Below are 144,179 nucleotides of genomic sequence, written 5' to 3'. Positions count from 1 at the left end.
GGAGGCGGTATTTAGGGGCCTATGGCAGATTAGGGGCCTGGCAGCAGCTATAGGAGGCCCGTAATCTGCCAGCACCCTATGTCAAAAAATTCAACACACCAGCAGTGTGAGGAGACCTGAAAGTGGCACATGGCAGAGTGTGGCGATGGAGACAGCAGCAATGGGAGGTCGTACAGGGACCCATGACAGACTCTGGACTTGGCAGCAGCATGAGGAGGCGGTATATAGGGGCCCATGTCAGATTAGGGGCCTGGCAGCAGCTATGGGAGGCCCATAATCTGCCAGCACCCTATGTCAAAAAATTCAACACACCAGCAGTGTGAGGAGACCTGAAAGTGGCACATGGCAGAGTGTGGCGATGGAGACAGCAGCAATGGGAGGCCGTACAGGGACCCATGAGAGACTGTGGACCTGGCAGCAGCATGAGGAGGCGGTATATAGGGGCCTATGGCAGATTAGGGGCCTGGCAGCAGCTATAGGAGGCCCGTAATCTGCCAGCACCCTATGTCAAAAAATTCAACACACCAGCAGTGTGAGGAGACCTGAAAGTGGCACATGGCAGAGTGTGGCGATGGAGACAGCAGTAATGGGAGGCCGTAAAGGGACCCATGACAGACTCTGGACTTGGCAGCAGCATGAGGAGGCGGTATATAGGGGCCCATGGCAGATTAGGGGCCTGGCAGCAGCTATAGGAGGCCCGTAATCTGCCAGCACCCTATGTCAAAAAATTCAACACACCAGCAGTGTGTGAGGAGACCTGAAAGTGGCACATGGCAGAGTGTGGCGATGGAGACAGCAGCAATGGGAGGCCGTACAGGGACCCATGAGAGACTGTGGACCTGGCAGCAGCATGAGGAGGCGGTATATAGGGGCCTATGGCAGATTAGGGGCCTGGCAGCAGCTATAGGAGGCCCGTAATCTGCCAGCACCCTATGTCAAAAAATTCAACACACCAGCAGTGTGAGGAGACCTGAAAGTGGCACATGGCAGAGTGTGGCAATGGAGACAGCAGCAATGGGAGGCCGTACAGGGACCCATGACAGACTCTGGACTTGGCAGCAGCATGAGGAGGCGGTATATAGGGGCCCATGGCAGATTAGGGGCCTGGCAGCAGCTATGGGAGGCCCGTAATCTGCCAGCACCCTATGTCAAAAAATTCAACACACCAGCAGTGTGTGAGGAGACCTGAAAGTGGCACATGGCAGAGTGTGGCGATGGAGACAGCAGCAATGGGAGGCCGTACAGGGACCCATGAGAGACTGTGGACTTGGCAGCAGCATGAGGAGGCGGTATATAGGGGCCTATGGCAGATTAGGGGCCTGGCAGCAGCTATAGGAGGCCCGTAATCTGCCAGCACCCTATGTCAAAAAATTCAACACACCAGCAGTGTGAGGAGACCTGAAAGTGGCACATGGCAGAGTGTGGCGATGGAGACAGCAGCAATGGGAGGTCGTACAGGGACCCATGACAGACTCTGGACTTGGCAGCAGCATGAGGAGGCGGTATATAGGGGCCCATTGCAGATTAGGGGCCTGGCAGCAGCTATGGGAGGCCCGTAATCTGCCAGCACCCTATGTCAAAAAATTCAACACACCAGCAGTGTGAGGAGACCTGAAAGTGGCACATGGCAGAGTGTGGCGATGGAGACAGCAGCAATGGGAGGCCGTACAGGGACCCATGAGAGACTCTGGACTTGGCAGCAGCATGAGGAGGCGGTATATAGGGGCCCATGGCAGATTAGGGGCCTGGCAGCAGCTATAGGAGGCCCGTAATCTGCCAGCACCCTATGTCAAAAAATTCAACACACCAGCAGTGTGTGAGGAGACCTGAAAGTGGCACATGGCAGAGTGTGGCGATGGAGACAGCAGCAATGGGAGGCCGTACAGGGACCCATGAGAGACTCTGGACTTGGCAGCAGCATGAGGAGGCGGTATATAGGGGCCCATGGCAGATTAGGGGCCTGGCAGCAGCTATGGGAGGCCCGTAATCTGCCAGCACCCTATGTCAAAAAATTCAACACACCAGCAGTGTGAGGAGACCTGAAAGTGGCACATGGCAGAGTGTGGCGATGGAGACAGCAGCAATGGGAGGCCCGTAATCTGCCAGCACCCTATGTCAAAAAATTCAACACACCAGCAGTGTGAGGAGACCTGAAAGTGGCACATGGCAGAGTGTGGCGATGGAGACAGCAGCAATGGGAGGCCGTACAGGGACCCATGACAGACTCTGGACTTGGCAGCAGCATGAGGAGGCGGTATATAGGGGCCTATGGCAGATTAGGGGCCTGGCAGCAGCTATAGGAGGCCCGTAATCTGCCAGCACCCTATGTCAAAAAATTCAACACACCAGCAGTGTGAGGAGACCTGAAAGTGGCACATGGCAGAGTGTGGCGATGTAGACAGCAGCAATGGGAGGCCCGTAATCTGCCAGCACCCTATGTCAAAAAATTCAACACACCAGCAGTGTGAGGAGACCTGAAAGTGGCACATGGCAGAGTGTGGCGATGGAGACAGCAGCAATGGGAGGCCGTACAGGGACCCATGACAGACTCTGGACTTGGCAGCAGCATGAGGAGGCGGTATATAGGGGCCCATGGCAGATTAGGGGCCTGGCAGCAGCTATGGGAGGCCCGTAATCTGCCAGCACCCTATGTCAAAAAATTCAACACACCAGCAGTGTGAGGAGACCTGAAAGTGGCACATGGCAGAGTGTGGCGATGGAGACAGCAGCAATGGGAGGCCGTACAGGGACCCATGAGAGACTGTGGACCTGGCAGCAGCATGAGGAGGCGGTATATAGGGGCCTATGGCAGATTAGGGGCCTGGCAGCAGCTATAGGAGGCCCGTAATCTGCCAGCACCCTATGTCAAAAAATTCAACACACCAGCAGTGTGAGGAGACCTGAAAGTGGCACATGGCAGAGTGTGGCAATGGAGACAGCAGCAATGGGAGGCCGTACAGGGACCCATGACAGACTCTGGACTTGGCAGCAGCATGAGGAGGCGGTATATAGGGGCCCATGGCAGATTAGGGGCCTGGCAGCAGCTATGGGAGGCCCGTAATCTGCCAGCACCCTATGTCAAAAAATTCAACACACCAGCAGTGTGTGAGGAGACCTGAAAGTGGCACATGGCAGAGTGTGGCGATGGAGACAGCAGCAATGGGAGGCCGTACAGGGACCCATGAGAGACTGTGGACTTGGCAGCAGCATGAGGAGGCGGTATATAGGGGCCTATGGCAGATTAGGGGCCTGGCAGCAGCTATAGGAGGCCCGTAATCTGCCAGCACCCTATGTCAAAAAATTCAACACACCAGCAGTGTGAGGAGACCTGAAAGTGGCACATGGCAGAGTGTGGCGATGGAGACAGCAGCAATGGGAGGTCGTACAGGGACCCATGACAGACTCTGGACTTGGCAGCAGCATGAGGAGGCGGTATATAGGGGCCCATTGCAGATTAGGGGCCTGGCAGCAGCTATGGGAGGCCCGTAATCTGCCAGCACCCTATGTCAAAAAATTCAACACACCAGCAGTGTGAGGAGACCTGAAAGTGGCACATGGCAGAGTGTGGCGATGGAGACAGCAGCAATGGGAGGCCGTACAGGGACCCATGAGAGACTCTGGACTCGGCAGCAGCATGAGGAGGCGGTATATAGGGGCCCATGGCAGATTAGGGGCCTGGCAGCAGCTATAGGAGGCCCGTAATCTGCCAGAACCCTATGTCAAAAAATTCAACACACCAGCAGTGTGTGAGGAGACCTGAAAGTGGCACATGGCAGAGTGTGGCGATGGAGACAGCAGCAATGGGAGGCCGTACAGGGACCCATGAGAGACTCTGGACTTGGCAGCAGCATGAGGAGGCGGTATATAGGGGCCCATGGCAGATTAGGGGCCTGGCAGCAGCTATGGGAGGCCCGTAATCTGCCAGCACCCTATGTCAAAAAATTCAACACACCAGCAGTGTGAGGAGACCTGAAAGTGGCACATGGCAGAGTGTGGCGATGGAGACAGCAGCAATGGGAGGCCGTACAGGGACCCATGAGAGACTGTGGACCTGGCAGCAGCATGAGGAGGCGGTATATAGGGGCCTATGGCAGATTAGGGGCCTGGCAGCAGCTATAGGAGGCCCGTAATCTGCCAGCACCCTATGTCAAAAAATTCAACACACCAGCAGTGTGTGAGGAGACCTGAAAGTGGCACATGGCAGAGTGTGGCGATGGAGACAGCAGCAATGGGAGGCCGTACAGGGACCCATGACAGACTCTGGACTTGGCAGCAGCATGAGGAGGCGGTATATAGGGGCCCATGGCAGATTAGGGGCCTGGCAGCAGCTATGGGAGGCCCGTAATCTGCCAGCACCCTATGTCAAAAAATTCAACACACCAGCAGTGTGAGGAGACCTGAAAGTGGCACATGGCAGAGTGTGGCGATGGAGACAGCAGCAATGGGAGGCCGTACAGGGACCCATGACAGACTGTGGACCTGGCAGCAGCATGAGGAGGCGGTATATAGGGGCCCATGGCAGATTAGGGGCCTGGCAGCAGCTATAGGAGGCCCGTAATCTGCCAGCACCCTATGTCAAAAAATTCAACACACCAGCAGTGTGAGGAGACCTGAAAGTGGCACATGGCAGAGTGTGGCGATGGAGACAGCAGCAATGGGAGGCCGTACAGGGACCCATGACAGACTCTGGACTTGGCAGCAGCATGAGGAGGCGGTATATAGGGGCACATGGCAGATTAGGGGCCTGGCAGCAGGTATGCGAGGCCCGTAATCTGCCAGCACCCTATGTCAAAAAATTCAACACACCAGCAGTGTGAGGAGACCTGAAAGTGGCACATGGCAGAGTGTGGCGATGGAGACAGCAGCAATGGGAGGCCGTACAGGGACCCATGACAGACTCTGGACTTGGCAGCAGCATGAGGAGGCGGTATATAGGGGCCCATGGCAGATTAGGGGCCTGGCAGCAGCTATGGGAGGCCTGTAATCTGCCAGCACCCTATGTCAAAAAATTCAACACACCAGCAGTGTGTGAGGAGACCTGAAAGTGGCACATGGCAGAGTGTGGCGATGGAGACAGCAGCAATGGGAGGCCGTACAGGGACCCATGAGAGACTCTGGACTTGTCAGTAGCATGAGGAGGTGGTATATAGGGGCCCATGGCAGATTAGGGGCCTGGCAGCAGCTATGGGAGGCCCGTAATCTGCCAGCACCCTATGTCAATAAATTCAACACACCAGCAGTGTGAGGAGACCTGAAAGTGGCACATGGCAGAGTGTGGCGATGGAGACAGCAGCAATGGGAGGCCGTACAGGGACCCATGAGAGACTTTGGACTTGGCAGCAGCATGAGGAGGCGTTATATAGGGGCCCATGGCAGATTAGGGGCCTGGCAGCAGCTATGGGAGGCCCGTAATCTGCCAGCACCCTATGTCAAAAAATTCAACACACCAGCAGTGTGAGGAGACCTGAAAGTGGCACATGGCAGAGTGTGGCGATGGAGACAGCAGCAATGGGAGGCCGTACAGGGACCCATGAGAGACTCTGGACTTGGCAGCAGCATGAGAAGGCGGTATATAGGGGCCCATGGCAGATTAGGGGCCTGGCAGCAGCTATGGGAGGCCCGTAATCTGCCAGCACCCTATGTCAAAAAATTCAACACACCAGCAGTGTGAGGAGACCTGAAAGTGGCACATGGCAGAGTGTGGCGATGGAGACAGCAGCAATGGGAGGCCGTACAGGGACCCATGAGAGACTGTGGACCTGGCAGCAGCATGAGGAGGCGGTATATAGGGGCCTATGGCAGATTAGGGGCCTGGCAGCAGCTATAGGAGGCCCGTAATCTGCCAGCACCCTTTGTCAAAAAATTCAACACACCAGCAGTGTGAGGAGACCTGAAAGTGGCACATGGCAGAGTGTGGCGATGGAGACAGCAGCAATGGGAGGCCGTACAGGGACCCATGACAGACTCTGGACTTGGCAGCAGCATGAGGAGGCGGTATATAGGGGCCTATGGCAGATTAGGGGCCTGGCAGCAGCTATAGGAGGCCCGTAATCTGCCAGCACCCTATGTGAAAAAATTCAACACACCAGCAGTGTGAGGAGACCTGAAAGTGGCACATGGCAGAGTGTGGCGATGTAGACAGCAGCAATGGGAGGCCCGTAATCTGCCAGCACCCTATGTCAAAAAATTCAACACACCAGCAGTGTGAGGAGACCTGAAAGTGGCACATGGCAGAGTGTGGCGATGGAGACAGCAGCAATGGGAGGCCGTACAGGGACCCATGACAGACTCTGGACTTGGCAGCAGCATGAGGAGGCGGTATATAGGGGCCCATGGCAGATTAGGGGCCTGGCAGCAGCTATGGGAGGCCCGTAATCTGCCAGCACCCTATGTCAAAAAATTCAACACACCAGCAGTGTGAGGAGACCTGAAAGTGGCACATGGCAGAGTGTGGCGATGGAGACAGCAGCAATGGGAGGCTGTACAGGGACCCATGAGAGACTCTGGACTTGGCAGCAGCATGAGGAGGCGGTATATAGGGGCCTATGGCAGATTAGGGGCCTGGCAGCAGCTATGGGAGGCCCGTAATCTGCCAGCACCCTATGTCAAAAAATTCAACACACCAGCAGTGTGAGGAGACCTGAAAGTGGCACATGGCAGAGTGTGGCGATGGAGACAGCAGCAATGGGAGGCCGTACAGGGACCCATGAGAGACTCTGGACTTGGCAGCAGCATGAGGAGGCGGTATATAGGGGCCCATGGCAGATTAGGGGCCTGGCAGCAGCTATGGGAGGCCCGTAATCTGCCAGCACCCTATGTCAAAAAATTCAACACACCAGCAGTGTGTGAGGAGACCTGAAAGTGGCACATGGCAGAGTGTGGCGATGGAGACAGCAGCAATGGGAGGCCGTACAGGGACCCATGAGAGACTGTGGACTTGGCAGCAGCATGAGGAGGCGGTATATAGGGGCCTATGGCAGATTAGGGGCCTGGCAGCAGCTATAGGAGGCCCGTAATCTGCCAGCACCCTATGTCAAAAATTCAACACACCAGCAGTGTGTGAGGAGACCTGAAAGTGGCACATGGCAGAGTGTGGCGATGGAGACAGCAGCAATGGGAGGCCGTACAGGGACCCATGAGAGACTCTGGACTTGGCAGCAGCATGAGGAGGCGGTATATAGGGGCCCATGGCAGATTAGGGGCCTGGCAGCAGCTATGGGAGGCCCGTAATCTGCCAGCACCCTATGTCAAAAAATTCAACACACCAGCAGTGTGAGGAGACCTGAAAGTGGCACATGGCAGAGTGTGGCGATGGAGACAGCAGCAATGGGAGGCCGTACAGGGACCCATGAGAGACTGTGGACCTGGTAGCAGCATGAGGAGGCGGTATATAGGGGCCTATGGCAGATTAGGGGCCTGGCAGCAGCTATAGGAGGCCCGTAATCTGCCAGCACCCTATGTCAAAAAATTCAACACACCAGCAGTGTGAGGAGACCTGAAAGTGGCACATGGCAGAGTGTGGCGATGGAGACAGCAGCAATGGGAGGCCGTACAGGGACCCATGAGAGACTCTGGACTTGGCAGCAGCATGAGGAGGCGGTATATAGGGGCCCATGGCAGATTAGGGGCCTGGCAGCAGCTATGGGAGGCCCGTAATCTGCCAGCACCCTATGTCAAAAAATTCAACACACCAGCAGTGTGAGGAGACCTGAAAGTGGCACATGGCAGAGTGTGGCGATGGAGACAGCAGCAATGGGAGGCCCGTAATCTGCCAGCACCCTATGTCAAAAAATTCAACACACCAGCAGTGTGAGGAGACCTGAAAGTGGCACATGGCAGAGTGTGGCGATGGAGACAGCAGCAATGGGAGGCCGTACAGGGACCCATGAGAGACTCTGGACTTGGCAGCAGCATGAGGAGGCGGTATATAGGGGCCTATGGCAGATTAGGGGCCTGGCAGCAGCTATGGGAGGCCCGTAATCTGCCAGCACCCTATGTCAAAAAATTCAACACACCAGCAGTGTGAGGAGACCTGAAAGTGGCACATGGCAGAGTGTGGCGATGGAGACAGCAGCAATGGGAGGCCGTACAGGGACCCATGAGAGACTCTGGACTTGGCAGCAGCATGAGGAGGCGGTATATAGGGGCCCATGGCAGATTAGGGGCCTGGCAGCAGCTATGGGAGGCCCGTAATCTGCCAGCACCCTATGTCAAAAAATTCAACACACCAGCAGTGTGAGGAGACCTGAAAGTGGCACATGGCAGAGTGTGGCGATGGAGACAGCAGCAATGGGAGGCCGTACAGGGACCCATGAGAGACTGTGGACCTGGCAGCAGCATGAGGAGGCGGTATATAGGGGCCTATGGCAGATTAGGGGCCTGGCAGCAGCTATAGGAGGCCCGTAATCTGCCAGCACCCTATGTCAAAAAATTCAACACACCAGCAGTGTGAGGAGACCTGAAAGTGGCACATGGCAGAGTGTGGCGATGGAGACAGCAGCAATGGGAGGCCGTACAGGGACCCATGAGAGACTCTGGACTTGGCAGCAGCATGAGGAGGCGGTATATAGGGGCCCATGGCAGATTAGGGGCCTGGCAGCAGCTATGGGAGGCCCGTAATCTGCCAGCACCCTATGTCAAAAAATTCAACACACCAGCAGTGTGAGGAGACCTGAAAGTGGCACATGGCAGAGTGTGGCGATGGAGACAGCAGCAATGGGAGGCCCGTAATCTGCCAGCACCCTATGTCAAAAAATTCAACACACCAGCAGTGTGAGGAGACCTGAAAGTGGCACATGGCAGAGTGTGGCGATGGAGACAGCAGCAATGGGAGGCCGTACAGGGACCCATGACAGACTCTGGACTTGGCAGCAGCATGAGGAGGCGGTATATAGGGGCCCATGGCAGATTAGGGGCCTGGCAGCAGCTATGGGAGGCCCGTAATCTGCCAGCACCCTATGTCAAAAAATTAAACACACCAGCAGTGTGAGGAGACCTGAAAGTGGCACATGGCAGAGTGTGGCAATGGAGACAGCAGCAATGGGAGGCCGTACAGGGACCCATGAGAGACTCTGGACTTGGCAGCAGCATGAGAAGGCGGTATATAGGGGCCCATGGCAGATTAGGGGCCTGGCAGCAGCTATGGGAGGCCCGTAATCTGCCAGCACCCTATGTCAAAAAATTCAACACACCAGCAGTGTGAGGAGACCTGAAAGTGGCACTTGGCAGAGTGTGGCGATGGAGACAGCAGCAATGGGAGGCCGTACAGGGACCCATGAGAGACTGTGGACCTGGCAGCAGCATGAGGAGGCGGTATATAGGGGCCTATGGCAGATTAGGGGCCTGGCAGCAGCTATAGGAGGCCCGTAATCTGCCAGCACCCTATGTCAAAAAATTCAACACACCAGCAGTGTGAGGAGACCTGAAAGTGGCACTTGGCAGAGTGTGGCGATGGAGACAGCAGCAATGGGAGGCCGTACAGGGACCCATGACAGACTCTGGACTTGGCAGCAGCATGAGGAGGCGGTATATAGGGGCCCATGGCAGATTAGGGGCCTGGCAGCAGCTATAGGAGGCCCGTAATCTGCCAGCACCCTATGTCAAAAAATTCAACACACCAGCAGTGTGTGAGGAGACCTGAAAGTGGCACATGGCAGAGTGTGGCGATGGAGACAGCAGCAATGGGAGGCCGTACAGGGACCCATGAGAGACTCTGGACTTGGCAGCAGCATGAGGAGGCGGTATATAGGGGCCTATGGCAGATTAGGGGCCTGGCAGCAGCTATAGGAGGCCCGTAATCTGCCAGCACCCTATGTCAAAAAATTCAACACACCAGCAGTGTGTGAGGAGACCTGAAAGTGGCACATGGCAGAGTGTGGCGATGGAGACAGCAGCAATGGGAGGCCGTACAGGGACCCATGAGAGACTCTGGACTTGGCAGCAGCATGAGGAGGCGGTATATAGGGGCCCATGGCAGATTAGGGGCCTGGCAGCAGCTATGGGAGGCCCGTAATCTGCCAGCACCCTATGTCAAAAAATTCAACACACCAGCAGTGTGAGGAGACCTGAAAGTGGCACATGGCAGAGTGTGGCGATGGAGACAGCAGCAATGGGAGGCCGTACAGGGACCCATGAGAGACTCTGGACTTGGCAGCAGCATGAGGAGGCGGTATATAGGGGCCCATGGCAGATTAGGGGCCTGGCAGCAGCTATGGGAGGCCCGTAATCTGCCAGCACCCTATGTCAAAAAATTCAACACACCAGCAGTGTGAGGAGACCTGAAAGTGGCACATGGCAGAGTGTGGCGATGGAGACAGCAGCAATGGGAGGCCCGTAATCTGCCAGCACCCTATGTCAAAAAATTCAACACACCAGCAGTGTGAGGAGACCTGAAAGTGGCACATGGCAGAGTGTGGCGATGGAGACAGCAGCAATGGGAGGCCGTACAGGGACCCATGACAGACTCTGGACTTGGCAGCAGCATGAGGAGGCGGTATATAGGGGCCCATGGCAGATTAGGGGCCTGGCAGCAGCTATGGGAGGCCCGTAATCTGCCAGCACCCTATGTCAAAAAATTCAACACACCAGCAGTGTGAGGAGACCTGAAAGTGGCACATGGCAGAGTGTGGCGATGGAGACAGCAGCAATGGGAGGCCGTACAGGGACCCATGAGAGACTCTGGACTTGGCAGCAGCATGAGGAGGCGGTATATAGGGGCCTATGGCAGATTAGGGGCCTGGCAGCAGCTATGGGAGGCCCGTAATCTGCCAGCACCCTATGTCAAAAAATTCAACACACCAGCAGTGTGAGGAGACCTGAAAGTGGCACATGGCAGAGTGTGGCGATGGAGACAGCAGCAATGGGAGGCCGTACAGGGACCCATGAGAGACTCTGGACTTGGCAGCAGCATGAGGAGGCGGTATATAGGGGCCCATGGCAGATTAGGGGCCTGGCAGCAGCTATGGGAGGCCCGTAATCTGCCAGCACCCTATGTCAAAAAATTCAACACACCAGCAGTGTGAGGAGACCTGAAAGTGGCACATGGCAGAGTGTGGCGATGGAGACAGCAGCAATGGGAGGCCGTACAGGGACCCATGAGAGACTGTGGACCTGGCAGCAGCATGAGGAGGCGGTATATAGGGGCCTATGGCAGATTAGGGGCCTGGCAGCAGCTATAGGAGGCCCGTAATCTGCCAGCACCCTATGTCAAAAAATTCAACACACCAGCAGTGTGAGGAGACCTGAAAGTGGCACATGGCAGAGTGTGGCGATGGAGACAGCAGCAATGGGAGGCCGTACAGGGACCCATGAGAGACTCTGGACTTGGCAGCAGCATGAGGAGGCGGTATATAGGGGCCCATGGCAGATTAGGGGCCTGGCAGCAGCTATGGGAGGCCCGTAATCTGCCAGCACCCTATGTCAAAAAATTCAACACACCAGCAGTGTGAGGAGACCTGAAAGTGGCACATGGCAGAGTGTGGCGATGGAGACAGCAGCAATGGGAGGCCCGTAATCTGCCAGCACCCTATGTCAAAAAATTCAACACACCAGCAGTGTGAGGAGACCTGAAAGTGGCACATGGCAGAGTGTGGCGATGGAGACAGCAGCAATGGGAGGCCGTACAGGGACCCATGAGAGACTCTGGACTTGGCAGCAGCATGAGAAGGCGGTATATAGGGGCCCATGGCAGATTAGGGGCCTGGCAGCAGCTATGGGAGGCCCGTAATCTGCCAGCACCCTATGTCAAAAAATTCAACACACCAGCAGTGTGAGGAGACCTGAAAGTGGCACTTGGCAGAGTGTGGCGATGGAGACAGCAGCAATGGGAGGCCGTACAGGGACCCATGAGAGACTGTGGACCTGGCAGCAGCATGAGGAGGCGGTATATAGGGGCCTATGGCAGATTAGGGGCCTGGCAGCAGCTATAGGAGGCCCGTAATCTGCCAGCACCCTATGTCAAAAAATTCAACACACCAGCAGTGTGAGGAGACCTGAAAGTGGCACATGGCAGAGTGTGGCGATGGAGACAGCAGCAATGGGAGGTCGTACAGGGACCCATGACAGACTCTGGACTTGGCAGCAGCATGAGGAGGCGGTATATAGGGGCCCATGGCAGATTAGGGGCCTGGCAGCAGCTATGGGAGGCCCGTAATCTGCCAGCACCCTATGTCAAAAAATTCAACACACCAGCAGTGTGAGGAGACCTGAAAGTGGCACTTGGCAGAGTGTGGCGATGGAGACAGCAGCAATGGGAGGCCGTACAGGGACCCATGACAGACTCTGGACTTGGCAGCAGCATGAGGAGGCGGTATATAGGGGCCCTTGGCAGATTAGGTGCCTGGCAGCAGCTATAGGAGGCCCGTAATCTGCCAGCACCCTATGTCAAAAAATTCAACACACCAGCAGTGTGTGAGGAGACCTGAAAGTGGCACATGGCAGAGTGTGGCGATGGAGACAGCAGCAATGGGAGGCCGTACAGGGACCCATGAGAGACTGTGGACCTGGCAGCAGCATGAGGAGGCGGTATATAGGGGCCTATGGCAGATTAGGGGCCTGGCAGCAGCTATAGGAGGCCCGTAATCTGCCAGCACCCTATGTCAAAAAATTCAACACACCAGCAGTGTGAGGAGACCTGAAAGTGGCACATGGCAGAGTGTGGCGATGGAGACAGCAGCAATGGGAGGCCGTACAGGGACCCATGAGAGACTGTGGACCTGGCAGCAGCATGAGGAGGCGGTATATAGGGGCCTATGGCAGATTAGGGGCCTGGCAGCAGCTATAGGAGGCCCGTAATCTGCCAGCACCCTATGTCAAAAAATTCAACACACCAGCAGTGTGAGGAGACCTGAAAGTGGCACATGGCAGAGTGTGGCGATGGAGACAGCAGCAATGGGAGGCCGTACAGGGACCCATGACAGACTCTGGACTTGGCAGCAGCATGAGGAGGCGGTATATAGGGGCCCATGGCAGATTAGGGGCCTGGCAGCAGCTATGGGAGGCCCGTAATCTGCCAGCACCCTATGTCAAAAAATTCAACACACCAGCAGTGTGTGAGGAGACCTGAAAGTGGCACATGGCAGAGTGTGGCGATGGAGACAGCAGCAATGGGAGGCCGTACAGGGACCCATGAGAGACTGTGGACTTGGCAGCAGCATGAGGAGGCGGTATATAGGGGCCTATGGCAGATTAGGGGCCTGGCAGCAGCTATAGGAGGCCCGTAATCTGCCAGCACCCTATGTCAAAAAATTCAACACACCAGCAGTGTGTGAGGAGACCTGAAAGTGGCACATGGCAGAGTGTGGCGATGGAGACAGCAGCAATGGGAGGCCGTACAGGGACCCATGAGAGACTCTGGACTTGGCAGCAGCATGAGGAGGCGGTATATAGGGGCCCATTGCAGATTAGGGGCCTGGCAGCAGCTATGGGAGGCCCGTAATCTGCCAGCACCCTATGTCAAAAAATTCAACACACCAGCAGTGTGAGGAGACCTGAAAGTGGCACATGGCAGAGTGTGGCGATGGAGACAGCAGCAATGGGAGGCCGTACAGGGACCCATGAGAGACTCTGGACTTGGCAGCAGCATGAGGAGGCGGTATATAGGGGCCCATGGCAGATTAGGGGCCTGGCAGCAGCTATGGGAGGCCCGTAATCTGCCAGCACCCTATGTCAAAAAATTCAACACACCAGCAGTGTGAGGAGACCTGAAAGTGGCACATGGCAGAGTGTGGCGATGGAGACAGCAGCAATGGGAGGCCCGTAATCTGCCAGCACCCTATGTCAAAAAATTCAACACACCAGCAGTGTGAGGAGACCTGAAAGTGGCACATGGCAGAGTGTGGCGATGGAGACAGCAGCAATGGGAGGCCGTACAGGGACCCATGACAGACTCTGGACTTGGCAGCAGCATGAGGAGGCGGTATATAGGGGCCCATGGCAGATTAGGGGCCTGGCAGCAGCTATGGGAGGCCCGTAATCTGCCAGCACCCTATGTCAAAAAATTCAACACACCAGCAGTGTGAGGAGACCTGAAAGTGGCACATGGCAGAGTGTGGCGATGGAGACAGCAGCAATGGGAGGCCGTACAGGGACCCATGAGAGACTCTGGACTTGGCAGCAGCATGAGGAGGCGGGATATAGGGGCCTATGGCAGATTAGGGGCCTGGCAGCAGCTATGGGAGGCCCGTAATCTGCCAGCACCCTATGTCAAAAAATTCAACACACCAGCAGTGTGAGGAGACCTGAAAGTGGCACATGGCAGAGTGTGGCGATGGAGACAGCAGCAATGGGAGGCCGTACAGGGACCCATGAGAGACTCTGGACTTGGCAGCAGCATGAGGAGGCGGTATATAGGGGCCCATGGCAGATTAGGGGCCTGGCAGCAGCTATGGGAGGCCCGTAATCTGCCAGCACCCTATGTCAAAAAATTCAACACACCAGCAGTGTGAGGAGACCTGAAAGTGGCACATGGCAGAGTGTGGCGATGGAGACAGCAGCAATGGGAGGCCGTACAGGGACCCATGAGAGACTGTGGACCTAGCAGCAGCATGAGGAGGCGGTATATAGGGGCCTATGGCAGATTAGGGGCCTGGCAGCAGCTATAGGAGGCCCGTAATCTGCCAGCACCCTATGTCAAAAAATTCAACACACCAGCAGTGTGAGGAGACCTGAAAGTGGCACATGGCAGAGTGTGGCGATGGAGACAGCAGCAATGGGAGGCCGTACAGGGACCCATGAGAGACTCTGGACTTGGCAGCAGCATGAGGAGGCGGTATATAGGGGCCCATGGCAGATTAGGGGCCTGGCAGCAGCTATGGGAGGCCCGTAATCTGCCAGCACCCTATGTCAAAAAATTCAACACACCAGCAGTGTGAGGAGACCTGAAAGTGGCACATGGCAGAGTGTGGCGATGGAGACAGCAGCAATGGGAGGCCCGTAATCTGCCAGCACCCTATGTCAAAAAATTCAACACACCAGCAGTGTGAGGAGACCTGAAAGTGGCACATGGCAGAGTGTGGCGATGGAGACAGCAGCAATGGGAGGCCGTACAGGGACCCATGAGAGACTCTGGACTTGGCAGCAGCATGAGGAGGCGGTATATAGGGGCCCATGGCAGATTAGGGGCCTGGCAGCAGCTATGGGAGGCCCGTAATCTGCCAGCACCCTATGTCAAAAAATTCAACACACCAGCAGTGTGAGGAGACCTGAAAGTGGCACATGGCAGAGTGTGGCGATGGAGACAGCAGCAATGGGAGGCCGTACAGGGACCCATGAGAGACTCTGGACTTGGCAGCAGCATGAGGAGGCGGTATATAGGGGCCTATGGCAGATTAGGGGCCTGGCAGCAGCTATGGGAGGCCCGTAATCTGCCAGCACCCTATGTCAAAAAATTCAACACACCATCAGTGTGAGGAGACCTGAAAGTGGCACATGGCAGAGTGTGGCGATGGAGACAGCAGCAATGGGAGGCCGTACAGGGACCCATGAGAGACTCTGGACTTGGCAGCAGCATGAGGAGGCGGTATATAGGGGCCCATGGCAGATTAGGGGCCTGGCAGCAGCTATGGGAGGCCCGTAATCTGCCAGCACCCTATGTCAAAAAATTCAACACACCAGCAGTGTGAGGAGACCTGAAAGTGGCACATGGCAGAGTGTGGCGATGGAGACAGCAGCAATGGGAGGCCGTACAGGGACCCATGAGAGACTGTGGACCTGGCAGCAGCATGAGGAGGCGGTATATAGGGGCCTATGGCAGATTAGGGGCCTGGCAGCAGCTATAGGAGGCCCGTAATCTGCCAGCACCCTATGTCAAAAAATTCAACACACCAGCAGTGTGAAGAGACCTGAAAGTGGCACATGGCAGAGTGTGGCGATGGAGACAGCAGCAATGGGAGGCCGTACAGGGACCCATGAGAGACTCTGGACTTGGCAGCAGCATGAGGAGGCGGTATATAGGGGCCCATGGCAGATTAGGGGCCTGGCAGCAGCTATAGGAGGCCCGTAATCTGCCAGCACCCTATGTCAAAAAATTGAACACACCAGCAGTGTGTGAGGAGACCTGAAAGTGGCACATGTTTGAGGCATGATTCATGGCGGATTTAGTCAGTTGTGTCAGGAACTGGTGGTTTGAAATCCAGACTAATCCACGCCTGATTCATTTTCACAAACGTGAGTCTCTCCACACTTTGGGTGGACAGTCGTGTCCTCCGCGGAGTTACAATACCTCCTGCCGCACTAAACACGCGCTCCGATGCCACGCTACTGGCCGGGCATGACAGCCTTTCAAGGGCAAATTCAGCTAGTTGGGGCCAAAGGTCAAGTTTCGTTGCCCAGTAGTCAAGGGGATTGTCTACCTCGGTTGGCAGGGTGCTGTCCAAGTAGGCCCAAGCCTGTTGTTTGAGGTCCTGCTCCAGGTCCACCTGATGCTGCTGCTGCTGCGGCTGGTTAGTAGTTTCCTCACTGCGCTGGTGAAGAAAGCTACTCATCATCGACTGCAGACTGAGGCAGCCGCTGCTGGTGGAGCTGCCACTGCTCCTACCACCCCACCCCTCCCCTGCTGCCATGGCAGCGGAACGCGAGCGCACAGGGCCCACAGTGTCTGAGGATGGACGTTGGCGCAGAAAGGCAGAGACCAACTGACTACATAGGTGGTTTTTATAGTACGTTATTTTGGCCTCCCTCTCAGCAGGTGTAAAAAAGGCCACCATTTTGGAACGGTAGCGAGGGTCCAACAAGGTGGACAGCCAAAAGTCATCCCTCTGTCTGATGGTTATTATTCGGCTGTCGCTACGCAAGCAACCGAGCATGCTATGGGCCATTTGTGCCAAGGAATGCGAGGGACTCCCTGCCTCCATCTCCACAGCATACTGCCACGGTGCGTCTGGGTCCTCTGTCTCCTCCTCCTCCTCCTCTACCAGATGCTCCTGCTCCTCCACTCCTGTCCACTGAGTGGAAAAACCACCCATTTCACTCAATAATTCCTGAGCACAAATGTCCTCCTCTACCTCCTCCTCTTCTTCCTGTCCTGCCCCCACAAGGGTCATGTGGCGTTGAGATCTGTGCGCCACGTCTACCGCACCCTGACCAGCCATTGTTAACAGCATTTGTTCAAGGACGTGCAACAGAGGAATGACGTCGTTCATCCCATAGTCCTGCCGACTCACGAATAGCGTGGCCTCCTCAAAGGGCCTGAGCAAGCGGCAGGTGTCACGCATGAGCTGCCAATGGCTGACATCGAAGTTACACAAGGGAGTACCTTTATCCGCTTGTAACATCAGGAAATCGGTGATGGCCTTTCGCTGCTCGTAAAGGCGGTCTAACATGTGTAGGGTTGAATTCCACCTTGTTGCAACGTCGCAGATCATGCGATGATGTGGAATTCCGTTCTGCCGCTGCAGCTCAAGGAGGGTGTGCTTTGCGCTGTAGGAATGGCTGAAATGCATGCAAAGTTTACGTGACATTTTAAGGATGTCTTGCAGTGGGATGGTGGATTTTAGGAACCGCTTGACAACCAGATTGAACACGTGAGCCATGCATGGCGCATGGCACAACCTTCCTTGACGCAGAGCAGACACCATGTTCTTTCCGTTGTCGGTCAACATGGTTCCGATTTTCAGTTTGCGCGGAGACAGCCATCTGTCGATTTCTCTGTTCATTACACTGAGAAGTTCCTCCCCTGTGTGACTACGTTCGCCAAGGCATACCAGGTGCAGAACAGCGTGACACTGTTGCGCCCTGCACATGTGATATGTCGGTCGGGTAATGGGACTTGGCACGGGGGTGGCGGCTGAGGACACGGCGGAAGAAGAGGTGGTAGAGGCGGATATCTTTTGTGGACCAAGGACGTGCAAACGTGGAGGCAAAAGCGGCGTGACCTGTCCAAGTTGCTGGTGCGGCTGTGACGGCACCACGTTCACCCAGTGGGCCGTAAATGACATGTACTGTCCCTGACCGTAGTTACAGCTCCACACGTCGGCGCTGCCGTGCACTTTGGCAGAGACCGACATGCTCAAAGACTGGCCCACCATGTCTTCTACATGTGAATGCAGGGCTGGCACTGCCTTTTTGGCGAAGAAATGACGGCTTGGCACTCTCCACCGCGGCGCGGCACAAGCCATCATTTCTCGGAAAGGTGCTGAGTCCACCACTTGGAAAGGGAGGGACTGCAGCACCAGCAACTTGGACAGGAGGACGTTCAGCTTTTGCACCGTCGGGTGCGTGCTCGCAAACTGTTGTCTCTTGGAAACGGATTCCAAGAAAGACTGCTGACGGAATCCGTGAAGAGGAGTAGCAGGAGAAGGAGCATCTGAACGAGCGGAAGATGCCAACGAGCGACAACTCCCCTCAGCAGAGGTGTTGGAGCCTTGACTGGCTGATGGAGGGCGATTGACGTCGGGTGACGGAGCAAGTAACGGAGCGGGTGATGGAGCGGGGGCTGGGGCGGGCAGAACCGCCGTATCTTTATCACGGTTTTCCCAGGCCACCAAATGGTGACGCTGCATATGCTGCCGCAACGCTGTAGTCCCAACATGGGCCCCCTGGCCACGCTTGACTTTCTGGCCACATAGTCGACATACGGCTACGTTTACTTCCTCGGGCGGCTTGACGAAAAATTGCCACACCGCCGAGTAGGAAACTTTGCCCCCGATACTCCTCACTGGCTGACTGCTGCTTCCTCCGTGCACACCGGCACCACTACTGGCCGTGGTGGTAGGCTGCAGTGGAGCTGGTGCTCTACTCCGTGGCCGTTTGGCTCCACTGACACTGCTGCGACCCTGCTGCTGTCTCCTGGGCAACCCACCGACTGTTTCGCTCACTTCCAAGCTGCCACCCTCTTCTCCTGATGATGCGGAAGAAATTGCCTGATGACGACGAGGCTGCCAAGTGCGATCAACCTCCTCATCATCAAGTAGGGTCTCCGCCTCACTACTAGCCCCCTCGGCTGCGTCTGGGTCAGGAGACAGACCTGTCTCTAGACCGGCTACCGGGCCACTCTCCTCGCCACTACTTCTTCGCCTGGCTGCTGAAAAGGCGGATGTCTCCCCCCGTTCCTGACCGCCCTCTGTTACCTCTTCCTCACTGTACAGTGGGGCTGAGCCCACAGCATGCGATACTTCGCTTGGTGAGGGAACACCAAAGGACAGGGGCAGGTAGAGGACACGTGATTTCAGTGGGCTTGGTCCCGGGCCATGCCAACTAACGGTTGTGTCTGACGTACCCACCGACCGTTGGCTGTAGGTGTCAGAGGTGACCTGGGAAGAGGAAGACGACCGAGCCAACCAATCGATGACGGCAGGGTTGTCGGTGGAGACACGACCGCTGGATGACACCGGGAGCACTGGCCTCTGGCTGCGAATAGTGCTGCCTCGACCCCTTCCTCTGCTGCCACGTCTGCTCACTCCTAAAACATTGCCTCCTCTGCCACTCCTCTGCATGTTGTCTGACATACTCTTTAATTCAAAGATTCTGTGTCCCTGAGTAACAATTCTGTGTCCCTGAGTAACAATTCTGTGTCTGTCCCTGAGTAACAATTCTGTGGCCCTAAGTAACGGTTCTGTGGCCCTCAGTAACAATTCTGTGTCCCTCAGTAACAATTCTGTGTCTGTCCCTGAGTAACAATTATGTGGCCCTAAGTAACGTTTCTGTGGCCCTCAGTAACAATTCTGTGTCCCCCTGATTAACGTTTATGTGGCCCTAAGTAACGGTTCTGTGGCCCTCAGTAACAATTCTGTGTCCCTGATTAACGTTTCTGTGGCCCTAAGTAACGGTTCTGTGGCCCTCAGTAAAAATTCTGTGTCCCTCAAGAAACAATTCTGTGTCTGTCCGTGAGTAACAATTCTGTGGCCCTAAGTAACGGTTCTGTGGCCCTCAGTAACAATTCTGTGTCCCTGATTAACGTTTATGTGGCCCTAAGTAACGGTTCTGTGGCCCTCAGTAACAATTCTGTGTCCCTGATTAACGTTTATGTGGCCCTAAGTAACGGTTCTGTGGCCCTCAGTAACAATTCTGTGTCCCTGATTAACGTTTATGTGGCCCTAAGTCACGGTTCTGTGGCCCTCATTAAAAATTCTGTGTCCCTCAAGAAACAATTCTGTGTCTGTCCGTGAGTAACAATTCTGTGGCCCTAAGTAACGGTTCTGTGGCCCTCAGTAACAATTCTGTGTCCCTGATTAACGTTTCTGTGGCCCTAAGTAACGGTTCTGTGGCCCTCAGTAAAAACTCTGTGTCCCTCAAGAAACAATTCTGTGTCTGTCCGTGAGTAACAATTCTGTGGCCCTAAGTAACGGTTCTGTGGCCCTCAGTAACAATTCTGTGTCCCTGATTAACGTTTATGTGGCCCTAAGTAACGGTTCTGTGGCCCTCAGTAACAATTCTGTGTCCCTGATTAACGTTTATGTGGCCCTAAGTAACGGTTCTGTGGCCCTCAGTAACAATTCTGTGTCCCTGATTAACGTTTCTGTGGCACTAAGTAACGGTTCTGTGGCCCTCAGTAACAATTCTGTGTCCCTGAGTAACAATTCTGTGTCTGTCCGAGTAACAATTCTGTGGCCGTAAGTAACAGTTCTGTGGCCCTCAGTAACAATTCTGTGTCCCTGAGTAACAATTCTGTGGCCCTAAGTAACGGTTCTGTGGCCCTCAGTAACAATTCTGTGTCCCTGATTAACGTTTATGTGGCCCTAAGTAACGGATCTGTGGCCCTCAGTAACAATTCTGTGTCCCTGAGTAACAATTCTGTGTCTGTCCGAGTAACAATTCTGTGGCCCTAAGTAACAGTTCTGTGGCCCTCAGTAACAATTCTGTGTCCCTGAGTAACAATTCTGTGGCCCTAAGTAACGGTTCTGTGGCCCTCAGTAACAATTCTGTGTCCCTGATTAACGTTTCTGTGGCCCTAAGTAACGGTTCTGTGGCCCTCAGTAACAATTCTGTGTCCCTGAAGAAACAATTCTGTGTCTGTCCATGAGTAACAATTCTGTGGCCCTAAGTAACGGTTCTGTGGCCCTCAGTAACAATTCTGTGTCCCTGATTAACGTTTCTGTGGCCCTAAGTAACGGTTCTGTGGCCCTCAGTAACAATTCTGTGTCCCTCAGTAACAATTCTGTGTCTGTCCCTGATTAACGTTTACGTGGCCCTAAGTAACGGTTCTGTGGCCCTCGGTAACAATTCTGTGTCCCTGATTAACGTTTCTGTGGCCCTAAGTAACGGTTCTGTGGCCCTCAGTAAAAATTCTGTGTCCCTCAAGAAACAATTCTGTGTCTGTCCGTGAGTAACAATTCTTTGGCCCTAAGTAACGGTTCTGTGGCCCTCAGTAACAATTCTGTGTCCCTGATTAACGTTTATGTGGCCCTAAGTAACGGTTCTGTGGCCCTCAGTAACAATTCTGTGTCCCTGAGTAACAATTCTGTGTCTGTCCCTGAGTAACAATTCTGTGGCCCTAAGTAACGGTTCTGTGGCCCTCAGTAACAATTCTGTGTCCCTGAGTAATGTTTCTGTGGCCCTAAGTAACAATTCTGTGGCCCTCAGTAACAATTCTGTGTCTGTCCCTGAGTAACAATTCTGTGGCCCTAAGTAACGTTTCTGTGGCCCTAAGTAACAATTCTGTGGCCCTCAGTAACAATTCTGTGTCTGTCCCTGAGTAACAATTCTGTGGCCCTAACTAACGTTTCTGTGGCCCTAAGTAACAATTCTCTGGCACTCAGTAACAATTCTGTCTGTCCCTGAGTAACAATTCTGTGGCCCTAATAACGTTTCTGTGGCCCTAAGTAACAGTTCTGTGGCCCTCAGTAACAATTCTGTGTCTGTCCCTGAGTAACAATTCTGTGGCCCTAACGTTTCTGTGGCCCTAAGTAACAATTCTCTGGCACTCAGTAACAATTCTGTCTGTCCCTGAGTAACAATTATGTGGCCCTAATAACGTTTCTGTGGCCCTAAGTAACAGTTCTCTGGCACTCAGTAACAATTCTGTCTATCCCTGAGTAACAATTCTGTGGCCCTAATAATGTTTCTGTGGCCCTAAGTAACAGTTCTGTGGCCCTCAGTAACAATTCTGTGTCTGTCCCTGAGTAACAATTCTGTGGCCCTAACTAACGTTTCTGTGGCCCTAAGTAACAATTCTCTGGCACTCAGTAACAATTCTGTCTGTCCCTGAGTAACAATTCTGTGGCCCTAATAACGTTTCTGTGGCCCTAAGTAACAGTTCTCTGTGGCCCTCAGTAATAATTCTGTGTCTGTCCCTGAGTAACAATTCTGTGGCCCTAAGTAACGTTTCTGTGGCCCTAAGTAACAGTTCTGTGGCCCTAAGTAACAGTTCTGTGTCTGACCCTGAGTAACAATTCTGTGGCCCTAACTAACGTTTCTGTGGCCCTAAGTAACAATTCTCAGGCACTCAGTAACAATTCTGTCTGTCCCTGAGTAACAATTCTGTGGCCCTAATAACGTTTCTGTGGCCCTAAGTAACAGTTCTGTGGCCCTCAGTAACAATTCTGTGTCTGTCCCTGAGTAACAATTCTGTGGCCCTAAGTAACGTTTCTGTGGCCCTAAGTAACAGTTCTGTGGCCCTAAGTAACAGTTCTGTGTCTGACCCTGAGTAACAATTCTGTGGCCCTAACTAACGTTTCTGTGGCCCTAAGTAACAATTCTCTGGCACTCAGTAACAATTCTGTCTGTCCCTGAGTAACAATTCTGTGGCCCTAATAACGTTTCTGTGGCCCTAAGTAACAGTTCTGTGGCCCTCAGTAACAATTCTGTGTCTGTCCCTGAGTAACAATTCTGTGGCCCTAACGTTTCGGTGGCCCTAAGTAACAATTCTCTGGCACTCAGTAACAATTCTGTCTGTCCCTGAGTAACAATTATGTGGCCCTAATAACGTTTCTGTGGCCCTAAGTAACAGTTCTCTGGCACTCAGTAACAATTCTGTCTATCCCTGAGTAACAATTCTGTGGCCCTAATAATGTTTCTGTGGCCCTAAGTAACAGTTCTGTGGCCCTCAGTAACAATTCTGTGTCTGTCCCTGAGTAACAATTCTGTGGCCCTAACTAACGTTTCTGTGGCCCTAAGTAACAATTCTCTGGCACTCAGTAACAATTCTGTCTGTCCCTGAGTAACAATTCTGTGGCCCTAATAACGTTTCTGTGGCCCTAAGTAACAGTTCTCTGTGGCCCTCAGTAATAATTCTGTGTCTGTCCCTGAGTAACAATTCTGTGGCCCTAAGTAACGTTTCTGTGGCCCTAAGTAACAGTTCTGTGGCCCTAAGTAACAGTTCTGTGTCTGACCCTGAGTAACAATTCTGTGGCCCTAACTAACGTTTCTGTGGCCCTAAGTAACAATTCTCAGGCACTCAGTAACAATTCTGTCTGTCCCTGAGTAACAATTCTGTGGCCCTAATAACGTTTCTGTGGCCCTAAGTAACAGTTCTGTGGCCCTCAGTAACAATTCTGTGTCTGTCCCTGAGTAACAATTCTGTGGCCCTAAGTAACGTTTCTGTGGCCCTAAGTAACAGTTCTGTGGCCCTAAGTAACAGTTCTGTGTCTGACCCTGAGTAACAATTCTGTGGCCCTAACTAACGTTTCTGTGGCCCTAAGTAACAATTCTCTGGCACTCAGTAACAATTCTGTCTGTCCCTGAGTAACAATTCTGTGGCCCTAATAACGTTTCTGTGGCCCTAAGTAACAGTTCTGTGGCCCTCAGTAACAATTCTGTGTCTGTCCCTGAGTAACAATTCTGTGGCCCTAACGTTTCTGTGGCCCTAAGTAACAATTCTCTGGCACTCAGTAACAATTCTGTCTGTCCCTGAGTAACAATTCTGTGGCCCTAATAACGTTTCTGTGGCCCTAAGTAACAGTTCTGTGGCCCTCAGTAACAATTCTGTGTCTGTCCCTGAGTAACAATTCTGTGGCCCTAACTAACGTTTCTGTGGCCCTAAGTAACAATTCTCTGGCACTCAGTAACAATTCTGTCTGTCCCTGAGTAACAATTCTGTGGCCCTAACTAGCGTTTCTGTGGCCCTAAGTAACAATTCTGTGTCCCTGAGTAATGTTTCTCTGTCCCTAAGTAACGTTTCTCTGTCCCCAAGTAACGTTTCTGTGTCCCTAACCCTGTCCCTAATACAGAGCGGTCTGCCTCTCTTGAATGACTGGAGGCAAATGAAGAATTCTAAAATGGCCGCTATTTATAGCTCGACCATTACACAGTGCTGGCTGGCTGGCTGCTGATTGGCTAATGCGATCACATGTCATTAAGGAATGCATTATGGGTCAGCGCGCCTTGTCTGCGCGCCTTCCCAGACATCCCCGCTCCATCGCCGCACATGTCCGCCGCCATTTTAGGAAAAATTTCGATTTGCGCGTCTGAAGTAGGCTATTTTTCGGATTCGGCGCGAATTTTCCAATATTCGACTCGAATTCCACTTCGCCTACTTCGATTCGCTCATCTCTAATCAAGACCATCAAGTCTTTACTAAATTAAGTCCAAATACAACGAAATACATCAGTGAAAATCATTTTACCACAGTCTGTTCTTTCTGCATATATTTTACACTTGACAGAATAATGACTAAGGATGAGTTTTGAGTTTGTCTCGATGTAGGATTTGCAGGGAATTTTTTGTGTTCTTGGTTTGCCAAACTAAACGGCCAGATTTGGCTTGCTACCTTGTACAAACCTCAGATTGTTGCCACAGCTGGAACAATTTATTTAATGGCTGTATTACTACCGCCACTAAATAACCACTGCCCACTGTGTAGTCTGCAAGCTTCTCTGGTTGCTAGGATGCAGGTGGCCATCAGCATCCTAGCAACCAATGATTCCATTGCCTTCCTGCTTGTTTCAATAATAAACAAGTTGGTGGGCATCCAGGTGACATTTTTTTACCATGTTCGATATAAATGACAGTATAGGGAAGCTTAGAACATTAGCTAAATCAAAACCAAAGCAAAAAAAACCAACAAAATAATCATTTTTTTTGTTCTGATTTTGGTAATACTCAGGGGCGGACTGACAACTCATGGGGCCCCCGGGCAATAGAGTGTTATGGGGCCCCTGTGTCCTTGCCCAAACTCAAAAAAGCCTATGAAAAAGGTACCAGGGGCATCTCATGGGGCCCCCTACTGACCCCAGGCCCTCGGGCAGTGCCCGAGTTTCCAAATGGTCAGTCCGCCCCTGGTAATACTCTAAGCCTACTTATACCACCCTTTATATTATATTATGTTTGAAGTATGGGTATTATTTTTTAGTGTCCTTTTTTCCTTTTTGTTTAGGAAGGATGTTTCCATAGGGCCTTTGCACCTCCTTATATTTATTGACCAAATATGGTCATGACCATATTTTGTAACTGACATTCAGCAGCCGGCCGAAGAGCAGTCGGTTGTGGCTAGAGTGCAAAGTGAGGGGATCGCACACAGGCCGTCATGTTCATGTCATCGGGTCATTGTTCTTCAGGATTGGCACTGGATCTGTATTGCTGGATGATTTTCCATGGATTTTCACCTTGGGACATGTTCTCTTTTTAAATTCCTTCTCATGGGGTGCATATGTATTATTACATTCTACAATTGTGTTTGTGAAAGAGTAACCAAGGATATTATTTACTCCTTACTCATTCACGTAAGTGATATGGATATATGGGGAACTCCTATTTTAAAGGAGGATTCCAAATTCCAGTATACCCCCCCTGCAGACCATCACAACCACAAAGACCCCCAGACAGTTTTTTTTATCTTTTTGCTAGCTGACATCATTGACCATATATAGCGTTGACCACATGGCCCAGGTTCCCCTGGCTTCTTTATTTACAAACAGTAGTTTAAGATCATTTAATGGAAATTTTTTTTTATATGAATTTTGCTTGAGTACACCCTACAGGTGTGCCACTTCACAGACAGATGTAGGGCACCCCCCAAGCATATTACTAAAAGCACTTTTCCACATTTAATGTTTTGCTTTAGGACTTATTAAACAACCTGCTCCCTGCAAACAGTATTCAGTAAAAAAAAACTTTTTGAAAATGGTACATGCTTCTCCTGACATTGCACAGATTCCCATGTTTTTGTTTGATGACCCTTTTCTTTGCAGCCTTGAAAATGTGCCAAGTTAATTTTCAAGCTTTTCCTCCTATTGTCCTCTATGAGGTTTGAATTAAAGTTAGGAATTTGCACATTTTCTGATGAGCTAGCCTAACCTCCTGTGGATCAAACTGGGGCAGATTTGTCTATCACTAATAGTAACTTACTTGTGGAAGAGGTTGAAAGAGTTGTGGAAGTTGTAGTAATGGAGGTCGTTGTTGGCTTTGTAGCTAAAGTCGTCTCTGTTGATACTTTATTTGTTGTTACTTGAGGAGTAGAAAGAGGTCCTTTCACTGTTGTGGCAGGCACACTAGACATTCCTGTGAATGATGCAGTTGTTAAAAATACTTGGTGTGATGTAGTCTCAACAGCCATTTGTGTTGTGGATACAGCATTTTGGGCTCTTGTAGTCTCTGTCCCATGAGACACTTGTGTGGTGGATATAGCTCCAGAAGAAGTTTTATCAGCCACTGTAGTTTCTACCCCTTGAGACATTTGTGTCATGGATATAGCTGTAGAAGAAGATTCTAGGCCCTTTGTAGTCTCTGTACCATCAGCCATTTGTGTGGTATATGAAGCTATGGAGGAAGCTACCTGGACCATTGTAGTCACTAACCCATCAGACAACTGTGTGGTGGATATAGTTGCAGAAGAAGCTTCCAGTGCCACTGTAGTTTTTGGGATTTCAGCAATTTGTGTGGTAATTAAACTTATAGAAGAAGCTTCTTGAGCAACTGTAGTGTCTGTTCCATGAGCCACTTGTGTGGTGGATATAGCTCCAGAAGACGTTTTAACAGCCACTGTAGTTTCTGCTCCTTGAGACATTTGTGTAGTGGATATAGCTATAGAAGAAGCTTCTAGGCCTTTTGTAGTCTCTGTACCTTCAGCCATATGTGTGGTAGAAGAATCTATAGAGGAAGCTACCTGGACCATTGTAGTCTGTATCCCATCAGACATCTGTGTGGTGGATATAGTTGCAGAAGAAGCTTCCAGTGCCACTGTAGTTTTTGGGATTTCAGCAATTTTTGTGCTAGATAAATCTATAGAAGTAGCTTCCTGGGCAATTGTAGAGTCTGTTCCATGAGCCATTTGTGTTGTGGATATAGCTGTAGAAGGAAAATCCTGGGCCATTGTAGTTTCTGTGACCTCCGATGCTTGTGTGGTGTAAGAGGTTCTATCAGCTATTTGTGTAGTTGATATAACGACAGAAGTACTTCCCCGAGAGATTGTATTCCCAGGTCCATCAACTGTACGTGTGGTGGATATAACTGTATTCTCTGTCCCAATATTCATTTGTGTGGTGGATATCGCTGCAGAGGAAACGTTTGGAGTTATAGTAGTCTGCAGATCATTAACCATTTGTGTGGTGGATACAATTTGAGTGGAAGCTTCCTGGACCTTTGTAGTTTCTGTGACATAAGAAGTTTGTGTGGTGGAAAAAGTTCGATCAGCTATTTGTGTAGTTGATATAACTGCAGAAGTATCTTCCTGAGACATTGTTGTATTAGTTCCATCAACTGTGTGTGTGGTGGATATACCTGGAGAGGAAGCTTCTTGGGCCATTGTAGTTTCTGTGACTTCCTCAATTTGTGTAGTGGATAAAGCTATAGAAGTAGTTGCCAGGCTGCTTGGAGTTTCTGTCCTATTCATCATTTGTGTGGTGGATATAGCTGCAGAAGAAATTTCCTGGATCATTGTAGTGTTTGTGACATCAGATATTTGTGTAGTAGATAAAGGCATAGAAGACGATTCTTGGAGAATTGTCGTTTTTATTCCATCAACTATTGGTGTGGTGGATGAAGCCATAGAAGAAGCTTCCTGGGTTATTGTAGTCTCTGTTGCACCAACTATTTGTGTAGTCAATATAGCCAAAGAAGATGTTTCATGGGCTATTGTACTTTCCATTCCATTAACTTGGGTGGAGGATATAGCTGAAGTTGAAGAGTCTTGGACTAATGTAGTCTCTGTGACAGCAGATAGCTGTGTCGTGGATAAAGCTATAGAAGAAGCTTGCTTAGTCATTGTAGTCTCAATATTCATCTCTGTGGTTGATATAGCTGCAGAAGACAATTTCTCTGTCATTATGCTCTCTGTGCCATCAGCTGTTTCTGTGGAGGATATAGTTACGGAAGATGGTCCCTCAGTCATTGTGTTCTCTGTGCTATCTGCTATTTGTGTGATGGATATAGCTGCAGAAGATGGTACCTCAGTCATTGTGGTCTCTGTGCTATCTGCTATTTGTGTGATGGATATAGCTGCAGAAGATGGTACCTCAGTCATTGTGGTCTCTGTGCTATCTGCTATTTGTGTGATGGATATAGCTGCAGAAGATGGTACCTCAGTCATTGTGGTCTCTGTGCTATCTGCTATTTGTGTGATGGATATAGCTGCAGAAGATGGTCCCTCAGTCATTTTAGTCTCTGTGCTATCTGCTATTTGTGTGATGGATATAGCTGCAGAAGATGGTACCTCAGTCATTTTAGTCTCTGTCTCATCAGTTATTTTTGTGGTGGATATTGCTCCAGAAGATACTTTTTCAGTCACAGTAGTCTCTATCCCATCAGCTGTTTGTGTGGTGGATATCATTGAAAAAGTTGGTCCACCGGATATTATGGTCTCTGTGTTTTCAGCATTTCTTGTGGTGGAAGTAACTGCAGAAGATGTTTCCTCAGTCATTGCTGTCTCTTTACCATCATCCGTTAGCGTGGTGGATATAGCTGTAGAAGACAGTTCTGCATCAGCTGTTGAATCTGTTTCATTATTCATTTGTGTGGTTGATGTAGCTGCAGTAGAAGCTTCCTCTGTCATTTTACTCTCTGTGCCAACAGCTGTTTCTGTGGAGGTTATAGCAACAGAAGATGATCTCTCAGTCATTGTGGTCTCTGTGCTATCTGCTATTTGTGTGATGGATATAGCTGCAGAAGATGGTACCTCAGTCATTATGGTCTCTGTGCTATCTGCTATTTGTGTGATGGATATGGCTGCAGTAGATGGTACCTCAGTCATTTTAGTCCCTGTCTCATAAGTCATTTTAGTGGTGAACATAGCTACAGAAGATGTTCCCTCAGTCATTGCAGTCTCTTTGCCACCAGCTGGTAGTGTGGTGGATATAGCTGTTGAAGACAGTTCTGCAGTAGTTGTTGACTCTGTTTCATTATTCATTTGTGTGGTTGATATAGCTGCAGTAAAAGCTTCCTCTGTCATTGTGGTCTCAGTGCTATCTGGTATTTGTGTGATGGATATAGCTGCAGAAGATGGTCCCTCAGTAATTGTTGATATGGTGGATATAACTGAAAAAGATGGTCCATCAGTCATTGTGGTCAATGTGCTTTCAGTTTTTTTTGTGGTGGACATAACTGCAGAAGATGTTTCCTCTGTCACTGTAGTCTCTTTGCCATCATCCGGTAGTGTGGTGGATATAGCTGTGGAGGTTAGTTCTGCAGTAGCTGTTGAATCTGTTTCATTATTCATTTGTGTGGTTGATGTAGCTGCAGTAGAGGCTTCCTCTGTCATTTTACTCTCTGTGCCACCAGCTGCTTCTGTGGAGGATACAGCAACAGAAGATGGTCCCTCAGTCATTGTGGTCTCTGTGCTATCTGATATTTGTGTGATGGATATAGCTGCAGAAGATGGTACCTCAGTCATTTTAGTCTCTGTCTCATCAGTCATTTCTGTGGAGGATATAGCAACAGAAGATGGTCCCTTGGTCATTGTGGTCTCTGTGCTATCTGTTATTTGTGTGGTGGATATAACTGCAGAAGATGGTACCTCAGTCATTGTGGCCTCTGTGCTATCAGCTATTTGTGTGATGGATATAGCTGCAGAAGATGGTACCTCAGTCATTTTAGTCTCTGTCTCATCAGTTATTTTTGTGGTGAACATAGCTGCAGAAGATGTTCCCTCAGTCATTGTTTCATTATTCATTTGTGTGGTTGATATAGCTGCAGTAAAAGTTTCCTCTGTCATTGTGGTCTCAGTGCTATCTGGTATTTGTGTGATGGATATAGCTGCAGAAGATGGTCCCTCAGTAATTGTTGATATGGTGGATATAACTGAAAAAGATGGTCCACCAGTCATTGTGGTCACTGTGCTTTCAGTTTTCTTTGTGGTGGACATAACTGCAGAAGATGTTCCCTCTGTCATTGCAGTCTCTTTGCCATCACCCGGTAGTGTGGTGGATATAGCTGTGGAAGACAGTTCTGCCGTAGCTATTGACTCTGTTTCATTATTCATTTGTGTGGTTGATGTAGCTGCAGTAGAAGCTTCCTCTGTCATTTTACTCTCTGTGCCAACAGCTGCTTCTGTGGAGGATACAGCAACAGAAGATGGTCCCTCAGTCATTGTGGTCTCTGTGCTATCTGCTATTTGTGTGGTGGATAAAACAGCAGAAGATGGTACCTCAGTCATTGTGGTCTCTGTCTCATCAGTCATTTTTGTGGTGGATATTGCTTCAGAAGATACTTCTTCAGGCATAGTTGCCATGCCATCAGCTGTGGGTATGGTGGATATCACTACAGATGTCCCCTCAGTCATTGCAGTCTTTGTGCCATCAGCCAGTAGTGTGGTGGATATAGCTGTAGACATCAGTTCAGCAGTAGTTGAAGACTCTGTTTCATCATTCATTTGTGTAGTTGATGTAGCTGCAGTAAAAGCTTCCTCTGTCATTTTACTCTCTGTGCCTCCAGCTGTTTCTGTGGAGGATATAGGTAAAGAAGATGGTTCCTCAGTCATTGTGTTCTCTGTGCTATCTGCTGTTTTTGTGATGGATATAGCTGCAGAAGATGGTACCTCAGTCATTTTAGTCTCTGTCCCATCAGTCATTCTTGTGGTGGATATTGCTTCAGAAGATACTTCTTCAGGCATAGTAGTTGCCATCCCATCAGCTGTTTGTATGGTGGATATAATTGAAAAAGATGGTCCACCGGTCATTGTGGTCTCTGTGCTTTCAGCTTTTTTTGTGGTGGACATAATGGTAGCAGATGTTCCCTCAGTCATTGTAGTCTCTGCGCCATCATCCACTAGTGTGGTGGATATAGCTGTAGAAGACAGTTCGGCAGTAGTGGTAGCCTCTGTTTCATTCATTTGTGTAGAGGATATGGCTACAGATGGTGTTCCCTCAGTTGTTGTGGTCTCTTTGCTATCTTCTGTTGGTGTGGTGGATACAGCTGCAGAAGAAGGCTCTTTGGTTGATTCAGTCTCTGTTCCATCAGTAATGTGTGTAATGGATAGAGCTGTAGAAGAAGGTCCATCTGTAATATCAGGGTTCCCTGCTGTGGTCTCTTTGCTATCATCTGTTTGTGTGGTGGATAGAGCTGCAGAAGAAGGCACTTTGGTTGTTTCAGTCTCTGTTCCATAAGTATTTTGTGTAATGGATATAGCTGTAGAAGATTCACCCGTTGTACCAGAGTTCCCCGATGTCTGTTCAGAAAACAGAGAAGGAGATGAATATGCAATCATAGAAGTGGATTTCTTCTCTACAGAAGTTTCAGAGGCAGTAGACATATTTTCCACTGTTATAATAGGATTCTCTGACGTTTCTGTTTGATATGAAGATGTGTAGTCTTCTGTATAAATTAGACTTGGAGAAACATTTTCTGTATCCTTTTGAACCATTTCATCTTCATTGTATGGTACTTCCTCATACAGGTCTTTACTGGAGCAGATTCCTGTAATTTAAATTAAAAAAGAGAATAGGCGTAAGTGCATACAGGATGTAGCATGGTGATAACATGGTGGCATTGCTTAGCCCCATGGTCTTTCTGTGCTAGGGCTGTACCAAGGATTCTGCCTGCACTGTGCTTGCATGTCACCATCATGTTTTTTTAGACTTCATTAGAGTCCAAAATGTACATTAGGTTGAAAAGCTGGCCATGGAACAAATTTTTGTATGACTGGTAGGAACATGCAACTATAAGCATTTTCAGGATGGGAAGTTGTAAGAACTATACAATACCTATATATTGTTTTCTTATCAATATGTGTTTACTGAGGTTTTAAAATTTACCAAAGAATTGAAGATAGAATCCAGTAACATAAAAATAAAGACATGCAACCCTTTGATCCATAAAAAAATACCAAGATAATAATTTGCCATTGTGCCACGTTATCTCATGACATATGGTTAGAAATTATCCCAAGATGGTAGAATTGATCAAGGGTGCATGCATACATGTTTGCAAATCTGTGTCACAATTTGCATTACATATATTCATAAAATCTATATACTGTCTTGTAGAGTCTGGTTCTGAGCATTATTGGGAGAAGATGAAGGTGGTGAAGTGATTTAATCATTCTCTTGAAGGAATATCCTGAAGGCACTTGTTGTCCAGCAAGCAGAGCTGAAACCAAGAGGTCATAGAGAGTCCCAAGTCCTGTAATGTTGCATACAAGACACACAGCTGTGCAGGTGTGCATGCATGCCCTATATCTAACTTGCAATTTCAGAGTGTTTGAAAAATAAAATAAAAATAAAAAATCTTTAATTATGCTTTAAAATGTATCTTAAGTCAGAACTTTGTATGTATTTCTAGATAGAGTAGAGACAGGTGAGAAGTCTTCTTAGGTTTCTATTGCTGAGGAATTTGACCTTCTCCATCTACCATGGTGGCCATTGCCTTGGGGACTGAACATGAAAGGAAATCCAAAGTTGTAAAGCTCCAGCCCAGGCTGCTGTTAAATTTACCCATGCAGTGCACCCACCCCCCAATTACGTGTACTTAAATTTCGTATATCATGGGTAAAATATTCTTAAGGCTTTGAAAGGAACTTATTTGCAGACCCATCTCTTATCTTAAATTTGGAAAAGAGTAGAAACAGGTCTACTTTTAGATAGTAATGCTGGAAACACCTTTCGTTTGGTCCCTTTGCTATCTCTTTGTCTCATCTTCACCATGCACCATCCTTTGCTCGTTGAAAACTTGAAACTTAGCCTTGAGTGCCAGAAGACCTTGTCACAACACTGCTTAGATTGCTATTATTTCAGTTTTGATCAAAGTTGAGTAACTTGATAAGTGTAATTAGACTTATCAAGTGATATCAGGAAAGGTTACATACAGTCTCAAGTTCCTTAAAGAAGACCTGAACTCTACAAGCTCCCCCCCAAAGGAAGAATAAGAAGGACTAGTCACCAGTATTGTCTGTGGTCTCTCTGTGCCCAGGGGCAGAATGACAACTCATGGGGCCCCCGGGAAATAGGGGATCATGGGGCCCCTGTGTCCTTGCCCAAACTCAAAAAACCCTATGAAAAAGGTGCCAGGGGCATGTCATGGGGCCCCGTACTGACAGTGCCCGAGTTTCCAAATGGTCAGTCCGCCCCTGTCTGTGCCACTGCTTACTTACCATGTCTCTGTATGGAGACAGCCATCATGTAAGAGGTAGGGTTTACTTTCTCATGTCATAGCCTTCAGAAAGGAGAACAGTCAGCAGTGCTGTAGTGACAGCATCAAATCTCACTTAAAATCTCCTGTGACTATAAGTAGGAGACAGCAGTGCCTTAGATGATCCCACACTTCAGATAAACCTCTATGAGGCTGTAGGCACAGGAGTGCCTAGTCACACCCACATACAAGGAGTGCACTGCTATTTTTGAAGAGGATTTCAAGTCAAAAGACTGCAAGTTAAAAGATTGTTTGTCTGCCATGCCTCTCTGCCAATCCCTACATTCTACTAATCCAATGATTGAGGGCTCATTCACACCAGTGGCTGCATTACAACACAGTGACTGGAGACCAGTGAAGTGCAGTGGGATCACTGCAGTGCTGATGCTCCAATCATGATGTGTTTCACCATCCAATTTTTTAACCGACTTTATTGAAATTTCACACAGTGAAATTTCATTAGGTTGTATCAGCCACTGCACGGTGCAAGGAAATGGATTGCCTCACACTATGCTGCATTGGAAAAAAGTATGGCCTGCCTACTCAACACAGGGGTGTGAACCAGGCACATACAAGACAAGTCATTTATTTTGTCTTGCAGTGGGACTGTGCTGGAATAGCCACCGAATGCAGTCCTACCAATTCTGGGGTGAATAGACCCTCAAACCTAAAATCCTATCATCAACATACGAAGCCATCAACAACTGTGCCCTGAGCTCCAACACCAACGTAGTCTCAGAATATCACCCAAATCATCCTCTTCACTCTTCCCAAGACCACCTGCTCTTTAGCTTTCATGTCACCTCCTCCTATGCTCACCTCTAGGACTTCTCCAGCATTCAGGGAAAATTTAGTCTGTCAGTGATGACAATCATTTCTAAAGGGCAGCTACCCCAAAAAGATTTCTATGCTTGTCTCCTACATTTTTCAGCAACTAAAAGTAAAATCTATCTTCATCGTAATTCCTAGTTCTGCCCAACTGATATGACATTACTAACCAAAATTATAGCATCACACTCCTCCACCAAATTGACCCTAATGCAGAATGACCAAATCAAGATTGCCAAATTAAGGAAGGTATAACTATATATATATATATATATATATCTATATCTATATATCTATCGACAGATATAAAAAAGTCAGCAGGCAATTAAGCCCATGAAGGCCCAATCCATAACTAAAATATAATTGGTAGATATACAGGTAGGTATATTATAAAATATATTTGACATTCACTATAGGTAGAGATACCAAAAAAGTTTTTTTTAAAATTTGAATAGAGTAGAAAACAATTAAAATATTAACATATAATGTTAAAAAAAATGTAATTCCTGACAGGTTTTTTTTTTTTGCTGTCTGTGTCTTACTTTTACTTACTGCCCTGTATGGCAATTATGATAATTTCTGTTCCTATGGCAACTCAAAATTTGGGGTTTTCTCCCATTGGTTTGGTGACAGTGTTACTAAGCCCAAGTAAATGGTAAATAAAAACTGGACAGGGTTGCTAACCCATACCCAATGCAAGCATACAAAAGGCTTTAGAGCTCGTTCACACATACAGCGGTGAATGGGGTTCTACCACACTGGGTCCTGTACAAGGGTACATAGAAAATGATTGTTCCCTATGTGCCCTATTCACACCACAATGCTGGTGCAATACGTAAAATCGCAGATATGGAGGGGACCAGTGCTGTGCAGAGACCTGAATAGGGTGACAACATTGTACACTTTCAATAAAGTTAAAAAACATAAACAATGCCTTGCATTGTGAAATGCAAGGTACATCTCGTCACCACTTCTACACAGCCTCCATCGGCTTAATGCTAAGACGGACATTTTTAATAATGTGGATAGTAAAATAGTCCAGGAAAATTTATGATGAAATGCTCCCATTCGAAAAGCTGTTGAGTTCGAAGACCGGCTGTGAGCATATAATATCTATGATTTATAAGTTCCTGGCTGAACTGGTGGGAGCTGGAACCCGGTTGTTCTTGGAGGGGTGGGAAAGAGAATTGGGTACAAAAAATTAATGATCAACAGAAGTGGAAAAATGTTGGCAGGCCCAGGACCCTCCAACAATGAGGGATTGGATAGACAGACTTGAATATGTTAATGAGATGGAGAAACTTAGTTACATGGAGTTACACGGGCAGCACCGTGGCTAAATGGTTAGCACGTCCACCTGACAGTACTAGGGTCGTTGGTTCGAATCCCAGCCATGGCACCACCTGCCTGGAGTTTTCATGTTCTCCCTGTGCCTGCGTGGGTTTCCTCCAGGTACTCCGGTTTCCTCACACACTCCGAAGACATGCTGGTAGGTTAATTGGCTCCTGTCTAAATTGTCCCTAGTATGTGTATGTATGAGTGTAAGTTAGGGACCTTAGATTGTACACTCCGTGAGGGTTAGGGACTGATGTGAATGTACAATATATATGTAAAGTGCTGTGTAAATTGACAGCGCTATAAAAGTACCTGAAATAAATAAATGGAGAAATATGAAAAGGAAAATTTTAGAAAGATATGGGGTAGATGGTATGAGTTTAAAACATCAGAAAATTATTTAAAAATGGAAGGTACCCCGGTAGCAGAGTTAGAGAATTTAAATGGTTAAATAGGTCTATATACATGATTAGATCAATAGGAGGGGAAAGAGATAAGACTTAATTGAACAGGGTTTTTTTGTATGGGGAGGGGGTTGGGAGGGATTGGGGATAATGTGTATATGTATGATGTAACAAGAATATATGACTGTTTTGTAGTGTATTTAAAAAGAAAAGAAAATTTAATAAAATATATAATAATAAAAAATGTGGATAGTTTGTATAAGCCCTTAGATACACTTTAATCATAATGCCATACATAGGTCAATATCCCATATAATCATTTGAATATATGTAAATATAATATTAGAAGAATAACAACAGCTAATAAATATTATATTAACCACATGCCACCCAGCCACTGTAGAAATACGTTGGCAGGGCGGCACGGCAGGGCAAAACCACGTTTTAAGACGTGTGTTTACAAAACAGGTAGGGGGCGCGTGCGAGGCACGCCACCGCCATAACTGTCCTGCCGATCACGGCCGCGGATGTCAGTCGCCGGGTCACAGCCGGTCCTGACATGCTGAGCCGGAGAGAAGAGTTTATCTCTCCCGATCAGCTGTCCCCTGCCCCGTGCAGTACACCCCCCCCCCCGCCCCCTAGTACAACACTCCCCTCACACAGTTAACCCTTTCAGTAAATAAAAAGGTTAACCCCTTCCTCCCCAGTGCCATTAGTACAGTGTCAGTGTTTATTTTTTTTTGCACTGATCACTATATTGGTGTCACTGGGGATGTCAGTGACCCCAAGTCAGTTCCCCCCCAGTGTCAGAATGTCCGCCGCAGTCCCGCCATAAGTCGCTGATAGCCGCCATAAGTCACTGATCGCCGCCATAAGTCACTGATCGCCGCCATTATTAGTATAAAAAAAAATTTTAAATCCCAGTATCTTTACCGCCATTTGTAAACGCTATAACTTTCATGTAAACCAATTAATTTACACGTATTGGGTTTTTTTTTAGCAAAGACATGTCGCAGAATGCATTTTGGCCGAAATTTATGACGAAATTTGATTTTTAAATTTTTTTTACTGGACATATTTTAGAGCAAAAAGTCCAAAATATTGTTTTTTTTTTCTCAAAATTGTCAGCCTTTTTTTTTTATAGCACAAAAAATAAAAACCGCACAGGTGATCAAATACCGATGAAAGAAAGCTCAATTTTTGTAAAAAAAATACATAAATTTAATTTATGTACCGTGTTGCATGACCGCGCAATTGTCCGTTAAACTAGCGCAGCGCTGTATAGCAGAAAAATGGCGTAAATTGCAGTATCTATACCATAGTTTGTAGACGCTATAACTTCCACACAAAGCAATCAATATACACTTATTGGGATTTTTTTTACCAAAAACATGGAGCAGAATACATTTTGGCCTAAATTTATAACCAACTTTGAGTTTACTATATATTTTTTATAGCTGAAAGTAAAAAATATCGTTTTTCTTCAAAATTTTTGATCTTTTTTTGTTTATAGCGTGAAAAATAAAAAGCACACAGGTGATCAAATACCACCGAAGGAAAGCTCTATTTGTGTGAAAAAAAGGACGTAAATTTTGTTTGGGTGCAGCATTGCATGACCGCGCAATTATCTGGTCATTAAGGGGGGTAAATAATCAGGAGGGCAAGTAATATATAACAACTGATCACAGTATCTCTCACCTGTCTTCATAAGCGATAAGCTGAGCAGTGCTGTTAACACAGCGATCTTCATTTTTAGAAATTGTCAGCTTTCATGTCCGGCATTCAAGTACTCCACAGCAGGAACAAATATGCAAAATGAATTGAAAAACATGTGATTAAACTTTATATGGTCTGATCTTCGGCACCAGTGATTAAGGTAATCATAAAAGTAATTGCTCACTTAATGAATCAAACCTGAATTATTATGATATCGGGAGGCAATAATAAAGCTTTGATGCAAAGCAGCTTCTGGCAATTGTTTCTAGCAATTACGTAAATGCATGGTCAAAGATTTTTGAAAGTGGGCAGATACTTACAGATATCCTAAGTAACCCAAACCCAATAACCCTTTCATATGAACAGGCATTACGTTGGTATTATTCCAATGACATTGATGACTTGAATGATAATACTAAACTCTCCCCCAAAAGCTATCACCTTTCATGCATGTTTGTTTATGAATCTACCAAATCTATGGTGCTCATTTTTGTTTCCTTATTCTTTCCGTTACATTTGGATCAGGCAATAGCCAATAAAGAAATATAAGTTAAAAAAAACAAGATTCTTTTTTTTATGTATATGGAATATGATTTATTTGGTTCTTCATTGTTTTTTTGTTTGCGTATGAGGACTGCGCTATTAAAAATACAAAATAGATGTGCTAAGTGCAATCAATCACAGAAGTGCAATATTCTAATGGAAAGGTGGACAGCGTTACTACCCAGGGGTGGACTGACAACTTATGGGGCCCCCGGGCAATAAGGGATCATGGGGCCCCTGTATTCTTGCCCACACTCACAGCACACTCAAAAAAACCCTATAAAAGGTACCAGGGGCATTTCATGGGGCCCCCTATTGACCCCGGGCCGTCGGGAAGTGCCCGAGCGCTTGAATGGTCAGTGCAGCCCTGCAGTACTACCACTGCACTTCAGCAATAAATACTTACAGGAGGATTTGAGGAGGAGCAGGTTGAAGGGACAGCTCTATCACCATCATAACCAGTGGCTGAACAAGCTCCAGTGGTGGGCCTTGTCCTGTATCCTTCCTGGCTGCCGGCACAGTCACCAAACAGGCAATGAATGGTCCTCTCTGAAGAAATCCCCACCCAAAGATGTAATGCGTAAGGGCGGTGACATGATTGTGTCTGCTGGCTCAGCTCGGATAAGCGAGCGATGGTTCTTTATTACTAGTGGTTCCCAATCTCCATATTTCAGGATACATTTAAAGAGATATGCCAGTTTTTTCTGGCCATAATGTGAGTAGTGTGGATGTTTGCTTTTTTAACAATAAATTTTGATTTGAAAACTAAGAGCATTTGATCATCTGGCATTTTTGCTTTGAGGGGGCATCCGGTACAGTTACCCAGTGGATGGGCTTGGACCAGGGGTGGACTGACAACTCATGGGGCCCCCGGGCAATAGGGGATCATGAGGCCCCTGCGTCCTTGCCCAAACTCAAAAAAGCCGATGAAAAAGGTACCAGGGGCATCTCATGGGGCCCCCTACTGACCCCGGGCCCTCGGGAAGTGCCCGAGTTTCCAAATGGTCAGTCCGCCCCTGGCTTGGACTGAAATCCCCAGGATAGCATGCCAGTTCCTTCAATTGTGGGTTTCCTGTTTTGACTTAAGGTGAGCACAGTCACTAGTAGAGCACATTGGGTTAGTGGAGAGGATTGTCACATTTTGAATAAGTTTGAAGAGCACATTAGGATGGTGAATGCACATAGATATGTGAAGATTTTTGGACTGATTATATTGCACAACAAAGGGTTTCATTACAGGCTCACTTTATTTAGATTAAGTATATGTATATTGCAATGGATTCTTCTTGCCCATACTGACTGGACCACATGACAGCATAGTTCAGTGATGTGGAAACATTGTCTTCCATATGATGGTATGGCCTTACCAGTGAAGAAATGAGTCGCACCTAGGGGCAGACTGACCATTTGGGCACTCAGGCACTGCCAGAGGGTCCGGGGTCAGTAGGGGGCCCCATGAGATGCCCCTGGTCCCTTTCATAGGCTTTTTTGGGTGTGGTTTGAGTGTGGGCGAGGACACAAGGGTCCCATGATCCCATATTGCCCGGGGGCCCCATGAGTTGTCAGCCCACCCCTGGTCGTACCGTTTTGACCGCTTCCACTGCAGACAATAGAGTCTGACTTGTCATTCGATTTGAAACAATCAAATCACATAACTGGGGACCTAAATTAGCAAGCTAGCATTTAGCAGAGGGTGTCTGGGAGTGTTTTTTTTTTTTTTTTTGCTCTAGCAGCTGGGGCAACTAAACTTGCCTGCTCGGTGCTCAGGGACGGACTGACCATTTGGAAACTCGGGCACCGCCCGAGAGTCCAGGGTCCGTAGGGGGCCCCATGAGATGCCCCTGGTACCTTTTTCATAGGCTTTTTTGAGTTTGGGAATGGACACAGGGGCCCCATGATCCCCTATTGCCCAGGGGCACCTTGAGTTGTCAGTCCGCCCCTGTCAGTGCTACAAGTGATTGAATGGGGTTGGAAGAATAAAAGCATGGTTTCAGCATATGCTTGCCCCTACTTGCTCCATGAAGACCCTGTGCCCTGCTGGAGGAGCCATAAGGTAGACCTCTGACATCGCCTGATATACTGTCACCTCTATTGCTGGCGGATGCTGAGAAGGAATCATGTATACTGGGGATAGAGGTTGAAAGGGAGGAGCTGGAAGGAGGAGGAGGAATGCAACAGAATAGTGGTTTTGGGGAAGGTGTACCACAGTTGATAACCACAGCAGGAAGTACACCTTATGGCTCTACAGCATAAATGATGTTGGTCAATGTTAGTCCATGAACTTTTTACACCTGACAGTTTCCCTTAAACAACACATTACAAAGGTTTACAGAAATATGCAATAACAGCACCCTGTGAAGTTCAGTCCATTTCTACGCATTTCATTTCATCCAGATATCAACTACAATTGACAGGAAAGTAAACCAAAGATATGGAAATATCAGTGGGAATCTGAGGATAGACATGGCTCTTCCCCTAGGTATATACATTTATTATATGTCAGTACACACAAAAAGGTCTGGCTTGCTGGTAGGGAAATTGCATATTACATATTTCCTTATTAATATTGTGGCTCACTAGTGTTTAAGAATACCCCCGAGCCTTGATTAAAGGGCTTTAAAAGGACAAAGTATTGTAAACTGACTATCTGGACAAGCCAGACCACTAATCTCCTTTCAGGAATGTGCTATCTTTCTTAGAAGGTCATCATGTTACTCTGTCAGTAGCTGAATTGTATTATACATGGAGATCGGGAGACCATGCAAACTCCAGGCAGTCTTTTTCTGATTGTTGCAACAATTGCATTTTTCAAAGACACTGTTGCAGAATTATGGTAAGGTGATGCAGCATCAAGATCTGGGGCAAGCAAAATCTTTTGGCACACAGCTTCTCCAAGTTTTTTTGGACTTAACTGTAGTTTGCAGTGGGGGGCTGGACATTCCCTACATACAAGTCCAGTCAGTGGCGTCCCGAGGCAGGTGCGGCCTGCACCAGGTGATACCGACCGCACGGGGTGACATCAGACCCGCTCCATGAAAAGGTAAGTTGTAAAGCAAGCCGATGATCCCCACAGGATGGATCTGATCCATCCTGCGGGGATCGTTGGCTTTCTTTACAACTTATCTTTCCGTGGAGCGGGTCCGATGTCACCCCGTATAGGTTGCATGCCGACGATCCCCGCAGGATGGATGGGATCTGCAGATTGGGGAGCATAATGGATTGGACTCCGATCCACTATTTTCAATCCGCAGATCCGAACCATCCTGCGGGGATCATCGGAGGGGGTGTCACCAAGTGTTACCGCACCAGGTGACACCAGTCCTAGAGAGTCCAGTGTATAACACACAGCTAGGCTGGAAATATTTAGTCTCGTCTTCAGAGCTTGCAATCATGCATGTATCTGTGGTGACCTTTAGTTTATACTAAAATACAGCCAACAAATTTTGGGAGAGTCAGAAAACACTCCCCCATCATCAGGGCTTCAGCTAAAATAGTAACCTTGAATAGACTCAAACCAAAGCAACCAAGATTGCTTATGCAGATACTGCTGGCTAGTAACTCCCCTGATCCAGCAATTTGTTTTCCTACACATATTAACACAGGAAACCTTTTATTTATAACTTACCCATAAAAACATTGTGAAGTGCTTTGCTTAGCATAAAGGTTAAAACAGCTTTAGTTTCTATGGGTTGCCGACAGGGGCGGACTGACAGCTCATGGAGCCCCTGGGCAATAGGGGCTCATGGGGCCCCTGTGTCCTTGACCAAACTCAAAAAAGCCTATGAAAAAGGTACCAGGGGCATCTCATGGGGCCCCCTACTGACCTCAGGCAGTGCCAGAGTTTCCAAATGGTCAGTCCACCCCTGGTTGCCGATTCCACATGCAGTTTGCATGAGTGGCTCCCTATTCAGACCTGACTTCTGTGTGGGTCGACGTCACTTCCTGCTCCATCCCAATTCCAGCTTCCAACTGGTCATATACAGAAGGTGAGGGCATTTGTATGTTGGTGATGGGAATTGCAGAGTGTATGAAGTACTTTGGTACAATTGCATGAGAAAAAAATCACAGTTTGTGAAATTTATTAAATAAGACATTATGGATATAGAGGAAATAAGGACATTGACACAAGTATGTAGTGGGCTGATCATATTTAATTAATGACCTATATTATATATTGTTTATTCATTTTCTGTGTTTATATTCATATGATTTATCTGATTTATGGCACAACTCTATTGATAGCTATAAATTCACCTTTGTGTCTACAAGTTTCAGCCTATTCCAGTGCTTCAGCCCTGCAAAAGTGCCTCACAATGTTTCTGAAAATAGATATTATCTGCAAGTTTCAAATGTTTACTGCAGAGTAAATCCTACTTTGTGTCACCAACTTTATGGCCTATTCCAGAGCTCTAACATTCAATATTTGGGACTATTGTCTCTCAGATAATACACTCTAATATTCACCTCAAGATAAAACTTGATTTGTATTCCCTTTTATATTGCAATCTAAACAAGCTGCTTACATACATTTGTGCCTACTATTTGTTGCTATTTTCTCTAAAGTAATAAACTTTACATTTTATTTTAAGTAAAACCTGACAAATCTCTCTTTCTATTACATTGAAGCCTAAACCTGCTTACGTACTATCCAGCCACTGTACACTATTTTTGGCTAATGTTTTTTAAAAAAATACACTATAATGTTTATTTCGGGATAAAATCCGATCTCATCTCTCCCTCTTACTTTGCAGCCTTAGAAAGCTGCTTACTTACTGTCCTGCCACTTGGACAGCCAATATTTGTGGCTTTTATCTTTGAAATAACACATTTTAATTTTTATTTCAGGATAAAACCTGTCTTGTTTCTCTTTTTCTCTCCTAGATTGTTGACTAAGCTAGATCCTTGCATATTGGTCATCCACTCTACAAGATTTGTGGCTATTGTCTAAAATAATACACTTGCATTTTTATTGCAGGATAAAACCTGCCTTGTCTCTCCATTTTAAGGTGCAACCTTATTAAACTGCATACATACTGTCAAGCCTATGTCTGTGCCTGTGTCTATTGTGTATGAAATTATACACTATAATGATTACTTAACCTCCCTAGGTTAAGTAATGTCAATATTTCTGTGCTCAAAGCGGTACATTTTTTTGCATGGAAATATGTACTTTTTTATTGTAGGCCTGTAATTTTTAGGAATAACTTACTGAAATCTGTCTGAAGAAGAGTCTAGTAAACATCCCGGGTAGGATAAAATTTGAAACACGAAATCATAAATTATAATATAATAAATAATCCTAAAAAATAATATAATATTAATACATTTAATTCAATAATGTAATCGAACCAAAAACACTGAAATTTGAAATATAGCGCCAAGTTCGCACATCACTGAGCTTAGTTGCAAAATCGTTTTCAGTGTCTGATGACGAATTTCCCTACGAATCATTATCACTCAATTCTGCAAGTGGTTCTGATTTACTATCGCTGTTCTCTAGCCGGTCTATAACTGATTTTGACATAAAGGGACGCTTTTTGGACGCCATGGACTTTTCTAAGTTTCCAGGCAGAAAGAACAGTAAAAATGCAGGCAGGGCGCCGGACAAAGCACTCGGGACAAAATGTATGTGAAATGGTTTAAAACAGTAATGTTTTACTATGTGATCTTAGTGTATTAGTGAATGTCACTTTTTAAAATTTTTTAATTTCCTGCCAGTTCCGTCCCCGTACGTCCCGACACTTGCAGGGACCGGAACCCAGAAGTCAGATGCCGGCACCGGCTGGAGGCCGGGGACGCTGCAGGGGACACATCGCAGGAGCGCAGGACAAGATAAGTGATCAAGGGAATCCCTGAGCAACGCTGCAGGGTAATCCCGAGTGTAGCTCGGGGTTACCGCTTTTGGCACTGATAATTAACCCCGAGCTACACTCGGAAATACCGCCAGGGAGGTTAAGAATAGAACCTGCCTCATCTCTCCCTGTTATATCGCTGTCTAAATAACCTGCTTACAAACTGTCCAGCCACTGAAAATTATTTGTGCCTATTTTCGCTGAATGTTTTATTGCAAGATAAAGTCTGCATTGTACTGCACCTTGTACTGCAGCCTAATCAAGATACTTACATACTGTACAGCCACTGTACAATATTTATGGCTATTGTCTATGAAATGATACACCATAATATATTTTTTTCAGAATAAAACCTGCCACGTCTCTCCCTCTTATACTGCAGCATAATCAAGTTGCATACATACTGCACAGCCACTGGCCAATATGTGTGGCTATTGTCTCTGAAATGATAGATGTTTTTTTAAAGATAAAGTTGCCACATCCCTACTTCTTATATTGTGGCCTAATCTGGCTGCTTACATGCTGGCCAGCTATTGGACAATATTTGTGGCTAATGTCTGTGAAATGATACATTATAATGTTTATTTCAGAAGAAAACCAGAAGAAAACCAGGATCACCTCTCCCTCCTAGCCACTAAACAATATTTGCGGCTACTGTATTTCAAATAATATACACTAAAATGTATTTTATGGTAACACCTGCCTCCTCTCTCTCTTCTATATTGGACAAATAGTGGGGAGTCAAGAGTTAAAGCTTGGCAGAGGTTATAACCTCTCACCTCTCTGTCCAAAAATGTTTTGGTTTTTTTATTACAATACACAAACAATAATTCAATAAGTAGATCTGTTTAGGCATTGTTTTGTGTTGTAAAATTACATTGAATAAATATAAAACTTTCCTTAAATGTTGAAAATAACAATAAATATAATACAATTACATAAAATAAAAACTCTAAAATATTTACAGAATTGAATAAAGCTCATAAAAGGGATATCCTGTAATATTAGGAACAGAAAAATAGCTTGATGTTCAGAATTCATCCAAGGAGTTCAGCGTTATGGACAAATGTAGCAATGAATTCACATTAGACAGCGATAGGATATGATTCTGTGCATGCTGTTTTCAGTTGTCTCTTTTGTCCGGTCTGGAAACTTTGGGTTCTTGTGATAACTGATCAATAAACAGGTCAATTTATGAGAACACATGATGGACAGAGAGGCCTTGCACATTGTTCGGCCTCCCACTTCCTTGTACCCTCTGTACCCTGATCTATGACATATGTGTATGGTAAAATAACCTCAATAAAAATCTATACACTATTCTATTAGTAATACATCAATCACTTTTATTAACAGCCTTGAAGCACATTGTAAATGTAAACATTCCATATATATTTTAATTTTGTAAGTGTGTATATATGTATATTAAAGCCAGCAGAATATAGTGATGTACATTGACGTATTACTGACGACACTGCGTAGTTTTATTTGATTCAATTTAGTATAAATGTAATGCAATTTGAAACTATATTTTTGTATTATTTTTTTTTTCCTGCAATTGATTATGATTATTCTTACAATTTAATATATGGACTTCATATAAGCATTGATTTAAATGATTTGACCTGATTGACATAATTTCCTAAAATGCATTATTACCTTTGGCTGATTCTTTAGTGTTGGTCCTCATGCATACTGGACATTTTTACAGCGGCTGTTTTTGGCTTTTGGCGTTTTTTTTCTACAGCCAGTAAACCCCCCAGCATGTTATCCTATGTGTCCATGCACACATAGACTGTAATCAATGTTTTTTGGCAGGGGTGTTTTTGGGCTGGAAAAAAAAAACAGAACTAGTGGGTTTCTAGAGGAGTTTTTTAGCTGTAAAAGCTCTCTAACGCTGAAAAACGCAGAAAAACACGGTAAAGCACGGTAAATCGCGGCAAACCAGCGTTTTTTGCACTTTTGTTTACCAAAAAGATAATTTTTGGGGGGGTCAATAAAAACCTCTAAAAAAACGCTAAAAACAGCAAATGTGAAAAATTGCAAAAACCCGCTGCAAACGCCACTAAACGCTAATACAAGAACGCTAAAAAATGCTGAAAAACTCACGTTTTTAACTTGACTTTACACAGCTAACGTTACCAGCATTATTAAAACATCCCGCGTGTATGGAGCCTTACAAAAGAAATGTTATCAGATCTTCCAATCAATTCTTATTTACAATTTAACAAAAATAACAAAAAAAAACAAAAATTATTTTTGTCATTTTTTAGGTGTTGAGGATTGCCTTGTGTGCTATCTGCTAGTCTGAGATTGCGCTCACTCACCCTATTTTAGTTTTTTATTTACAATTTAGCTTCTTTTTTTTGGATGATATAATCACACGACTTCTTATTGCTAAAGGATTGATTGTTTTCTTTCTGTTACTTTATTTATTTATTTCAGGTACTTATATAACACCATCAATTTACACAGCACTTTACATATATATTGTACATTCACATCAGTCCCTAACCCTCAAGGGGTGTACAATCTAAGGTCTCTAACTCACATTCATACATACACATACTAGGGACAAGTTGGACAGGAGCCAAATAACCTACCAGCATGTCTTTGGAGTGTGGGAGGAAACTGGAGTACCGGAGGAAACCCACATAGGCACAGGGAGAACATGCAAACTCCAGGCAGGAGGTGCCGTGGCTGGGATTTGAAACAACGACCCTAGTACTGCCAGGCAGAAGTGCTAACCATTTAGCCACTGTGCTGCCCACACAGATCTTTTGCTAAATAATCCACTGACATCCACTTCAAAATAATGGAAGAGAGGTAAGATGTGAACATAGGAGTTGTTTGTAATGCAGAACATCAGTCAGATCTTCAGATTTGTTGTAAAAATAATAATTTAATCTCTTATATTTTCTTAAGTTATGAACACTTCAGCATCAATTAAATAAAACATAAATGTACAAATATTTAAAACGCTTAAATAAAGGTCATGCAAAAAAGAGGATATGTCAACAGAAGAAATTTGCATAGATCAATGCTTTAGAACAACTTTCTTATACTTTACGCACATTACTCTCTCTTAGTACTATTAACCTCCCTAGCGGTCTGATTATGTCAGTATTTCTGTGCTCAAAGCGGTACATTTTTTTGCATGGAAATATGTTGTTTTTTTATTGTAGGCCTGTAATTCTTAGGAATAACTCACTGAAATCTGTCCGAACAAGAGTCTAGTAAACATCCCGCGGATGATAAAATTTGAAACACGAAATCATAAATTATATTATAATAAATAATCATAAAAAATAATAATATCATAATAATAAATTTAATTCAATAATGTAATCAAACCAAAAACACTGAAATGTGAAATATAGCGCCAAGTTCGCACATCACTGAGCTCAGTCGCAGAATCGTTTTCAGTGTCTGATGACGAATTTCCCCCACGAATCATTATCACTCAATTCTGCAAGTGGTTCTGATTTACTATCGCTGTTCTCTAGCCGGTCTAAAACCGCTTTTGACCTAAAGGGACGCTTTTTGGACGCCATGGACGTTTCTCAGTTTCCAGGCAGAAAGAACAGTAAAAATGCAGGCAGGGCGCAGGACAAAGCACTCGGGACAAAATGTATGTGAAATGGTTTGATACAGGAATGTTATACTATGTGATTTTAGTGTATTTAGTGAATGTCACTTTTAACATTTTTTAATTTCCCGCCAGTTCCGGCCCCCATACGTCCCGACGCTCGACAGATGCCGGCATCAGCCGGAGGACATAGCCAGGGGATGCTGCAGGAGGGACATCGCGGGAGCGCAGGAGAAGGTAAGTGAAGAAGAGATCCCGGAGCAACACTGCAGTGTATTCCCGAGTGTAGCTCGGGGTTACCGCTTCTGGTACTGAAACTTTACCCCGAGCTACACTCGGGAATACCGCCAGGGGGGTTAAATACAAAATACTTATTTGGAATAAATTGAATTTTTTAAAAAAATGTTCCTTCAAAATTAATATCGATAGTTTAGAGGCACTAATCTTTTTAATTTCTTGGTGTAAGAATAAGGATCTTTATCTTCAGCCATGATATTGTAGCTTTAACATCTTATTGGACTTTCACACAAATGTTCCGATCGGGTTCTGATCGGGTCCGCCTGTCTGTTTTTCAGGCAGATCTGATTGAAACTTCCATTCTCCTCTCTGGAGTGGCGGGTGTAAACAGATGTAAGATATAGTGCAACGCTAAAAAATAAATAAATAATCATATAGTTCAATAAATGTTCATAAAATCTTGTGCATAATCATGAAGAGCCTCCTCTTTTGAAATACACTGATGCCAAAAAATCATAGAGCAGAAATGCGCACTCACCGACCGCGCATTAAAAATGCGCATATATGTGACCATCAACCTGAATGGCTAGCAGCAGGTGGTACATCCCTCGGGGGTAAAGCATCAGCCTTGGGTGAACTAATACACAGCAGGGCTCAGAAATCTCCTCAAGAGCAAGTGGACAACCTAGATGAATGGGTTCCCTCCTCTGGATGATGGATGAACTGACAGACTGCTTTTGTGGATCTGAAACCCTCAATAGAGGGTCAAAAACAAAAGGGAGTGCCAATAGTGCAGTAGGTTGATGCTTTTATTTGGTCACATAAAAACAAGGGTGCAAGTACAAATAGAATCGCCAAATCGCCAGATGATGACAAGAGAAGTGACCCAGAAGTAAAATGGCCGCCGCACCTCCTCGTGGTCGCGGCGGTGGATGACGTCACACATGCTGTCGGCTCCTCCTCCCAAGGCTGATGCTTTACCCCCGAGGGATGTACCACCTGCTGCTAGCCATTCGGGTTGATGGTCACATATATGCGCATTATTAATGCGCGGTCGGTGAGTGCGCATTTCTGCTCTATGATTTTTTGGCATCAGTGTATTTCAAAAGAGGAAGCTCTTCATGATTATGCACAAGATCTTATGAACATTTATTGAACTATATGATTATTTATTCATTTTTTAGCGCTGCAATATATCTTACAGTTTGTCTTGCGAGGTCATTGTGATTCCTTTGAGTGTTCTAGCTGCTGGTTATATGAGCGCTTGCTTGCATTTTCTTATTTTTGGATGTAAACAGATGCGTCCATTTACACCCGCCAACATCAAATCCGATCCGCTAAAAAAAAACAGATTCCCTTCTTTCTAGTGGACCAGAGAGGATGGCAGTTGGGTGTAAACTCATATGTGTGCCGTTACATCTGACTGTGGGTATATAGGATTATAATTTGTTTTTTTTTTTATGTTTTTTTTATTTTTTTTTATGAACTGGATGGACTTTTGTCTTTTTTCAGTCATACTAACTATGTAACTATGTGAATGTCCATAGAGGAGAGCAGGCTATATCTGTGTCTGCTGTGCATAGGTGGAGTGGACCTGTCATTCGCCTGCTCAGTGGGATTAGCAGACAGTTCCCCTGCTGAGCAAACGGGTCACAGGCGGAGTCTGCCCCGTGCGAAAGGGGCCTTAGGTGTAGATTCTGGGAATGTTGATGAGCTAATGCATTTTTCCATTTATTAGTAAACAATTCATTTACACATATTTTTATCCAAGTACCCAGTGGAGTAAAGTCTCTGTGCTCCTCCACCTGCCATTAAGACATCAGCATTCAGTGAATTTTATTATAAACAATTTCTTTAATCTGAACAATTTAGTTTATATGAGATGTTTGAGATGAGTTGTGTTGCTGATCAATGCATTCCTCCAGTATATTCTCTGTAGATCTTATGGATTGTTTGGTTATGTATAGGAAATCTGCGGTCTCTGTATCTTCACCTGTGGGGAATAAAAAGTTAAAATAGGCAAAAAAATATATTTTTGTAAGAAAACATTGAAGAAAAATAGAAAAAAGAAGACATTGGAATCTTTAACTGTTAATGGATTTGTAAAAAAGGAAAGAATGACTCCATGTAGTGCATGTTTCCACTTATTTTGTATATTTATTTTCAAACTCATTTTGTGAAATACAGGGGTTCATTTACTAAAGCTGGAGAGTGCAAAATTGGGCTCACTTCTGTATAGAAACCAATCAGATTTTGTACCCTCTGGCTTAAGTAAATAAACCCTTTTTCTGTTGAGATGGTTTTGTTGGTTTGAGACCTTGAAGTTAATGTTTTTGGGGTGTGTTCAGCTCAGGTGCGGACTGACAACTCATGGGGCCTTCAGGCAATAGGGAATCATCGGGCCTCTGTGTCCTTGCCCAAACTCAAAAAAGCCTATGAAAAAGGTACCAGGGGCATCTCATGGGGCCCCCTTCTGACCCCGGGCCCTCGGGCAGTGCCCGAGTTTCCAAATGGTCAGTCCGCCCCTGGTTCAGCTACACTTAGGCCCTGGTTCGCACTATTGCATGGGACTGCGGATGCACCTGTTCCCATACCCACAACTACCTTCAGCCAAAATCGTGAAGAGCTGCCATAATTCTTAATGATACCCCCAAGCTTCTAAAAACACAGCACATTTGCGGGTGCGGGAGCGGTCGCTGCATTTTGAAAATGGTGCAGAAATATTTTTCCTGCATGAAACACAGGCACAGCAACCCATTCAGATGAATGGGCTGCCAAGCCCATGCAAATGCGGACCGTAGACCAGAAATAGAATGAACAAGACCTTAGGTACAACACAGTGGACACAAGCAGCTAAGTTAAAGCGGAGTTCCACTTACGCTGTCAAAAAATAAAAGTCAGCATCTACAAAAACTGTAGCTGCTGACTTTTAAAAAACAGTCACTTACCTGTCCCTCGGTCCTGTGGTGTGTCCCCCGCAGCCCGTTTCACCTGCTGTCCTGGATTCCTGAAGGCCGGCATCTTCATTGTGGGCACCTGTCTATGGCTGCTTTCGGCTTCACAGCCGGGTACCCACTGCGCATGCGCGAGTAGCGCTGCGCTTCATGAACGGTCCTGTAGTCTTCTGGGGAGGGAAGGAGGGAGGATGCTTTCCATTTCCGATATCCTAGGCAGTCCGACCACAATTGGGAGCTGGTACCTGTCAAATTCGGGTACCCGCTCCTGCCCCCCCAAGGTGCCAAACCTTAATGGGGAGCGGGGGAGCAGTCCTTAAAGTTCCCCTTTTGGGTGGAGCTCCACTTTAAGCAGCTAAGCTAGATCTGGAAATTAAACCAATGCAAAGTAATAAAGGCAACCTGACCCTAAATTGGCTTTATTAGGCATAGGCATGGTTTCCTGGCCCTTTGAATCCCATACTGTACACGTATTTATTGCTCGATACTGGAAGAGAGCGACATCTCCTAACCTTTCCATAACCAGGGCTTTTTTTCTCAGAGAATAGGTGGAGGAACTCCCCACCTTTTGAGCCACCCCTTGTCTCTGCCCCTTACCCACCTCCAAGCACTGTCCCTTGGTTCAACCTCCTACCCACCTCCCAGTATTGCCCCTTTTAGAGAATACAGAACCAAGAATCTTTTTGTGGTTTTGTATGTAATGTGTTAATGATAACAAGAAAAGCAATAAAATACAGTAGATCCCCTGCAGCCAGGCAAGAGAACCCCACACAACAATAGACCCCTCCCACTCCAACAAACAATGGACCCCCACAACAAAATACTACCCCAACAACAAAATATTCACCCCAGCAATTACAGGTCCCCAGCAGTAACAGCAAATCTCCCAGCAGCCAGCATCATTAGACCCTCCAGCAGCCAGCAACAATAGACTTCTCCCTCAACAGGAGATTCCTCCCAGCAACATCTGATCCCCGAGCAACAAAAGACCCCAATGCAAAAGTTGATTCCCACCACTGACAACAGATTCTCCCTGCAGCCAGCATCAATAGACCCTCCAGCAAACCACGGCACTCCTTGTCATTACATTCAGTGCTGCAGCTTTCCCGAAACTTCGCTCTACCACTTTCCCGCTGAAAAAAAGCCCTGTCCATACCCATACATATCTTTAATGAACATGCTTTATACGAATATATGTTTGCTAGAACTCACCTTCTACACAGGGGCGGACTGACCATTTGGAAACTCGGGCACTGCCCGAGGGCCCGGGGTCAGTAGGGGGCCCCATGAGATGCCCCTGGTACCTTTTTCATAGGCTTTTTTTTAGTTTGGGCAAGGACACAGGGGCCCCATGATCCCCTATTGCCCGGGGGCCCCATGAGTTGTCAGTTCGCCCCTGCTTCTACAAGACAAATTATTCCACATTTGGTCTCCATGGCTACAGACTTTTTGGTGTTCATTACTGTTATAGTCGTTGCCTTTTGTTTCAGTTTATAGAAGACTATGCCTATGGCTTTGGAATCCATCCATCCATCGCTCAATTACTTTAGATACATTATGGTGACCTCCTCTGAGTATTGTTGATTACTTATTTCTTAATTTTATTCTATCTAGTCACAAGGTTCATACTGGCTTTTCCATACCTTTTCTCTCCATCTTGGCTCTTCACCTTTCCCTACCCTAGATCCATTTTGTTTATATTTTTACTGTTCATTGTAAAAGTTGTCTCTGTTTGATATGTTCACATTGAACAACATTGCTTCTACCTCTTTGTCTTTACAATAAAGACTAAAGAAAAAAGGACAGTCGGGTCAAAGAGGGAAAGAGAGGAAGTGAAGAATTATCTAGAATTATCTATACCTCAATTGTTGGGTCCACTGCCTCCAGTTTGGGTCGGAACATCCCCTTACTAGACTGGCTGTTTGTGGAAGAAGAATCTGGAGGCAAGAAGAAAAAATGGAACGTTATTTAAATTGTATTCACAAAAAATGTCATACAGTGACGTAGTGATAGAGAAGAAACCTATAGGAATGCTTCCTCCTGCAGGTGGACAGTAATAAAGACAGAAGGGGGCTATGAGTCTGTCCTCCTCCTGCAGGGTGATACAGACAGAAGGGGGCTATGAGTCTGTCCTCCTCCTGCAGGGTGATACAGACAGAAGGGGGCTATGAGTCTGTCCTCCTCCTGCAGGATGATACAGACAGATGGGGAGCTATGAGTCTGTCCTCCTCCTGCAGGGTGATACAGACAGAAGGGAACTATGAGTCTGTCCTCCTCCTGCAGGGTGATACAGCCTGAAGGGGTCATGAGTCTGTCCTCCTCCTGCAGGGTGATACAGACAGAAGAAGCTATGAGTCTGTCCTCCTCCTGCAGGGTGATACAGACAGAATGGGGCTATGAGTCTGTCCTCCTCCTGCAGGGTAATACAGACAGAAGGGGGCTATGAGTCTGTCCTCCTCCTGCAGGGTAATACAGACAGAAGGGGGCTATGAGTCTGTCCTCCTCCTGCAGGGTGATACAGACAGAAGGGGGCTATGAGTCTGTCCTCCTCCTGCAGGGTGATACAGACAGAAGGGAGCTATGAGTCTGTCCTCCTCCTGCAGGGTGATACAGACAGAAGGGGGCTATGAGTCTGCCCTCCTCCTGCAGGGTGACACAGACAGAAGGGGGCTATGAGTCTGTCCTCCTCCTGCAGGGTGATACAGACAGATGGGGAGCTATGAGTCTGTCCTCCTCCTGCAGGGCGATACAGACAGAAGGGGGCTATGAGTCTGTCCTCCTCCTGCAGGGTGATACAGACTGAAGGGGTCATGAGTCTGTCCTCCTCCTGCAGGGTGATATAGACAGAAGAAGCTATGAGTCTGTCCTCCTCCTGCAGGGTGATACAGACAGAAGGGGGCCATGGGTCTGTCCTCCTCCTGCAGGGTGATACAGACTGAAGGGGTCATGAGTCTGTCCTCCTCCTGCAGGGTGATACAGATAGAAGGGGAGCTATGAGTCTGTTCTCCTCCTGCAGGGTGATACAGACAGAAGGGAGCTATGAGTCTGTCCTCCTCCTGCAAGGTGGTACAGACAGAAGGGGGCTATGAGTCTGCCCTCCTCCTGCAGGGTGACACAGACAGAAGGGGGCTATGAGTCTGTCCCCCTCCTGCGGGGTGATACAGACAGAAGGAGGCTATGAGTCTGTCCTCCTCCTGCAGGGTGATACAGACAGAAGGGGGCTATGAGTCTGTCCTCCTCCTGCAGGGTGATACAGACAGAAGGGGACTATGAGTCTGTCCTCCTCCTGCAGGGTGACACAGACAGAAGGGGGCTATGAATCTGTCCTCCTCCTGCAGGGTGATACAGACAGAAGGGTACAATGAGTCTGTCCTCCTCCTGCAGGGTGATACAGACTGAAGGGGTCATGAGTCTGTCCTCCTCCTGCAGGGTGATACAGATAGAAGGGGAGCTATGAGTCTGTCCTCCTCCTGCAGGGTGATACAGACTGAAGGGGTCATGAGTCTGTCCTCCTCCTGCAGGGTGGTACAGACAGAAGGGGGCTATGAGTCTGCCCTCCTCCTGCAGGGTGACACAGACAGAAGGGGGCTATGAGTCTGTCCTCCTCCTGCAGGGTGATACAGACAGAAGGGGGTTATGAGTCTGTCCTCCTCCTGCAGGGTGATACAGACAGAAGGGAGCTATGAGTCTGTCCTCCTCCTGCAGGGTGATACAGACAGAAAGGAGCTATGAGTCTGTTCTCCTCCTGCAGGTGATATAGATAGAAGGGGCCATGAGTCTGTCCTCCTCCTGCAGGGTGACATAGGAGTGGTATCTCTGCATCTGTCCCTTCGATTATTAAGATTAATCAATCTTTGGAATGAAATATAAAAAGGATTCAGAACATAACACAATGCTTACCATTCCCATTCGATTCTATATGTAGGTTTAGATTGGATATCCCATTTTGTGCAGTCCACTGATCATCGGAATCGTGAACCCAAAACTCTTCATTATCATCTTTGAAGGGCTCATCCCTGGAGACATAAGATGTACACCGTTATACACACCTTTTATTAAACAACAATATGTATTCTGATCACCTTCAATCTTTTTTATATGAACTATAATCTGTCACACTGCTCTGCACATTTTAAATGACCAATGTTAAGCCTGTATGTAGGTGCTTATGGGTGTTGTTCCTGAGTTAGGTCTATTGTCCAGGCTGCTCTGTTAGTAATGAGTTAAGCCAGTTTTTGCATTTTCCCGGGCTTTTCTGGGCTCTGCCCTCCAACTCGTGCTGCTAATGAAAAGGGGAGCTCTTAACTTAGCATAGAAACTGACGGGAAGTGTGTAGTTCCTATGAGTAACCGTGAACTGGTGAGAATATAATAGTGGAGAGTGGTACCAGGCAGAGGTGACGGGTCCTCCGGTAGTGAGGGCGTCAGTATTCCAGCTCCCTCCATACCGTTCAAGCATTTGGGAACGGCATTGTGGTATTGAAACCCTATGGGCCTAGCGGGGAGAGCAACATATAATTAGGTGCACCCACAAGGTCCACACTTGCATTGCAGGACCCCATTATGTCACTGGGAGTGAGGTGGGTGGAGTCTTCTGTGACGTCACCACGTTCCAGCCAGTGGTATGACACCGCAGGAATTTTGATTTGTATACGGCCTTTATGCACCTTATCTATGTAAGTGCAATATTTTACTGAATACATTTTTGAGTTTTTATCAGGTTGCACTATGAAGTCTCTTCTGTTTTAATCCTTCTCTACATTGCATGGAGAGTGGTTCGATGTGAGGAATTCGTTTGGGTGAGCCCGTAGCCATCCATCCATTTCCCTTGATATTGCTAGCATGGGTGTCAGTGTGGAATGTGAACACCGTCTGCTCGTTTGATCTCTTGATTGGAGATCAATGTGTCTGGTAATGCCCCGTAAACACGATATAAAAATCGTACGAAAAATTTTGCGGGACCACTGATCAAACTATTTTCTCTTCGTTGATGAGCAGGATGTTTTAACCGATAATGATATTCTGAACAAAAAAATCCAGTTGAACAACAGTGATAAATGTTGTCGTTTTGCATATGAACTACCAATTTTCTATGTGGTGGTATGACGATCGTACGAAAAAAATCTATCAAGCGCTATCACGCATGAGCGGAAACAGAAGATGACCCGGATGTTTATGTCCGAGGAATCCTCGTAAACACAAACGAAAAATCCAAATGTTAAAAGTAGATTGGCCCAATGAGATCATGAAACCAGAATTCTGCAGATTATATTTTATGTATCACTATTTATGTATATAGGTCATGTAATAAACGATATTATACTCATTGCTGGGAATCGTTGTGTATATCGCTCGTTCTGGCCGGAAGGGCGTGGCTACAAGGTCACACGCACACCGCATCACTTCCACTTGTACAGAAGACGTCAACACTACGTATTGCCCGACGAACGTTTTTTTTTAGATTGGTTAATGTGGGCCACGATTTCGACCAACGAACGAACGCCTCTCAGTCGTCGGATGATCGACCAGTCGATTTTCTAATCGTGTATTCCCACCTTAAGAGGCTGATCTGTCTGTTGTGGCGAGCACTTGTGGACACCATAGCACTTTGTTGGAGCATTTTTTCAGCACTCAGCACTTTCACATTGGATTTGGGACTTTTTGCTGATTTATATTATGTAAATAGACTTTTAGCACTTTAGATGCATTTTTTGCACATTTTGTATATGCACATATAGTGGGGCAAAAAAGTATTTAGTCAGCCACCAATTGTGCAAGTTCTCCCACTTAAAAAGATGAGAGAGGCCTGTAATTGGCATCATAGGTAGACCTCAACTATGAGAGACAAAATGAGAAAACAAATCCAGACAATCACATTGGCTGATTTGGAAAGAATTTATTTGCAAATTATGGTGGAAAATAAGTATTTGGTCAATATCAAAAGTTCATCTCAATACTTTGTTATATATCCTTTGTTGGCAATGGCAGAGGTCAGACATTTCCTGTAAGTCTTCACAAGGTTGGCACACACTGTTGCTGGTATGTTGGCCCATCCTCCATGCAGATCTCCTCTACAGCAGTGATGTTTTGGGGCTGTCGCTGGGTAACACGGACTTTCAACTCCCTCCAAAGGTTTTCTATGGGGCTGAGATCTGGAGACTGGCTAGGCCACTCCAGGACCTTGAAATGCTTCTTATGAAGCCACTCCTTCATTGCCCGGGCGGTATGTTTGGGATCATTGTCATGTTGGAAGACCCAGCCACGTTTCATCTTCAATGCCCTTGCTGATGGAAGGAGGTTTGCACTCAAAATCTCACGATACATGGCCCCATTCATTCTGTCCTGTACATGGATCAGTCGTCCTGGTCCCTTTGCGGAGAAAAAGCCCCAAAGCATGATGTTGCCACCCCCATGCTTCACAGTAGGTATGGTGTTCTTTGGATGAAACTCAGCATTCTCTCTCCTCCAAACACGACAAGTTGTGTTTCTACCAAACAGTTCTATTTTGGTTTCATCTGACCATATGACATTCTCCCAATCCTCTTCTGGATCATCCAAATGCTCTCTAGCAAACTTCAGACGGGCCCGGACATGTACTGGCTTAAGCAGGGGGACACGTCTGGCACTGCAGGATCTGAGTCCCTGGCGGCGTAGTGTGTTACTGATGGTAGCCTTTGTTACGTTGGTCCCAGCTCTCTGCGGGTCATTCACTAGGTCCCCCCCGTGTGGTCCTGGGATTTTTGCTCACCGTTCTTGGGATCATTTTGACCCCACGGGCTGAGATCTTGCGTGGAGCCCCAGATCGAGGGAGATTATCAGTGGTCTTGTATGTCTTCCATTTTCTAATTATTGCTCCCACAGTTTATTTGTTCACACCAAGCTGCTTGCCTATTGCAGATTCAGTCTTCCCAGCCTGGTGCAGGTCTACAATTTTGTTTCTGGTGTCCTTCGACAGCTCCTTGGTCTTCACCATAGTGGAGTTTGGAGTGTGACTGTTTGAGGTTGTGGACAGGTGTCTTTTATACTGATAACAAGTTCAAACAGGTGCCATTGATACAGGTAATGAGTGCAGGACAGAGGAGACTCTTAAAGAAGAAGGTACAGGTCTGTGAGAGCCAGAAATCGTGCTTGTTTGTAGGTGACCAAATACTTATTTTCCACCATAATTTGCAAATAAATTCTTTCCAAATCAGCCAATGTGATTGTCTGGATTTGTTTTCTCATTTTGTCTCTCATAGTTGAGGTCTACCTATGATGCCAATTACAGGCCTCTCTTATCTTTTCAAGTGGGAGAACTTGCACAATTGGTGGCTGACTAAATACTTTTTTGCCCCACTGCATTTATTTATGGTCTATCTTTGGTATATTGTGTTTAGTTGTTATGACAGATTGGTTTAGTGTACAGCGCACTCATTTATTTTTCTTTTTTTCATTTTTCTAGTATTCAGGAAGAGAGTAGCGGCAGTTCACTTTTTTTATTAATTCGTTTATTCGTTGCAATTTATATTATATTTTGTCACTTTTATTATTTGTTGGGCGTATTGCAGGTTTTCTCTTTTCACAGGTGGCAGTGCTATGCTGGACTGGTGGAACAGGACACTGACTCAGTGGTGTCCTCTAAATGCTACATTCTGGAAGTCAAGTGTGCAGCAATACGGGCCGGAAATTACAGGTTGCCACACAGCTGCACAAGGTGTACTGCTCACTTCTGAATACAGGGTGCCGCCCTAATGTTGAGTTTACATGAATGAGCCCCCACCTGGTCCCGGGCATTAGTGAGTGCTTACATGAGAAGAGGTCCCCACTCAAAAGTCGACCATACATGGAGTGAATTTCAGCTGGTTACAACAAATAACCAAGAAATCTTGCAAGCGACCACACAGAATATTAGAAAACAATAATTCAGTGGAGAAGCAGCTCACATCTGCACATACCCATATCACTGTGCCAAAATAAAAATAAAAAATAATAATGCCGCGCTTCTCAAAACCCCTTGGGCCTTACATATCCATTAATAATTACAAACAACACAATACATAACAGTGATGCAAAGTTCATGAGTCCTCAATATTTGATTGAGATGTAATAAATGTTGTGAAATCCTCTTCTCAAACCTATAACACCCTGATGAAGTCCCCTGACCCTGTGGCGCAACGCGTAGGGGTGGGGCTTGTGACGTTATAACGCTTGGGGTCATTGGAACATCTAGGAACACGAAATGAGTGAGATATATTATACAGTATTTATATAGCGCCAACGGTTTGCTCAGCGCTGTACACTACACTGTATAATAATAATAATATATGGATCCATGTTTTGCATATTATGCTGAATATATGTGCTGCCATTCAGCACCTTTTTATGTGAGTGGCCATTTTAACTTTTAACCTCCTTGGCGGTATGATTATTTCAGATTTTTGGTGCTGAAAGCGGTACCATTATTTTGCATGGAAATATGTAGTTTTTTATTGTAGGCTGTAATTTTTAGGAATAAGTCACTGAAATCTGTCCGAACAAGAGTCTAGTAAACATCCCGGGGATGATAAAATTTGAAACACGAAATCATAAATTATAATTTAATAAATAATCATAAAAAATAATAATATAATAATAATACATTTAATTCAATAATATAATCAAACCGAAAACACTGAAATTTGAAATAGAGCGCCAAGTTCGTACATTGCTGAGCAAAGTCGCAGAATCGTTTTCAGTGTCTGATGATGAATTTCTCCACGAATCATTATCACTCAATTCTGCAAGTGGTTCTGATTTACTATCGCTGTTCTCTAGCTGATCTAAAACCGCTTTTGACCTAAAGGGACACTTTTTGGACGTCATGGATTTTTCTAAGTTTCCAGGCAAAAAGACAGACAAAATGTAGGCAGGGCGCAGGACAAAGCACTCGGGACAAAATGTATGTGAAATGGGTTGAAACAGCAATGGTTTACTGTGAAAAATGTGTTTTGAAAAAAATGACATTTTTTAAAATTTTCAAATTTCCCGCCGCCGCCGCCCGTACGTCCCGACGTCACGGGGACCGGAACACAGAAGCCGGATGCCGGCATTAGCCGGAGGAGATGGCCGGGGACGCTGCAGGGGACACATCGTGGGAGCGAAGGACAAGGTAAGTGCTGCAGGGACTCCCTATGCAGCGCAGCATGGTAAGCCCGAGTGTAGATCGGGGTTACCGCTCTTGGTACTAAAACTCTACCCCGAGCTACACTCGGGAATACCGCCAGGGAGGTTAAATAAACAACACAATACATAACAGTGATTCAAAGTTCGTGAGCCCTCAATATTGTGATTGAGATGTAATAAATGTTGTGAAATCCTCTTCTCAAACCTATAACCCCCTGACGAAGCCACGTGACCCTGTGTCACAACGCGTAGGGGAGGGGCTTGTGACGTCACGACGCTTGTAGTCATTGGAACATCTAGAAACACGAAATGAGTGAGATATATGGTTCCATGTTTTGCATATTATGCTGAATATATGTGGTGCCATTCAGCACCTTTTTATATGAGTGGCCATTTTAAGTTTTAAATAAACCGATGTTTTATTAAGAGAAAACACTATCAGTCTTTCATTTTTTATATCAATCGGAGGAGAAAAGGAATAAAAGGAGTAGTAAGAAGTGTGCAGAGAAGGTGATCTCTTAACTTAGAAAGAAGATTCCTTCTCATGATTCATCGCCAACCAACCCAGTCCATTAAAGGGACACAAGCGTAATATGACCAAGTATTACAAGTGAGGGCACAGTTGTGGTGTTTGGTGAAGGAGCACTCATTTTGGAATATGAAGATTTGTATGTTTTCGTAGGAATACGGATATAGGTTTGAGAAGACGATTTCACATTTATTATATCTCAATCACAATATTGAGGACTCACGAACTTTGAATCACTATTATGTATTGTGTTGTTGTTTGTAGTAATTATTGTATATGTAAGGTATATGGGGTTTTGAGAAGTGCAGCATTATTATTTTTTATTTTCAGCTGGTTCCTCATAAACTTCAAAAGTTTGAGCATTGGGTGGCTCTGTTGGCACCATCCACCCAACCACCTTACATGTTAAAATTGAAGGAAAAAAATTGTCAGCCAAAAAATGGCTGCATCCAGGGGCGGACTGACCATTTGGAAACTCGGGCACCGCCCGAGGGCCCTGGGTCAGTAGGGGGCCCCATGAGATGCCCCTGGTACCTTTTTCATAGGCTTTTTTGAGTTTGGGCAAGGACACAGGGGCCGCATGATCCCCTATTGCCCGGGGGCCCCATGAGTTGTCAGTCCGCCCCTGGCTGCATCCAATCAGATGCAGATACTGTTTGGGTATTCTAACAGCTGTGAGTGCCAACTGTCAGAATACAGTAACTAGCCTTGCAGGTTCCTCCATCCACGCTGCTTATCTGATTTCTCTGATTGAACCTCTAAGTTTAAAAGTATATACATTCAGATGGTGATCTACTAATGTGGCCCCACAGCTGTGCTTTGTAGTAAAGGTGTCTTTCATTTATACTAGGTAATAACAAGAAACTGAGGTTTCTGTAGTCCCCAGCAGCCACATTCATCAGTTATTATCATATTTGTTAGGCTGGCTTCTATTAGCTAAATGGTTTGGTTTATTTTTCTACGCCTTCTTGCTAATTTGTTAATTGTCTACCTTTTTTCTGATTTTTCGTTCCCTTTTTTTCCCTTTCTTAGTCGCTGACCATCTCCTATAGCATGTCTGCAGTCTCTGACCATCTCCTGTAGTATGTCTTTAGTCTCTGACCATCTCCCATAGTGTGTCTGCAGTCGCTGACCATCTCCCAGAGTGTATCTGCAGTTTCTGACAATCTCCTGTATCATGTCTGCAGTGTCTGACCATCCCCCATAATATGTCTGCAGTCTCTGACCATCCCCCATAGTATGTCTGCAGTCTCTAACCATCTTCCATACAGGGGCGGACTGACAACTCATGGGGCCCCCGGGCAATAGGGGATCATGGGGCCCCTGTGTCCTTGCCTAAACTCAAAAAAGCCTATGAAAAAGGTACCAGGGGCATCTCATAGGGCCCCCTACTGACCCCGGGCCCTCAGGCAATGCCCAAATTTCCAAATGGTCAGTCCGCCCCTGCTCCCATAGTATGTCTGCAGTCGCTGACCATCTCCCAGAGTGTATCTGCAGTTTCTGAACATCTCCTGTATCATGTCTGCAGTCTCTGACCATCCCCCATAGTATGTCTGCAGTCTCTGACCATCCCCCATAGTATGTCTGCAGTCTCTGACCATCTCCTGCATCATGTCTGCAGTCTCTGACCACCCCCCATAGTATGTCTGCAGTCTCTGACCATCCCCCATAGTATGTCTGCAGTCTCTGACCATCTCCTGCATCATGTCTGCAGTCTCTGACCATCTCCTGCATCATGTCTGCAGTCTCTGACCATCCCCCATAGTATGTCTGCAGTCTCTGACCATCTCCCTCTCACCTTTAGGCGCACCCTGAAAACCCATCTCTTCAGGGAAGCCTACCCCACCCTCACCTAACAGCCGATCTCCTCCACTCCTACCACTCCATCCCCCAGAGCCACTTCCTCCTGTACCACTATCCCCTCCCTTCTAGATTGTAAGCTTGAAAGAGCAGGGCCCTCTAACCCCTCGTGTATTGTTTTGTTACTGTATTGTCTCATGTTCTGTCCCCCACTATATTGTAAAGCGCTGAGCAAACCTTTCTGGCGCTATATAAATACTATATAATAATAATAATAAGCTCCCATAGTATGTCTGCAGTCTCTGACCATCTCCCATAGTGTGTTTGCAGTTTCTGACCATCTCCTGCATCATGTCTGCAGTCTATGACCATCCCCCATAGTATGTCTGCAGTCTATGACCATCCCCCATAGTATGTCTGCAATCTATGACCACCCCCCATAGTATGTCTGCAGTCTCTGACCATCCCCCATAGTATGTCTGCAGTCTCTGACCATCCCCCATAGTATGTCTGCAGTCTCTGACTATCCCCCATAGTATGTCTGCAGTCTCTGACCATCCCCCATAGTATGTCTGCAGTCTCTGACCATCCCCCATAGTATGTCTGCAGTCTCTGACCATCTCCCATAGTATGTCTCCAGTCTCTGACTATTTCCCATAGTATGTCTGCAGTCTCTGATTATCTCCTGTACTATGTCTCTAGTCCCTGACAATCTCCTATAGCATGTATGCAGTTCCTTACTATCTCCTGTAGCATGTCTGCAGTCTCTGACCATCTCTTGTAGCATGTCTGAAGTCTCTGACCATCTTCTGTAGTATGTCTGCAGTCTCTGACCATCTCTTGTAGTATGTCTTCAGTCTCTGACCATCTCCTGTAGTATGTCTCCAGTATCTAACCGTTCACTGTAGCAATACATACACTCAGAATTTATGTAAACCCTTTGGCAATGGCATTGGCTGCTCTGGGGGCTTCTATATCAATTAAATTGGTCACCATTGCCATAAAAATGTCAGTCCACAACTTTTTGCACGGTACTCACCCATTCTTCTTCTTTTCTTTGACCAGGTAAAATGATATTGTGATAATAACAATGAAAAGGACAGCAAGGGCAGCTCCCACCCCTCCATACACACCAGCTTTTGATATTTTTCCTGTGCAGCTTGGACCTGTGTATATGTTGATGTCTGTCCTTGGACACCTGTGTGAAGAAATCATACATTATCCACCCAGGAACAGCATGTTTCACCCCTTCCATTAATACACAATTTTTCAGGTTTTCTGATAGTTTGCTGGACAATTATTTGGTCAATCAACATTGTGCCAAATAAATTTTATATAATTCTTTGAGACAGACAGAGGTTTCCTTTGGTGGTATTTTATAGCCATCGCATTTTTAAATGTCAACTATATAAAGGAAACATTTAGAAAAAGACACAAATTTGTTTAGCCCCTTCACACCTGAGGGTAAAACACATGTAAATGCCTAAGCATAATTTTGCAACGTTGACATGTGTTAGTAAAACCGTCCATATCATCACAACTACTTTGTACATCCATGTGGATTATACCGCATTTTTTTCAGGACAAATTGGGTTTCATTTGGTCGTAAATGGTAATGGTCCTGATTTTTTTTTATTATCAAAGGAAAACTGGCACCCAAATAGTAAAAAAAAATATATATTTTTTTATTTAGCTGTGTGTTTTGTGTTACCACCATAATCTACCACCAAAGAAAAGCCAAAAATAAATTCCCCAGCTCTTGACGATCGCAGCGATACCATATATGTGTGTGTTATTTGTTGTTTGTACCCAGAGTACAGCCCAGAAACAATAGTGTGCATTTTGTTTTTGTCTTTTTTTTATATAAAATACACTGATACCATTTTTTTAAATTCTGAACTTTGACCCTGACCTTGACCCAAACACTATCCCTAGCACTGAACTAGGTCACACCATGATCTAGGTATTTTTTCTTTTCTTTTTTAATATTTATTTATTTATTTTTTTTAGTGCAATGTAAAGGAAACATAAAAGTCCTCCAAACTAAAACATTTTACTGAAAATCAGTTGACTCTCCAAAGTACACCAGACTGCCAAAAGTATTGGGATGCCTGCCTTTACATACACATGTACTTTAATGGCCCCCCAGTCTTAGTCCGTAGGGTTCAATATTGAGTTGGCCCCGCCCTTTGCAGCTATAACAGCTTCAACTCTTCTGGGAAGGCCGTCCACAAGGTTTAGGAGGGTGTCTATGGGAAGATTTGACCATTCTTCCAGAAGTGCATTTGTGAGGTCAGGTACTGATGTCGGGGGAGGAGGCCTGGCTCACAGTCTCTGCTCTAATTCATCCCAAAGGTGTTCTATGGGGTTCAGGTCAGGACTCTGTGCAGGCCAGTCAAGTTCCTCCACCCCAAACTGGCTCATCCAAGTCTTTATGGACCTTGCTTTGTGCACTGGTGCGCAGTCATGTTGGAACAGGAAGGGGCCATCCCCAAACTCTTCCCACAAAGTTGGGAGCATGAAATTAATTTTTGTGGCCAAGAATCTTCTTTTCTTTCCAGGTCACAACTCATGATCATTTCTTTTTCTTATTATATTTCGCACACAATTCTCCCATCATTGATTAGAAATTAATTTGGTTTTTCAAAAAATTTCCAACATGCCTGATCACCCAATTTTGATGGCCTCACGAAAATCCTGGCCACAGGATTTAGAAAAAAAAATCTTTTGAATTTTGATCAATGTATGGCCTGCATAAGGCTGACTATACATTATACAGTTTTCTTGAGAATTTTGCTTTAGATTTACCAAAAACCATATAATATGAAGTCAAGCCTAAACAACACTTTCAATTGTATCCAGTTAGGCAGGCCCTTGCACTACATAGGTGAAGGTAGATCTAAAGGACATTGGGCAGAAATTGGACAGAAATTGGACAGAAAATTGTATAGTGTATGGAAGCACCCTGTTTCATTCCTCCTACACAACTGATTCTGTAGATTTGATGACTGTATTTTACCTCGCTTGTTGTCATGTTGCTTGTTATCAACCATTTGCTATAATTGTATATTCATACACTTGCCAATATGCCCTCAAAATCCTTAACTGTGTGCAAATGCACTTTGGACATTGTTAAAATAAAACATTCTCATTTTATAGCAATTTTCCACAAGTACTTAACACATTTGCACAGTAGGTTATTTTACAATAGGGTTTTTCAATTGCTTTACAATAGGTTTGGCAAACAGACAGCACAATAAAAGTAGCTACCTATCTGGATGGTCCTCTCTGATTGAAACCTCAATAGGAAAAATATAACATTTTGTATCTTTCTGGTTCTTGACGTAATACAGCCTTTCTCAACCAGGGTGCCCAGTGACCCTGGGGTGCCTTGAGGTTTCTTCAGGGGTGCCTTGGCAAAATGTCTAAAATTTGCCCAAAATGTGTATACAAGCCCGCGGGTGGAACAAGCCAGCCTTTTAGTTACACAAAGCCCCGGGCTTTCATTGTGCACCATTACGACCTTGTAGCCACCGGCATCCTGACAACCAATGACATCATCAGTTGATAAGGAGGATGTCAGCTGCCTGCACAGCATCCTAGTTTGACCCCCTCCTGCCCCTCTACATCAGTGCTGGGGTCACATTAGCTCAGTGATAGAGAAAAACTGAGGGAGAGGAGAAACATTGGAATACTAGTCAGTACCAGTGTGCGGGACCCAGGCAGGGGTGTATTTACCACAAGGCAAACAAGGCATTTGCCTAGGGCGGCATTTTTCAGGGGGGCAGCAGAATGTTTCAGTGGGGCAGCACCGCCCCCAAAAGAAGGGATGGAAGAAGGAACACGCGCAGCACGGGGACCAGGTGGGATCTGAGAGAGGCTGCGGGCTGCTTGATGGTGTATACAGAGCCTGACTCTTGTTCCCGGGGATTTACGGAGCTGTGAAGGTGAGTGTCTTATCTCTTCCCCGGGTGGGGGGTGCCAGTGTATGGGGGGCAGTGGTAGTGGAAGGCTCTCTCCAATGTGGGTGGGGGGTGGGGTGTTGTTGGTCAATGTCAGGCTCTCTTCGTGGGGGAGGGAGGTGTTGGTCGGTGTCAGAATCTCTCCGTGGGGGGGGGGATGGGGAGCCAATTTTTGTGTTGCCTAGGGCAGCACAAAACCTAAATACACCCCTGGACACAGGGATATGTCTTTTACATGCAACAGAGCTAACAGTAGAAAAATATAGACATTCTGGGTTATTGCAGTACATGAACGCAGCAAAAAGTCTGATTCCAAAATCTGGATGGAAAAGGGAGTACCAAATATAATAGATTGGATTAAGAGAGTAGATCAGATATATAAAATGGAGGAATTATACCATTTAGATGAAGATAAAATGGAAGGTTTTCGTGAGAAGTGGAAGAAGTGGGAGGAGTTTAGGAAGGTTAAATTAAATGAAAGTATATAGAAAACCCTAGGACTTCAAAAAAAAAAAAGAAGATGAAAAAGAAGATGATTGGTGCTGAGTGGAAGGGAGGAGGAGGGAAGGGGAGGGGAAGGTATGGATTGGGAGGCTGGTTTATAATCTGACCAGCCATTAGCTCTGGGGAGTTCATTTAATCTCCTTTGGTGGTGGATTTTTCACAATTGGTTCAAGTCACTGAAGATATATATATATTTTTTGGACACTAATTTATGTTTGGACACTATAATTATTTATTTAAAACACTAATGTTTTTTGGATGATGATATACACCTTTGTATAAGTTTGTTATTAGCGCATACCTTTTAATTAGGATTATGGATTGGGAGGGGGAAGGTTTTGTATTTGTAATTTTGTATGTTGTATTGTGGGTGAAAATATTTGAATAAGTGACATTAAATTTTTATATTGGAATGGAATAGAAATGAAAAAAATGCAATAAAATATTAATTAAAAAGAAAAAAAAAGTACAAGTTTGCGAAAGTGTGTATTTGCTTTGGAAGAATAAATACCTCTAATGTTGGGTGTCCTACATGTGTGGATGTTGCTATTAGAATAGTTTTTGACATTTTAGAATGGGGTGCCCTTTTAAAATTATGGACAGTCTTGAGGCACCCCATTTTAGAATGGGGTGCCTCGGGACTGTCCATAATTTTAAGGTGTGTCTCGGGTCTGTCCATAAGTTTAAGGGGTGCCTCGGGACTGTCCATAATTTTAAGGGGTGCCTCGGGACTGTCCATAAGTTTAAGGGGTGCCTCGGGACTGTCCATAAGTTTAAGGGGTGCCTCGGGACTGTCCATTATTTTAAGGGATGCCTCGGGACTGTCCATAATTTTAAGGGGTGCCTCGGGACTGTCCATAGTTTTAAGGGGTGCCTCGAGACTGTCCATAATTTTAAGGGGTGCCTCGGGACTGTCCATAAGTTTAAGGGGTGTCTCAGGACTGTCCATAATTTTAAGGGGTGCCTCGGGACTGTCTATAAGTTTAAAGGGTGCCTTGACTGAAAGAAGGTTGAGAAACACTGACGTCATCAATGAGGAGAACAAATACAAAACCACTCTACGTTCCTTTAACATAAAATTTGAGGCCATCCCACTTACAAGCACTGAGGACCAACATCTTTCTGAATCGTACATCTTCCTTCATTACAGGACTTATACTTTGCATAGGCCGGATCACAAAATGACATACAGGTCAGTCCATCAGAAGTGATTGTTTCTATGTAGAACGCTTTATATCCATCTTCAATAATACTACAGACTAGGAACAAATAAAAAATGTAAAACTTTATCTGGCACCCTGTATGATTGAAAAGACATTTTATCCACTTAAGAAAAGAATGAATTACCTTGGGGTTTAGGAACCTCGTTTTGTGTGACATTCCCGTATTTTTCATCAAAAACCAGACAAGTAGAAGCTGTACGGAAAAGAAAATTGAGTTTGGTGGAACAGAGAACTATGTATCTGCTTAAATTATTACTCTGATATCAACAGATATGTGAAAGTTAAAATGGAGTCATCTGGATGAAAGTGCAACCAATCTACTACTCTGTTGCCTCTGCTACACAGCCTATAGGTGAGAATACACGATTAGAAAATCGACCGATCGGTCATCTGACGACCGAGAGGCGTTTGTTCGTTGGTCGAAATTGTGACCCACATTAACCAATCTAAAAAAATCGTTTGTTGGGCAATACATAGTGTTGACGTCTTCCATACAAGTGGAAGTGATGCGGTGTGCGTGTGACCTTGTAGCCACGCCCTTCCAGCCAGAACGAGCGATATACACAACAATGACCAGCAATGAGTATAATATCGTTTATTACATTACCTATACACATAAATAGTGACACATAAAATATAATGTGACGGGAATGACTTTGGTGGGGGGGCCCATAGACCCCAGCTCACTTTGGAGAGGTGGGGAGACCCCTGTCTCAGCTCCCCATATCCCTCTTATGTGTAAGTCACCCTGTGCCTGTTAGGGGTACAGGGTGATCTGTCCTAATATTGTCTAGGAGATAGGTGGGGTGGCGGTTGTGGATTGTTTGGTGTTATATGGCTGCATCCCATTGTTCTATTGTTTGTCTGGCTTGGGAGCAAACTATTATGGGATGTATGTGTTTATGTGTATTAGCTTAGTGGGAGGGTGTCTCCAGCAGCCCTCCCTCCTGATGGGACTGTCTGCTGGTGTGAAGTTTGAATACCTGTCTGTCTCTTGTTACTAAATGTAGATTGCCCCGCCCTGTGTCATTATGCAGGGAGGGGGGATTGTCGCCTGAGTGTATATATCTTGTATCTCTGTTCAAATAAACTAGTCTACCTTCTGGATTACTTCAAGATTGGTGTTGTCTAGTCTTGTATGGTCGGCTGCGGTGTCTGTTATCGGTGTTCGGACGGGGAAGCCGTATTCTAACGGAAGCACCCAAGCGCAGTCTGGGGTCGGTTCCATTACATATAATATGCAATTTCTGGTTTCATTATCTCATTAGGCCAATTTACTTTTAACATTTGGATTTTTCATTCGTCTTTACGAAGATTCCTTGGACATAAACATCCGAGTCATCTTCTGTTTCCGCTCATGCGTGATAGCGTTTAATAGGTTTTTTTTGTATGACCGTCATACTACCGCATAGAAAACTGGTCGTTCCGATGCGAAATGACAATGGATTTTTTCGTTCACATTATCGTTGTCGGTTAAAACATCCTGCTCATCAATGCAGAGAAAATCGTTCAATCAGTGGTTCCACACAAAATTTTCGTACAATTTTCTTATTGTGTGTATGGGGCATTAGGGAGCGCACACAAGCAGGGGGCGGGGAGGCTGTTTATAAACGGACACCCGCCCCTGCACTGCTCCCGTCCAGCCGATTATATACATGGGCCGGACGGGAAGTGGTTAATTTGGAAATACTACTCTAAAAAACATGATATTCAGCAAGCATATCCAGGGTTTTTACCAAGTGAGTAAATGGTTAGCCCTTCCGCTAGCAGTACCAGGGTCATTGGCTCGAATCCCAAACACGGCACCACCTGCCTGGAGTTTGCATGTTCTCCCTGTGCCTGCGTGGGTTTCCTCTGGGTACTCCGGTTTCCTCCCACACTCCAAAGACATGCTGGTAGGTTAATTGGCTCCTGTCTAAATTGTCCCTAGTATGTGTATGTATGAATGTAAGTTAGAGACCTTAGATTGTACACCCCTTGAGGGTTAGGGACTGATGTGAATGTACAATATATATGTAAAGCGCTGTGTAAATTGACGGCGCTATATAAGTACCTGAAATAAATAAATAAATGTCACACAGGGTTTTGGAGCCCTTAAAGCACTCGTCAGCTCCAGTCTCATAGTGCTGTAGACATGCTATATTTTAAAGCGGAGATTCACCCAAAAGTGGAAGTTCTGCTTTACATCGTCCTCTGCCCTCCTCTGCCTAATTTGGCATGTCATTTTGGGGGGGTAGGGCGGGTACCTAGTTTTGACAGATACCCACTCCCACGTCTGCTCGGATCGCCTAGACGATCTCCTCTCCCCCTCCTTCCCCACAGTCTTCTGGGACATGTCACAGGTCTCAGAAGACTGTGGGACCATTCACAAAGCACAACCTGGCTCGCACATGTGCAGTGAGTAGCTGGATGTGAAGCAACAAGCAGCACAACCAACTGCCCACAGTTAGGATGCCGGGGTTGGGAACCCGCAGACTGTTGAAGAAATTTACATTATGGCATTGGCACATAATTATGGCATAGAGTGGCTTTTTTTTTGTTTGTTTAGCAACAAATAAAAACCCCAGTGGTGATTAAATACTGCCAAAAGAAAACTCTATTTGTCTCAAAAAAATGATACAAATTTAGTTTGGGTGCAGTGTTACATGACCGCGCAATTGTCATTCAAATGCAGCGGCGCTGAAAGCTGAAATATATCCTGGGTAGGAAGGGCGTAAAAGTGTCTGGAAGGCAGGGGCGGAATGACCATTTGGACTGCCCAAGGGCCCGGGGTCAGTAGGGGGCCCCATGAGATGCCCCTGGTACCTTTTTCATAGGCTTTTTTGAGTTTGGACAAGGACACAGGGGCCCCATGATTCCCTATTGCCCGAGGGCCCCATGAGTTGTCAGTCCACCCCTGCTGGTAGGCATTAAAGTGTATCAAAAACCAAAACAGTCTGCGCTCTAGAAAGTAAAGTGAGAACAGTTACATTATTACAAATTATTTTAAGGTTAAAGGAATCGGCAAACATACCACTTTCTGTGCAGTTCTGCTCCACCTTCGCTGTTTCCACCTTCACCTTGATATCCTGGAATATCTCCTGGTACTGATCCTCTACAGCCACATCTGTTCGGTATTCTATCTCCACAATCACTTCATGATTCACAATAACACTGCCCATCCTGCCACAGATAAAGAACACAGAATATTGCTGGGTACGGAAAAAAATTTCAACCAATTTTTATTTTGGTTTTCAAAATGGAAAGGCCAAACATAATGGTGGCCACACACGCTTCAAAATTAATATCTGTTCAAATCTGCAAACTATTGAAAAACTATAACTTCCCTTCCAAACAATTTCCACTCCATCTAGGTTGGATTTGATCAAACTGAGTTGATTGGTCAGGGAGGAAAATGATTGATTATTTATTGAGATACTTTGTTCATGAATACATTGGTGGAAACAGAGAAGGATAACTTACAATCCTTAATTATGATCATATCTTAACAATTGATTTAAATCTACTTCCCCGTATGTGTCATATCGATGGAATGGGTTGTCGACTATAGATCAACCATTTGTGTCAGAAGAGATTGAGTGGAAAAGACATAGACCATTAATTGTGTGTACAGCCATCGTTAGGCTCCATGTACACGGGACAATCTGAACAATGGAAACTGATTGCTGGAAAACGTAGGTTAAAAAACGTCTGTTTAGCCGCTTTTGCATACCGCGTTTATGCGCATTTATGAGCATTTGCGTTTAGAAGCTGGTTTTTAACCCCTTCACACCGGCGCCTCCTGGCCCTTTAAGAGTTTCAGAATCCGGGAGGCGGGACGGGCGGGGTTTAGGGATCATGTGACTGCCGTGATGCATCGTCACAGCGGTCACATGATCAGGAAAGGTCCTGATCAAAAGAGGAGACCGTGACCTTTCCGTGAGTACCGGACGTGTGTGCTGGGAGCGTGCAGGGCGCGCGCTCTCAGCACGTATATATTTTGTATAATGAACGCAAATGAGCGGCCGCTTGGTGTCTAGGCCCAGACACGTCATCATGGCGGTCACATGATCGGGAAAGGTCCCAATCGAAAGAGGAGACCGGGACCTTTCCGTGAGTACCGGACGTGTGCTGGGAGCGCGCAGGGCGCACGCTCTCAGCACATATGTATTTTGTATATTGAACGCAAATCTGTGGCTGCTCGGTGTCTAGGCCCAGACGCGTCATCATGACGGTCACATGATCGGGAAAGGTCCCAATCGAAAGAGGAGACCGGGACCTTTCCGTGAGTACCGGACACGTGTGCTGGGAACGCGCAGGGCGCGCGCTCTTAGCACATATGTATTTTGTATATTGTACGCAAATGTGCGGCCGCTCGGCGACTAGGCCCAGACGCAGGGAGGCCGCACATTTGTATGCGGCTGGCGTAAAGGGGTTAAAGATAACCTCAGGAGACCTTCCAAAATGCCCAGAATGCACAGAAAAACAGTAAAAAATTAACTATTTCAGACATTTTGAGAGAAATAGAGAGAGCAGAAGCAGAGAGAGCAGTATGTGTTGAGATTAGCTGTCTTTTTTTTGTGGTGTTTGGATGTGTTCCGGCTCATTTCTGTGCAGAAATTATTGCAGCAGTGTCTAATATATTTTCTTTCATGAGAAACCTCAAAGTATGGTGTACCGGATCCATGAGAGTACCGGGAAAACACTTTGCATGCATTTTTCTTGATGAAAAAAGGCTCTGGACAGCATCTGGAAATGGAAGAGATAACAAAAATATTCCAAACGCAAACGCTTATAAACGCGGTTAGTCACGTTTACAAGCGTTTGGCGTTTGAACGCTGATCAAATCTACTCCTGAACACAAGTTTTGTGCTTTCAAAAAAACGATTGTAAACTCAACTGCCTGTAAACTACTGTAAACGAAGATGTGTACATGGACACATAGGAGAACAATAGGGAGAGTTCAGGGCTGCTGAAAAAAACGCAGAAAAGCTCCTAAACGTGAGTTTATCAGCTGCAGTGTACATGGAGCTCTAAGAGTAGGTTCTAGTATTGACCCATCAATCAGCTATACCTGGGGTTACCAAGATTGGATAGGGTCCAAACTGCAAACCCTAAAGTTTCACTTGAATGGGTTTTGGAGATCTCCATTGTTTTTGAGCAGAGAGGGACCACTAAAAATATTCCTCATCAAAAGAAACAACAAATAGAGCCCTCCAATGTATACCAGGCAGTGGCAAAGCCTTTTCAAGCATCTTCTTGATGTCTTCAAAATGATGTCCTTACACCATGCTTCATCTACACCATGCTCCATCTACACCATGCTCCATCTACACCATGCTCCATCTACACTATGCTCCATCTAAACCATGCTCCATCTACACCATGCTCCATCTACACCATGCTCCATCTACAGCATGCTCCATCTACACCATGCTGCATCTACACCATGCTCCATCTACAGCATGCTCCATCTACACCATGCTGCATCTACACCATGCTCCATCTACACCATGCTCCATCTACACCATGCTCCATCAGGCTGAAGTACACCTCCACAAGGCCCACACCAGAATAACGTGAAATTATCTAAAAACTGCTGGTTAAAATTTAGAGATGTGTACAACAGAAAAATTAGTTTCATTTCAAATTTGTTTGTTAGGTTAATACTTTTTTTTTCATAATATTTGTTATGTTAGAATGATTTGTTTCTGGAATTCATTTTGTACATTCGGATTTGTTTAGTATTATTATTATTATTACACAGGACTTATATAGCGCCAACAGTTTGCTCAACGCTTTACATTATGGAGGGACACAGTACAGTAACAATACAGTTCAATACAAGAGGGATTAGAGGGCTCTGCTCCTTGGAGCTTACAATCTAAGAGGGAGGGGATAGTGGTACAAGAGGTAATTAGCTGTGGGGGATGGAGTGGTAGGAGGAGCAGTGGATTCCAGTATTAGCTGGGGGCAGGATAGGCTTCCCTGAAGAGATAGGTTTTCAGAGTGCGCCTAAAGCCTGATAGCTTGCGGTAGGGAGTTCCAGAGGATGGGGGAAGTCCTGGAGAAGTCCTGGAGATGAGCATGGGAGGAGGAGACATGGGAGCTAGAGAGTAGGAAGTCTTGCGAGGAGCGGAGAGTACGGTTTGGGTGATATTTAGAGACAAGATCGGTGACGTAATTTGGGGCAGAGTTATGAACGGCTTTATACGTCAGTATTAGTGTTTTGAATTTTATCCGCTGGGCAATTGGAAGCCAGTGGAGGGATTGGCAGAGAGGTGTGGAGGACACTGAGTGGAGGCCAGTGGAGGGATTGGCAGAGAGGGATGGCAGATACAGAGCGGCTAGTAAAGTGAATGAGTCTGGCAGCAGCATTGATGATGGACTGAAGTGGGGATAGCCTGCGATGAGGTAGGCCAGTGAGGAGGGAGTTACAATAGTCGAGGCGTGATATAATAAGGGAGTGAATGAGTTGTTTAGTGGTTTCCGAGGTTAGGAACGGTCGTATCTTGAAGTATGTTTGTTATTTTCAAACTGATTCAAAATTCAAATTTACAATTCGAATTTCAGAAGACAACTATAAACATTCTAGTCTAATCTATTTATTCATTTTATTTTATTCTATTCTTTTCTATTCTATTCTACTTTATTCTATTCTTTTCTACAATAGTATTTTCTATTCTATTCCTTTAGTGTCTTGTTTATTCTATTCTGTGTGTTTTTCCATGTTTGTTGCACATTTTGTCTCTGTGTGTCTCGCTTCCCATGTTTGGCGTGCCAAGCGAGAAGCACATTTTTTGCACACATTCGCACACTACACAGTGTGAATGCAGCCAATGAAGGAAGCTGAGAAAAGGTGAAAGAAAAACTTAGAGATCTCTGCTTTAAAATTTGGGGATGAATTACATAACAGCGACAGCAGCTACAGAGATCAGTGATGGCTTGTTTCAAAAGCTCCTTAAGAATATGGAAGGTTATTTATTTCATAAGCCTGGACACAATTAAATATCCATGCTTTTGATAAACTTACTTGATTTCTGTAATGTTCACATCTTTGTATCCAGGGACACTGGAATAGACTGATCTCATCTGCATGGAGAGATGTGACAGGTAATTCATTATATGTGATGTTAATTCTAAGATAAATTATGCCAGCCAGATTTAAAAAAAAACCTTCTGATCACTCACCTCTGTTTTAAACTGAGCCTCAAAATCCTTATATTCTTCTGTTGTGGGGTCTTTCAGATTGTCTGTATACTCTATGTTGGTGATTCTTAGGTCAACAGTCACAGAGGTGTCAACGGACTTGACTACAGGAAAGAAAGAATTAGAACAAATATTAACAAATTTTTACGGATGTACAGTCATTGTTTAAAGTGCTTCTAAAGGTAACTGTTTGCTTCAGCTTTGGACAGAGTAGGAAAGAGAAGTTTTGGCATGTGTTTTTGGTGACTGTCGCAAGTTAGCCTGCAGTTTCTTGTTTGTGTTCTTACCTCCTTGCTGTAGTGCTGTTCCTGATCCCTTCTCATGTGTTTGTGCTCACCTATGGGCGTCATCTGCTGTCCTCTGGGTTTTATTTCCTTCCCTTCCATCACTTCCTGGCCCTCCTCCTTGTCTATATAAGACATGCTCAGTCTAGGCCACTTTGCCTGAGCAACTTCCTAGTTGTCGGAGCTCCTGTGTGTTGCTATTGCCTGTATCCTGCATTGACTACTTGTGTACCGACCCCGGCTTCATTCTCTGACTGTGCTTATTTTCCACCCGTCCTGACCTCGGCTAGTCTATTGGATTTCCGTTTGTCTCCCCCTATTGTACTCTGCTCCTGTGAGTGGCCTCCTTATCCTCAGCTGGGCGTACCTGGCGGCCGCGATCTGGTCCCAGCTTGCTGCAAGTCCATCCCCACCATCAGGGGCTCTGGTGAGGAAGCAGCCTGGGCTTTGACTCCGCACCCTGGGGAACCCTAAGTTGATTATCTACAAGGGCTCACTACCACAGGTACTGACAGCTGTCTAAGAGGGGATTTCCTTCACTCTGAAGTGGTGTCCTCTTACTTTTTGTGGTCTAACCCATAAAGAAGGAGGGGAAATATCTCCAATTGGACACAGAGAGAAAAAAAATCCTACAAGAAATTGAATTGTTTCATACCCTATCCAAAACTAAAAAAAAAGGCTTTTGATGTGATTTGAAGCCTAAATCCAGGTTTGCTATCCATTTAAATAGTTTGTTTTGGCCAAGCTGGCATAAATAAACTATTTCCTTTGCTAATGTCAGTGATCACATTTTCCCATTTATTGCCGAAACAAAAATCGAGTTAGGCCGAGCACTGCTCAGACATTCACAGGAAGCCTTGTATTTTGATGAATTAATGCAAGGCTTTGTTTGATTGGCTGTGATGGACAGGTGGGAGGATGACACCATGCTCTTCACCCCAGACATACAGAGGAAGCCTTGTATTCATTGATAAAATACAAGACTTCCTGTGAATGGCTGGACAACGCTCAGCTCAACCCAGTTTATTTACAGGAAACGAGACAAAAAGTTCCCAAACCACTACCGCAACACAACGATGTATACTGTAAGTACAGTACTTCAGCTTCGTTTGCTGGTCCTCTACTGATTGAGCTGTGGGAGGAAGGACCAACAGATGATCTCTGAGAACAACATTTGGGACAAGGTGCAACTGACCATGGGACATATAGTCCCGACACATGAAACTTCAAACTTAGTTATTTGTACAGTGTGCCTTCCATAACTACAATTTTGAGGAAGTGCTGCAAGGAGTGATTAAGCAAAGAGAAATACTTCTTTCTCACAACAAATGCTACTAAAAATATTACAATAATAATCAGTTATGTATACATAAAGGTGAAAAGACATTTTACAGTGAGGGTTTATATCTTCTTAACCTCCCTGGCGGTATGATTCTTTCCGATTTTTGGTGCTGAAAGCGGTACCATTTTTTTGCATGGAAATATGTAGTTTTTTATTGTAGGCTGTAATTTTTAGGAATAACTCACTGAAATCTGTCCGAACAAGAGTCTAGTAAACATCCCTTGTATGATAAAATTTGAACCACAAAATCATAAATTATAATTTAATAAATAATCATAAAAAATAATAATATAATAATAATAAATTTAATTCAATAATATAATCAAACCAAAAACACTGAAATTTGAAATACAGAGGCAAATTCGCACATCGCTGAGCAAAGTCGCAAAATCGTTTTCAGTGTCTGATGACGAATTTCCCCACAAATCATTATCACTCAATTCTGCAAGTGGTTCTGATTTACTATCACTGTTCTAAAACCGCTTTTGACCTAAAGGGACGCTTTTTGGCCGCCATGGACTTTTCTAAGTTTCCAGGCAGAAAGAACAGTCAAAATGCAGGCAGGGCGCCGGACAAAGCAGTAGGGACAAAATGTATGTGAAATGCAGTGAAAAAGCAATGACAGCAAAAATGCCATTTTTTAAAAATTTAAAATTTCCCGCCAGTTCCGCTGCCCGAACGTTCCGACGTCACAGGGACCGGAACACGGAAGCCAGATGCCGGCATCCGCCGGAGGAGATGGCCGGGGACGCTGCAGGGGACCCATCGTGGGAGCGAAGGACAAGGTAAGTGCTGCAGGGACCTCCAGAGAACGCTGCATGGTAAGCCCGAGTGTAGCTCGGGGTTACCGTTCTTGGTATAGAAATTCTACCCCGAGCTACACTCGGGAATACCGCCAGGGGGTTAAAAGAGTTCTATGGTCACATCTAGAGATGAGCGAATCGAAGTAGGCGAAGTGGAATTCGAGTCGAATATTGGAAAATCGAAATTTTTCCTAAAATGGCGGCGGACATGTGCGGCGACGGAGCGGGGATGTCTGGGAAGGCGCGCAGACAAGGCGCGCTGACCCATAATGCATTCCTTAATGACATGTGATCGCATTAGCCAATCAGCAGCCAGCCAGCCAGCACTGTGTAATGGTCGAGCTATAAATAGCGGCCATTTTAGAATTCTTCATTTGCCTCCAGTCATTCAAGAGAGGCAGACCGCTCTGTATTAGGGACAGAGTTAGGGCCACAGAAACGTTACTTGGAGACAGAGAAACGTTACTTAGGGACAGAGAAGCATTACTCAGGGACACAGAATTGTTAATGAGGGCCACAGAATCGTTACTTAGGGCCAAAGAAACGCTAGTTAGGGCCACAGAATTGTTACTCAGGGACAGACAGAATTGTTACTGAGTGCCAGAGAATTGTTACTTAGGGCCACAGAAACGTTATTAGGGCCACAGAATTGTTACTCAGGGACAGACAGAATTGTTACTGAGTGCCAGAGAATTGTTACTTAGGGCCACAGAAACGTTAGTTAGGGCCACAGAATTGTTACTCAGGGACAGGCACAGAATTGTTACTGAGGGCCACAGAACTGTTACTTAGGGCCACAGAAACGTTAGTTAGGGCCACAGAATTGTTACTCAGGGACAGACACAGAATTGTTACTGAGGGCCACAGAACTGTTACTTAGGGCCACAGAAACGTTAGTTAGGGCCACAGAATTGTTACTCAGGGACAGACACAGAATTGTTACTGAGGGCCACAGAATTGTTACTTAGGGCCACAGAAACGTTACTCAGGGACACAGAATTGTTACTGAGGGCCACAGAACTGTTACTTAGGGCCACAGAAACGTTATTAGGGCCACAGAATTGTTACTCAGGGACAGACACAGAATTGTTACTGAGTGCCAGAGAATTGTTACTTAGGGCCACAGAAACGTTAGTTAGGGCCACAGAATTGTTACTCAGGGACAGACACAGAATTGTTACTGAGGGCCACAGAACTGTTACTTAGGGCCACAGAAACGTTAGTTAGGGCCACAGAATTGTTACTCAGGGACAGACACAGAATTGTTACTGAGGGCCACAGAATTGTTACTTAGGGCCACAGAAACGTTACTCAGGGACACAGAATTGTTACTGAGGGCCACAGAACTGTTACTTAGGGCCACAGAAACGTTAGTTAGGGCCACAGAATTGTTACTCAGGGACAGACACAGAATTGTTACTGAGGGCCACAGAATTGTTACTTAGGGCCACAGAAACGTTACTCAGGGACACAGAATTGTTACTGAGGGCCACAGAACCGTTACTTAGGGCCACAGAATTGTTACTCAGGGACAGACACAGAATTGTTACTCAGGGACACAGAATTGTTACTGAGGGCCACAGAACCGTTACTTAGGGCCACAGAAACGTTACTCAGGGACACAGAATTGTTACTGAGGGCCACATAACCGTTACTTAGGGCCACATAATTGTTACTCAGGGACAGACACAGAATTGTTACTGAGGGACACAGAATTGTTACTGAGGGCCACAACCGTTACTTAGGGCCACAGAATTGTTACTCAGGGACACAGAATTGTTACTGAGGGCCACAGAACCGTTACTTAGGGCCACAGAATTGTTACTCAGGGACACAGAATTGTTACTGAGGGCCACAGAACTATTACTTAGGGCCACAGAATTGTTACTCGGACAGACACAGAATTGTTACTCAGGGACACAGAATTGTTACTGAGGGCCACAGAACCGTTACTTAGGGCCACAGAATTGTTACTCAGGGACACAGAATTGTTACTGAGGGCCACAGAACCGTTACTTAGGGCCACAGAATTGTTACTCAGGGACAGACACAGAATTGTTACTGAGGGACACAGAATTGTTACTGAGGGCCACAGAAACGTTAATCAGGGACACAGAATTGTTACTGAGGGCCACAGAACAGTTACTTAGGGCCACATAAAAGTTAATCAGGGACACAGAATTGTTACTGAGGGCCACAGAACCGTTACTTAGGGCCACAGAATTGTTACTCAGGGACAGACACAGAATTGTTTCTTGAGGGACACAGAATTGTTACTGAGGGCCACAGAACTGTTACTTAGGGCCACAGAAACGTTAATCAGGGACACAGAATTGTTACTGAGGGCCACAGAACCGTTACTTAGGGCCACGTAAACGTTAATCAGGGACAGACACAGAATTGTTACTGAGGGACACAGAATTGTTACTGAGGGCCACAGAACCGTTACTTAGGGCCACAGAATTGTTACTCAGGGACAGACACAGAATTGTTACTGAGGGACACAGAATTGTTACTGAGGGCCACAGAAACGTTAATCAGGGACACAGAATTGTTACTGAGGGCCACAGAACCGTTACTTAGGGCCACATAAAAGTTAATCAGGGACACTGAATTGTTACTGAGGGCCACAGAACCGTTACTTAGGGCCACAGAATTGTTACTCAGGGACAGACACAGAATTGTTTCTTGAGGGACACAGAATTGTTACTGAGGGCCACAGAACCGTTACTTAGGGCCACAGAAATGTTAATCAGGGACACAGAATTGTTACTGAGGGCCACAGAACCGTTACTTAGGGCCAGGTAAACGTTAATCAGCGACAGACACAGAATTGTTACTGAGGGACACAGAATTGTTACTGAGGGCCACAGAACCGTTACTTAGGGCCACAGAATTGTTACTCAGGGACACAGAATTGTTACTGAGGGCCACAGAACTGTTACTTAGGGCCACAGAATTGTTACTCGGACAGACACAGAATTGTTACTCAGGGACACAGAATTGTTACTGAGGGCCACAGAACCGTTACTTAGGGCCACATAAACGTTAATCAGGGACACAGAATTGTTACTGAGTGCCACAGAACCATTACTTAGGGCCACAGAATTGTTACTCAGGGACACAGAATTGTTACTCAGGGACACAGAACCGTTACTTAGGGCCACAGAATTGTTACTCAGGGACACAGAATTGTTACTGAGGGCCACAGAACTGTTACTTAGGGCCACAGAATTGTTACTCGGACAGACACAGAATTGTTACTCAGGGACACAGAATTGTTACTGAGGGCCACAGAACCGTTACTTAGGGCCACATAAACGTTAATCAGGGACACAGAATTGTTACTGAGGGCCACAGAACCGTTACTTAGGGCCACATAATTGTTACTCAGGGACAGACACAGAATTGTTACTGAGGGACACAGAATTGTTACTGAGGGCCACAGAACCATTACTTAGGGCCACAGATTTGTTACTCAGGGACAGACACAGAATTGTTACTCAGGGACACAGAATTGTTACTCAGGGACACAGAATCGTTGAATTAAAGAGTATGTCAGACAACATGCAGAGGAGTGGCAGAGGAGGCAATGTTTTAGGAGTGAGCAGACGTGGCAGCAGAGGAAGGGGTCGAGGCAGCACTATTCGCAGCCAGAGGCCAGTGCTCCCGGTGTCATCCAGCGGTCGTGTCTCCACCGACAACCCTGCCGTCATCGATTGGTTGGCTCGGTCGTCTTCCTCTTCCCAGGTCACCTCTGACACCTACAGCCAACGGTCGGTGGGTACGTCAGACACAACCGTTAGTTGGCATGGCCTGGGACCAAGCCCACTGAAATCACGTGTCCTCTACCTGTCCCTGTCCTTTGGTGTTCCCTCACCAAGCGAAGTATCGCATGCTGTGGGCTCAGCCCCACTGTACAGTGAGGAAGAGCTAACAGAGGGCGGTCAGGAACGGGGGGAGACATCCGCCTTTTCAGCAGCCAGGCGAAGAAGTAGTGGCGAGGAGAGTGGCTCGGTAGCCGGTCTAGAGACAGGTCTGTCTCCTGACCCAGACGCAGCCGAGGGGGTAGTAGTGAGGCAGAGACCCTACTTGATGATGAGGAGGTTGATCGCACTTGGCAGCCTCGTCGTCATCAGGCAATTTCTTCCGCATCATCAGGAGAAGAGGGTGGCAGCTTGGCAGCGAGCGAAACAGTCGGTGGGTTGCCCAGGAGGCAGCAGGGTCGCAGCAGTGTCAGTGGAGCCAAACGGCCACGGAGTAGAGCACCAGCTCCACTGCAGCCTACCACCACGGCCAGTAGTGGTGCCGGTGTGCACGGAGGAAGCAGCAGTCAGCCAGTGAGGAGTATCGGGGGCAAAGTTTCCTACTCGGCGGTGTGGCAATTTTTCGTCAAGCCGCCCGAGGAAGTAAACGTAGCCGTATGTCGACTATGTGGCCAGAAAGTCAAGCGTGGCCAGGGGGCCCATGTTGGGACTACAGCGTTGCGGCAGCATATGCAGCGTCGCCATTTGGTGGCCTGGGAAAACCGTAATAAAGATACGGCGGTTCTGCCCGCCCCAGCCCCCGCTCCATCACCCGCTCCGTTACTTGCTCCGTCACCCGACGTCAATCGCCCTCCATCAGCCAGTCAAGGCTCCAACACCTCTGCTGAGGGGAGTTGTCGCTCGTTGGCATCTTCCGCTCGTTCAGATGCTCCTTCTCCTGCTACTCCTCTTCACGGATTCCGTCAGCAGTCTTTCTTGGAATCCGTTTCCAAGAGACAACAGTTTGCACGCACCCGACGGTGCAAAAGCTGAACGTCCTCCTGTCCAAGTTGCTGGTGCTGCAGTCCCTCCCTTTCCAAGTGGTGGACTCAGCACCTTTCCGAGAAATGATGGCTTGTGCCGCGCCGCGGTGGAGAGTGCCAAGCCATCATTTCTTCGCCAAAAAGGCAGTGCCAGCCCTGCATTCACATGTAGAAGACATGGTGGGCCAGTCTTTGAGCATGTCGGTCTCTGCCAAAGTGCACGGCAGCGCCGACGTGTGGAGCTGTAACTACGGTCAGGGACAGTACATGTCATTTACGGCCCACTGGGTGAACGTGGTGCCGTCACAGCCGCACCAGCAACTTGGACAGGTCACGCCGCTTTTGCCTCCACGTTTGCACATCCTTGGTCCACAAAAGATGTCCGCCTCTACCACCTCTTCTTCCGCCGTGTCCTCAGCCGCCACCCCCGTGCCAAGTCCTATTACCCGACCGGCATATCACATGTGCAGGGCGCAACGGTGTCACGCTGTTCTGCACCTGGTATGCCTTGGCGAACGTAGTCACACAGGGGAGGAACTTCTCAGTGTAATGAACAGAGAAATCGACAGATGGCTGTATCCGCGCAAACTGAAAATCGGAACCATGTTGACCGACAACGGAAAGAACATGGTGTCTGCTCTGCGTCAAGGAAGGTTGTGCCATGCGCCATGCATGGCTCACGTGTTCAATCTGGTTGTCAAGCGGTTCCTAAAATCCACCATCCCACTGCAAGACATCCTTAAAATGTCACGTAAACTTTGCATGCATTTCAGCCATTCCTACACCGCAAAGCACACCCTCATTGAGCTGCAGCGGCAGAACGGAATTCCACATCATCGCCTGATCTGCGACGTTGCAACAAGGTGGAATTCAACCCTACACATGTTAGACCGCCTTTACGAGCAGCGAAAGGCCATCACCGATTTCCTGATGTTACAAGCAGATAAAGGTACTCCCCTGTGTAACTTCGATGTCAGCCATTGGCAGCTCATGCGTGACACCTGCCGCTTGCTCTGGCCCTTTGAGGAGGCCACGCTATTCGTGAGTCGGCAGGACTATGGGATGAACGACGTCATTCCTCTGTTGCACGTCCTTGAACAAATGCTGTTAACAATGGCAGGTCAGGGTGCGGTAGACGTGGCGCACAGATCTCAACGCCACATGACCCCTGTGGGGGCAGGACAGGAAGAAGAGGAGGAGGTAGAGGAGGACATTTGTGCTCAGGAATTATTGAGTGAAATGGGTGGTTTTTCCACTCAGCGGACAGGAGTGGAGGAGCAGGAGCATCTGGTAGAGGAGGAGGAGGAGGAGACAGAGGACCCAGACGCACCGTGGCAGTATGCTGTGGAGATGGAGGCAGGGAGTCCCTTGCATTCCGTGGCACAAATGGCCCATAGCATGCTCGGTTGCTTGCGTACCGACAGCCGAATAATAACCATCAGACAGAGGGATGACTTTTGGCTGTCCACCTTGTTGGACCCTCGCTACCGTTCAAAAATGGTGGCCTTTTTCACACCTGCTGAGAGGGAGGCCAAAATAACGTACTATAAAAACCACCTATGTAGTCAGTTGGTCTCTGCCTTTATGCGCCAACGTCCATCCTCAGACACTGTGGGCCCTGTGCGCTCGCGTTCCGCTGCCATGGCAGCAGGGGAGGGGTGGGGTGGTAGGAGCAGTGGCAGCTCCACCAGCAGCGGCTGCCTCAGTCTGCAGTCGATGATGAGTAGCTTTCTTCACCAGCGCAGTGAGGAAACTACTAACCAGCCGCAGCAGCAGCAGCAGCATCAGGTGGACCTGGAGCAGGAGCTCAAACAACAGGCTTGGGTCTACTTGGACAGCACCCTGCCAACCGAGGTAGACAATCCCCTTGACTACTGGGCAACGAAACTTGACCTTTGGCCCCAACTAGCTGAATTTGCCCTTGAAAGACTGTCATGCCCGGCCAGTAGCGTGGCATCGGAGCGCGTGTTTAGTGCGGCAGGAGGTATTGTAACTCCGCGGAGGACACGACTGTCCACCCAAAGTGTGGAGAGACTCACGTTTGTGAAAATGAATCAGGCGTGGATTAGTCTGGATTTCAAACCACCAGTTCCTGACACAACTGACTAAATCCGCCATGAATCATGCCTCAAACATGTGCCACTTTCAGGTCTCCTCACACACTGCTGGTGTGTTCTATTTTATGTCATAGGGTGCTGGCAGATTACGGGCCTCCCATAGCTGCTGCCAGGCCCCTAATCTGCCATAGGCCCCTATATACCGCCTCCTCATGCTGCTGCCAGGTCCAGAGTCTCTCATGGGTCCCTGTACGGCCTCCCATTGCTGCTGTCTCCATCGCCACACTCTGCCATGTGCCACTTTCAGATCTCCTCACACACTGCTGGTGTGTTGAATTTTTTGACATAGGGTGCTGGCAGATTACGGGCCTCCCATAGCTGCTGCCAGGCCCCTAATCTGCCATGGGCCCCTATATACCGCCTCCTCATGCTGCTGCCAGGTCCAGAGTCTCTCATGGGTCCCTGTACGGCCTCCCATTGCTGCTGTCTCCATCGCCACACTCTGCCATGTGCCACTTTCAGATCTCCTCACACACTGCTGGTGTGTTGAATTTTTTGACATAGGGTGCTGGCAGATTACGGGCCTCCTATAGCTGCTGCCAGGCCCCTAATCTGCCATTGGCCCCTATATACCGCCTCCTCATGCTGCTGCCAGGTCCAGAGTCTCTCATGGGTCCCTGTACGGCCTCCCATTGCTGCTGTCTCCATCGCCACACTCTGCCATGTGCCACTTTCAGGTCTCCTCACACACTGCTGGTGTGTTGAATTTTTTGACATAGGGTGCTGGCAGATTACGGGCCTCCCATAGCTGCTGCCAGGCCCCTAATCTGCCATTGGCCCCTATATACCGCCTCCTCATGCTGCTGCCAAGTCCAGAGTCTCTCATGGGTCCCTGTACGGCCTCCCATTGCTGCTGTCTCCATCGCCACACTCTGCCATGTGCCACTTTCTGGTCTCCTCACACACTGCTGGTGTGTTGAATTTTTTGACATAGGGTGCTGGCAGATTACGGGCCTCCCATAGCTGCTGCCAGGCCCCTAATCTGCCATGGGCCCCTATATACCGCCTCCTCATGCTGCTGCCAAGTCCAGAGTCTGTCATGGGTCCCTGTACGGCCTCCCATTGCTGCTGTCTCCATCGCCACACTCTGCCATGTGCCACTTTCAGGTCTCCTCACACACTGCTGGTGTGTTGAATTTTTTGACATAGGGTGCTGGCAGATTACGGGCCTCCCATTGCTGCTGCCAGGCCCGTAATCTGCCATGGGCCCCTGTACCGCCTCCTCATGCTGCTGCCAGGTCCACAGTGTCTCATGGGTCCCTGTACGGCCTCCCATTGCTGCTGTCTCCATTGCCACACTCTGCCATGTGCCACTTTCAGGTCTCCTCACACTGCTGGTGTGTTCCATTTTTTGTCATAGGGTGCTGGCAGATTACGGGCCTCCCATAGCTGCTGCCAGGCCCCTAATCTGCCATTGGCCCCTATATACCGCCTCCTCATGCTGCTGCCAGGTCCAGAGTCTCTCATGGGTCCCTGTACGGCCTCCCATTGCTGCTGTCTCCATCGCCACACTCTGCCATGTGCCACTTTCAGGTCTCCTCACACACTGCTGGTGTGTTGAATTTTTTGACATAGGGTGCTGGCAGATTACGGGCCTCCCATAGCTGCTGCCAGGCCCCTAATCTGCCATTGGCCCCTATATACCGCCTCCTCATGCTGCTGCCAAGTCCAGAGTCTCTCATGGGTCCCTGTACGGCCTCCCATTGCTGCTGTCTCCATCGCCACACTCTGCCATGTGCCACTTTCTGGTCTCCTCACACACTGCTGGTGTGTTGAATTTTTTGACATAGGGTGCTGGCAGATTACGGGCCTCCCATAGCTGCTGCCAGGCCCCTAATCTGCCATGGGCCCCTATATACCGCCTCCTCATGCTGCTGCCAAGTCCAGAGTCTGTCATGGGTCCCTGTACGGCCTCCCATTGCTGCTGTCTCCATCGCCACACTCTGCCATGTGCCACTTTCAGGTCTCCTCACACACTGCTGGTGTGTTGAATTTTTTGACATAGGGTGCTGGCAGATTACGGGCCTCCCATAGCTGCTGCCAGGCCCCTGATCTGCCATGGGCCCCTATATACCGCCTCCTCATGCTGCTGCCAGGTCCAGAGTCTCTCATGGGTCCCTGTACGGCCTCCCATTGCTGCTGTCTCCATCGCCACACTCTGCCATGTGCCACATTCATGTCTCTTCACACTGCTGGTGTGTTGAATTTTTTGACATAGGGTGCTGGCAGATTACGGGCCTCCTATAGCTGCTGCCAGGCCCCTAATCTGCCATAGGCCCCTATATACCGCCTCCTCATGCTGCTGCTAGGTCCAGAGTCTCTCATGGGTCCCTGTACGGCCTCCCATTGCTGCTGTCTCCATCGCCACACTCTGCCATGTGCCACTTTCAGGTCTCCTCACACTGCTGGTGTGTTGAATTTTTTGACATAGGGTGCTGGCAGATTACGGGCCTCCTATAGCTGCTGCCAGGCCCCTAATCTGCCATAGGCCCCTATATACCGCCTCCTCATGCTGCTGCCAAGTCCAGAGTCTCTCATGGGTCCCTGTACGGCCTCCCATTGCTGTTGTCTTCATCGCCACACTCTGCCATGTGCCACTTTCAGGTCTCCTCACACACTGCTGGTGTGTTGAATTTTTTGACATAGGGTGCTGGCAGATTACGGGCCTCCCATAGCTGCTGCCAGGCCCCTAATCTGCCATGGGCCCCTATATACCGCCTCCTCATGCTGCTGCCAAGTCCAGAGTCTGTCATGGGTCCCTGTACGGCCTCCCATTGCTGCTGTCTCCATCGCCACACTCTGCCATGTGCCACTTTCAGGTCTCCTCACACACTGCTGGTGCGTTGAATTTTTTGACATAGGGTGCTGGCAGATTACGGGCCTCCCATAGCTGCTGCCAGGCCCCTAATCTGCCATGGGCCCCTATATATCGCCTCCTCATGCTGCTGCCAGGTCCAGAGTCTCTCATGGGTCCCTGTACGGCCTCCCATTGCTGCTGTCTCCATCGCCACACTCTGCCATGTGCCACATTCAGGTCTCTTCACACTGCTGGTGTGTTGAATTTTTTGACATAGGGTGCTGGCAGATTACGGGCCTCCTATAGCTGCTGCCAGGCTCCTAATCTGCCATAGGCCCCTATATACCGCCTCCTCATGCTGCTGCCAGGTCCAGAGTCTCTCATGGGTCCCTGTACGGCCTCCCATTGCTGCTGTCTCCATCGCCACACTCTGCCATGTGCCACTTTCAGGTCTCCTCACACTGCTGGTGTGTTGAATTTTTTGACATAGGGTGCTGGCAGATTACGGGCCTCCTATAGCTGCTGCCAGGCCCCTAATCTGCCATGGGCCCCTATATACCGCCTCCTCATGCTGCTGCCAAGTCCAGAGTCTCTCATGGGTCCCTGTACGGCCTCCCATTGCTGCTGTCTCCATCGCCACACTCTGCCATGTGCCACTTTCAGGTCTCCTCACACACTGCTGGTGTTTTGAATTTTTTTGACATAGGGTGCTGGCAGATTACGGGCCTCCCATAGCTGCTGCCAGGCCCCTAATCTGCCATGGGCCCCTATATACCGCCTCCTCATGCTGCTGCCAAGTCCAGAGTCTGTCATGGGTCCCTGTACGGCCTCCCATTGCTGCTGTCTCCATCGCCACACTCTGCCATGTGCCACTTTCAGATCTCCTCACACACTGCTGGTGTGTTGAATTTTTTGACATAGGGTGATGGCAGATTACGGGCCTCCTATAGCTGCTGCCAGGCCCCTAATCTGCCATAGGCCCCTATATACCGCCTCCTCATGCTGCTGCCAAGTCCAGAGTCTCTCATGGGTCCCTGTACGGCCTCCCATTGCTGCTGTCTCCATCGCCACACTCTGCCATGTGCCACTTTCAGATCTCCTCACACACTGCTGGTGTGTTGAATTTTTTGACATAGGGTGCTGGCAGATTACGGGCCTCCCATAGCTGCTGCCAGGCCCCTAATCTGCCATGGGCCCCTATATACCGCCTCCTCATGCTGCTGCCAAGTCCAGAGTCTGTCATGGGTCCCTGTACGGCCTCCCATTGCTGCTGTCTACATCGCCACACTCTGCCATGTGCCACATTCAGGTCTCCTCACACACTGCTGGTGTGTTGAATTTTTTGAAATAGGATGCTGGCAGATTACGGGCCTCCCATTGCTGCTGCCAGGCCCGTAATCTGCCATGGGCCCCGTACCGACTCCTCATGCTGTGACGTTGCAACAAGGTGGAATTCAACCCTACATATGTTAGACCGCCTTTACGAACAGCAAAAGGCCATCACAGATTTCCTGATGTTAAAAGCGGATAAAGGTACTCCCTGTGTAACTTAGATGTCAGCCATTGGCAGCTCATGCGTGACACCTGCGCTTGCTCAGGCCCTTTGAGGAGGCCACGCTATTCGTGAGTCGGCAGGACTATGGGATGAACGACGTCATTCCTCTGTTGCACGTCCTGGAACAAATGCTGTTAATAATGGCTGGTCAGGGTGCGGTAGACGTGGCGCACAGATCTCAACGCCACATGACCCCTGTGGGGGCAGGACAGGAAGAAGAGGAGGAGGTAGAGGAGGACATTGGTGCTCAGGAATTATTGAGTGAAATGGGTGGTTTTTCCACTCAGCGGACAGGAGTGGAGGAGCAGGAGCATCTGGTAGAGGAGGAGGAGGAGGAGACAGAGGACCCAGACGCACCGTGGCAGTATGCTGTGGAGATGGAGGCAGGGAGTCCCTCGCATTCCTTGGCACAAATGGCCCATAGCATGCTCGCTTGCTTGCGTACCGACAGCCGAATAATAACCATCAGACAGAGGGATGACTTTTGGCTGTCCACCTTGTTGGACCCTCGCTACCGTTCAAAAATGGTGGCCTTTTTCACACCTGCTGAGAGGGAGGCCAAAATAACGAAATATAAAAACCACCTATGTAGTCAGCTGGTCTCTGCCTGTCTGCGCCAACGTCCATCCTCAGACACTGTGGGCCCTGTGCGCTCGCGTTACGCTGCCATGGCAGCAGGGGAGGGGTGGGGTGGTAGGAGCAGTGGCAGCTCCACCAGCAGCAGCTGCCTCAGTCTGCAGTCGATGATGAGTAGCTTTCTTCACCAGCGCAGTGAGGAAACTAATAACCAGCCGCAGCAGCAGCAGCAGCAGCATCAGGTGGACCTGGAGCAGGACCTCAAACAACAGGCTTAGGCCTACTTGGACAGCACCCTGCCAACCGAGGTAGACAATCCCCTTGACTACTGGGCAACGAAACTTGACCTTTGGCCCCAACTAGCTGAATTTGCCCTTGAAAGGCTGTCATGCCCGGCCAGTAGCGTGGCATCGGAGCGCGTGTTTAGTGCGGCAGGAGGTATTGTAACTCCGCGGAGGACACGACTGTCCACCCAAAGTGTGGAGAGACTCACGTTTGTGAAAATGAATCAGGCGTGGATTAGTCTGGATTTCAAACCACCAGTTCCTGACACAACTGACTAAATCCGCCATGAATCATGCCCCAAACATGTGCCACTTTCAGGTCTCCTCACACTGCTGGTGTGTTCAATTTTTTGACATAGGGTGCTGGCAGATTATGGGCCTCCCATAGCTGCTGCCAGGCCCCTAATCTGCCATGGGCCCCTATACCGCCTCCTCATGCTGCTGCCAAGTCCAGAGTCTGTCATGGGTCCCTGTACGGCCTCCCATTGCTGCTGTCTCCATCGCCACACTCTGCCATGTGCCACTTTCAGGTCTCCTCACACTGCTGGTGTGTTGAATTTTTTGACATAGGGTGCTGGCAGATTACGGGCCTCCCATAGCTGCTGCCAGGCCCCTAATCTGCCATGGGCCCCTATACCGCCTCCTCATGCTGCTGCCAGGTCCAGAGTCTCTCATGGGTCCCTGTACGGCCTCCCATTGCTGCTGTCTCCATCGCCACACTCTGCCATGTGCCACTTTCAGGTCTCCTCACACACTGCTGGTGTGTTGAATTTTTTGTCATAGGGTGCTGGCAGATTACGGGCCTCCTATAGCTGCTGCCAGGCCCCTAATCTGCCATGGGCCCCTATACCGCCTCCTCATGCTGCTGCCAGGTCCAGAGTCTCTCATGGGTCCCTATACGGCCTCCCATTGCTGCTGTTTCCATCGCCACACTCTGCCATGTGCCACTTTCAGGTCTCCTCACACACTGCTGGTGTGTTCCATTTTTTGTCATAGGGTGCTGACAGATTACGGGCCTCCCATTGCTGCTGCCAGGCCTGTAATCTGCCATGGGCCCCCGTACCGCCTGGTCACGCTGCTGCTGGGTCCACAGTGTGACATGGGTCCCTGTACCGCCTCCCATTGCTCCCACTCTGCCATGTGCCACTTTGAGGTCTCCTCACACTCCTGCTGGTTTCCATTTTGTCATAGGTTGCTGTATGGCCTCCCATTGCTGCTGCCTCCACCGCCACACTGTGGCTCCAAACACTGGTTTTGGCCCCGTGACTGCCCAAATGAGTGAAGTGTGCGGTGATTCTAAGATCGACGGCACTCATCTGCATGTCATACTGACTGACAGTATTATTTCTCTTCCCCAGCAGACTCCAAGGGCATTTAAATTAAAGGTACAGTGTTCTGCACTAATATTAAGTCTCTCTGAAGCCTAGAAACACCCTTTTTTAAGTTAAATTCACAGCGAATATATTCGACTCGAATCGAATATTTTCCACGAATTCGCCGAATCAGTCAAATCGAATTTTTGAATACTTCGCTCATCTCTAGTCACATCATATCATTACATTTTATAATATCAGTATTATAATAACAATACAAACAATAGGTATAGCATTTCACCAGTTTGTTTGAGAAAGTAGCTTTTTATAGTGAGAAAATGCATTGAGAGAAACTGACATGCCTGCCATGACCATGAGTCCTGGTTTTTTCAGTTTACACTTTGGAAATGCTTGACTTACAGTTCTGAAATGTGTTGTTTTTTGTCCTCATGTCTCTACTAAACTTTAAGCCATTACAGGTATACTACGATTTTTTATATACTATGGGGGAAGATTTATTAAAACTGTAGTGTGCAAAATCTGGTGAAACCAATCAGCTTCCAGGTTTTATTGTCAAAGCTTAATTGAACAGGCTGAAGTTAGAAGCTGATTGGATACCATGCACAGGTGCACTAAAGTGCTCCAGTTTTAGCCAATCTCCCCCAAGGGGAGATTGTTTATGTATTAATAAGGATGGGCTGATGGTTCGAGTGGATCATAAGATCAAAAACAAACAAACAAAACCAGCGCTCAAATCTTCATGCAAACTAGAAGGAATTCAGAATGCCAGCCGAGGAGGTGCAGCCCTTCAAAGATCGGGAAATCTGGATACTGATAAACAAAAGCCAACAAGGGCGCACTGTCATCGTGCATTACCCTGGTACACCATGTGTTTATTGTGTAAACAAATAGATGTATACTCACAAACCAAAGGAAAAATAAAAAGCAGAATATGTAGTCCACAATAGCAGTCAATACAATGCTGTGCCCTATTTAGGGATAGTTGACGCGTTTCGGGAGATGGACCCCCTTCTTCAGAGCTTAGCTGTTCAACTCGACATTGGCCGTTCATGTGTTCACTGAACACTCGAACGGAAGGGGCGTTCGGCTGGAAGTTTGCTCGTGTGTCCAAACAACGTAAAACATGCTTTGTAATTGGCCAAAGCATGGTGGAATGCTTTGGCCAATCACAGCTGAGTTCCCAGGAAGAGCCATGATTGGCAAAAGTCTTGGTGACTTTGGCCAATCATGGTTCAGTCGTTAAGACCACGCCCCACACTATTAAGGCTGCTGATTCTGCTGCCTTGTGTAGTGTGTGTTATAGGAGTGGTCTTGTGCAGTGTTATAGGAGCAAAAAAAAACAGTTTATAGCGCATCAAGCACAAACATATTGCACCCAAGCACATGGGTGCAATGCTCACAGGCAGCTAAGAGAGGGCAAGCAGCCTATGTGTCCACAGGAAAAGTGGTGGCTGTGGACATCTGTATCCTTTGCAGGCAGGGCACGCTTGTCCTTTTTTTCTGGTGCTGGCCATATCATTGAGCCATAACATGGAGAAGAGGTGATGGAGTGGATAACTCAGCCATCCTCATCCTTCCCATCCTCTGTCACCCAGGCTAATACTATTTTTCCTTTCACCGCAGCTGCCAAAGTGGCCTATTCCACAGGCTCTTTGTCCACCACAGCTGCTCCTTCCGTAGCCCCACTATCATGCATGGCAGAGTCACTAGATTATTTGGATGCGACGTGAACCTAGAGAGATGAGGTGCAAGTGAGGGAAAAGAAGTTGGCAGCCATGCTCCCCCAGCCTCAGTACACTGCCAAGTTGGCTCCATTAACGAGGAGGAAGGGGACGATGAGGTCACTGACTGTACTTGGGTGCCTGAGAGAACAGAGGAAGAAAGATAGGAGGAGGCAAAACTCCAACGAGGCAGGATGTTCTCCATTGGCAGACATAAGGGCAGCCAACTGATGGCAGCACATGACAGAGCTCCAGAGGTGCAGGGCGCTGCTGACTCCCAGCAGACTTCCACAAGTTCTCTTATGTGGGCTTTTTTCAAAACATGTGCAGCAGACCGCAGCATTATCAAAATGAATCTGTCCTGGATCAACAGCAACTATCTTGCCCCTGAAGCTGATGTACCTGACTAAATTTGTTAGGGATCTGGGATCGCTTGAAGATTGCCTATCCTATTCCTGAATCCTTATTTTGCTAGCTTCCAATAATGTTTTTGGTTTAGGCCACCACCAACACACAAGGCCCAATTTTTCAGCACCTGTTTCTCAAGTGCATGTGAGTTCAATTTTTGTACCATTTTTCTGTAATTGTTAACAATTTTTAACTGCAGGGCCCATGCCTGCACCCATCAAGAGTAACTGTGAGGGGTTACAGTGTTCAAGCACCACCAACACCCAAGGCCCAATTTTCTGCACCTGTTTGACCAGTGCATCTAATTTCAATTTTTCACCATTTTTCTCTTATTGTTAACAATTTTTAACTGAAGGACCCATTCCTGCGCTCATCAATAGTAACTGTGAGGAGTTACAGTGTTCAGGCACCACCAACACCCAAGGCCAAATTTTTCTGCGCCTCCATGATACAGTAGTTGCATATAATTAGAATTTTTAGAGCAGGGTCCAATGCACTTGCCAAGAATAACTCTGAAGCAGGGGCGGACTGACAACTCATGGGGCCCCCGAGCAATATGGATCATGCGGCCCCTGTGTCCTTGGCCAAACTCAAAAAAGCCTATGAAAAAGATACCAGGGGCATTCTCTGGGGCCCCCTACTGACCCCGGGCCCTCGGGCAGTGCCCAAGTTTCCAAATGGTCAGTCCGCCCCTGCTCTGAAGGGTTATGGTGTGAAGGCACCACCAACTGTTCATCCACCAAACACACCACAATGCACTGTCCTCTCACGGTGCACAGTATCTACCCCACACTATATAAGACAGAGGAGAGAATACTCTCCCTGAAAAAAAGACAAAACAATTAAAGAATAATAATTACAAAAATACATTAAAATACCAAATCTGGTATAGACTGGGGGGTGAGGAACCCCACGCTGTTTTTTTTATAAACATAAAACTATGTCATTCCTGCTGCAGCAGGTTCTATATTTTGTAAGATGTGCAACTTTGCAGGTAGTTTAGGGAACCCCCCAGGCATTATATTTAAAGGCATTTTTCAAATTATTTTTAGTACTTTAAGCAATGAAAATGTTTGTTTTCACTGATTCTTGTCTCTCAGGGCAGTACCTGAGTTCCCATACCACTCTTATGGCCGATACCTTACACATAAGTCTTCAAAATGGGCACTTTTGAATTTGAAAATTCGAGTCCCATAGAGTTGCATTAGGTTTGATGTTGGCAGTGAACTTTTGCTCTGTTCGAATGTTCTACAGCGAATCGAACCGAAGGGTGTTTGGCCCATCACTATGTACTAACATTGAAACAGTATTTTGTGTATGTAATGTAATTGTATACTCTGTGGATCTTTTGCAATAAATTTGGCATACCAGCCTTTTATTGAAATATACACGATTGTCATATCTGCCTTAAAAGTGCCATAAAGGGGGTTGGCTACCATTGCTTCAGTTAAATTCACAAAGCAAGTTTAGAAACTTCAAGATCATTTCTAAAAGTAGGCTAGAAATAATTCAGTGGGATTCAGTGTGCCAATAAATAGATGATTTCTACGTTTTAACCCCAGATATGCTTTAGGTAACATACAGACACTTACCTGGTGGAACTCTATCTATGACGCTCTCACAGTAAGTCCCATAGAACATTTCTGGACAAATACACTTGATTCCGTCATAGGTAGCTCCGTTTTTGCAGTCTGTGGAAGAGAATTTAAAAGTCAGAAAAGGCAAATGAATGAACACTCATACTATTATGTTACTTAAAGCGGAGTTCCACTCACACTAAAAAAAATAAAAGTCAGCAGCCAGTGGAGTATTTAGGTCTTGTGCTGCCCTAGGCAGACGCGGAGAGAGCCTGACACCAACCAACAGAAGACCCACCCCCGTGGAGAGAGCCTGACAGTGACCAACAACACCCCTGCCCCCCCCCCCACAAGAGACTCTATCACTAACACCCACTCAACCCCTCCCCCGGCAACAGAGAGAAAGACACTCACCTTCACAGCTATGGACATCCCCAGAAATATGAGTTGAACTCTGCATACACCAATAAGCAGCCTGCAGCTTCTTTTGTATTCCACCTGGTCCCCGTGCTGCACATTTCCCTTCTTCCTGGGGGGTGCTGACCCCCTCTGAAAAATGCCGCCCTAGGCAAATGCCTTGTTTGCCTTGTGGTAAATACACCCCTGTCAGCAGCTACAAAAACTGTAGCTGCTGACTTTTAAAAAACAGTCACTCACCTGTCCCTCAATCCTGCAGTGTCCTCCCCGCAGCCCGTTGCACCCGTCGTCTAGTGTTTCAGGTGCCGGCATCTTCAGTGTGGGGACCCGGCTGTGACAGCTTCAGAGCAGGGTGCCCACTGTGCATGCACAAGCAGCGCTGCGCTTAATGAATGGCCCCGTAGTCTTCTGGGACTTATCATGTGTCCCAGAAGACTACACGGAGGGAGGGTAGGAGGACAACTTCAGCTTCCGATCGCCTAGGCGATCACAGCAGAAGTGGAAGTGGGTACCTGTCAATTCCGGTACCCGCTCCCCAATGGCACCAATCCTTAATGGAGAGCGGAGGACAAGTCTTTAAAGCGGAACTTCCCCTGGGTGGAGCTCCACTTTAAAGCTGCACTCTAGGAAAAGAGCTAAACATTCAGATCAAATGCATGTATTGGAGTTGTGTTACCTGCCAAAGGATTTATATTTCTGTCCATCCAGCCCTAAGCTTTCGATAGCTCTGCCACAAAGTATAGTCCAGTTTGGCAGGACAGTAGAGACCTGGTTTTTCTCTGCTGCAGTTAAAGTGGAAGTACAGCCCATTTTGGATTTTTTATCTACAGGTAAGCCTTTAATAAGACTTGTAGGTACTCTAAATATCTCCTAACCGTGTACCATGTAGGGGATATTTACTGTAGAAGTGCTGATGATGTCCCTGGCACATGCTGACTTCGCTCTCAATGGACGGCGTGCCATCATTTGAGAGAGCCATACCTGAAACTCCATGATGACATCATGGCTCAGTCAATCAGATGGCCGCAGCTCACTAACCTGGAGGGAAGACCCAGTGAAGATGGAAGCCTCGGGGCTGGAGGGCTTAATTTTCAGACAAGTCTCTCATAATCTGCTAATTACATAGTTATTCTGGCCGAAAAAAGACAAAAGTCCTTCCAGTTCAACCATAGAAAAAAAAAAAAAAAAAGTTATAATCCTATACCCACAGTTGATCCAGAGGAAGGCAAAAAACCCAGCAAAGCACGATCCAAATTGCTCCTGCTGGGAAAAAATTCCTTCCTGATCCCCCGAGAGGCAATCGGATATTCCCTGGATCAACTTTACCTATAAATGTTATATCCAGTTATATTCTGTGTATCTAGGAAACAATCCAGGACTTTTTTGAAGCAAGTATGCTACTATGCTATTAAACTCTGGTCAGAGAGCACTCTGTTCAAGTGGGGAAATAGTCAGAAGCTCCATGTGTCAGGATTTTATGTCCCATGATTTTTGCTGCAAGGATTCAATGAGCAAAGAGAAATACGTCTTAGGGCAAAAATGCTGCTAAAATATTAGAATAAATACTGTAGTTATGTGAAAAAAAAGGTGGGTGCATTTTACAGTCAGGGTTTTTTACAACTTTAACTACTAAAAGCACAGTGGCTAAATGGTTAGCACTTCAGCCTGGCACCAACCATGGCACCACCTGCCTGGAGTTTGCATGTTCTCCCTGTGCCTGCGTGAGTTTCCTCCAGGTACTCCGGTTTCCTCCAACCTCCAAAGACTTGCTGGTAGGTTAATTGGATCCTGTCTAAATTGGCCCTAGTATGTGTATGTATGAATGTGAGTTAGGGACCTTAGATTGTACGCTCCTTGAGGGTTAGGGACTGATGTGAATGTACAATATATATGTAAAGTGCTGCGTAAATTGATGGCGCTATATACAGTTGCAAGAAAAAGTATGTGAACCCCTTGGGATTACGTGGAGTTTTGCATGAATTGGGCATAAAATGTGCTCTGAACGTCATCTAAGTCACAACAATAGAAGAACACAGTCTGCTGAACATAATACTACACAAACATTAGATGTTGCCATGGTTTAATTGCACATAACATGTAAACATTCACAGTGCAGGGAGGAAAAAGTATGTGAGGCCCTAGCTTAATGACTTCTCCCAGAGCTAATTGGAGCCAGGAGTGAGCCAACCTTGACTCCAATCAGTGTGATGATATTGGATGTGTTGCTGACAGCTGTCCTGCCCTTAAAAAACACACACCTGTTTTGGGTTTACTGGTTTCAAGAAGCACTGTCTGATGTGAACCATGCCTCGCAGAAAAGAGCTCTCACAAGACCTACGATCAAGAATTGTTGACTTGCATGAAGCTGGAAAGGGTTACAAAAGTATCTCCAAAAGCCTTGATGTTCATGTGTCCATGGTAAGACAGACTGTCTACAAATGAAGAAAGTTTAGCACTGTTGCTACTCTCCCTAGGCGTGGTCGTCCTGTAAAAATGACTGCAAGAGCACAGAGCAGAATGCTGCATGAGGTAAAGAAGAATCCCAGAGTGTCAGCTAAAGACCTACAGAAATCTCTGGCACATGCTAACATTTTTGTTGACACATCTACAATAAGGAAAACATTAAACAAGAATGGAGTACATGGGAGGACACCACGGAGGAAGCCATTGCTGTCCAAAAAGAATATTGCAGCACGTTTGAAGTTTGCAAAAGAGCACCTGGATGTTCCACAGCACTACTGGCAAAATATACTGTGGACAGATGAAACCAAGATTGAGTTGTTTGGGAAGAACACACAACACTATGTGTGGAGAAAAAAAGGCACAGCACACCAACATCAAAACCTCATCCCCACTGTAAAACATGGCGGAGGGAGCATCATGGTTTGAGGCTGCTTTTCTGCCTCAGGGCCTGGACGGATTGTTGTCATTGATGGGAAAATGAATTCCAGAGTTTATCAAGACATTTTGCTTGAAAACGTACGGACATCTGTCCGCCAACTGAAGCTCCACAGAGGATGGGTGATGCAACAGGACAATGATCCAAAGCATACAAGTAATTCAACAAAACAATGGCTGCAACAGCACACAATACGCCTTCTGGAGTGGTCCAGTCAGAGTCCTGACCTCAACCCAATTTAAATGCTGTGGCATGACCTTAAGAGAGCGATTCACACCAAACATGCCAAGAATATTGCTACACTGAAACAATTTTGTGAAGAGGAGTGGTCCAAAATTACTCCAGATCGTTGTGCAGGTCTGATCTGCAACTACAGGAAACGTTTGGTTGAGGTTATTGCTGCCAAAGGAGGGTCAACCAGTTATTAAGTCCAAAGGTTCACATACTTTTTCCTCCCTGCACTATGAATGTTTACATGTTATGTGCAATTAAACCATGGCAACATCTAATGTTTGTGTAGTATTATGTTCAACAGACTGTGTTCTTCTATTGTTGTGACTTAGATGACATTCAGAGCACATTTTATGCCCAATTCATGCAAAACTCCACGTAATTTCAAGGGGTTCACATATTTTTTCTTGCAACTGTAAGTACCTGAAATAAATAATACAAATAGTGGGTGTATCTCTATGATCACAGTATGCACTTCTATTTTTTAGCATCAGCATTGTAATAAAAATACTAACAATAGTTATTTCTGACAATCCATCATAAGTTTACTTGAACAATCCCCTTTCATGTTGCCAGTCTGCTGGTCTACTCTTTCTGCGACTTTCTGAATTCCCTGAATGCTTTGCAGCAGGGTGGATAAAAATCAATGATTTTTTTTAAAAAATCAAAAAAATCTGATTTTTTTTATTTAAATTGGATTTTTTTAATTTAAATCGGATTTTTTTAAATAAAATGCTTTTTGAGGAAAATATATTACCATCCAAAGGTTATTCCATCATGAAATATAGATTAGTTTTTTAATTATGTAGAATAAGGCTGTATATGTTTAATTTTCTTGGTAAATAAATCCCATGAATCCATTCACAATGTCATGCTCTTCCAGAGGGTTTTGTAAGATTATTGGGCAGTTTCTCTGCCTACAAGATATTATCACAGATGATTGGTTTACTTTTGCAGTTCTCAAAACTGAATTTGACTCAGCGGAGATCACATGCCTCTTCTTCACAGCAAAAATGTTATAACATGAACAGAGTTAAGAAAAAGACCTTCATCCTAACTTCTACAAACCTATGAATACAGAATCAACCCCTTCAGTGCGAAGTTTCAAGAAGTTCAGTGAATAGAATAGAAAGAATATTTTTCTGATTGTTTGGAGTGGAATAGATCTGCACAAGAAGAAAGTGAAACTAAGTGGAGGAGGAAGGGGCTGACAGTCTAAGTTTTCTAAAATATATATATTTTGTTTAGCCAAATTAGTTAACAAACATGGATGTTTAAGCAAATCACATATGCTGGAATGTTATTGTTTCAGATGAATAAATCTATTTAAATTGTTATTATTAAGGTGATGATTATTTTTCTCCTTCCTAAATACAACAGAAATGTTGTCCAAATATGAATGATTAACCTATTAAAGTGGGGATAAAAAAACTAATATGAAAAGTTGTTATTCTAAAAATCTTCATCTACTTGCATATTAAAGTTATACCAGCAAGAATTAGTCTTTATGTAGAAAACTAGGATTTAAATCAAGCCTTACTGACTAGTGATTTAAATCGTGATTTAAATCATGATTTAAATCAGTTTGATTTAAATCAAATCCACCCTGCTTTGCAGCTTCTCCACCATTCCTCAGGACTACATATCCCATGGTACTTTGCTGCCTGCAAGCAGTGTACTATAGGCAGGCTCCGTGAAATGTGTGACACAGCAGTGCCTACCAACAGGGCATAGTGCCTATGTGTCACAGGATGCAAGGAAGTAAATGTGTGGGGTGTTCACAAAGTAAGTGTACACGATTGTTCATATGAATAGGAGTAGGCTACAAATAACTGAAATTCAATGTGGAAACAAATACATGATTTTACATTTTGACCATAAATAGGCTCAGAGGCGGACTGACAACTCATGGGGCCCCCGGGCAATAGGGGATCATGGGGCCCCTGTGTCCTTGCCCAAACTCAAAAAAGTCTATGAAAAAGGTACCAGGGGCATCTCATGGGGACCCTATTGACCTGGGCCCTTGGGCAGTGCCCGAGTTTCCAAATGGTCAGTCCACCCCTGGATATGCTTCAATGTAACATTCAGATACTTACCAGGTGGGACTCTATCTAAGGGGATCTCACAGAGAGTCCCGTAGAACATGTCTGGACAAATACATCTGTTTCCATCATAGTAACCTCCATTTTTGCAGTTCGCTGTGGAAGAGAATTTAAAGGTCAGGAAGAAAGGCAAACTAATGAATATATCATACTATCATTATTAATATCATACTTTACTTAAAGTGGTTGTAAACCCTTACATACAGTATACCCAGTGAAGTGACTGACCCCAGGTGATACACAGAGATGAAACAGATCTTTCTTCTCTACATCCATTCAAAGTCCAGAATGTACACAGCTTGTCTGAGAGTTCAGAAAAAAAGGAGTGGAGAGCTGAAATTACACATTGCAGAGCTCAGTGAGCTGAGCTCTGAGAACTGATTAAAGGGAAGGGACCAGGGGCAGACTGACAACTCATGGGGCCCCCAGGCAATAGGGGATTATGGGGCCCCTGTGTCCTTGCCCAAACTCAAAAAAGCCTATGAAAAAGGTACCAGGGGCATCTCATGGGGCCCCATACTGACCCCAGGCCCTCGGGCAGTGGCCGAGTTTCCAAATGGTTAGTCGGCCCCTGGAAGGGACACACCCCCTTCACACAGCAAACAGGAACAGAGCTGAGGTTGTCAATCAGCTGGAGGTCCCTCCTCTGTCACCATTTTCCTCTTGGTGTCAGGAAAACATGTCAGAAGTGATTCATGCTGATAGCAGAGGAATGAAACAGTAGACAGAAATGACAGTGCTCTGGATTGAGAGTACACATTATAGAGGGATATGCTTTGTTCATATTTCATCTCAGAGGTTTGCAACCACTTAAAGCTATGCTCCAGGATAAGAGTTATATATACAGATAAAATACATGTATAAATGTATTTTAAATTTAAAAATGTTTTAACTTTTTGACAATTCGTCACACAACTCACAAAGATACAAAATAAAAGGTCAAACAAAAAAAGGGGGAAAAAAAGGGAAAACGTTTATGATGGCAATTGCAGATTTCTTGTGATGATCGATCTTTACAGAATAAAGGATAAGTTCACCTTTGGAGCATATTACTTGTTCCTCCCATTTTTTGTTTTTTTTTTTATCAAAAGAGCTCTTTATTATAAAAGAGATAAACATATAAAATACAAATAATGCCATACCATGATGCATTCTCGATGAAAGGAATGTTTGTTACATAAATAGCATAGTCGTGAAGCAATGCTGTACATGAAAAGAAGCAAAGAGGGGACCCATTCTGAGTCTACTAGTTCATCTCTATTGCATGTGGAGGGTTGTTCTGGCCATCTGTCCCATATCTTGTTGTATCTTGTTGTACCCCCCTCTGCCAATCCCTCCACTGGCTTCCGATTGCGCAACGGATCAAATTCAAAATCCTAACACTGACGTACAAAGCCGTCCACCATACTGCCCCGAACTACATCACTGACCTAATATCCAAGTACCACCCAACACACACACTCCGCTCCTCACAAGACCTCCTTCTCTCTAGTTCCCTGGTCTCCTCCTCCCATGCCCGCCTCCAGGACTTCTCCAGGGTGTCACCCATCCTCTGGAACTCCCTGCCCCAACCCATCAGATTATCCCCTACTCTCCTCTCCTTTAGGTGCACCGTGAAAACCCATCTCTTCAGGGAAGCCTACCCCACCCCCTGCTAACCTGCCGACCTCCTCCAGTCTTCCTACCACTCCATCCCCCACAGCTATCTCCTCCTGTACCACTATCTCCTCCCTCCTAGATTGTAAACTCGAAAGAGCAGGGCCCTCGATCCCCTCATGTTTTGCATTGTATTGGTATTGTTCTGTCACATGTTCTGTCCCCCTTTGTAATGTACAGCGCTGAGCGAACTATTGGCCCTTTATAAATACTGTATAATAATAATTATAATCTGGCCAGACATCTTCTGTGTATGTATATGACTTTTCCGTATGGTAAGGTAAGATTGATGGGGGCAATTGTCCGGGGGCGAGGCTCTAAGCTAGACCCTTGCTATCAGCAGTCTGGCAACAAAAAGTGTTGAAAAAAAACATGCAAATGTCACTTTCTTGATTGGGAAGAAGTCCCAGGAGACATTGTTTTGGGCATTGAGTTAATGGAGAGCCCATGTGATCATGTAGAAAGTGGACCACCTGAGACTAATAATCTTGAATAACTGGGCAGTGTGGCGGGAGTCACTTTGGGTGGGGGGCCCATGGAACCCAGCTCACGTTGGAGAGGTCTCAGCTCCCCATATCCCTCTTATGTGTAAGTCACCCTGTGCCTGTTAGGGGTACAGGGTGATCTGTCCTAATATTGTGTGGGCTTTGTCTCAGACTTTATAGACATGTTTAGGAGATAGGTGGGGTGGGGGTTGTTGATTGTTTAATGCCATGTGGTTGCATCCCATTGTTCTATTGTGTGTCTTGCTTGGGAGCAAACTATTATGGGATGTATATGTACTAGCTTAGTGGGGGGGGGTGTCTCAAGCAGCCCTCCCTCCTGATGGGACTGTCTGCTGGTGTGAAGTTTACATACCTGTGCGTCTCTTGTTACTAAATGTAGATTGCCCTGCCCTGTGACATTATGCAGGGAGGGGGGATTGACCCCCGAGTGTACAAAAAGCCTGTTTGAGTTTAAAATAAAGAGTTCCATGTTCAGACAGACTGGTGTCGTCTAGTTTTGCATGGTTGGCTGTGGTGTCTGTTGTCGGTGTTCGGGCGGGGAAGCGGTATTCTAACGGAACTACTCAAGCGCAGTCTGGGTCGGTTCCGTTACAGGCAGGACCATATTGAATGAAAGAAAGATCCACTGGGATCCGCACATCTGGGACATACAGGGTTGTAATGGGGCCTATATTTGACTAGTTGAACAGAGGTTAGGTAGGCTCTATGCAGGGGTGGACTGACAACTCATGGGGCCCCCGGGCAATAGGGGATCATGGGGCCCCTGTGTCCTTGCCCAAACTCAAAAAAGCCTATGAAAAAGGTACCAGGGGCATCTCATGGGGCCCCCTACTGACCCCAGGCCCTCAGGCAGTGCCCGAGTTTCCAAATGGTCAGTCCGCCCCTGGCTCTATGTAGAATATATAGGTGGGAGAGATGGCCAGAAAGTTTTGGGGAGGCCAATTTACTGGATTCTAGGATATCCTCCCATTTATCATTCTCCAGCTCCCCCACATCCACCACCCATTTGTTTTTTAGTTCGTAATCTAGGTCAGCATACACCGGCTGAAGAAGGGAAGTATAGAAAGTGAATGTCTGTTCCACTCATATTTGGAGTGGAACATGTAACACGTTCAAGCTCCTGCCCTCTCTTTCCCTCATTTTCACATTTACTGTAACAGTGGATGGGGGTTCTTCTCCCCGCATCCACTCACTTTTTTTTTAAATACTATAACAGTACCGCATTTTAATAAGGTCAAGTATAGTGACCAACTAGACAGAAACATCTATGGATACCTGGCTTACACAAGCCAAGGGGGAATGTAAGGGACAAGGGGAAAGGGAGCGAGGGAAGGGGGAGGCGGGAAGGGTAACATACCAAGCAGGGGTAATCAGAGAGAAAGAGTACAATAGGAAACATAAGTTATACATAACCCATAGAACTGTTCATTGCAATGTGCACATTGATGGCTCCACTCCTCAGCCTCATTATATTGTGTACTTCCTGCAGCCACTATTTGATAACGGGTACTACCGGGGATTTCTAGTGGATTGGAATGAGACATTTACCGTCGTTGAGGAACTGGGGCATCAAGAAGCGTTTGTATGACCCAACCGAATGCTTTGTGTTATGAAATAGTTTAGCTAGAGCAGGGGCGGACTGACAACTCATGGGGCCACCGGGCAATAGGGGATCATGGGGCCCCTGTGTCCTTGCCCAAACTCAAAAAAGCCTATGAAAAAGGTACCAGGGGCATCTCATGGGGCCCCCTACTGACCCCGGGCCCTCGGGCAGTGCCTGAGTTTCCAAATGGTCAGTCCACCCCTGAGCTAGAGTATCGTTCGTTATTTGGAATTACGTGACCTTATGAATGCAGATACTGTTTGCCACAGCTCAGGACTAACATGTATCTTCAGTGGGCAGCGGGGGAGTAGATGAGTGCTCTTGTAGTCCACTGACATGTTCTCTGGTTTTCAAATAGAAAGTCCATACGGAGGTGTGGCTGAAAGCTAGATGACATGTCTGCAGGAGCCCACATTGCACCCGTGATCTACTAATCACAGATTCAATGCTTTCCAGGCTCCTGCAGGAAAAAAAATAATAAATGCAAAAATATGTGAACTTATTATTTTTTTGTGCTCTCATTAATGCCATTCATTGTGTACTATCGTGTTGATCTCTGTGATTGGTCACAGTGATCACATGATACAGAGAGAGCCAATCACAGCTAACCACAATAGTAAACACTGAATGAATCAATTTCGTTCAGTAAAAATGGTTACTTATAGTAGTAAAATTCACTGGTATAAGCAATCATATTGTGTAAAAAAAAAAAAAAAAAAATCCTGATCACTTCCCCAGAGTAGTACCGTGTTACTATTGTAACTTTATATTGGTCTGGCCACAGTGTGTTAAAAAACTGTAATAAAAAATAAAGAAAATTGTAAAACATTAATATTATTATTATTATGATTATAATAATTTAAAAAAAAAATCCTGATCACTTCCCCAGAGTAGTACCGTGTTACTATTGTATCTTTATATTGGTCTGGCCACAGTGTGTTAAAAAAATGTAATAAAAAATAAAGAAAATTGTAAAACATTATTATGATTATAATAATTAAAAAAAAGTCCTGATCACTTCCCCAGCGTAGCACCGTGTTACTATTGTAACTTTACATTGGTCTGGCCAGAGTGTGTTAAAAAACTGTAATAAAAAATAAAGAAAATTGTAAAACATTATTATGATTCTAATAATTAAAAAAAATCCTGATCACTTCCCCAGAGTAGTACCGTGTTACTATTGTAACTTTATATTGGTCTGGCCACAGTGTGTTAACAAAATGTAATTAAAAAAAAAGAAAATTGTAAAACATTATTATTATTATGATTCTAATAATTTAAAAAAAATCCTGATCACTTCCCCAGAGTAGTACCGTGTTACTATTGTAACTTTATATTGGTCTGGCCACAGTGTGTTAAAAAACTGTAATAAAAAATAAAGAAAATTGTAAAACATTATTATTATTATTATGATTATAATAATTAAAAAAAAATCCTGATCACTTCCCCAGAGTAGTACCGTGTTACTATTGTAACTTTATATTGGTCTGGCCACAGCGTGTTAAAAAAATGTAATACAAAATAAAGAAAATTGTAAAACATTATTATTATTATTATGATTCTAACAATTAAAAAAAAATCCTGATCACTTCCCCAGAGTAGTACCGTGTTACTATTGTAACTTTATATTGGTCTGGCCACAGTGTATAAAAAAAAGTAATAAAAAATAAAAAAAATTGTAAAAAATTATTATGATTATTATTATTATTATTTACATTTTTTCTGCAAAAATATGTGAACTTATTTTTTGTGTAAAGGTAAACTTATCCTTTAAAAATTAAAAAATAAAGAAAATTGTAAAACATTATTATTATGATTCTAATAATGAAAAAAAATCCTGATCGCTTCCCCAGAGTAGTACCGTGTTACTATTGTAACTTTATATTGGTCTGGCCACAGCGTATTAAAAAAATGTAATAAAAAATAAAAAAAATTGTAAAAAATTATTATGATTATTATTATTATTTACATTTTTTCTGAAAAAATATGTGAACTTATTTTTTTTTTGTAAAGGTAAACTTATCCTTTAAAGTGAAACACATAGAGCTACAAATACTTACGGGTAGTTGGTCTAGTAGTAGTAGTTGTAGTAGTTGTAGTAGTAGTGGTAGTAGTTGTAGTAGTGTATTCAGCAGCAGTTGTAATAGGAGCCATGGTAGAAGCAATAGTTTTTGTAGGAGTTTCAACGGTTATAGTAGTATCAGCTGCAGTTGTAGTAGAAACTGTGATACTAGTGGTAGATCCAGCTGAAGTTTCAGAGGTAGTTAATGTAGTAGTAGGAGTTTCAACTGCAGCTGTAGTAGGAATTAAATCAGCCACAGTAGATGTAACTGTGGGTGTTGTAGGGATTGGGGAAGTAGCAGTAGTAGCTCCAGGTGCAGTTGTAGTTGGAATCAAGGTAGGAGTAGAAGATTCATCTATTGATGTAGTAGTAGCTACAGTTTCAACTTCAGCTGTAATAGGCGCTGTGGTAGTCTCAGCTGATGTCAGAGTGAGAACTGTGGTAGTGCCCGTAGTTGTAGTAAGAGTTGTACTAGTAACAGTAGTAGGAATGAGTACTGAATCTGCTGTAGTTGTGTCTGGTTGGAGTGTTATCTCTGCTGTTGTGTAAGACATTGGCAATGTTTCTGCTTTTTCAGTCGATGTATCAAGTATAGTGGTCATATCTGATGATATTGTTTCAGGAACAAGCGTTGTTTCTGCTGTTGTATCAGGCACGCTTGACACTGAAGCTGTGGTTGTAAAATCTGCTGTGGTGTTTCCAGCGGGAAGAGATGGTTCTGTTGTTGGTTCAGAGGTGGTAGATGTTTCTGCTTTCTCAGTTGCTGTAGCAAGTAGGGTTGTTATATCTGCTGTGACTGTTTCTGTAGATGCTGTTTCTGCTGTTGAATCAATCACATCAGCTGTGGTTATTTCAGAAGCCAGGGTTGTATATACTGTTGTCTCAGGGACAATTGTTAAATCTACAGTAGTTTTGTCCAGGTGGACTGACGTTTCTGCTGTTGCTTCAGACGTAGTAAATGTGTCTTCATTGTTAGTTATGTCAAGTATAGTTGGAGTAGTGGTTTCTGGAACTATTGTTGTTTGTGCTGTTGTATCAGATACACTTGACAGTTCTGCTTTGCTTGTTTCTGGAACCAGCGTTGTTTCTTCTGTTGTTTCAGGAACTATTGTTGAATTTGCTACAGTTGTGCCAACACCGGGTGATATTTCTGGTGTTGTGTCAAATAAAGTAGACGTTTCTGCTATTTCAGTTGTTGCATCCAGCACAGTTGATTTATGTGGTGCAGTCTCAGGAATAGGTGTTGTTTCTACAGTTGTAGCAAACATTGTATGAGTATCTACAGTAGATGAATCTGTAACTTTGGTTTCAGCTGATGTATCAAAGACCGTTGATACTTCTGTGCCAGGAACAAGAGTCCCCTTTGTTGTTTCTACAGTTGTATCAGACCCAGTCTCTACATCTGTTGTGCCTGTTTCAGAAGCCAGTGTTGTATCTGCTGTGATGGCAGAAACAATCGTTGATTCTGTTGTTGCATCGGACACACCTGATGCCTTAGGAGTTGTTTCAGAAACCGGGGTTGTATCTGCTACGGTGTCAGGAACAATCGTTGTTTCTGTTGTTGCATCGGACACACCTGATGCCTTAGGAGTTGTTTCAGAAACCGGGGTTGTATCTGCTACGGTGTCAGGAACAATCGTTGTTTCTGTTGTTGCATCGGACACACCTGATGCCTTAGGAGTTGTTTCAGAAACCGGGGTTGTATCTGCTACGGTGTCAGGAACAATCGTTTCTGTTGTTGCATCGGACACACCTGATACCTTAGCAGTTGTTTCAGAAACCAGGGTTGTATCTGCTACAGTGTCAGGAACAATCGTTGTTTCTGTTGTTGCATCAGACACACCTGATGCCTTAGGAGTTGTTTCAGAAACCGGGGTTGTATCTGCTACAGTGTCAGGAACAATCGTTGTTTCTGTTGTTGCATCAGACACACCTGATGCCTTAGGAGTTGTTTCAGAAACCGGGGTTGTATCTGCTACAGTGTCAGGAACAATCGTTGTTTCTGTTGTGGCATCAGACACACCTGATGCCTCAGGAGTTGTTTCAGACACCAGGGTTGTATCTGCTACAGTGTCAGGAACAATCGTTGTTTCTGTTGCTGCATCAGACACACCTGATGCCTCAGGAGTTGTTTCAGAAACCAGGGTTGTATCTGCTACAGTGTCAGGAACAATCGTTGTTTCTGTTGTTGCATCAGACATACCTGATGCCTCAGGAGTTGTTTCAGAAACCAGGGTGGTATCTGCTACAGTGTCAGGAACAATCGTTGTTTCTGTTGCTGCATCAGACACATTTGATACCTCAGGAGTTGTTTCAGTAGCCAGTGTTGCATCTGCTGTTGTCCCAAGGTCAGTTGTTAAACTATCTATAGTGGTTTCAGGAGGAAGTGATGTTTTTGTTGTTGATTCGGACACAGTCGACATTTCTGTTTTTGTAGCTGTTGTACCAAGTACAGTGGTTATATATAATGTGGCTGTTTCAGGAATAAGTGTTGTTTCAGTTGCTGCATCAGTCGTAGCTATCACAACTGAGGTTTCAGCTGGTGTATCAAGCACTGTTGTTAAATCCAGTGTAGCTGTACCAGGAACAACAGTTTCCTTTGTTGTTTCTGCTGTTGAACCAAGTGTAATTGACACTGCAGCTGTGGTTGCTTCAGAAGCCAAGGTTGTGTCTACTGTCGTCTCATGAACAATTGTTTCTGATTGTACAGTTGTATCAAGTACAGTAGATCTATCTGGTGTAGCTGTCTCAGGAATAATTGTTTCTACGGTTGTATCAGACAAAGTATGTGTTTCTACAGTAGATGTAACTACTAAGACGGTTGTCTTAGCTGATTCATCAAGGGCAGTAGACACTTCTATTGCGCCTGTTTCAGAATCTCGTGTTGTATCAGCTATGGTGTCAGTTGTTAATTTTTCTGTAGTTGTTTCAGGGTGAAGTGATGTCTGTGATGTTGTAGGAGACATGGTAGACATTTCAGCTCTTACAGTTGTTGTATCAAGTCTGGTTGTTATATCTAATGTGGTTGTTTCCGAAACAGGCACACTTGACACTTCAGCCATTGTTGTTTCAGAAGCCAGTGTTATGTCTGCTGTTGTCTCAGGAATGTTTGTTAAGTCTACCGTGGTGCCAGGGACAGTTGTTAAGATGTCTGTAGTAATATCAGTTGGAAGAGATGATTCTGTTGTTGGTTCAAACATGGCAGATGTTTCTACTTTTTTTGTTGTACCAGTTATGATTGTTATATCTGGTGTGATTGTTTCTGTAAAATGCATTTCAACTGTGGTATCCAGCTCACTTGACATGCCAGCTGTGGTTGTTTCAGAAACCAAGGTTGTATCTAAATCTGCTGTGGTGGTATCTGGAAGAAGCGGTGTTTCCGCTGTTGGTTCAGACAAAGTAGACGTTTCTGCTTTTTCAGTTGTTGTAACAAGAAGAGTTGTTATATCTGGTATGACTGTGTCTGTAAATGTTTCTGTTGTTGTGTCAAGCACCCTTGACACTGCAGCTGTGGTTGCTTCAGAAGCCAAGGTTGTATCTGCTGTTGTCTCATGGATGGCTGTTAAATCTCCAGTTGTAGCAACAGGATGGAGTGATGTTTCTGCTGTTACGCCAGACATGGTAAATGTTTCAGCTTTTTCAGTTGTTGTATCAATAACAGGCGATGTATCTAATGTAGGTGTTTGTGGAATAATGGTTGATTCTGCTGTTGTAGCAGATACACTTGACAGTGCAATTGTGCTTGTTCCACCAACCAGTGTTGTTTCAGAAACTGTTCCTAAGTCTGCTTCAGTTGACTCAACACTGGGTGAAGTTTCTCTTGTCGTGTCAGACGTAATAGAAGTGTCTCCTTTTCCGGTGGTTGAATCAAGTTCAGTATACATATCTGATGTAGCCTCAGGAAGAAGCGTTGTTTCTAGAGTTGTATCAGACATGGTATTTGTGTCTACAGTAGGTGTGAGTGCACTTTCAGCTGATGTATCAAAGACAGTTGATGTGTCAACTGTTGTATCAAGCAACGTCGTTAAATCTGTTGTAGCCGTGCCAGGAACAACAGTTTCTTTTGTTGTTTCTGCTGTTGTATCAAGCACACTTGACACTGCATCTGTCGTTGTCCCTGAATTCAGGCTTGTATCTCCTGTTGTGTCTGAAACAGTTGTTAAATCTCCCGTGGTTATGTCAGGGTGGAATGATGTTTCTGCTGTTGCATCAGATATAGTATTAAGTACAGTTGAGATACCTGATGTGGATGTTTCTGGAGAAAATGTTGTTTCTGCTGTTGTTTCAGATACACCAGACAATTCAGTTGTGCTTCCTTCAGAAACCAATGTAGTTTCTCCCGTTGTTTCAGAAACAGTTGTCTCCACGCCAGGTGATGTTTCTGGTGTTATGTCAGACAAAGTAGAAGTTTCTGCTTTTGAAGTTGTTGAATCCAATACTGTTGCAATATCTGTTGTAGTTTCAGGAACACTTACTGTTTCTACAGACATCATAGGTGTTTCTACAGTAGGTGTAAATGTTATTTCGGCTGATGTATCAAAAACAGTTGATACTTCTGATGTAACTGTTCCAGAAACAAGAGTTTCCTCTGTTGTTTCCAAAGTTGTATCAGATACTGCCTCAACATCCCTTGTGCTTGTTTCAGAAGTCAGTATTGTATCTGTTGTGGTGATAAGAAAAGGTGTTGTATCAGATACACTAGATAATTCAGCTGTGTTTGCTTCAGGAACCGGTGTTGTTTCTTCTGTTCTTTCAGAAACAGTTGTCTCAACACCAGGTGATGTTTCTGGTGTTATGTCAGACACAGTAGAAGTTTCTGCTTTTAAAGTTGTTGAATCCAATACTGTTGCGATATTTGTTGTAGTTTCAGGGACACTTACTGTTTCTACAGACATCATAGGTGTTTCTACAGTAGGTGTAAATGTTATTTCAGTTGATGTACCAAAAACAGTTGATACTTCTGATGTAACTGTTCCAGAAACAAGAGTTTCCTTTGTTGTTTCCAAAGTTGTATCAGATACTGTCTCAACATCCCTTGTGCTTGTTTCAGAAGTCAGTATTGTATCTGGTGTGGTGATAAGAAAAGGTGTTGTATCAGATACACTAGATAATTCAGATGTGCTTGCTTTAGGAACCGGTGTTGTTTCTTCTGTTCTTTCAGAAACAGTTGTCTCAACCCCAGGTGATGTTTCTGATGTTGTGTCAGACAAAGTAGATGTTTCTGCTTTTTCAGTTGTTGAATCCGGTGAGGTTGATATATCTGATGTAGTCTCAAGAACAAGTGTTGTATCAGACATAGAATGTGTCAGACTAACTGGAAAATAAAAAAAAGAAGCAGTGTATTAGTGAGAGTGTTGTCTCTCTGTGTATCCTTGGCATTTATGCAGGAGTTGTAAATTGAGAACTGAGATCTTACTAGCAGTCTCCCTGACAGATATAAAATAATATTTCTAGGTAATCAAGATGGAAAATGCAACTTATCAAGAAGGGAACAATGACTGAAGGGTCAGTTCACACCAGAACGCGGTGCAGGAAACCCTCATTACATGCATGCCACCAGGGCCGTGGATAAGGGGGTACCACCAGACCTCCTGTAATGGGCCCAGGTAACTAGATGAAGTGGATGTGGGCAGGGAGGGAGATCAGCACAGAATGGGGGGGGGGCATTACTGGAACCAATTCCCTGTATGGCTCTTTCTTCAGAAACTTAAAGCTGGCTTTTTCTCTTCTCCCTCATTCTAGCTTTCAGCTGCTGTAAAGAGAACCATACAGAGCATCGGTTCTAGTAACTGCCCCCTCGCCGCACCCAAAACCCTCCCTGTACACCATACATTTCCCCCTGATGCCAGCACTTCTGCAGGGGCCAAAAAACAGAAGATTTGGTAAGTAAGGACTGCAATTAGAATATTAACCATTTTCAAAGTAAATAAAGCAATTTTTGAGGATCAAAAACGGATGTTTTCAGTAGGAGACTGTAGCTCCTCTTTACCAGTTCCCACCTGACCTATGGTCAAATGACAGCCGGGCAAGACATTCACCAATATAGGTGGACGCCATATGATGTCCTCCCAGAATGCACCTTGCGCACACCCAGGGGCAGACTGACAACTCATGGGGCCCCCGGGCAATAGAGGATCATGGTGCCCCTGCGTCCTTGCCCAAACTAAAAAAATCCTATGAAAAAGGTACCAGGGGCATCTCATGGGGCCCCCTACTGACCCCGGGCCATCGGGCAGTGCCCGAGTTTCCAAATGGTCAGTCCGCCCCTGCGCACACCCCATGGACTGCGTTGCGGCACAGTCTGTCACCTGCCGTGTCCATCGGACACAGATAATGACCAATCAGTGTACCAGCCGCATATCAGCAAATCACATGACAATTGTACACAATGGATGGATCTCATTAATGCCATTCATTGTGTACTATTGTGTTGATCTCTGTGATTGGTCAGAGTGATCACATGATACAGACAGAGCCAATCACAGATAACCACAATAGTAAACACTGAATTAATCAATTTCGTTCAGTAAAAATGGTTGCTTATAGTAGTAAATTCACTGGTATAAGCAATCATAATGTGTAAAAAAAAAAAATCCTGATCACTTCCCCAGAGTAGTACCGTGTTACTATTGTAACTTTATATTGGCCTGGTCACAGTGTGATAAAAAAATTTAATAAAAAATAAAACAAATTGTAAAAAATTATTATTATTATTTACATACTGTCATCAGTCTGTGTCCCTGATCACCTACCCCAGTTATATGATGACGCTGTACTGCATTTGTAACAGTATGTAAAAAAAAAAAAATCTGAAAAAAAAATGTTTAAAAATGTATTCATTGTCGACAAAATTGTAAGAAAACATTACAGCTTCAAAAAACTAGTTATGCCTCTTACTAAATACCTCAAACTGTCATTTGCTGGGAGGGGGTATCTATACTGTAGCTACATGGTCAAGTTGCCAGAAAGAAGCCTTTACTGCACCAATGCCACAAAAAAGTCCGGTTACAATAAGCCTGACAACACCTTGACATGCCCCACCGGGCTTTTTTGTGGAGTAGTAAAGTCTGCTTTCTGAAGTATCGTCATATTATGCTCCTTCAAACAACCACACCATCTTTTTTCAGAGCAGCCTGTATTTCTCCTGAGGTTACCTGTTGGGTTATTCTTTGTAAAAATAAAAATAAAATGGACCACATACTGGTGTTTGCCTGACTTGTTCCCTCAGGTACACATGTAGTTTCAGGTACTCCTGTTGTTCCGGTAGCTGATGATGCAGAGGATACAGTTACACATACTTGGGATGCTGATCCTGTCGTGAACATAACATGAAGGAGAAATAGATTATTTACAATTTGCACAGCATAGAGAACATAGAGAAGGTTGCAATAAATTATTGTAGAAAATGTAATGTTTTTAATCACCATATTATGTTGTTACCATGATACCTTATTATTTTTTATTTATATGGCAATAATTTATTCTGCAGTTCTGCAATATATATTTAACTTGGAATTGTGGTGAACCTTCCCAGGAGTGGCCGTCCTACCACTCCAATTGCTCCAAGAGCACAAGGATGACCCTTCCAGAAAGTCATAAAAGCACCAAGAACAACATCTAAAGAACTTCAGAGCTCACTTGCCTCAGTTAAGGTCAGTGTTAACTATTCAACAAAAAGAAAGAGACTGGGCAAAAATGTCATCCATTGGAGAGTTGAAAAAGCCACCGCTGACCAAAAAGAACACAAATGCTCTGCCCACATTTGCCAAAAAAAATCTTGATTATTCCCAAGACTTTTGGGCATTTATCCTGTGGACTGATGAGACAAAAGTTGAACCTCTTGGAAGGTGTGTGTCTTGTTACATCTGGCGTAAACCTAACACAGCATTTTATAAAAAAGAACATCATACCAACAGTCAGACATGGCGATGGTAGTGTGATGGTTTGGGGCTGCTTTGCAGCTTCATGACCTGGACAACTTGCCATAATTGATGGGACCATGAATTCTGTGCTGTACCAAAAAATCCTGAAGGAGAATGCCCAGCCATTAGTTCGTAACCTCAAGTTCAAGCACATTTGGGTTATGCAGCAGGACAATGATCCAAAACACACCAGTAAGTTCACCTCTGAATGGTTAAAAACAAAACAACATTAAGGTTTTGGAGTGGCCTAGTCAAAGTCCAGACTTAAATTTGATTGAGATGCTGTGGCATGACCTTAAACAGGCCATTCGTTCTCTCCTTCTCTACGAAGCGGCCCGGTCCAGCCTGAAACCCAGGAGTCCCACAAGGCCTTCTCCACACACACACACACACACACACACGTCCTCTACCTCTCACCATCTACTTCCTTCCTTTGAGGTTCCTGGGCTTCTCAATATGTACGCTCCTGCCCCTTTGTCAGCTCTTCTGGGAAATGTAGTCTGTTCACTCCTTGTCTGAGTTCAGAAGTCCTGCTACCAGCATACAAGTTCAACAAGGCTTTGCTTCAATAAAGTCTGCATAACTGAACCACAGAACACTGCCATCTTGTGTTTAATTAACACTCTGCAACCAGTATTAATGCAGTGCTATAACTGTATTTTTTTTATCACTGAGGTAAAAACGATCCAAGTCACTATACAACTACTTGATCACTTTTACAGGCAGCAGTTCACCACTGCCTTTACTGGGCTGTCATCCCACCATGGAGCCCAGTACCTATGTAACTGATCAGGTCGCATTCTATGTGACGAGTGGAAGGAAGGGAAGTTCCCATGATCGTCCCTCTTCTATGACTTCGGAAACTAGAAGAGATGAGGATTTTGTCTGTCAGGGATGCGGGTGTGACCAGAAGTGTGTGGACTGACACAGGGAAACGTAGGCTTCAGATATAGTAAATAATATAATTTATTGAGACTAACAATACAAATATAAACGCAGTGCACCAAACCCCAAGCTAACACAAATACCTACAACAAGGTGAAACAAACCCAAACCTAAACTGATATAGATACACAGGTACATACACATATAGAGCACAACGTAGTCAGGCAGGCCGGGTCGATAACTATCGGGCAGGTAGGTACAGGAGGAGCAGGCGGAGAGAATGGTCAGGGTCACAAGCCAGGGATCAAACAGGAGAAGTCAGCAGAGGTCAGGATCAGGCAGGGTCAGCAACAAGTCAGGCAGAAACAGGAACAGGAATGCAGGTTACAAGATACAGGGGCCCATGGAAAAACACACACCAAGGCCCTGACTGTGAGTCTGGACATTCCTTAAATACAACCCCTGCAATCAGCTTTAGGTGTTTTGGCTGACTGCAGGGGTGAGTCTCTGATTGCTGAGAGCACCCGCTGGCCAGCCCTGGTACTGCAGCCCACAAGGCAGGTGAGTCCCACCGTTATTGGCAAGTCCATTCCTGACATTGTCACTTCCAGTTTCAGGTTTGTTTGTTTACAAGCCTTAACCAGCTTGTACAGCTTCTGTTCACATCAATTTCAATATGATCAAATACTTTGGAGACCAGAGGAGAGATATGGGGTCTAATAGTTCCCAGATATCTCCAAAAAGAGGACCTGTTATGGCCCATGCTTTTACAAGGAGAGTTATTCATCCCTTGTGACAGCAATAAAGGTGATCCAAAAAAAAATTAAACACATTTTTGGGTAGAATATTTAAAGAAAAATTAAATGGTCAACCCACCTAAAAAAATATCAGTATGGCTGTAGGTGGAACCAGGTATGTTGAGTTGACTCCAAATTTCAATACTTCAACAGTGAGATCTCCCTTTCATAATTCCCAAATATGATATATATAGATGGGGGGTAAATTAATGAACATTCCTTTTCCTCATCTCAGGAGAATTGTACTGTTGCATTAGACTGGAGCAGTCACATGTGCATGCAGGTGCTTTGTCATGTGGCCCTTCACACAGGATCAAGGCAGAATTAATGTTCTTTTGAGCACACCTAGCACTAGGTGGTTTACTTAAACATGTCCATACCTTGTTCAGAGTTTGTTGCTGACTCTGAAAGGTCTTCAGCAGTTTCCTGTGACTTGACCCCATTATACTATTATTCTTGTTACCAACATAGCCTACTGTTCATGACTTACTTTGAGTTGACCCTTCTGCTGACATTACTATGGACTTAGTATTGACTCTGGCTTGACTACTAACTCTGTCTTTGTATGCCCACTCTGCACACTGATGCTTTGCATGTTATTGACCTTGGCTTGTCTCCTTACTAACTCCGGCCTGAACCTGATTATGCATTTGCTGACTAAGGTAACCCATGGACTCTTGATTCGCTCTCCCTCTTCACCTACTGTAACCAGATTGTGGAGAATTCGGGCTTGAGCTGTATGAGAAACCTCCCATCTTGGTCTCCTCCAGGTACAGGACAGCTGGACCCAACACAACATACCACTTTTCATTGCACAACATTTCCTGTATTTATAATGTGGAGAAATCTAAGGCTGGTTAGTACGTGATGTGTCTTTGGTGGATGACAAGACACATTTGCTGAATCTTTGGATCCTCTTTATTTTCAAATAGCCATTACAAATAAAGGGATTTGCAGGACACTGCACAGGCACTAAAAAGTGAACCGTGCTACACAAGAGTGATGCCAAAGTTTTTACAAACTACTTGAAAGAAAATTATGCAGAAAGCCACCTACCGATTGTTGAAAAAAGGACATAAGGTCACAATAAAGGGGTCTATTTTAAAAATAAGGTCTCAGTATTTGCTTAAGCATTGCAAATAATTCTTGTAATGTTTGTAATATGTGTGAAACAAGCATATTATGTCTAAAACAACACCTTACAATTTACAATTACAGTGACCATTCTCCGGGGTCCCCTGGTCTCATTTCTACACTCTATGCCTGTCTTAACAATAGGACTTCCTTAACATCCCTATCCTATGTGACTCAATGGCAGTGAGATCTTGATTCATCTATTGAGGTAGAAGACTGAAGCAAGATCTGGAAGATGATAGCTAAATATTCTTTCAAAACCACCACACTTGAGGCCGCCTACAAAGTTCTCCTGCGGAGGTACTAGGTCCTGGCTCTGACTGGTCATACCTATCATACCACCTACAGCAGTAGCGATAAATGTTTTAGGAACTGTGGTCAGCGTGGGGACGCCCTGCATATTTGGTGGCCGTGCCCACATTCGATAGGCTTCTGGTCTAGGGTTTTTGGCTTGCTGCAAACACTGTTTCATGTAACGATCCTGTAAGGGATTTTCGGCAAGAAGAATCGTGATTGGAAATGCGCATAGGAACTCCCGCAGAAGAATTGTCGGGTTGTGCGCACACGTGCGGGAATGCGCGATCGCGCACACGCATGCGCACACGCATGGCGAAGATTGGCACCAGACGGCCTATTTAAGGAGTGCCTCTGCTCAAGTTCAGTGCTGACTGGTCTTCAGCTCCCCCGTGTCCTGCTTGTTCTTGTGTGATTCCTTTGTTGCTGTCCCGGCTTGTTCCTCACCTGACTCTGATTGCTCTCCTGATACTGGTTCCTGACTTCGGCTCTGCTCCTGACCTTGGCTTTTCCTTCTGATTCTGTACCGTGCTGCCCGACTGTTGATGACCCTGGCTATTTCATGACATTGCTCCAGTCTCTTGTCCTCACTATCTGCCTTGCTCTGGTGCACGCCTGGAAATCTACAAAACCTGCTCTGCCTACTACTACTGTGCCAAAATCAGTGGATCATCAGCCTTCCAAGGTCATCATCTGCAAGAGCTGCAAACAACAACTACTAGCACTCTTGTTCCCCTGGGTCCTAGACTCCCTCTGTTCCAACTCCAGAGGAGTCAGGGCTAGTGACACAAGTGAGGCCGACCTCGTCATTTCAGTCTCCCATCAGGTACTTGACAGTACAATTCTTCTGCGGCAATTCCTATGCGCATGAGCATTTCCGATCGTGATTCTTCTTGCCGGAAATCCCTTACAGATCCGCAAGGATGTCAGATTGGCCCTTCTGCATTGCCTTTTCCTGGGCCTTTTCACACCCCAGCAGAAATTAGCTTATTACTTTTTCATTTCTGCCAAATGTACTATAGCTCAAGCCTGGAAGACCTCTTCGGTTGCCTTCCAGGGTGTGAAAACATGGATGACTGCCATGATGATTTATAAACAGATGTCCAGCATCCTCAAAGATTCACATCCGAAATTCCTTAAAGTTTGGGAACCCTGGATAAACTATTCCTTTCCATCCTTATCTCCCACCATTTATGACCTCTTATAGCCGCTGCCTGTGCTGGCCCTGGATTCGTGATATCTTTTCCTCCCTGACTTTTCCTCTTTCTCCTGTCCCTCTATGTTTTCCTATATTTCTCTTTCTGTCTTTTTCATTCTGTGTCCTTCTCTTTTTTTCCTTTCCGGGTTGATACTTTTCAGTGGGGATCATTGCTTTGTAGAGGATAACTGAGTGATGTTGATATCATTGGTTTTGATTTTCCTGCCAATTCTCCTTAGTTATGGTTAGCACTACGCTGACTTATTAACTGCTTACCGTCCGCCCTATAGCAGAAGTACTCCTACGGGGTGGCACAGGTGCGCAAAATCACATATATATAAGTGATTTTGCATTTCTGGGTAGGGAGCGTGCCATTTGAGGCCTATCGATCAGTTGATGGTTCAGTTGAATCCTCTTATGGGCACGTCTATCATCTCTGGGCTTCCCTCTGGGCACCTCTATCCTTTACTAGGGTTCCCTCTGGATCATCCGATTGGATACTGCACCTCTGGACTCCCTTCCCTGAGGACTCTGTGGGTGGTGGACTCAACAAGAGTCCCAAGAAAGGATGCCAGAATGGTGTGATATCGTTTTAAAAGGTATTTTATTGATCCATAGTAGACATAGACATAGTAGGTAAAGAAAAACTGACCATGAAAAGAGTTATAGATGGCCGCCGGCCCATGTGGGACATGGATAGAGGTGCCCAGAGGGAAGCCCAGAGATGATAGACGTGCCCATAAGAGGATTCAACTGAACCATAGAGATGTTACATTTTTCTACATGCATATTGGAATTATACATCTGGTGAGTGTATAATTTGAATATTTGATCACCAGAAGACGCACAGTGGATCACCTACCTTATTTATATTTATTCACAGACTTTGGCACTGTGGCATTAAGTAGCCACTTTTGTGTACATATATATATATATATATATATATATTATGACTAAGTCCCGGATGTGACGAAACGCGTCAAGAGGAAGTGACGTCGGACGCAAGGAGCAGGAACCGGAAGTGCCACGGCGGCCATCTTTGTTGTGGAAATCGCTGCACAATTCAGATATATTAAAGCAGTATGATCTTATAAATATACGGAGTCACACTATGGTCATTTCCTATTATATGATTGGAGCCTGGCAATTTGGGATCAAGGCTTGTGAATGATCATGGAAGGATGATAGCACAGTGTTACTCTGCAAACAAGTGAAGGAGGAGAAACATTTGTTGGATGATTTCTACAGTTGATACCTTAAAGCGTTTGTTTTATTACTGTTGGGAAGGGTATATATGCCTCATTTATTAGAAGTGCTACACGTGGGTTATGGTTTTCACTGAGTGAAACACTTTAGGATTGAGCACGAGTGCTGTTTGAAAAGTTTTTTCACGAGTTTCACTTTTTTTGTGTGTTTCACACAGTATTGTATTTTTGAATATATATATAGTTTTGTTTTTTTTTCCTTAATGTTACGTTAATACACTATCTGAGTTTCTTTTATTTTTGAGGTTTTCACAAAAGTCACCGGATGCAATCAACACTATAAAAAAATTTCAAGTTTATCATTTTTATTATTTTGAGTGCTTTTTGAACTATTAAGACACTGGACTTATTTATGATTATTGTTGGTTTAACTATCAATTATCACTTGTAAGGGGTGTGTTTTGTTTATATATCTCAGTCGGGAATTTGTTTAAAGAGGGGGAGATTCTTCTTGGAATAATTTTATATAATTTTGAGCTTTCAAGGGCTGAAAGTTTTTTCTAATTGGAATTTAGAGTGTTATTTGGTTTTTTGGGTTCTATATCATATTCACAATTGTGTTTATATATATATATATATGCACTACTTAGTTATTTCTCCATTACTAGTGGAATTTTATGCTCATTGAGACTGTCCAGTTGTGGTCATACTGTTGCAGATCATCTTTTCAGCATACCAGCATTTGCATTTTATATTTGATTGTTATTGGAATTTCAGCGCTGCGCCTTTGTTGTCAGTTTGATTTATAGAGGTTCTTTGGTACCATTTTGGTGTACAGAGGCTTATTTTAGCGCTCACTTTTACCTTTTTGCATATTATTAAATATATGATCGTCTAGAAAATCGTTCTGTGTATGTTCACCACAACACACGTTTTAGTAAAACATACATTTCTGTCTGGTAATCTGTATTAGTCATTAGATGTATTTTGTCCATTTCTGTGGTTTTACAACCATTGAACTTTGCTCTGATATCTCATCTATATTGTCTTTTTGCGAGATACGTATATTTACTTAAGCCCTCAATCAAGTTGTTTAATTTTTTTCTTTCTGAGCATTATAAGATGATACTGACTTCTAGTTTGAACTTTGTTGATTTTATTAGTCTTTGGAATTATGAATAGCAACCCTTCTGAGCCCCCAGCTGACCAAAATTATGTTTATTATATTGCATTATTCATGATTTTGCTGATATTTTAATTTATTGCTGCCTACATAAGGCATATGTGGGTTGGCAAATAGGGTGAGCTTTAAAACACACATGCGCCTATGGATGGCTAAGATTCCTGTTCTGAAGGTTTGCTCGCTGCCAGGGGCAGAATGACAACTCATGGGGCCCCTGTGTCCTTGCCCAAACTCAAAAATGCCTATGAAAAAGGTACCAGGGGCATCTCATGGCGCCCCCTACTGACCCCGGGCCCTCGGACAGTGCCCGAGTTTCCAAATGGTCAGTCCGCCCCTGCTCGCTGCACCCTCTCAGCACAGTGGCCAGGCTGTCATAGACAGCTTTGTATCTCTAGTTATGGTCAGGAGCTGGTAGAACGAGCTCCCGACGTCGTTACCACTGTCAAGGCCAATTACAATAGTCATGTGTTTGGAAAGTCCATCCAGCCCTCCAGGTGTAAAGATGCATTGAAATGGGGACACCAAGCTGAGCAGGAAGGGGTTAAAGTATATGAAAAGCCCAAACAATTTTTTTTAAAGTTTGGAAAACAGTGAGGAAGTGTTAAAATCCTGGTCAGGTTGTTATTGCTTTGTATTTGAGGGAAAATTCTAAATCTTGAGTTGTCAGCAGAATAGAAAAAGAGGAAAAAAATCCAATGAGGATTTCCATTTTAATATCATTATTTTTTTGCAGTTTGAGGCTTGACATATTTGGTATCTATTTACTTGACACTAACTCACCTTTTATTTTGTGCAAAAAAATTGGGATTAAATTTTGCTTGTGAGCAATTCGGTTTAGTGTGTTTTTTTTCTGAAAATATAGATTTGGTAAACAATTGCTTGTGGGCAATACAATTCATTTTAGTGGGGCTTTTTTTCTGAAAATATAGATTTAGTAAACAACTGCATAAATAGCAGACAAGAACAAATTATAACTACCGCCATTTATTGTACAATGCCTCTGATTCCAGGAAATCTATGTTTGGGGTGTTTTTAAGAATTTTTGTTTAGCAAAAACCAAAGATTTTACCATGCTTGAAAAAAAAATGGAAGTTGGTAATTCACTTGCATTATTAATTGTTTTTGGTTTTGTCCTTAAACTTGGTTAACTTTTTTGATTTGGTAGAGCTTTTCTTTTTGGGGAACAGTGGGGAGGATTTAACTAATATATACATTTTATATCATAATTTGGGAATAAAATATTGAAGATCTATAATGGAAGAAGAACCTTATGGGTCAAGGCAGCAGCATTGATAGATCCTGTCACCTAGAGCTCATGTCCATTAAGTGTCCCAGGTGTCCTTTGCAGGACTTGTTTACAATGAATTAAATCTAAAAATCTAAAATGCAAGCAAAACCTACAATGGCAAACACATGGCGGCTCTCATGCTGGCATGCAATAGTTTGTAACACTGATGTAGATTAATTAAAACTGGTGCACTCAGAATCTGTGCATGGTAGCCAATCAGCTTCTAACTTCAGCTTGTTTAATTAAACCTGGAAACTGATTGGTTTATATGTAGAGTTGCACCAGATTTTGCACCATGCAGTTTTAGGAAATAACCCCGCTGATGCTCCCAATGACATCAATGTTTCGGAACCCCTGGCACTAATACTGGGGCACTGTTCCTTCCACTGGCCCCTGTACTGATGAAAGTAACCACGAGGAGAGAAAGTAAGGAAAGACCCCACCATGACTAACATTCACCAAAAGTTCTTCTGTACCTTTTAGGTTTTTGTTTTATTTTATAGTCTGAAGAATGCAATAGGAGGTGCTGGGATACCCAGAACCAGGGGCGGACTGACCATTTGGAAACCCGGGCACTGCCGAGGGCCCGGGGTCAGTAGGGGGCCCTATGAGATGCACCTGGTACCTTTTTCATAGGCTTTTTTGAGTTTGGGCAAGGACACATGGGCCCCATGATCCCCTATAACCCGAGGGCCCCATGAGTTGTCAGTCCGCCCCTGCCCAGAACTCCCAGATCAACAGGTACAAATATACTTTTATTCTGTCATATACCCATATAGGTACCCCTGTTATTCGGGTTTTTGGGGGCACTGCTTCAATAAATAACTTTGGCTAGATTGCATCAGTTCTAGTTTCTCGGATATGGTTGAATTTATATCATTTAATTAAATAGGAGGTCTGTATATATTGGCACTCATGTTGTTTTATTTTTGCAGACGGAGCACCGTAAAGGTTAGGGCTACTTTTTTATGTGTTTCTTTCATGCTACAAAGAGATTAAACAAAACATTAAAATATCCTGATGTTTGACAGGTGACCAGAGTGAAGGGTGGTATTGGGCATTTATGCAGAAATTAGAGCTGATAGGGAACATTTGTGCCATTTTTGGAATCAGTGGGGGAAATATACTCAGGAACAGTGCAAACATTCCAGGCACCAAAATGTGTGTTGGCCTGTGTTATATACTTTTATTCTGTTATATACTCAATGGTTATCATTGTTGGGTCTGTACAAGCTTGTTGGATTTAACTTCTGTAACATCATTCATGTATCCACCTCACCAGACACCTGCTGAACCATTACACTGGGTGTTTCTTCTTGATAACTTTCATTTGTAATAATTTGTTTCCATATATTCAAAGCTTTTTAAGTGGTCATTCAGTCTTTAATGTATTGTTTGAGGGTTGAGGGTGATAACTGAACCAAAAATGTGTGTAGTAGAGGTGAAGCTACAAAGCTGAATGTGATATGAGACTTATAATCATTATTGGATCCCGAACCATATACTGAAGAGGTATGAATTTATACATATTTTTTTTAACGTCTAAAAATTATGATGTACACAGGGGCAGGCTGACCATTTGGAAACTCGGGCACTGCCCGAGGGCCCGGGGTCAATAGGGGGCCCCGTGAGATGCCCCTGGTACCTTTTTCATAGGCTTTTTTGAGTTTGGGCAAGGACACAGGGGCCCCATGATCCCCTATTGCCCGGGGGCCCCATGAGTTGTCAGTTTGTCCCTGACAACCAAAGGATAGCTTGAATAAAACAAAAAAAATCCATCAAATTCTATAAAAACACCAAAACAGACCCTCGACACTGGTCAGTCAAAGGTTTCTCATCAATCGTGTCGTTTATCATCAGCAGAGCATTAACTATAAGAGAACAACTGCTGCCACATTGGAGTCTTGTGAAATCAATATTACCAGTGTCAGCTATGAGATACAGTTCTGTATCTCCCTCCTCAATGGCCTGCCTCATCACAGGCTATCCCCTCTTCAGTCTATCATAAATGCTGCTGCCAGACTCATCTGCCTTACCAACTGTTCAGTGTCCACCACCCCTCTCTGCCAATCCCTCCACTGGCTTCCCATTGCTCAACAAATAAAATGCAAAACATTAATAATAACATATAAAGCCATTTACAACTCCACCCCAAATTACATCACCAATCTTGTCTCCAAATATCACCCAAAGCATCCTTTCCTCTCCTCTAGAGACCTCCTATTCTCTTGCTCCCTTGTCTCCTCCTCCCATGTTCGTCTCCAGGACTTCTCCAGAGCCTCTTCTATCCTCTGGAACCGTCTATCCCAATCTGTCTGACTATCTCCTACTCTGTCCAATTTTAGGTGATCCCTATCTCTTCAGGGAAGCCTATCCTGTCTTCAGCTAAAAACTGAATCTTCTATTTTTCCCAGCAGTTCATCTCCCACAGTTATTACCTTTTGTTCCACCAGGCCCTTCCTATTAGATTGTAAGCTCCCAGAAGCAGAGCCCTCCTAACCCTCTTGTATTGTTGCTGTATTGTCTCCCTTTATATTGTAAAGTGTTGTGCAAACTGTTGGCGCCATATAAATCCTGTATAATAATAATAATAATAACAATTATTATTATACAGAATTTATATGGCGCCAACAGTTTGCTCAGCGCTTTATAGTGGGAGACAATACAGCAACAATGCAGTTAAATACAAGAGGGCTAGGAGGGCCTTGCTCCTTGGAGCTTACAATCTAGGAGGGAGGGGCTAGTGGTACAAAAGATAGTAACTGTGGGGGATGGACTGGTTGGAAGAGTAGAAGATTCCAGTATTAGCTGAGGGCAGGATAGGCTTCCCTGAAGAGATAGGTTTTCAGAGATCTAAAAGTGAGCAAAGTGGGTGATAGTCTGATAAATTGGGATAGAGAGTTCCTGAGGATGGGGGAAGCTCTGGTGAAGTCCTGGAGATGAGCATGGGAGGAGGAGACAAGGGAGCTAGAGAGCAGGAGGTCTTGCGAGGAGCGGAGAGTACGGTTTGGGTGATATTTAGAGACAAGATCGGTGATGTAATTTGGGGCAGAGTTATAAATGGCTTTATAATAATAATAATAATAATAAATCATTGTTTAACCTCCCTAGCGGTATGATTCTTTCCGATTTTTGGTGCTGAAAGCGGTACCATTTTTTGCATGGAAATATGTAGTTTTTTATTGTAGGCTGTAATTTTTAGGAATAACTCACTGAAATCTGTCCGAACAAGAGTCTAGTAAACATCCCGGGGATGATAAAACTTGAAACACGAAATCATAAATTATAATTTAATAAATAATCATAAAAAATAATATAATAATAATAATACATTTAATTCAATAATATAATCAAACCAAAAACACTGAAATTTGAAATACAGAGGCAAATTTGCACATCGCTGAGCAAAGTCGCAAAATCGTTTTCAGTGTTTGATGACGAATTTCTCCCACGAATCATTATCACTCAATTCTGCAAGTGGTTCTGATTTACTATCGCTGTTCTCTAGCCGGTCTAAAACCGCTTTTGACGTAAAGGGGCGCTTTTTGGACGCCATGGACTTTTCTAAGTTTCCAGGCAGAAAGAACAGTCAAAATGCAGGCAGGGCGCCGGACAAAGCACTCGGGACAAAATGTATGTGAAATGCATTGAAACAGCAATGACAGCAAAAATGAAATTTTTTAAAAATTTCAAATTTCCCGCCCGTACGTCCCGACGTCACAGGGACCGGAACACAGAAGCCGGATGCTGGCATTGGCCGGAGGAGATGGCCGGGGACGCTGCAGGGACCCCCTGAGCAACGCCGCAGGGTAAGCCCGAGTGTAGCTCGGGGTTACCGCTCTTGGTATAGAAATTTTACCCCGAGCTACACTCGGGAATACCGCCAGGGAGGTTAAGTACGAAATGGCCTCACACAGCTACAGCAGGCAGCCTTATGAGTAAGCACCTTTTGTGTGCAACATGTTAAGACATGCTATGGAAAGCAGATGCTGTTTTCCTATTGATTTCTATAAACCCTTGTGATACCGGGATGTGACCAAGGGCAAATTTTTCCTGCTTGAAGAAGCGAGTGACCATCAATGAGCAAAGTTTCAGCTCCAAACTGTTGTTGCATTAGGGAACACATCAGCTCACCTTTGATGATCATTTTTGAAGTACATAAAAAGGTGCAATGTGGATCAGATTATTTCCATTTCATGATAACCCCAGACATCAATAGGAACACAAAAAGACTTTTGATGGAAAAAAAAAACAGTTCCATCACAAGAAAAGAAAATGTTAAAAACAAGTGGCTGGTTTATTTTAGCCAATATAGAGTATTCACAAGGTAAGTATCACAATCCTTTACAAGGTCACAGACATATTGATGGTTTGGCTAGTTTACTAAAGGCAAATAGACTGTTCACTTTGCAAAGGAAGTTTCACTTTGCAAGCGGATAGTCGCTAGACTTGACATAGAGCTTAACCCCTTGACACTGACGTAACACAAATGTGCGGCCTCACAGAACTGGGTTTCTTTCCGTGAGGCCACATGTGATGGACGCAAGATCGCTGCCACCAATATGTGACGAACCCACAATCGCTGTCACCAATATTAGACGAACGCGGCGTCAGACCCCTGACCTTCTCACCAAACTCGTGACCGAAGGACTGGCCAATCTAAACCGCAATGTCACGTGCGTAACAATGCCACGCCCAGCTGCACCCTGCACAATGATTTTCCAGCTAATTGGACCACAATCTATGTACCAGCAGCCTGGGAGCGATTGTTACTGGGTCAGCTTAATTACGCAATTAACCCTTCACACTGCCACCACCGCCTTTTTGTACAGAGAAAGAGGAAACTCGGCGATATCCTCAATAACACTATAATGGTTGAGGTAATCATCTGTATAACACGGTCACCGCAGGTCGGTTATACAGAGGGTTAAACAAACAGAGTAGCGCTATTTTAGAGGTAGGAATTCGGAAATTGCAATAAAGAGCTATAGAAACAGTTCAACACTTTCAGAAGGAAAGATTTATTACTAAAAGGTAAAAATATTTACAGAAAAAAGATGTAACCAATATATATAAAAATATACAGAGAGCAACAGCACAGCAAAGAGATAACAGAAAGGAGGTTAAAGGGTTAAAGTACTTGCCAATCATACTTGGGTTTGCAGATCAAGTTTCAGAGCAAAAGGGCACCGTCTCCCAAGTTGATTCTGATGTTAAACGGGAGTATTCTTCAACTTAACTTTCTTAGGCATGGCACAGCTCCCTCAGACAACTAGGCACCTTGCTCAGAGAGGTGTTTTATAGCTCTGGGCTTCCTGCTGTGCTCTATCCTGTGACACTCCTAACAAACAGGCCATATGTCAATGTGTATGAACAGAGAAAAGGGGGGAGAATAAGGGACAACATGGAGAACTCTTAACAAAATGGAGGGCCGTGCCTGCCTCTGGCACGCACGTTTGCGACACCACATATTTGCATACCTGTCTTTGTGCTGGGAGCGCGCCTCATGGCGCAAAGACCACGGTGTCACTGAGAGCACCAGGTCCCGTTCTAATGATCAGGAGTCAGAACTCCCGATTCTGGGTCACATGATCGCTGTGATAACCTCTGATTGACTATCACAATGATCAGTCACTGTGCAGCCCGGCCCCCTTGTTTTTTTCTCTCTATGAATGGAGGGGAGAGATACATTGTATTTCTCTAACTCCTGGCATAGAGAGAAAAAAATGTTTGTAAAAAAAAAAAAAGATAAATAAATATTAAAAAATAAAAGAAAAAAATAAAGAAAAAATACCTAGATCAAGGTTTGATCTAGTTCAATGCCAGGGTTAGTGTTTGGATCAGGGTAAGGGTCAAAGGTCAAGGTCAAAAAAGTCAAGTCACAGGTCAGGATTTAAAAAACAAAATTGTTATCAGTGTCAGTTAGTGTCAATGTCAGTGTGTTTTGGGTAAAAAACAAAAAAAACAAAATGCACATTATTGTTTCTGGGCTGTACTCCGGGTACAAACAACAAATAACATACACATATATGGTATCACTGCGATCGTAAAGAGCTGGAGAATTTATTTTGGGTTGTTCTGTGGTGGTAGGTTATGGTAGTAACAAGAAACACACAGCTAAATAAAAAAAATATTTTTTTTTTTTACTATTTTGGGCCAGTTTTCCTTTGAGAATAAGAAAAAAAAATCAGGATATATCCATTACCATTTGCCACCAAATAAAAGCCCAATTTGTCCTGAAAAAAACGCAGTATAATCCATCTGGATGTACAAAGTAGTTGTGATGATATGGATGGTTTTACTAACACATGTCAACGTTGCAAAATTGTGCTTAGGCATTTAGATTTGTTTTACCCTTAGTTGTGAAAGGGTTATTAAATGAGACAAAGCTCTGCTGACTTCCATCATTCAGTCATGGGCAAGAAACATTTTTTTTAATTTTCCTTGCAAATGATTCCTTACAATTTAAGATTTCACCCCATTTACTAAGCTCTGGGTTAAACCTCTTTGTGAAATGCAACTTCCCATGCAAAGTTCACAACTTATTTGCCTGTAGTAAGTTAACCCCATAATATGTTTTCTTTGTCCTTAACAAATGTTGGTTGAATATTATAATAAATATAGCGCTCTGTGAAGTATTTTTAATTGTTTTCTTATTTCGTCCTCCTGTCAATTTTTTTAGTATACCAGCAAATCTGATTTAATGCGGACCTCATACACATTTATAATCTTTCATATCTTTTCATAGAAAGGGCTTGCCAACACAGGTGTGATAGAACCATGAAAGCCATAGAGTTGGGGAAAATATATTTATGGGTCCAAATGAAAAAAAAAAGTTTATTTAATATTTAATTGTATCAGAAACCATTAAACACTTGAACAGGTCAAGGTATTGTTCATAGCCAATGTTAGTGCAAATACATCGTAGTCACTCACACGTTTGCCTGATAGCTTGGAAAAAAATATGTATATAAAGCCATGCGAAATAAAGAGGAAACTCCATGCCAGATATAAAATTTTACATACCAAATACTCCAAATACTAAAACACTACATACCAAATACTCCAAATACTAAAATACTACATACCAAATACTCCAAATACTAAAATACTACATACCAAACACTCCAAGTACTAGCACACTACATACCAAACACTCCAAGTACTAACACACTACATACAAAATACTCCAAATATTAAATACTACATACCAAATACTTCAAATACTAAAACACTACATACCAAATAATCCAAATACTAAAATACTACATACCAAATACTCCAAATACTAAAACACTACATACCAAATACTCCAAATACTAAAATACTACATACCAAATACTAAAACACTACATACCAAATACTAAAATACTACATACCAAATACTAAAATACTAAAACACTACATACCAAATACTAAAATACTAAAATACTACATACCAAATACTAAAATACTAAAACACTACATACCAAATACTAAAATACTAAAACACTACATACCAAATACTAAAATACTAAAACACTACATACCAAATACTCCAAATACTAAAACACTACATACCAAATACTCCAAATACTAAAACACAACATACCAAATACTCCAAATACTAAAATACTACATACCAAATACTAAAATACTACATACCAAATACTAAAATACTACATACCAAATACTAAAACACTACATACCAAATACTAAAATACTAAAATACTACATACCAAATACTAAAACACTACATACCAAATACTCCAAATACTAAAATACTACATACCAAATACTAATACTAAAACACTACATACCAAATAATCCAAATACTAAAACACTACATACCAAATACTAATACTAAAACACTACATACCAAATACTAAAACACTACATACCAAATACTCCAAATACTAAAATACTACATACCAAATACTAAAATACTAAAATACTACATACCAAAACACTACATACCAAATACGCCAAACACTAAAACACTACATACCAAATACTCCAAATACTAAAACACTACATACCAAATAATCCAAATACTAAAATACTACATACCAAATACTAAAATACTACATACCAAATACAAAAATACTACATACCAAATACTAAAACTAAAACACTACATACCAAATACTCCAAATACTAAAATACTACATACCAAATACTAAAACACTAAACACTACATACCAAATACTCCAAATACTACATACCAAATCTGCTATATAATGTAATCTGCTTATAGTTATATGTGAAGTTGACAGGCAAGTCTAGAAGTATCTAAAGTGAACCAACCTTTTTTGGACAATTTATTGCCAAGGATAAGAAAAGTGTTGTATATATAGCTTGATGTGCATATATATATATAATTGTATTTTTTTTTTTTGCTATCACATAAAGGAACATTTTATTTTTCATTATTTTAGTAGATTTAAGAAGCCAGTTCCTAAGTTCCTATTGGTTGCTCACCTGTCACCAGAAGCAGTAGACCCAACAGCAGCAGTAGGACCTGTGCTGCCTTCATGTTTGCAGCACTTCGCTTGCAACATCTGAGAATGTTTATCATATAGCTGAAATGGTATTACCACCAACAAACCCCAAAATGAGAAAATAGTGCAGGATCTGTCCCTATATGGTGATGATCTTTGCACTGTGATAGTACAGTTAATAGCTGGGATGGTTTAGCTATCTGGGTGAGCTTCCTTAGGGATTTCAAAATGAAAAATTAAATCTATACTCAACTGTTCATTCAGCTATTTCTTTTAAGTATTTTTGTTCCCTTTATCTTTCTAGAATATATATACGTTTAAGTCATAGATTAGATACAGCGCCACATGAAGATCAAAGAGTAAAGAGGACACACTGCTTATTAATGTGTTACTATGTCACAATGCATGTTGAAAGCCAAGTCAGTGAAATAATACTTTGTAATTATTGATGACTAAGCGTATCATCCTGTTTTAGCCACTAAACATTTTCGGTAAGGAGCGTCTTATTCTTCAAGATTCTGTATGGCAGTAAAAGGGACTGATATATAATAATTGGTAATTGCAAAAGTCATTATCTTCCTATCTATTACTTGGCCTTTAAAAATTATAATTTTTTAATCTCTTTGAGCTGAGGAGCTGCTGGATGGGTATTGTGTTACACAGTTGTACCTATTGACAAGATCACAAGAGAGGTGACCTGATGATAAATCCAGAGAGACCTTAGGAGATGATCGAGACCTTAGGAGATGATCAAGACCTTAGGAGATGATCGAGACCTTAGGAGATGATCGAGACCTTAGGAGATGTTCGAGACCTTTTCCGCTTCCAGGCCCTTTTTTGTGATTTTTGAACTCATGTTTAAAAATAATTAAGTTAGGCCTGAAGATTAGATAAAACCCCCAAAACATGACGTATTTTCTGAAAGCAGACACCCTATAGCAGGGTTTCTCAACCAGGGTTCCATGGAACTCTAGAGTTCCTCCAGAGATTCTGGAGGTTACTTGAGCAATGAGCAGTTTCTGTCTCTAGTGAAAAGTTTCCATTGACACCAATTATTTTTTTCAAATGTATTACAGGTACTTATATAGCACTTTCTATTTACGCAGCACTTTACATATATATTGTACATTCACATCAGTCCCTAACCCTCAAGGGGTGTACAATCTAAGGTCCCTAACCCTCAAGGGGCGTACAATCTAAGGTCCCTAACCCTCAAGGGGCGTACAATCTAAGGTCCCTAACCCTCAAGGGGCGTACAATCTAAGGTCCCTAACCCTCAAGGGGCATACAATCTAAGGTCCCTAACTTACATTCATACATACACATACTAGGGACAATTTAAAGAAGAGCCAATACTGTAATGGGGGTAATTCTTCCCAATGACCACAAATATAAGGGATATTTTTCCCACTGACCATCACACTAATGTATCGTGAGTTGTAGATATAATAACTTTTATCAGGAGTTCCCTTAGACCTGAAAGGTATTTCAAGGGTTCCTCCATGTTGAAAAGGCTACCTTAGAGAAAAAAATGGCGGTTGTTCCAATTTTTAATGCTACACAATATTAGCACAACGGTCTAGGAAGAGCAAAAGTTCAGTAAAAAAAAATACACTAAAGTTAATTTTAGGGCACAAAAACATAATAAATCACCAATTTTTTTTTTGTGTAAAATATAAAACTTGAGATTTTGTTGAGTAAACAGATACCCAATATGTCCAACCTTAAAACTGCATGCGCCAATGAAATGGTGACAAACTTCAGTACCCTATATTTTCCACAGATGATGCTTTAAATGCCCCTACCAGTCATCAGTTTAGTGTTACAAAGGAGCTCTGGTGCTGGAATTATTGCTCTCACTCCAGAGTGCATGGCAACATGTAACATGTGTATCACAATCAATCTTTTCATGCATAGGGGCCTCCGATGCATGCATTTAGGTTTGTATGTGTGTGTATGTGGGGATGGGGTGGTCTCAGAAATTTGTTTGGGGGGATTGTGTGCGCTTGGGTGCAAGACAAACTTTTTTGAAATTTAGATTTTTTATATCTTTTTCTTAACTTCTTTTTCATCACATAGGGGACAGAAAGTACCCTATGTCAGTGGTGGGCAACTATGGCCCTCCAGCTGTTGGTGAACTACAAGTCCCATCATGCCTCTGCCTTTGGGAGTCATGCTTGTAACTGTCAACTTTGCAATGCTTCATGGGACTTGTAGTTTTTCAACAGCTGGAGGGCCACAGTTGCCCACCCCTGCATGTGATACTTTTTTGGTGACAGGTTCTCTTTAATGATGTCTCATCTGAGTTTCTGTGTTCCAATGAGAGACAGGGAAAGCAAAAGGAGGACCCAGAAGTGACATTTTACACGTCACTTCCAAATCAGCAAGGGGAGGAGCCCTCCAGCTGTTGGTGAACTACAAGTCCCATCATGCCTCTGCCTTTGGGAGTCATGCTTGTAACTGTCAGTTTTGCAATGCCTCATGGGACTTGCAGTTCTTCAACAGCTGGAGGACCACAGTTGCCCACCCCTGCATGTGATACTTTTTTAGTGACAGGTTCTCTTTAATGATGTCTCACCTGAGTTCCTGTGTTCCAATGAGAGACAGGGACAGCAAAAGGAGGACCCAGAAGTGACATTTTATACGTCACTTCCAAATCAACAAGGGAAGGAGCCCTCCAGCTGTTGGTGAACTACAAGTCCCATCATGCCTCTGCCTTTGGGAGTCGTGCTTGTAACTGTCAGTTTTGCAATGCCTAATGGGACTTGTAGTTTTTCAACATCTGGAGGGCCACAGTTGCCCACCCCTGCGTGTGATGCTTTTTTGGTGACAGGTTCTATTTAATGATGTCTCATCTGAGTTCCTGTGTTCCAATGAGAGACAGGGACAGCAAAAGGAGGACCCAGAAGTGACATTTTACACGTCGCTTCCAAATCATCAAGGGGAGGAGAACAAACTGAACTGTGAGCTTATGCCTGCTCTTTATCCACTCTTTCACCCTCGGTTCACATCTATGCGGGTGGTGCCGCTGCGGATATTCCTTAAGTCCTAAATACTTCTAAAGGGATGCAGACACCGCAGTTTTTCTCAACAGAACACCGACCCTATGATCACATCAGTGCGGGTGGTGCCCCTGCGGATCAGCATGAAAATCCTGAGAAATGCACAGAGAAATGTGGACCCGCAGGCGGTTGTCATTAATTCTAATGACACGCCAACCGCACTGGGAAATGCAATCGTACTGGGAACCGAGGTTCCCGTGCGGGTTATGTTTTCCAAAGAAGTGCAGGGACTTCTTCTCTGCGTGTCACGGGCACGGGAGTCCATTCAAATGAACGGGCCCCCGTGGCAAACGTGGCAAACGTGGCCCGCATAGGTGTGAACCCAAGGTAACACAATCTAAAGACTTTTCTGTTTTTGTCTATTCGTGTGTTGTGGTATTCAAAAATACACACAGAAGAGTGCATTTAATTTTTTTTTTAAACTTGACCATCCTTTTTACCAGAAACAACATTTAGGGGTTGCTTTTTTTAAAGAATTATAGCCATTCCCAAAGTGAAAGTACATGCACATTTGATTTGTGCGAACGATTGTAAATAGGCTACATCCTGTACTTTTCAATGTAAATTATTGATTTAAAATGAAAAATACTGCATTTGGCTACCAGCTGGAGGTACTTATTATAGGAATTTCCTATAATACTTTACTCCATCTAGTAGTCAACTGTAGTATTTTCAGTTTTTAAATCAATGATTTGCATTCGAATAGCACAGGATAGAGCCTGTTTTTTTTCCCTGATTTGCACAGAATGAATGCACTTTCACTGGGCAAAGGGCTATGTAATTTCTTTATAAATCAACCTCTTTAGTGTCATTAAAAATGTAGCAAATGTCAGATTCCTCATTTTTACTTTTTTACTACAGGGTGCAGCAACATAACTTCCTTTTTTCAAAATGCAATAAAACCCATTTTATGAATCAGAATTGTTTTTATTGTCTTTAATAATGTAGGTACATATCTAAAGTTCTGTTTTACACAGTTTTGAAAATCATACCAGGTAGGTGACGCCCCCCATTGTCCATACACTGAATAAGTGAATTCAGACTGGTATGTGAACATGTTGGAGGAATTTGTTTTTCCACGACTTGATGAATTGGACTTAGGGGACATTTGGTTCCAACAGGATGGAGCAACGGCTCACACTTCAAGAGCATCAATGGCTGTTTTAAGGGAACACTTCCCGGAGCGCCTCATCTCAATAAGGGGCGATTTGGAGTGGCCAGCCCGCTCCCCCGATTTGGCCCCTTGCGACTTTTGTTGGTGGGGTTTTTTGAAATCCCGCGTTTATGTAAACCGTCCAAGGACCCTACAAGACCTGAAGGCCAACATCCACGCAGAAATTGCCAACATACCCGCTGCTATGCTGCTAAGGGTCATGAAAAACGCCAGAAATCGGCTTATTCAGTGTATGGACAATGGGGGGCGTCACCTACCTGATATGATTTTCAAAACTGTGTAAAAAAGAACTTTAGATATGTACCTACATTATTAACCACTTCCAGACCGGACACTTTTACCCCCTTCCTGACCAGGGCAATTTTCAGCTTTCAGTGCTGTCACACTTTGAATGACAATTGCGCGGTCATGCCACACTGTACCCAAATGAATTTTTTACCATTTTTTTTGAGACAGATAAAGCTTTATTTTGGTGGTATTTATTCACCACTGGGATTTTTATTTTTTTTGCTATTTAAATGAAAAAGTCCAAAAATTTTGAAAAAAAGTGTTTTTTTTATAAAATTTTGCAAATAAATAATATTTCATCATAAATCTTTGCCAAAATTTATTCTGTTATCTTTTTAGTAAAAAAAAAATACAAATTAGTTTATAACGAAAAAGTATAATTTTTAAACATTTTTTTTACATTTTTATTTTATTTTTTTATATTATTATTATTATTATTTTTTTACATACTGTCACCCTAGCAGTACAGTGTCACCATGGTGACACTGTACTACTTGTGGGGGGTGATGAAGATTTTTTTTTTTTTTTTTTTTACACTGATTGCTTTTACACCCATATAGGATGTAAAAGCAATCATTTCTCTTTCTCTCTGTGTGCATTCTTACACTCATTTAGAAGTACTGAGTGAGCTGTGATTGGTCACAGCTTGTCACATGGTACAAGGCTGTTGTGAATAGCCCTGTACCATGTGATCTCTGTGATCATGCACAGATTTCACACGTAGTAAGCAATGATGTCACAAGTGACATCTTGCTTACTACTTTGCATGTGATCACTGATTGGCCAAAGTGGAGGAAAATCTCTCCAATGGGGTAAGAGACAGAACATGACACCATGCAAATGGGCTGCACACCTATGATGTCACTTCAGTTCAGTTTATTTGACATACAGCGCACACTGCCTTCTGTCACCTATGTCCAGCCCTCTAATGCGTTTCGCCCATCCACGGCTTATGCAGGCCATAGATGGGGAGAAAAACGGCAGATTTTTCTTTTAAAAAACGAAAAATCGGTCGTTCAAGTGGCCGACGTTACCATCAATGGTAAAAAAAATCGGCCGATTTTCATCCCGTCTAGAGCCGGTAAAAAGTGTCCCTGCAGAGAGCTCTGCTATTTCTTTGACAGTTCCTTGACATTTACAGCAGTTGCAACAATGTATCTATTTGTATCCATTTAGGATACAGATGTTTTTATTCGGAAACAAATAGATACATTGTTGCAACTGCTGTAAATGTCAAGGAACTGTCAAAGTAATAGCGGAGCTCTCTGCAGGGACACTTTTTGCCGTACTGGAATTCCTCTAATTTTTCATCCTTCTTCTTCTCCTGCTTCATCATCATCCTCTTCTTCTTTTTCTTCTTCTTCTTCTTCATCATCCTCATCCTCTTCTTCTTCTTCTTCTTCTTCATCATCATCATCCTCTTCTTCATCATCATCCTCATCTTCTTCTTCATCATCATCCTCATCCTCTTCTTCTTCATCATCCTCATCCTCTTCTTCTTCATCATCATCATCCTCTTCTTCCTCATCCTCATCCTCTTCTTCGTTTTCCTCTTATTCTTCATCCTCATCCTCTTCTTCTTCATTCTCATCCTCTTCTTCTTCATCCTCATCCTCTTCTTTTTCTTCTTCATCCTCATCCTCATCTTCTTCATCCTCATCCTCTTCTTTTTCTTCTTCATCCTCATCCTCTTCTTCTTCATCCTCATCCTCTTCTTCTTCATCCTCATCCTCTTCTTTTTCTTCTTCTTCTTCATCCTCATCCACATCCTCTTCTTCTTCATCCTCATCTTCATCCTCTTCTTCTTCATCCTCATCCTCTTCTTCTTCATCCTCATCCTCATCTTCTTCTTCATCCTCATCCTCTTCTTTTTCTTCTTCATCTTCATCCTCTTCTTCATCTCATCTTCTTCTTCTTCATCCTCATCCTCTTCTTCTTCATCCTCATCCTCTTCTTCTTCTTCATCCTCTTCTTCTTCTTCATCCTCTTCTTCTTCCTCTTCTTCTTCATCCTCTTCTTCTTCCTCTTCTTCTTTTTCTTCTTTTTGTCTTCCTCTTGCAGGTCACTGCTCATGCGCAGATTTTTTATCGGTAAAAAATCGGCCGATTAGCCCATTATTGCCGCGAAAATCGGCCGATCGGCCAATTTTTTTCCAACTTTCCCGATTAAAAAAAACGGCCAAAATACCGAAAAACGGCCGACCAAATCGCCCACTAACGATCCGAAAATCGGCCGATTTTATTTTCGGCCGAAAAATCGGCCGATTTTCGACCCATCTATGGCCTGCATTAGTCTTGGACAGCTAATCACTGGATGGAGAAATGCATTAGGGGGGCAGTCCTAGGTGGAAGTATGCTGTGTGCGCTCTCTGGCAAACAAACTGAATCAAATCTAAATGATGTCATAGGAGTGAAAGCCATTTGGATTGATGCCTTGTACGGAGCTTGAATGGGCTCCTTGGCTCAGCACCCTGTTGTCTCACAGGGTTAACCAGGTACAGGGGCAGACTGATCATTTGGAAACTCAGGCACTGCCCGAGGGCCCCATGAGATGCCCCTGGTACCTTTTTCATAGGCTTATTTGAGTTTGGGCAAGGACACAGGGGCCCCATGATCCCCTATTGCCCGGGGGCCCCATGAGTTGCCAGTTCGCCCCTGACCAGGTATCAGGCAGATTGGTGGCACTGAGATGTGGACTGATTGTGTAACTGCTGGGAGAACATAGCTGAATGCAGGACATCATGGACCTTTCCCATAGGGAGCATCACCATAGCACCTTGCACTTACAATGGTGCTGGCATGATTTACACATCATTGAGGACCTTCCTTTTTTTCTGAAAAGGTGAACTAACCCTTTAAGTAAGGACAATGTTTTGCTCATTCAATAAACCTATAGTGAATATTCTAAATTTGCTCAGGTTCCTTAGGAGTATATAGGTGTGAACGCTCAAATGGTTAAAGTATTACTAAATCCACAACAGTAACATATATATGCAATAAAGCATGCTTGTTATACTCACTATGGAATCTAAGGGGTTAATCCTGTGATTTGTGTCAAAAGGCTGTTTGATCCTGTCTTCTCTGATACTCCCCTTCTTTTACTGTCCCCAATCCATCTACTGATAGTACAGAGCTCTAGGAGTCACTCTGTCCATGCTCAGTGTATGGCAAGTGAGTTTTTTTTCTTTAGGAGGGTGCATGTGATCAGCAAAGGGCCAATCAGAGCTGTCCAGACAAAGGGCTAATCAGAGCTGTCCAGACAAAGGATCAGGGGTTATGCATCCTCATAGGACAGTCAGAACAGAATAATAACTCCTCCTATATGATTAACCAGTGCTCAACTGGACACCGATAGAAGTCACAAGACTGCTATATACTGCTGCTGAGAAAAGGTATCTAGCAGTTTATATTTACTAAAATAATTGCATTTCCATGTTGTGTGTACTGTGGGAGACCAGATATAGTGAATGCAGGGTCCGGGGAGACCAGATATAGTGAATGCAGGGTCCAGGGGAGACCAGATATAGTGAATGCAGGGTCCGGGGAGACTGGATATAGTGAATGCAGGGTCCGGGGAGACCAGATATAGTGAATGCAGGGTCCAGGGAGACCAGATATAGTGAATGCAGGGTCCGGGGAAACCAGATATAGTGAATGCAGGGTCCGGGGAGAGTAGATATAGTGCATGCAGGGTCCGGGGGAGACCAGATATAGTGAATGCAGTGTCCGGGGGGACCAGATATAGTGAATGCAGGGTCCGGGGAGACCAGATATAGTGAATGCAGGGTCCGGGGGAGAGCTGATATAGTGAATGCGGGGTCAGGGGAGACCAGATATAGTGAATGTGGGGTCAGGGGAGACCGGATATAGTGAATGCGGGTCCAGTTAGGCCAGATATAGTGAATGCAGGGTCTGGGGAGACCAAATATAGTGAATACAGGGTCCAGTTAGGCCAGATATAGTGAATGCGGGGTCAGGGGAGACCGAATATAGTGAATGCAGGGTCCGGGGAGACCAGATACAGTATAGTGAATGCAGGGTCCAGGGAGACTGGATATAGTGAATGCAGGGTCAGGGGAGACCGGATATAGTGAATTCAGGGTCTGGGGAGAACGGATATAGTGAATGCAGGGTCCAGGGAGACCAGATATAGTGAATGCAGGGTCCGGGGAGACCGGATATAGTGAATGCAGGGTCCGGGGAGACCAGATATAGTGAATGCAGGGTCTGGGGAGAGCATATATAGTGAATGCAGGGTCCGGGGAGACCAGATATAGTGAATGCAGGGTCTGGGGAGACCGGATATAGTAAATGCAGGGTCCTGGGAGAGCGGATATAGTGAATGTAGGGTCCGGGGAGACCAGATATAGTGAATGCAGGGTCCGGGGAGAGCGGATATAGTGAATGCAGGGTCCTGGGAGACCGGATATAGTGAATGCAGGGTCCTGGGAGACCAGATATAGTGAATGCAGGGTCCAGGGACAACAGATATAGTGAATGCAGGGTCCAGGGAGACCGAATATAGTGAATGCAGGGTCCGGGGAGACCAGATATAGTGAATGCAGGGTCCGGGGAGACCAGATATAGTGAATGCAGGGTCTGGGGAGACCAGATATAGTGAATACAGGGTCCTGGGGAGACCAGATATAGTGAATTCAGGGTCTGGGGAGAGCAGATATAGTGAATGCAGGGTCCGGGGAGACCTGATATAGTGAATGCAGGGTCCGGGGAGACCTGATATAGTGAATGTAGGGTCCTGGGGAGACCAGATATAGTGAATGCAGGGTCCGGGGAGAGCGGATATAGTGAATGCAGGGTCCGGGGAGACCAGATATAGTGAATGCAGGGTCCCGGGAGACCAGATATAGTGAATGCAGGGTCCGGGGAGAGCAGATATAGTGAATGCAGGGTCCGGGGAGAGCGGATATAGTGAATGCAGGGTCTGGGGAGAGCAGATATAGTGAATGCAGGGTCTGGGGAGACCGGATATAGTGAATGCGGGGTCCGGGGAGAGCGGATATAGTGAATGCAGGGTCCTGGGGAGACCAGATATAGTGAATGCAGGGTCCTGGGGAGACCAGATATAGTGAATGCAGGGTCCTGGGGAGACCAGATATAGTGAATGCAGGGTCCGGGGAGACCAGATATAGTGAATGCAGGGTCCTGGGGAGACCAGATATAGTGAATGCAGGGTCCGGGGTTTAGTAACACTTTAAGTATAATTGGTAACTTTTTGGTATATTGTGCAGATCTAAAGTCCAGAAAAAATATAGTCATTAACTTACTCTTTGCTCCTTTTACATAGTTGCACACAGCTTCTTCATATACGTGTTTAATAAATCACAAGACTTATCTTTAGACGATGTATATCTATGATGCATATAGTAAGTATTATTTTAAAAATGCATTTGCAAATAAGGCAAATTGGTTTGCATAAATTTGTTTTTTTTTTTTTGTTTGTTTGTTTTTTTTAATTGCAAAGAATTACACAATGTACACTCACTGGTACACCTGTTCAATTTCTTAGTAACACAAATTGCTGATCAGCCAGTCACATGGCAGCAACTCAATGCATTTGGGCATCTACACATGGTGAAGACAACTTGCTGAAGTTCAAACTGAGCATCAGAATGGGGAAGAAAAGGGATTTAAATTACTTTAAACATGGGATGGTTGTTAATGCCAGACGGGCTGGTCTGTGTATTTAAAAACTGCTGATCTACTGGGATTTTCACGCACAACCATCTCTAGGGTTTACAGAGAATGGTCTAAAAAATAGAAAGCATCCAGTGAGCGGCAGTTGTGTGAAAAAATATGCCTTGTGGATGTCAGAGGAGAATTGGCAGACTGGTTGCCGAGACATTCAGATGGTCAGGTCAAAATTTGGAGTAAACAACATGAAAGCATGGATCCATCCAGCCTTGTATCAATGGTTCAGGCTGGTGGTGGTGTCATGGTGTGGTGGATCCATCCTGCCTTGTATCAATGGTTCATGCTGGTGGTGGTGGTGGTGTTATGGTGTGGTGGATCCATCCTGCCTTGTATCAATGGTTCAGACTGGTGGTGGTTGTGTCATGGTGTGGTGGATCCGTCCAGCCTTGTATCAATGGTTCAGACTGGTGGTGGTGTCATGGTGTGGTTTATCCATCCTGCCTTGTATCAATGGTTCAAGCTGGTGGTGGTGGTGTCATGGTGTGGTTTATCCATCCTGCCTTGTATCAATGGTTCAGGCTGGTGGTGGTGGTGTCATGGTGTTTGGGAGATTTTATTGGGACTACTAAGGTGTACCTAATAAAGTGGCCTGTGAGTGTGTAATACTAATGTATAAAATAATATAATATAAAATAATAGACAGATCTTTCTGCCAATATTCAAATTAATCAAAAAGTGAATCAGCTATTCTCTTGACTCCATCATTAATAGCATTGAACTATGTGTAGCACAATAAATTGGGATTCGATGTATATTTAAAGTATTGTTTCTCCATACACACTCTCTACATATCCTCTGCTGTTTCTTTTCTCTTACTGCAGTCTCTCATTTTTGATCTTTTACGGGTTCTATTTAGAAATATAAAATAGGATTGTAGTTTTATGTTTCCTCATTCATCATTAAAAGAGTTGACAAGAAAATATTTTGGTATAACTGTTTAAATGAGATTTATTGGATAACTAGATAGAGTAGGGACGTTTAGAATCCCTGTTATGTTTTTATTGCTATCTGTGCTCTAGCTGTCTGGTAATAATTGTACCTGTTTGGATTTCCTATCACTTTCTATCTCAGTAACAAAGGTCACCAGGAACCAGGAACAATAAAGACAGCAAATATACTTTAAGTAGAACTGTAGGCAAACCTTTTTTTTTATATTTTGGATAGAAGAAGGGGGGTTATAACCTTTGCTGATTTTTTTTCCATCTGTGCCCCATTGAGGAGATTTCCCTTCACTTCCTGTTCCATAGCCACACCTGAAATGAGAGGAAATTCCTGAAAATTATCCCCTTGGCCCTGGCGCCTCCCAGCCCTTTAAGGGTTTCAGGAGCTGGGAGGCGGGGTGGGGTTTAGGGTCATGTGACCGCCGTGACACGCCGTCACGGCGGTCACATGATTGGGAAAGGTCCTGATCGAAAGAGGAGATTGGGACCTTTCCGTGAGTACTGGACATGGGTACTGGGGGCAGGGGCAGACTGACCATTTGGAAACTCGGGCACTAGGGAGCCCCATGAGATGCCCCTGGTAGCTTTTTCATAGGCTTTTTTGAGTTTGGGCAAGGACACAGGGGCCCCATGATCCCCTATTGCTAGGGGGCCCCATTAATTGTCAGTCCGCCCCTGGCTGGGAGAGTGCAGGGCGCGCACACTCTCAGCACCTATGCTTTTTTTAATAGAACACAAATGTACAACCGCTCGGTGTCTAGGCCAAGACGCCGGGAGGCCGCACATTTGCATTCGGCCGGCGCCAAGAGGTTAAGTGAATTCCTTGGGGACCCCCAGGACATCAGAACTAGTATCCCCATTAGAAGATTTCCCCTATTAGAAGATTTCCCCACTTAGGACAACCCAAAATTTGGGATTTTCTTTTACTTTCACTTTCAATACTAATGGTAAGCAGAACAAATAGAGATGGTGGATCTCCCTAAGGCTCCATGTACACTGCAGCTGATAAACTGACGTTCAGGAGCTTTTCTGAGTTTTTTTCAGCAGCCCCTGAACTCTCCCTAATGTTTTCCTATGTGTCCATGTACACATCGTCGTTTACAGGCAGTTGAGTTTACAGTCGTTTTTTTTTTAATGCACCAAACTTGCGTTCAGGAGTAGATTTTATCAGCGTTTCAAACGCCAAATGCTTGTAAACACAGCTAACCACATTTATAAGCGTTTGCGTTTGGAATTTTTTTGAACTCTTCCATTTCCAGATGCTGTCCAGAGCATTTTTTCATCATGAAAAATGCATGCAAAGCGTTTTCCCGGTACTCAAATGGACCCAGTACATCATACTTTGAGGTTCCGCATGAAAGAAAATATTTTAGACGTTGCTGTAATAATTTCTGCACAGAAATGAGCCGGAACACATCAAAACACCACAAAAAAAAAGACAGGTCATCTCAACACATACTGCTGTCTCTGCTTCTGCTCTCTCTATTTCTCACAAAATGTCGGAAATAGTTAATTTCTTACTACTTTTCAGTGCATTCTGGGCATTTTGGAAGGTCTCCTGAGGTTATCTTTAAAAAATGCTTTTAAATGCAAACGCTCAGAAATGCGCATAAACGTGGTATGCAAACGTGACTAAACAGACGTTTTTTAACCTACGTTTTCCAGCAGTCACTTTCCATCGTTCAGAAGTGTCCTGTGTACATGGGGCCTAATGGAGACACAGACAGCAATAAAAACCTGACAGGCTTTTCAATCCCTCTGCACGCTATCCAAAATGAAAAAATAGTTTTGCCTTTAGTTATACTCTAATGGGTACGCAGACAGCAAATACAAATTTGACAGGGATTAAAAACATCTCCTTTCTATCCAAATAAAAATACTTTAAATTCTAAGCCAAGCATAGAATAACTAAGTAAGTATTAAGCATAGCAATTACCAATTCACAAAATCACATGCATCTAAAGCATTAATGCCATTTAAAATGATGAATTTATTAATATGAATGTTTAGTAGTGTGATCATAAAATCATATTATCACTAAAATACTTCTATAATTCTGTTTCAAACTTCTCGTTTCATTGTGTTGATTGTAATCTTTATTCAAAAAATGGTTGAAGTTTGAATAATCAATAATTCAAGAATGCTAGAGATTATGCAAAAATATATATATTTCTTTAATAATTTAATTATTAGTTTTTGTTTACAATGTTCATGATTTGCACAGTACAATATAATATACGTAGTAATGTTCAAATATATTAACGACTCTTGTTTTCATTAAAATCACAGAAGAGAAATATATGAAAAAGGAATAAGAAAACTGT

General features: G+C 44.9%; 2 protein-coding genes across 2 annotated transcripts in view; both read right to left on the bottom strand.

The window, feature by feature from the left end:
• Positions 1-49,764: 49,764 nt before the first annotated feature.
• LOC149453960 (uncharacterized) lies at positions 49,765-130,714 on the bottom strand. Its single transcript, XM_089687994.1, has 13 exons — positions 130,660-130,714; positions 106,292-111,607; positions 100,461-100,562; positions 94,833-94,931; positions 75,213-75,334; positions 75,055-75,113; positions 71,056-71,204; positions 68,167-68,235; positions 67,919-68,078; positions 63,393-63,551; positions 54,785-54,900; positions 52,745-52,821; positions 49,765-49,923 (listed from the first exon to the last, which is right to left on the bottom strand). Exons 1-13 carry the CDS (start codon positions 130,712-130,714, stop codon positions 49,888-49,890), a joined length of 6,519 nt encoding a protein of 2,172 aa, XP_089544120.1. The 3' UTR covers positions 49,765-49,887.
• Positions 130,715-143,825: 13,111 nt separating this feature from the next.
• Positions 143,826-144,179, bottom strand: part of LOC149453959 (uncharacterized) — a 67,050-nt gene continuing 66,696 nt past the window's right edge. Inside the window, exon 12 of the mRNA XM_089687993.1 lies at positions 143,826-144,179. This exon is cut by the window's right edge and continues 1,715 nt beyond it. The gene's annotated coding sequence lies outside the window, so the exon portion shown is untranslated.

Source organism: Staurois parvus, unplaced genomic scaffold, assembly GCF_062004578.1.
Source record: "Staurois parvus isolate SC_StPar_1 unplaced genomic scaffold, SC_StPar_1.0 ptg000444l, whole genome shotgun sequence".
Taxonomy (NCBI): domain Eukaryota; kingdom Metazoa; phylum Chordata; class Amphibia; order Anura; family Ranidae; genus Staurois; species Staurois parvus.
The sequence above is the reverse complement of the archived record's forward strand: the minus strand, read 5'-3'. Positions and strand labels throughout refer to the sequence as shown.

Coding starts and splice junctions, on each gene's coding strand:
- LOC149453960 (XM_089687994.1), bottom strand. CDS start 130,714: ATGAAGGCAGCACAGGTCCTACTGCTGCTGTTGGGTCTACTGCTTCTG. Junction 75,335..94,832: donor CATAGATAGAGTTCCACCAG/GTAAGTGTCTGT, acceptor TCTTTCCTGTAG/TCAAGTCCGTTGACACCTCT. Junction 49,924..52,744: donor CAGTGGACCCAACAATTGAG/GTATAGATAATT, acceptor TATTCCCCACAG/GTGAAGATACAGAGACCGCA.